The 130,501-nt window shown below is 40.5% G+C and overlaps 5 protein-coding genes across 11 annotated transcripts; 1 reads left to right on the top strand and 4 right to left on the bottom strand.

The window, feature by feature from the left end:
- Positions 1 to 9,148: 9,148 nt before the first annotated feature.
- zmym2 (zinc finger, MYM-type 2) lies at positions 9,149 to 36,065 on the bottom strand. Of its 4 annotated transcripts, none has more exons than XM_035174128.2 (26): positions 35,954 to 36,065; positions 28,075 to 28,812; positions 27,533 to 27,701; positions 25,767 to 25,921; positions 25,214 to 25,362; positions 24,877 to 25,039; positions 23,525 to 23,587; positions 22,818 to 23,030; positions 21,731 to 21,881; positions 21,358 to 21,473; positions 20,579 to 20,704; positions 19,987 to 20,137; positions 19,531 to 19,703; positions 19,278 to 19,443; positions 18,872 to 18,900; positions 18,500 to 18,641; positions 18,097 to 18,218; positions 17,810 to 17,960; positions 17,092 to 17,334; positions 15,879 to 16,003; positions 15,600 to 15,792; positions 15,355 to 15,497; positions 14,375 to 14,489; positions 12,960 to 13,202; positions 12,708 to 12,840; positions 9,149 to 12,201 (listed from the first exon to the last, which is right to left on the bottom strand). In XM_035174128.2, the coding sequence occupies exons 2-26, from the start codon at positions 28,795 to 28,797 to the stop codon at positions 11,964 to 11,966; spliced, it is 4,395 nt and encodes a 1,464-aa protein (XP_035030019.2). In that variant the 5' UTR covers positions 28,798 to 28,812; positions 35,954 to 36,065; the 3' UTR covers positions 9,149 to 11,963. The 4 variants fall into 4 exon arrangements, with proteins under 4 accessions (XP_035030019.2, XP_035030020.2, XP_035030022.2 ...); XM_035174129.2 differs by lacking the exon at positions 35,954 to 36,065 and adding an exon at positions 35,001 to 35,305; XM_035174131.2 differs by lacking the exon at positions 35,954 to 36,065 and adding an exon at positions 34,744 to 34,975.
- Positions 36,066 to 42,073: 6,008 nt separating this feature from the next.
- mphosph8 (M-phase phosphoprotein 8) lies at positions 42,074 to 64,764 on the bottom strand. Of its 4 annotated transcripts, XM_035174143.2 has the most exons (14): positions 64,501 to 64,751; positions 62,197 to 62,379; positions 60,693 to 61,715; positions 59,599 to 59,695; positions 58,722 to 58,964; positions 58,326 to 58,448; positions 56,678 to 56,766; positions 46,589 to 46,729; positions 46,002 to 46,088; positions 45,748 to 45,902; positions 45,356 to 45,507; positions 44,701 to 44,825; positions 44,013 to 44,096; positions 42,074 to 43,652 (listed from the first exon to the last, which is right to left on the bottom strand). In XM_035174143.2, exons 1-14 carry the CDS (start codon positions 64,597 to 64,599, stop codon positions 43,611 to 43,613), a joined length of 2,643 nt encoding a protein of 880 aa, XP_035030034.2. In that variant the 5' UTR covers positions 64,600 to 64,751; the 3' UTR covers positions 42,074 to 43,610. The 4 variants fall into 4 exon arrangements, with proteins under 4 accessions (XP_035030034.2, XP_035030031.2, XP_035030032.2 ...); XM_035174140.2 differs by lacking the exons at positions 42,074 to 43,652; positions 44,013 to 44,096; positions 44,701 to 44,825; ... (2 more) ...; positions 46,002 to 46,088; positions 46,589 to 46,729 and adding exons at positions 47,705 to 51,568; positions 51,895 to 54,241 and having other exon boundaries at positions 64,501 to 64,764; XM_035174141.2 differs by lacking the exons at positions 42,074 to 43,652; positions 44,013 to 44,096; positions 44,701 to 44,825; ... (2 more) ...; positions 46,002 to 46,088; positions 46,589 to 46,729 and adding exons at positions 47,705 to 51,568; positions 51,895 to 54,241 and having other exon boundaries at positions 62,218 to 62,379; positions 64,501 to 64,763.
- Positions 64,765 to 65,503: 739 nt separating this feature from the next.
- Positions 65,504 to 78,039, bottom strand: ttf2 (transcription termination factor, RNA polymerase II). The gene is made up of 23 exons (XM_035175300.2): positions 77,898 to 78,039; positions 77,603 to 77,708; positions 76,792 to 76,878; positions 76,153 to 76,222; positions 75,223 to 76,053; positions 74,570 to 74,690; positions 73,976 to 74,158; positions 73,611 to 73,768; positions 73,228 to 73,309; positions 72,621 to 72,746; positions 72,367 to 72,517; positions 71,907 to 72,012; positions 71,583 to 71,767; positions 71,038 to 71,191; positions 70,619 to 70,710; positions 70,347 to 70,432; positions 69,744 to 69,877; positions 69,070 to 69,249; positions 68,774 to 68,832; positions 68,465 to 68,618; positions 68,191 to 68,273; positions 67,870 to 67,944; positions 65,504 to 67,117 (listed from the first exon to the last, which is right to left on the bottom strand). The coding sequence occupies exons 1-23, from the start codon at positions 77,923 to 77,925 to the stop codon at positions 66,973 to 66,975; spliced, it is 3,396 nt and encodes a 1,131-aa protein (XP_035031191.1). The 5' UTR covers positions 77,926 to 78,039; the 3' UTR covers positions 65,504 to 66,972.
- A 411-nt stretch (positions 78,040 to 78,450) lies between these two features.
- cenpj (centromere protein J) lies at positions 78,451 to 88,259 on the top strand. The gene is made up of 19 exons (XM_035175412.2): positions 78,451 to 78,557; positions 79,055 to 79,458; positions 80,060 to 80,186; positions 80,337 to 80,558; positions 80,720 to 80,861; positions 81,204 to 81,309; positions 81,538 to 82,323; positions 82,493 to 83,303; positions 83,441 to 83,573; positions 83,878 to 84,043; positions 84,208 to 84,339; positions 84,449 to 84,586; positions 84,800 to 84,890; positions 85,196 to 85,344; positions 85,455 to 85,541; positions 85,849 to 85,989; positions 86,241 to 86,325; positions 86,870 to 86,990; positions 87,486 to 88,259. Exons 2-19 carry the CDS (start codon positions 79,084 to 79,086, stop codon positions 87,676 to 87,678), a joined length of 4,005 nt encoding a protein of 1,334 aa, XP_035031303.2. The 5' UTR covers positions 78,451 to 78,557; positions 79,055 to 79,083; the 3' UTR covers positions 87,679 to 88,259.
- Positions 88,260 to 88,655: 396 nt separating this feature from the next.
- On the bottom strand, positions 88,656 to 106,871 carry rnf17 (ring finger protein 17). Its single transcript, XM_047342500.1, has 39 exons — positions 106,721 to 106,871; positions 105,852 to 105,964; positions 105,407 to 105,504; positions 105,175 to 105,265; positions 103,845 to 103,934; positions 103,669 to 103,772; positions 103,412 to 103,580; positions 102,937 to 103,013; positions 102,652 to 102,726; positions 102,055 to 102,347; positions 101,869 to 101,958; positions 101,528 to 101,686; positions 100,813 to 100,984; positions 100,428 to 100,569; positions 99,094 to 99,281; positions 98,814 to 98,943; positions 98,443 to 98,605; positions 97,921 to 98,036; positions 97,576 to 97,693; positions 97,359 to 97,476; positions 96,814 to 97,065; positions 96,488 to 96,635; positions 96,099 to 96,211; positions 95,741 to 95,831; positions 95,384 to 95,505; positions 95,029 to 95,160; positions 94,541 to 94,616; positions 94,247 to 94,358; positions 93,967 to 94,130; positions 93,635 to 93,754; positions 93,181 to 93,261; positions 92,731 to 92,853; positions 92,580 to 92,636; positions 92,114 to 92,224; positions 91,846 to 91,969; positions 91,296 to 91,431; positions 90,385 to 90,568; positions 90,097 to 90,230; positions 88,656 to 88,891 (listed from the first exon to the last, which is right to left on the bottom strand). The coding sequence occupies exons 1-38, from the start codon at positions 106,785 to 106,787 to the stop codon at positions 90,135 to 90,137; spliced, it is 4,815 nt and encodes a 1,604-aa protein (XP_047198456.1). The 5' UTR covers positions 106,788 to 106,871; the 3' UTR covers positions 88,656 to 88,891; positions 90,097 to 90,134.
- Between the last annotated feature and the right edge of the window lie 23,630 nt (positions 106,872 to 130,501).

Genomic DNA, 130,501 nt, shown 5'->3' with positions numbered 1-130,501 from the left:
TATGTAAAATAATGTATTACCATTAAGCAGGCAGCAGTACAGGTAATAAATCCAGCCTCCTCCATGTTAGTGGATGGGACATGGACAGAACAAAAACAAAATCACAGTACACATCAAATACATTTTTCTGAAAGATGCTTTCGGTCATTTTAGGTCGTTCTCATCACACTGATGTTGGTTCAAATGTTCAGGTTTCTGATAAGTTTGGTTTTAATTAGATATTTGATGCTATAAAAATAAAGTGAAACGTCAAGATTGACAGCTGAGACTGATTCGTGATTGGTTATGTGAGTGTATCGGCGGAACCTTGATACCGTAACTCCAGTCCATGATCACGACTGCACAGACTCTGGCTACAAATGACATCATGGGCAAAAGATGGCAGCGTTTGCATCCGGGATAATTTGGCTTCATTTCTGGAGTCTACGGTTGAAATTAAACAAGTAATAACATATCAAAATTGTAATAATTGCAGTCCCTTCAATAGACTGTGAATAGGTTTGCCTATAGAGAGACCAATGACATTATAAGAAACAGTATCAGTGTAAAAGCTGCTAATGTTACAGTCTAGTGTACATCATTGCATTTTCAAATATTTGCAGGAACAGTGAGACTTTAAAACTGCAGACACGTTTTGCCAGGATGACTTTGCACAGGACATCTGGCACCGAGTCTTCAAACAGAGCTCCGTACATGAGTGCTGAGCTCTTGGGTCCAGTGGCTGAGGAGTGATGGGTGATAGTTAAACTGTTGGCACGACCGACTGGAGGCCTGGAGCCGTCACTCAGTCAGGAGCCATGTTTCCACTGCAGAGCCAAACACACCTCAATGCTTTTCAGGAAACATTTCTATCCATAAAAGCATTAAGCATCTCTTCAATTCACATTTTTCCTGTTTTTAGTCAAAATACTTTGTACAATAAGTTTAGATAATGTTCTGAGACAGATATGCTCATTGATTTACAGAGAAATATCCACAATAACTCTTTACCTAACCTATTTAACAAAGAAACAACTAAATATATCAAATGTTCTGAATTGTTCCATTAATAATAATGATATTAATAATGATACATAATGAATACAGGATCCAAGGAGTAATTAGAGCTACACGTCACTAATGACCATAGGACCTGTAGAATTTAATATTACTGAAAAAATCAACATATTAAAAGTAAAATTTGATTTTAAGTATGTTTATATTTATACACACACACACACGTATATATGTACATACTTACTTTATACTTACTTTAATAACATTTTCAATGCAGGACTTTTTACTTATTTGTACTACTGCTTTGACTTAAAAAAATATATATAAATATTTCTCCTGCAAGTGATTATTTTAAGTTTGTTTACTATCATAATTAAATTTCACAATCCTATGAAGTTAAACAACAAGCAGAGGCAGATTTTTACTGTTGGAATAATTTTCATTTACTTGATTCATTTTCTTTTGATGGTAAAACATTTTTTTCCATTTAATCCTGCTCATCTGAACTTGACTCTATGGACGAGCAACATGCTGGTGTCATAGAAAGCGTCGTGCTGGTGTGGTCATTGTGGTGAAGTGGTGAAGACCCATCACTACCAGACGGCATATATATATTTACATTGTGTGCATCTCTGTAAATGATTGAATCACTGCACATAAACTTAACAAACAAGTATAAATTTAACAGAGTGTAACACCAAGTCCCAAGGTCCTAATCGTGTCGTCAGTGGTGTTTTATATGCATTTTGGTTCCTGGGTCTCCTGTCAAACCCCACTTGTCCCTGTGGTGGAAGAGCGACCAGAGAAAGAGAAGGTCTGCCCCTGAGTCACCAGTCTGCAGCTCGGAGCAGACAGGAGTCTATATTTAGCTTTTAATCACCTAACAAATTCACACTCAGCCCACAGCACAAATACCTCTGGCCCTCTTTATGTATTTCAGGAGTGTGATGAATTTGTTTCTGGGAGGCCTGACCGCTGCCTCATGGAAAGGTTTTGTTTTTGATAGTGATACCAGACTGTTAAACTTATGATGCTTCTTTAAAAAGATTAATTCATGCAAACTCAAAAGTTATTTAATAAAAAGAATGCAGAAAGGAATATGAGTTATTGAACACTTGCTGATGAAGCAATACCTTGATTTTGTATTTTTAGAGATGTGGTTTTTACTTTCATCCGAGTCCAGTGCCGTGGCAATTTGTTTTGTCCAAATTTCTGGAAATGATTTATCCTGCATGATGGTGTCTACGCTGCTGGAAGTCTGAGATTCAACCGCAGATGTGGAAGAAGAACTAAAATAACAGCAGAAATACCAGAGTGTACAAATACAAGTGAAAATGCATTCTAGGTCCAAGTAGATAAATATTACCTTCAAAATAAACTTAAATGGAGGATACGGAGGATGGCCTATTTAAAAATGATTAATATTGAATAAATCGATCACAATTACTGTGTAATTAAAGTATCCCTGTAATGTTTAAGCTGATAATTAGGATCATTTTACTTTGAATATTGTAACATATTGATAATAATAAATTATAAAACTAATACATTGCTATTCATTTTCAGTTTTATAATAACTAATCATCTAAATCTGCAACGACCAAGTTACCTTAAGTCATATGTTGCAGTGTTTACCTTCTAATAGTACAGGCCTGACTGCTACAGGCAAACAAAAACTTCTGTCAGGCCTAAAACAATAATTTTATTAAATAACAAAATGAGAAGGTAAAAAAGAAACGGCAACGAAACAACAGCTGGCAAAGTTTACATATCATGATGAAATTGTTCTCCAAACAGAGGAAGATGAAGTGCAGCAATGACTCATGCATTTTTGGAAAGGTCAGAGGTCAAACAGCTTTATTTCTTTATTAGACTTTTAAGGAGAGTGAAGTTTTTTGGTTGCTGTTTTTGCATTTCTGAGCAGCTTGTGTTTTTCCGCTCTATGCACCTCACTCTATTGTAAATGTAGCAGTAGTAAAAAGTACAATATTTCCCTCTGTAGTGTATCAGAGTACTATAGTGGCCTAAAGTAGCATACCTCAAAATTGCATGCAAATAAAATTGAACTTGAGTAAATGTATTAAGTTACTTTTCACCACAAGTTTACAGATTTTGATTCAGATTTAACATTATGTATGTATGTATGTCACTTGCATAATACACGTTACAGCCCACATGGAACCTTTCTGTGTTCTGTTTTTATTTTTTTGTTTATATTCTAATTTAAAGTTGAATAAAAAGTATCAGGTTTTAGGTTTTAATATCCACTCACAGAGAAAGTGAAGTTCTTCTAACTTCAGGTATTAAATCACCTCAGTCAGTTACTCTGCTTGAGCTTCAATACATCAGCTTCAGCACTTTAGGTTTCATAACAGTAAACTATTGAGGAAACGACGTGCACTTCAGAAATTAGCAGCAGCTAATAAAATGTATCATTAAACATCTTGATTAGCTTTCATAATTTAGTGTCACCAGAAATAAAAAGCCCACTGAATGTTTTTTGTTCAACCATGACTTGATAAAATAATAACAAATCTTTGCTCACTTATATGAAGGAGTTCTCACATGCACCATGTGGGTGTTCATACTACACATGATGTAACGTTGCGGCACTTGTACAGTGTGCGGTCAAGGGGGGCGACTTGTTTTGAATACATGTGCATAGAGAGGGGGGTATGATGAGAGTATGTGAGGAGAGGTCAGCTCTGCGGGGACACCTACAGCTCAGCCTAGGGTATAGACGCAGTGCCCACAATGCACCTGGCTGGGTATCAGGGTCCGTTCATCACAAGGGTGAACCCTAACAAAATCCACTTGAAATAAATAAAGGTAGAAAATGTTTCCTCCATCATAACAATAATATAATACATTTTATTTATACATCTTTTCTTAACAATATTACAAAGTGCAGGGCCACATAAGAGATAAAGCAGTAAATGACCGATACAAAAATAAAAATAGTATAAATAAATGAAAATCAAACATTCCCGAAAACAAGAATAAAACTAATAAACAAAAATAAAACTAATAAACCAGTCGATCATTGTCCCTCCAGAGGTCACTCATATAAAATAAATATTAAAATAAAGGGTCCCCTTATGGGACTTTTTATTCATATTCATAAAGAAATTGTAATACTAGTAATTTTATGTGTATTTATTCTAAAATAAATTTCCTGTGTGCACTTTCACAAACTGACCTTTGACCTGGGGAGTGGGGGGTACTGTCCTTTCTACACGACTACAGAAAAAATAAAATAAATCCTTTTATTATCTTACTGACTTAGTAAGATCAAGCCACTTGTTGATTATTAACAATGGTAAATGTATGTAATGACACTTGTATATGTTACATGTGCACCCATCTGTCATGAAGCTCAACCAGACGTGTTCTGTTCTGGTGTGAGGTAAACGTCACGTGTCCTGCACGTCACTCACATCACGTCCCTCCTCGCCGCCATCACTCTCTCTGACGTCTTCCTGGTGCTCATCATCTCCTCGTCCTCATCGCAGTCTCCTCAGGAACAGATGCAGCTTTTAACCTTGAACCTTGAAACAAACATCAATCTGAGGATATGTCTAAACACTTATCCCACTCTTATATACGACTTTTTTAATTATACACAATGCAGTTTTGAAAGATTTTTCTCAGAGATTTTTCACATAAAATCAACATAAGTATTAGAAAACAGTAAATTATCTGTATGTAATTGTTTGAAATGATTTATATGTAAAATAAACTATTTAATATCAATATTGCTGATGAGATACAATTTGAAGAAGAAGAGGGTCGCTGGCGTCATAGTAAGGAGGAGGGTCAACCTGGCTTTTAAGGGTGTGTGTGTGTGTGTGTGTGTGTGTGTTCAACTACATAATGTGTCAGTCAGTGGGTGTTTTGGAAAAAGAAGAGGTTGGAACCACTCACTGCTTCACTATGGCTCTCACCAAATAGGGTCAGGCCATCCTAAATTTAACCTAATCCAAGCCCCCCACTCCCCTGCACCAGCCGTCAGAGCCAAGGTTACACTGTTCTGTGTGTCTTGTGTGTGTGTGTGTGTGTGTGTGTGTGTGTGTGTGTGTGTGTGGGATGTACAGTTGTTACACTATTCCTATCCTATGTCTACCTAAATTTGGACTGGGCTATCACTTCATCATTTTACCCTTTGCAGCAGCATGTGAGCAAAAACATCCAAGATAAATGAAAGCAAGGACATTTTTTGAGAAAAATCGGTGTGTGCGTGTGCGTGTGCGTGTGCATATGAATCCACACTGTCCCAGCCAAACTCTTCCCCGTCCTTCAGCCGGTCCTGCGCCGCGTGTTGACGCACACAACCTGAGAAATGCAGTTGTCATCCATTCCTGCCCTCTTGTCCTCGTGCAGCTGTACAGCGCATTCACACACACACAGAGAGAGAGAGAGAGAGAGAGAGAGAGAGAGAGAGAGAGAGAGAGAGAGAGAGAGAGAGAGAGAGAGAGCGGCTCTTCCCTCCCTGTCGCTGTTGTTTTATCATTAAATGGCGACATTAGTACATATCATGTGATTCGAAGAGGATTCATTGCACATTAGAGGCCCTAATCGCCACCTATAGTCTGCCCCGCGGGCCTTGCCCACATGACCCTGCTGACCACAGCGCTTTCTTTATGTACCCTGAAAGAGCTGGGGATTGAGCCCAAACAAAAAAAAAACCACGAGGGTGAAAAAATGTTTTTACACCCGCCCGCTCCCTCGCAGGGGCTGGTTGTGTTGGGTGCACGGGGCCGTTTTAGCTTTAGATCAATGGGACAAGTTACTGGAGTCTGGCCAACTCTGACAGATAGCACAGAAAGAAAAAAGCTTGCCTCTTCAAAAAATTGGGGTTTTGTCACCGCGTTTTGTACCTCACCCCCCCCCCCCTCCTCTCCCAAGAGAAACGGAGTGAGGTGAAAATGGGGGGAATGTTTTTCTCCTTTCTCCTTAAAGCCCTCAGAAAGGTTTGATTTTTTTCAAGCTTTGCTTCTTCTCCTGTGTTGTGGAGGGTGAGAGGGCGAGGCTGGGGGGGGGGGCTGTGCACAGGCTTATTGGAGGCCGCCTCGCGTCAGCCCCCCGGCTACAGGCGAGAGCCTCCAGTCCGACACGGGAGCTCCACAAAGCAGAGGCTCGTCCCGCGGCTCATGACGGGCGGCCCAGTTAAACAACATGTCTGGTGCTGGTGATGGTGGTGCCGATAAAGCAGGGGCTCAGGGAGACTCTGCCTCAGGGGTGCACAGCGAGCGTGTGGCACCCTCCATTGGAAGAGAGGGGACAGTGCTCTTTCTCACTCAGTAGACGAAGGCAGATTCAGCCTCGGGTCTGGTCCCACCTGTGTTTCGTCTTCAGTGAAATGTCTCGATTCATCACAGGATCAATCTGGGGATTATTCTGTATTTTTCTTAGTATCAACAAATCCCTTCAAATAGCCTTATTGACAAGTCTTTGTAATCAAATATGCTTCTGTCCGTTATTTCCCCAAATACGGTTAGAATCACACCAGCAACCACCACTGTTGCCCTGGTTGACATGTTCCTTCATTGCCATGAACACATGATGCTGTTTATTTTGAGTCAGTCCCACACACACTGTTCTACGGCCAGAAATACTCACTAAAGAACCCACATATCTATTGATCCTCCTCTAAAAAGAATCCAACAAATGTGCTTTTTACCCTCCATCTTTACAAAGCCGTCAAGTAAGAAGTGGAAAACCAAAGCCACCTAAAGTTAATGTAAAAATGGGGATAAAACTGAGGAAGACTGAGGGATCCCTCTTTCAGGTGGTTGTCTTTAAAAATAAAAAATACGTTTTCAAAGATTTACCCTCAGTAGGAAACAATGGGCTTGGCGCCGAACGAAGTAAACGACTGATTATGTTTATTTTCATTGGTTAATGAGATTTGTAGCAAGAAATAGGAAAACCAAGTCTAAATTTCAGAATGAATCACATTTACAGTCGAGCAACTGAACCATAAATGTGACCAGATCATTGTTTGTCTTGTAAATCTCTTTCACAGGATATCTTTGCAGGGTTAAGGTGATGTTTTTAGCCCCAGTGGCCCATTTTCAAACATTATTTTCTTGCTCTTCATTGTTTTTCCACTTGTGTGCCAGTTTCCTATGGAGTATAGAGTTAGATTTAGATTGACCCCAGAGGTTAGTTTGCTTTTAACTCCAGCGTGTCTGTTATGAGCTGCTGCAGCGCTGGATCCACCTGCGAGCAAGGACATTTTATAAGAAACTCACTTCTTGAATATAACTAAATACTTTACACAAATAAATCCCTGTAATGTGGCTGGGGCGTTGCCTGTAACATTTCTCCAAGAATATGTGTTAATATTAGAAACATCAAAATGTATTTTACATTCCACAGTAAGAACCCGGTATCCAGGCTGTGGTAAAGTGTGTGACTCTTCTCCAACTTCCTTTCCCTCCAAAACGTCAGCGGTGTTTCTACTACTGAACCCTGCAGGTTCGCAGTACTTCCCCAGAGGCTTCATTTATTCCACTATATATTTAAGTACCAGGACCAGTCACCATTTTATTAGTATATCATTCCTATAACTAAATTAGGTTAGAAATGTTTGGCAGTAGTATAAAGTGCAACCCATATTTCTCTCCCTTACATGACATAACATCATCTACAAAAAGTGTAGATATTAGTTATCCCAGTCCTGCTATTAACTGATATATCGAAACCACATTTGTCCTGGCAATAATGGGATCATTTCCAGTGAATGTGAAATATTTGTATCAATATTTTGTTGTTGAGACCTTTAGGAATATTCCAAACGCCCCCCCGTGACCCTGCAGATACTGAGAGAACCACTCGTGTCTCCAGCTCCTGCACTGACCCCACGGTGTCGACAGGCCACGCCTCCTCCTGCCCTGCTGCCTGTCATATTCCAGATAACGCTCACTGCCTGGGTGTCATGTCAGCCTGACACCTTGTAAAAATGGACATGACAGAGATAAACATATACATGACACAGTGAAGAGGCCCCAGTGCTGTGCCAACGTTAACACGGTTCCCTGCCTGCATTGACATTTTAGACGATTGTGTGCTTTGAGGTGAGTGTTTTTGTGTTTGTCCCTTTCCTGTTTCTCCTCCTGCACAACAGTGACACCCCCCTCCTCAGTGGTTTGATGTGGAAGACAGTGACCGGAGCTGCACAGAGCCCTGACCTCAACCATCCATCACCTTTGGAATGAACAGGAAGGAGTCTGGACAGTGTTGGACCTCACTTCAGAGCTCTCATGTCTGAACCATAGGTTCAAGGAGCTGGAGTGACTCCCTGCAGCCAGGTTACAAAATGTGGTGGAAGCCTGAAACCAGAAGAGACCAGCAGCAGATTAAAGCCAGTAGTTTCAGAATGAGACCCTCAGGAGTCCCGTTACAGATACAGATGTTTTGGGCGTGGTGTTAAAATGTGTAATATGAATTTTCTTTGCTACAGCTGTTTGGGGAATTTACACTTTCAAATGTTCTTCTTATTCCTTTCCTCACTGAGCCCAAGCACACAGGCCATTTTGATATATTATAAATATAACTATCAAATACTGTCTCCTTAACCTTCAGGAGTCCAGGTTGAGTTTAGGTAATTTGTGTCTTGTTCTTATCACACATGCATGGTGTCATTTTATTCAGCACAAACTCAGCTGAAATAAAGACAGCCACTCATGAATATGTACATATTTGTATTTAGTCTCTGCTGTTTTTAAAGGACAGTTCAAGGTCGTACAAATATTGTTTTATTTGTGGTCAAAAATAACAGCATTGTATTTACATGTCAAATATTTTGCATATTTTGTCATGAAGTCTGTAAACTACTAAAATATGAATAATTCTGTTTAGAAAATGTATGTTAACAGATATAAATCACTATATACACTCAGGGTTTTTCTATTATAATAAAGTTGAATGAAAATGAATCATGTTCATCATTTCACAGATGGACGGGCTAAAGATGACGTCGCTACTTTTTTAAACAGCTTTGGAAAAACTTTTTATACAGAGTTGAGCACGATTTTCATCTCAAAATTACATGAAATGAAACTTCTCAGCTGAAAATGTTATGCGGTGAACCAACCCTTATACGTACATGTTACTGGCTTCACTACAGGAAAATAAAAAAGGAGTCTGGTTAGAAAATGAAATCATTTATTTAACATGACCGTATCAGCAGATCAGCCCACACACATAGCATCAGACTCAAGTCACAATCACTCACTTTCAGTATTTACAGATAGGCACATTCACATTAGGCATTGAAGCCAGCCACAGCAGCTAATGTTTAGGTCCAAACCTGTGGCAGGTTTGGTCGCTGCCTCGGAGTCCAGCAGGGGAAAAAAATAACGGCTATTTTAAATCAAAGGGATCTTCGGATTCAGGGTCAGTTTCATTAACTTCCACAGTCAAGTGTAAAAGTTTGTTTAATCTTCTCCCATTAAATCCACTGTTTGCACATGTTCCTTTAATGACACGCTGCTGTTCCAGACCATTAAATGCACAAAATAACAGAACAGCTGCTCTTTGGGTAAAATAAAACTTTTAAACGATGTGACTGTGGAGGGTGTTCCTAATATTCTGAGCACTGGTTGTGGAAGCACACATTTGTAAAAGGTGTAAAACTGTTGCTGTTCTCCTGGTTTAATAGAAGTAGAAAACAAATTCCCTCAATTAATATTGACTTGATTTTAACTCAATGACACTTTCTCCAATTTATTGAAAGACAATTCAAATGAAAAACGAAAAGTAAAAAAGGGGACGTGTATAAAAAGGAAAAATAATGATACAGTTTAGTCCATGGAAAAAACTAAAATTTAATTTAAAACCAATCCTTTATTCTGATATAAGCCTTGCCTTGTAGTCCTGTAGCAATTAACAACTTCTGGGTATTTAAACTAAATCAATATTTAGTGCAAACAACTCATAAATACCAAGAAACTACAAACACGGGGACAGAAGCAGAAAGGAAAGTCCGAAAAACAGTCTGTTGAGCTCTGAATAATCAACATCCTTCATGTTTAGCAGGTTGCTGCACAGAAACCCTTTAATGGACGAGAGAGGCGAGGTTGCAGCGGATTTTCAATGAATGACTGTCGAAAGAAAATGACACCTATGAAAAAATCCTAAATCCCCAGATGATGCAGTCAAACTAATAAAAGGGAAATAAATATTCAGTCTTTATAAAAAAAGGGTTTAAGCTGAAGGTTTCAGTGGGTGTGTTTGTCAGTCTGTGTCGATCTGAAATAACCGTCTTGTTTCAGAAGATATTTACACTTCAAAACAACCCAATCTGGGCTTAGTACGCACGTAATGCTACATGGCATGAGTGAAGGTTCCCCTAGTGTCCTAATAAAGAAACGCAGCATGTTGGTAGGTTACCACGGCGAGTCAGACCCAGTAAGAGACGACTTGAGGTGTAGTCGTCTGTCTTTCTGGCCTGGGATCGTCCTCTGTGGTGAAACTGTTTCGCCTGAGAGCAGAACTGACAAGAGGAAGAGCAGCAAGGAGTGGGATGACGAGGAGGAATGAAAGCAGCCCAGAATAATGGAGATGTGTGACACGGAGGACCGGGAGGAAGATGGGTTTGAGACGCGTTTAAGAAAAGTCAAACTGCAGATTTTCATGATGCACTTATTACTTAAGCCTGATTAAGGTACAGACCACCACCCTAGACCCTAGAAACCCACACCAGTGATTTGGTTTATTTTACCTGGGCTTCCGTGTCATCTCCCATGGCTGCTCTCTAAAAGTGAAGCCAAAGCATCTCGTTTGCCATCTAGCGTCGATAAACCCTGCCTCCTCCATGTTATCAGATGGGACAGGTGCCAAAAGTAACAGTTGTGAGGGTGTGCACAGCTTTTATAAAACTCTATTAAACCACCAAAGCTACACCACTGCTTCCATGTAATGGTAGAAATGTTCAAATATCAAAAAAAGTGAGGAAGCAGTGGACAAAAGCTCATTGTTACATCACTTGTGTTGTCAAAGATGTTATTTAGAGTTTAATCATTCATTCAAATAAACATTTGCGATATAAAGTGACACTTTCTGTCAAACACAATCAGTGGTTAAGTTGGGAACACTGGTTGACGGTGGCCAGAGAAAATCATTTTACCCGTGGCGGTTCCATTTTTCACAACATGAACATGTATGTGACTGGAATTAAGATGGAAGTTCTACCTACCAACTGTGACATTGAAACTTTGACCTCCTCCGCTGGTTGTCGCGTCTGACCCTTTCCTCAGCCTTCTCCCTTCCTTTTTGATTCACTTTGTAAGTTATTCTAGACCTCATGTGCTCCGCTTGCTCCTTTTCATCCACGGAGCGATGGCGAGGAGGACAAAACAGCTGTAAAGGAAGAGGAAATAACTCCATGGCTTCCTGTCCCTTGTCGTCTCCTCCTCCTGATGAACTTTGTTAAAGCATGATTCTGCATTATTGAAAGCTCAAATATCTGTACGCTGTTTGTTTGAGTACTAAAACAAGCTACATGATCAGAATTGATGGCAATGCACAACAGGACCACCCCCAAATATCATGGTGATAACCGTTAACACTCAAGTTTTATACCTGATTTAACTCAGTTTGAGCAGAACAGATTACAGCTCCACCACCTTCATCACTTCCTCCTCCAAACTAGATCCTTACATCAGGGTATCTCTGCCTGTTCCTCCTCCTCTGTTTAATGACTGGAGAGATAATTGTGTTGTTTAGCTTCATTACTTTCTCATCCTGTTTGTAACTCAATCAGCAGAACGAAGAGTTGATCATCACCACCACTGTCATCATCCTCTACCTGTTCAGGCTTCCTTTTTGCAAACATCCCTCACCCGGAGGAAACAGCAATTCAGCAAGGAGGAGCGTACACAAGCTACTAGTTAATCTCCTTTTCCTCCTCCACCTCTGCTGCTGACTGTTCAGGCTCGACTAACAGATGTCCAAAGTGACTGCTACACCCCCCCAGCAGCTTGAGCCCTGTCGTCTTCCTCCTCCTCCTCCCCCTCGTCTTCTTCCTCTAGTCGTTGTTTGTCTGTGTAAATGTCCCTGACCAGGAGGACTCTGGTGAGGAGGCTCTCCAGGATACGTCGCTCCAGCGGCATGGAGGAGAAGCACAGCGGGTCGTCGGAGTTGCAGGCCGGATCCGGCTGAACGTAAAAGATGTCTAGACGCTCCCGCAACAACGTCGGGCTGAAGGGAGGAGAAGGGAAACACAGATGGAAAAGAAAGAGAAAAGTAGGATAAAAGGGAAAGAGAAAGAGACATTAACAAGAATAATCAAGAAAAATGACAAAATGGGGGAAATAAGGAAGAGGGGTTAAAATCAGATATGAACAACAAAAGGGATTGAATGAATAGAAGGGAGAAAGTAAACATGGTTAAAAGAGGAATGAGAGAAAGAAGAGGATGGAAAAAACAAAAGGATTGGACAGAACGGTCGGAAAGAGAGGGAAAGAGAGTGAATACATTTTTCTGAATTTCCTCTTAAATAAGTCAGTAAAACTTATGACACTGTTTTATGTTAAGTCCTCATCTTCAAAACATCAACACTGTGGTTCAGGATGTGAACAGCAATGAGTTATAATCACAGGACTTCTATAGAAAATGTTTTATTAGGATTTCATGGATGTGGTGATGTATTGTATTAAGTGTATTTTACTAAAGAAGTCAGTTGATCCAGAAGATCTTAAACCCACCACTTTGATCTGTAGAGGTCGTACAGGTGACACTCGTGCTTCTTAACCGGGCAGCGAACAGTTGAGCCTCCCGAGTCGTCGTCCTGATCGCCCTCCTCCAATTTCCGCTTCCTCTTCCTTGACTCCGTTTGTACTAAAGAACAAAAAAAACATTTATGATTTGTATAAAGAAATGATTCAACTACATTTAATGATACAATATAAGAAGATCAGAGCTGGATGACACTGCCATTTGTATGTTGCCGGCCTCACCGTGGTGATCCTGAGAGATGGAAGGCACGCGGATGCAGACGTTTGTCTCCTTTGTGACCGGATGGACAGTGTCAGGGCCGTAGACGTTGGCGAAGGAGAGGCGGAGGTGCTGCTCCACGGTGCGCAGGCCGAAGTATTTGGTGTTCAGGTAAACCAGCGAACGCAGCAGAGCGGCCGGACTCTGCTCCCCGAGCTGCCGACTGCTCCACAGGCTCTGCTCCTCCACTCTACCCCACAGAGAGCCTGAGGAAAATTAGCCAAGACATAAAAATCTATTCTAGGAAACAAACTGGAGCTCATTATTCAAGATGTCAGTGTCAGGACATGTTTCTGGAGACTCTATTACGTATAGAATTTACCTCATAATTATCTATAATAGATACAATTCTAACAGAAATTAAGAAAATGTTAGTTGCTGCAGTTATTAAGCATATGTTTGTTTATGTTCGAAAGAAAACATAAGGAAGTAGGTTAATTAAAAATAGTTACCCTCAAAATAATATATTTCTCTTGAAACACCAACACAAATTATGCAACTCAGATTCTTCATAACTGAATATTTTGGAGTGGCTTGGCATATATCAGTAAATATTAATTAAATAAACATGTACGCTTCCTACTCGCTGAATTTGATGCTTACCTGAAGTTCTCACATATTTATTTCAAACTGAGGAGATGATTAATAGATACAATTCACTGAATGCAAGAATATTTCACAGACCGTTCCAATTTCAGACAACTGGACATTTAAAGTGAAGCGACTCACTGAGGCAAATTTTATTTTCAATCAGAATATAAATTTTTGCTCGACTTTCTAGAAAACAGATGGATATTGATGTCTTTTGTAAACCATTTTTCACTTAGAAAATAATTTTACACATGATGACCAGGTACATACTTCAAGCACCAAACACTTTCTCCAAGTCCTTTATATTTATTACCAAGTTGTGTGGACCTTTCTTATAAATATCCAGTAATTCAGTGCCTTTCTTTGTAAACATCCAAGATGACCGCACCTTGTTTGTGTTGATGCAGTGTCCTCATAAGTCTTTTCAGTGCAATCACGGTAAATCAGGATGTGAACAGCAGAAGAGTTATAATCACTGGACACTGCTCAGAATAAGAAGCAACACTAGTTTTATTAACAGTGCTGTGCCACCAGCTGGCGCCAAAGACCACATATATTCAGATGGAGGATTTTCCTTCCAATTATCCTCCTCTCGAAATCACGAAAACTACTTGGAAATACAATTTCACTGGATATTTTATTCCTTTACTAGTTTCTTCTTATCGAGGAATTATTTATTGATTTTGTGGGAATTTTAAATTGTGGTCAAATTTGTAACGAATTCTTAAAACCTGGGAGAAGTCTTTAGCTATTGGACAATGAGTGAACAGAGGTATACTCCTCTCACCATCAGGAAGCACGCTGGGCTGCCAGTCCTTCAGCACTTTGTTCAGATCCTCTCCAAACTGCTGGTAGCACACATCACTGAACAGGTCATCCGTCCGGCCTTTGGCATGAAGGTGCTGCAAAAAGTAAAAAACAACACTCACATTTAAGTAAAGGTCAAATAATTGTGGTTGCCCTGAAACAAAAAACTTTAGCGTCCTCATATTTAAATGATCATCACTGTTTTCAGGATGTGAACAGCAAAGTGTTAAAATCACAGGACACGACTATTGAAAGGAACTTCCCAGCAGGCCTAGAAAAAACCTATTCAAGTGTTTTAAGTCACAAAATGTGATTAAAACTCAAATAAACCAATCAAATCTTTACATCTTGTTGTTTCTACACAAACATTTAAATCATTCTTACATTTTTCTGTCAGAAAAATCCCAATCCAGTGGATTTTAGAGAATCCTGAGCTCCACTGTGAAGCCATGCTGCTCCCATGTGAGAGAAAGGGGGATGTGAAGGAAGTGTGCACCACTAATGTCTTCCCTACGGGAACCACTCCCTCTAAACTTAGTTCCTACCTCCAAGTGGCTGCAGATGGAATTTCAATAAAACGGAGAGAAAGTCAAAAACCTATTCGCTTCAATTTATATTTGTTTAGCTATAATATAATTTAAGCTTCCATTGTTAATTTGTGATACTTTGAGAAGTGTAGATGTTTTTTAAATCTTATAAATGACTTCTTAAAAATTCCTTGATCCTATAACGTTTTATTACCTTCATGTGTTGCCTGATTTTATTTTTAATTAATATTGCAATGTTACATTAATTATTTTAGTAGCGTATTATTTTATTATATAGTTATTATATAATATAATTGTTTTATGATATTCAAACATGAAAAAGACAAGAACTATGTTGTATAAAGTTTATAATAATAATAATAATAATAATAATAATAATAATAATAATATTATCAGGGTCTATAATACCAACCTGCTGGATCCCCAGACAGAGGTAGAGGATACTGTCTGGAGAGTAGCGCTCCCCATTGGACCGGCAGACCTCCCTGACAAACCGGGACAGCGCCCCGTTCAGCTCCTCCGAACTCAGCGACAACAGGTTACTTTTTGACCGAGCTACAACAGAGAAGAAGGGGCACGAACGCTGTTAGCAAACTTGTCCTACGTGTTTTCAAATTCAAATGGAGTCACATACATTAATGATCGGGGGTAGCTCACCTGGTTTGGATCCATCTTTTACTTTGGTGTCATCTGATTGGTGAGAACGAGACAGTGCCCAGCGCTTCCAGGCGTTGATGCCATAACGAGCTTTGAGTGGCAGCGATCGTCCCCCTGAGCGTCTGCCCGCTGGATTGGAAGAAGAGGATGAGGCTGAATCTGAGCACTCCTCCACCGCACGCCTCTTGTTCCCCTGTAACACAAACACACCAGTTACTACACAGTAAACTTGAATTGGCCAAAAACAGACATGTCGCAAGTGTTTGTGTGTGTGCATACTAGTCTCATGGGCAGGGGTCGAGGGGCCAACTCTTCCGACTCCTCCTTCTCTTCTGCTAGGACTGGAGGTAGAGAGAATCCCATGTCGTCGTCCATTCCCTCGAAGACCGGAACAGGGTCTGAGGCTAAGACAGGAAACGGCATCTGTTGTATTATTTTATATAAAGTGAAAATATAAACTGTGATATTGTGACAGAGTCTGTCAGGGTTTGCCTTTGCTGACAAGAAAGGCCATAATATCATTGCTTCAACCCACAGTGGGTCTCCATATGATCCTGGTTCAGTAAGGTCAAGCGAGTGACAGGTCAGTGGAAAAAGTTACAAAGAATAAAAATAAAAACTGACATATTCCTGTTAATGACTTCACACTCTCTCCTTTACAGTACGCCACATCTAAAGGCCTCTGATTTGACAGAGGTGATGACAGTAGGTCCAGAAATAACCAGTGGGAAGAATTTTAATCTCAATTACTGAACTGATCCATTAAACCCATGCAGTCAGATGTTGTTACATAAGAATGAGAATGACAGATGGACAGATAGAGAGTGATGGAGACAAAAGCTGCTTTCAGACAGTCCGGACATTTTCCTGAAATTGTCCTAAGGGGCTGTACGTGAGAACACAAATGTCTGAGTTAATTGCTAAAAACATTTTCAAGAACTTTTCCAGCGGGCCTCCTAGTAAAAAGGTCCGCAAAATGTCAGAGTAAGCCCATGTGAGTATACAGCAGGAAAATGTCGGGAAAATTCACAGCGAGCAAGTTGACATATTGAAGACATGTTTCTAACACGTGACGGAAACTGGAAGAATATAAACATGTCTGTATGGCAAAAGCGAAGCCATGGAAGACAATGTGATTTCTGCAGAACAATTTTTACATCATGTCCTCCCTCCTGCATGATCTCCTTGTGCCACCCTTTGCCTGAATGTTCCGGATATTTCCCTGTTGTGAACGTGTCTATCCCCGACAATCTTCTGCCGTATTCTTCATATGTGTGAAAGTCAAACTCCGCAGAATATCCAAATCCAATTTTAACATTTACGGCTAAAGTGACTGATTTGAAGTCATGAGCATTTCTTTTACTTGGTATTCAAACTTTTGTTAACACCAAAAAACTGTGACACGATGTCTTGTTACTACATGCCTTTCACACGATGACACAGATTGTTCCTGACTGAGCACTGATGGGTATAGATATACAGAGGTGTTTACCTTGAGGGAAGTCTGCCTCCAGGTCCAGGTCTGGCTCATACTTCTCTTCCTCCTCCTCTTCTTCTTCTTCTTCTTCCTCCTCCTCTTCTTCTTCTTCCTCCTCTGCTGCTGCTGCTGCTGCTTCTTTGTCTTCCTCTTTCTCTGAGCTGCTACCGGAGGCGTCCTCCCCTTCAGACTCCCTCTTTAGTTTTACCGGCTTCACATCTGAAACCGAGCCAGGTGGCTGCTCACTCTCATCATTTGCTGCAGGACACCAGGACATTGTTATTAGCTGAAGTGTTTTCAGATGCTTTGAACTTCACAAACTAATTTCTTTTCACTCCTTTTTGCATCTGGTTGGATGCAGAAGTTTCAGTAACAATTATCTATTAACCTTTGCTGATAAAACCAATAGTATCTGGATGTCTACACAAGTAATTAATATATAAGTTATTAAGTACATAAGAAGCATTTGTATGTATCTGATGTTTTTACAGTTTCCAAATAATCTGCTATAATTGACTGACTGAATTGTTATATTTTGAATTACAATATGAACCTTCAGTCAGAAAATATATTCAGTAAAAGCACAAAACCATGACCTTTATCCACATGTTCTTCTTCTTTTAATGTCTGACTCTTTTCAGCATTTTACAAAAACATGCATGTCACTAGATAATGCCCCTGCATTTAATTCAGTACATTTTAACTCAGACATTCAACTCTCTCTCGAGCGTACCTGGCTTCTGCTCCTCTGCGATCATATTCGCCAGGGAAATCAATTCGGCCTCCAGAGAGTCAGAGGCCAACTTGCTTTTTAGATCACGGATGGTCTGGATGATCTGTTCTGCCCCCTGCAGGGTGGTGGGCAGGAACACAGGCACAGGAACCTGGATCGGGCAGGACATAGCTTAATAATCAGACGACTGAAATTTTCAAATAGCAAGCTACCAGAATTTTTACACCATAGTATTCGGCCCTTTGGCCTTTTAGTATGGACAATCCACACGAGATGTAAAGTCTTACCGGAATAGGCAGAGAGATTGGACAGGGAGTGATCTGGGAATACATATTCATGGGCATGGGGATGAAGACAGGCACAGGTATGGGTACAGGAACATACTCCCTCTTCACACCATCGTCTACATCTGTGGATATGCAGAATCATATATGCAACTCAGCACATGTATCAATGGGTCATGAAGTGATGATTTTCAAGGGCAAAAAGCAGGAATTTTCAGTATCACAGCCTTGTTGAGCTGTAACTATTCACTCAAATCACTGGAACTATTATTCTCTTTTACTTTAATGAGACTAACTTTAGGCCTCTCGAATGCTTGAATGATGTGTCAAAATCATGTTATTTCCCTCTAAGCATATTCTATGTTTCTCCCCAGATAAATCAAAATGTTTCAATTTGTAGCTTTACCTGTCTGTAGAAGTTTGCTCTGCATGTGTGGCTTGCAGTAGGTGGCCTTGGTCAAGGTGAGCGGTTTGCAGAGCACTGCCTTGTTCTTGACATCTCTCATCAAACCTCCACCAGCGTACGCTACAGTGCCCTGGTTCACATGCTGCAAGACGGAAAAGAAAAAACATACGGTTCTTACAAAAGGATCTGTAACTATAAATAAAATTAAAAACAAAAAACCTCAGTGTACAATCAAAATGAATGAAAAGATTGTATTTGGTTGACAAAATGGTTATATGGTAGGAAACAGTTTAGAGCGAATAGACACTTGCAAACAAAAATATTTCAAAACAATCTGTATGGTAGTGACACCTTTTCCACATTCTTACTTACCCCAGGTTTGGCCCCTTGCGCTTCAGTCCCTGGGAAGAGAACAATTTAATTCATCACTTCTCTGCCTAGTGAAGAAATTTGAGTGACACAAAAGCTTCATTCCAATCTGGTATTAACATCAGCGTGCATGTAAAAACACAATCTAAGGTTAGGTGTGAACTGACGTACGTATGTCCACGTGTGATATGAACACCCAAGATGCATGTTAACACCAGATATGAACATGGCGAACAAGTAACGTTAGCAGGCAAGCATCATTTTATACTCACTATGCTCCAGATAATAATAATTCCTTAATACTTAATCTTTGAAAAATATACAAGGACCATTAAGCAAATGCTCAGGAGGGTAATACGTAGAAAGACGCACACTAACACACACAGACCTGCTCACACACACTTAGTACCTAGGCGGGAGTTCTCAGGTCCTTTCTGTGTGACCATGATGGGATCGTTCTGTTGGCAGTAGAACTTCAACAGACACTCCTGGTCACAGAACTGCTTCATTTCTGATCTCCACATCACAGACTCTGTCAGGTTACCCTGCACCTTACAGCAATCACACCGTGCCGCCTAATGGACAAAAATTCACAAAATAGTAATTATTTATTTGACTTTGCATGATAAAAAATGATTATGATACAGCGAGCATGAGCAGACCTTGTGGTACCAGTCGTGGAACTTCTTGGCACACGCCTCGCTGCAGAAGTCCCGAGTCATGCCACCGAGCTGCCGGGTCAGAGCTCTCTTACACAGCTGGCTGCAGTGGTTACAGCTGACACACTTCAGACCCAAACGCTTGATAAAGTCCTGCTTGTATAAGAGTTTACAACCTGGAAAGTGAAACAGATAGAACAAAAGGAATAAATGTGTCCCCTGGAAACAACGTGACAACTACAAATCCTAGATATAAGAAGATATATAAAATCTAAAATATATGGCAACAAAATGGTTAAATAGATATAAAAGGCATTGAAGACCTGTTAAAAACATGGGAAACCCCACGGTATATGATCAGCCTGTTTGAAAACATAAAACTACATTTAAAAAAAAACTATCTGAGATTTATCAAGTGTCCTACAGGAGAATAGAGGACAGATTAGATCAGATAAGTACCTTCACTGCAGAAAGGTCTCTTGACCCCGGAAAAGTTGACCGTCTCGTGTAGCGTCTTCTCCTCTTGGCAGTACTCGCAAAACGTCACAATGCAGTGGAGCTTCTTGTAGTCCTCACAACACGTCTTACTACAAAACTGGAAGACTCTATCCTGAAGACAGACACATTAGAGGTATTCTCAGTTTGCAAGCATGGGAGTTTTGAAAAGTACAAGGTGCTACTGTGGATGAAATAAATCGATTTCTCTATAACTTTTCCTCAGTCCAACAAACCTCTACACAGTGCCTGAATGAGAGTCCTGTCTCATATCAAGGTAGACAACTAAATATTTTCATCTAAACTGATTACTCACTTGGTCTTATAATAAATCAGAAGATAGTAAAAACAAACAAAAAAATGTCCCATAGCCCAAGTGGACATTTTAAGTTTTGCTTAGAAAATGACTACAAATAAATGTCCCTTTGATCTAATTCTTTCGGCTCAAAGTAGATGTATCACAGTTTTATTGTCACTTTACACCATTTCTGGAAGAAAAAGACCTTGACTGGGTGCCTGTGTGTCTTCATTGAAATCAAACAAAAATGGGTCTCACCTCCCAGTCCAGAATTTCAGGTTTCAAACTGAACGCTCCTCGACAGTAGTTACATTTCAGCTGGACTGTGTTGTTTGTAGTGGAGAGTGGCGTCTGTCCGTTTGTGGCTGTTTGAAGAGTAGCATTCTGCAATTACCAAAGGAAAAACACATGGAGAAAATTCAAATTTTTTGACTTGTTGACTTGCAGCCAACATGTCTAATGATCCTGAAATATCTTTATAATTGATATATTGAGCTAATTAATGAAGCCAATAAACACTTATATCTTAATGCACACACACTAGCTTAACACATGATATTATTTGCTGTTATTATATGAAAAGAATCAGATTTCTCGTTAATATGTAGATTTATGCAACATGGTGCTAAGATGCTAATCAGGTCATGGACTCCACTGAGGGAACCTGTAGTGGTTTACGTTTGTGATGTGAGCTGCTGTTTTCATGAGGAAGCGTCAAATGGGTTTTATTTTAGCAACATTGACAATTATTCCTCTCTGCTATAATTACACTTTATGTCATTATTGATCTGAAGAAAAATTGGGACACACATTTTCAAAAGGAGCACCAGTTTGGAATCTATTTTGATCCATTTACCTGAACTAATTAATATATGACATTCTTATTATGCCTGTATGCTTATTTTAGCAGCAACGATGGTGTTTATTCATTCAACAATACTAACAGCACCAGTGGGATGTGATGCCCACCAGTGAGACCAATTAATCTCTATTTTAAAATTTCATCAATTGTGTCATCTAGACACTAGCGCCCCCACCTGGAACTTGGTGACACATTGTGAGCTGCAGAAGTTGAGGATGTTTCCCTCTGGCAGCGTGGCCTGGTACTGCGGTAATGAATTCCTCTTACAGAAGTGACATGAGGGTTCTGTATCTGCACATACAGACATTTGACATTAAAACTCACATAAAATAAAATATTTCTTTGTTTTTATTTTACTGATAAATAACTATTTCTCCTACTTGTGAATTTAACAGTTAGTAAGGCTCTTTGGTTTGCCGGGATGAATATTCTAATAATGAGACAAGAACAAACCGCTTAACTAAAAAAAAGAATCATGAACCCTGAACTTGGAAAGGTTGTGGTTCAGATATTTTCAGTTTCATAGTCTATTAACTCTTGTGACTCACTGATGAAGGAGGTCGACGTCAGTTTGCCCTTGTTCATGCAGTTGACGGAGCAGAAGGAGCACATGGTGCCAGTTGCTCCGAGGCTGTGGAGCACCTCGCCCGTCTTTATCAGCGTTTTGCAACTCGCACAGCTCGCAAGTTTACTGTGGGCCTGAGGGACAGAGGGGGAAAACATCACTGTCTGGGAACCATTTTCTCTGAACACCACTGAAATGAGACAGACCCCAGTGGTTTCCTCCATTCATTAGTGAAATGTCCAATAAGCTGCCGTTACCAAGCAACAAGAACTATTGCAACCTTTAATTTCTGGTTAATATTTCTCAGCAACAAAACATAGCTGCAACATATCCAGCAAAAACTGTATACAATAAGTAGTGGTTTGAAAGGAGATCTAGAGGTGAGCTGAGCACTGATTTAAATTGAAGCCTACATGCAAACACCTCGTCCATCTACCACTGTGACCCCATCAGCCATCATCTTTAATTAAAAAGAAAAACAGCCAACTCACAAAGTGGAACCAGACATGCAAATAAATATTGCAAGGAAGTACAAACATCCCCAAAATTTGACAATTGGAAGGATACAAATAAAATGCTGACCAAAAGTTGTGGGCAGTTGTGTGTCATAAATTGACATTCATGTTCACTAATTATTGAACTGAATGTTTCTTTCATCTGCATTTGCTTTTATATTTTATTAATTCATTCCATTATTTATTTCTGTGCATATTCTGTAGATAAACTGAGCCCTGGTTGAACCTTCTTTCAAGGACCATTTGTTGTCTCACTTTGATATTTATTTCCTATTATTAGCATGCCCACTTTTTTTTACATATTTTAAATGCTTCTCAGGGCTTAGTAACAAGGCCAGATTAATGATGTTATTTGAGCTGTTGTGGGGTCAGTTTCCTGGCTGTGACGAGGAGGCGGGGTCATCACAGCTACATACAAAAGAAACTTTGACATAAACATAAGAGCAGAGCTACAAATTTAAACGTATATGGATGAATGACATTAAGGTATTGATCATTCATGCTCCAATCAGGGTAATTTTACACACATGCATTGTGTGGTTGAGGCGACAGTACCTGCTTGAACTCCCTGATGCAGGTGTGACAGCAGAATCGTTTCTGTTGGCCATCGACCAGCAGAAAGTGGTTGGCTGATGCTCGGGTGGGCAGGTAGTCGCCACATTGCTCGCAGCAGTTCATGATCAACCCGTTGGCCCTGCGGTAAACGTTGAAACACGCGTCGCTGCAGATCTTGTGGGTCACAGTCTTAAAGCTAACCTCGTGCCGGATCTGTAGACAGAGAAAAACACAAAGGGGGCACCAGGGGCCCGATTAACTCATCTTCATTTAGCTTATTTTTCAATGGCACACTGCTTCTCTACCTGAGAGCCACATACTTAACTATCACACTTTGTTTCACTTAATTTAAGTGGAGTTCTAGCTTAGTAGGAAAAAAACATTTTAATGGAAATCTAGCAGTGACTGAAAATGCCTCTTGCATGTACTCAACAGACTAATTAAAAAAGTTAATAAATACATTTTATCTGAGCATGAATACACACAACACCACTGAGAAACTCACTCGCCATTTCCCTTCACCACACATCTATGACTGTGTTTACATGCTATACAATCCCATACTACTGGGTGTTTGAAGTATCATATCCCGAACTTCAGTATCCTTATTCCGGTTTTGTAAAACCCAATTTTACTTGCTGGTGTACTCCGTCAGGATATTGGTGCCTGTATACATCTTATCCTGGTTTCTGACCACTGCTGACTACCTGAGCAGGTGTGGCTTCATCCACTGCGCCCTGGTTCTTTGCGGTGGTGGTGACAGCACGACACTGGCCAAAAAGGAAGACATGTTTTAATATTTGCTGTCGCTCTTGTCTTCCATTGCTGGCAATAAGGTGGAACGGCCAAATCCGTAACACGATGTTGACATTTAACAGAGCTGAGCCCCCTAGTGGCCTCATTTTAACGTAAAAAGACGTCGGCGTGAACGACACACAGTTATAGCTAACAGGGATTCTTGTATTTATCATGACTACGGGGATATGAATAACCAGATTTCTCAATGTTCCATATAAACATTATGTCCCAAATATGATGAAAACTGGGATGCACCGCGTAACTGGACTAAACGCAGACACCTGGCAAAGATGACAGCTCAGCACAAAGAAGCAAAACAGGCCAAAAATTCAAGACAAAAAAGGCTTTAGGAATCAACAGGAAAGAAAAGTAATACTTGTGCATACATACAGTAAGTGTACTATGTTTATATGCTATATACCATATATGTAAAATATGTTCTTTGAAATGAAAACGAAATCAAGGCGAAGGAATAAATAATGCACCTGATTTACATGAAGCCACAAATGCAGATAGCTGTGGTTGCTAGGTGACAGTAGTGCTTGTTAGCGATGAAATAATGAGCCAGAAAATACCATAAATAAAAATCTCGTCCTGCCACAGTAACTGAATGGTTCCTGTATTTTTTTGATGGTTTAAACACTGGAGCATCTCCTGAGTTACGTAAGAAATGAATTCAACACAACCACAATCCTTCATTGTGAGGTGGCAGGGACTACTCTCCAGTTTCTGAGACAAATATTCTTGGTGGCCATGGACACTGGCTGACTGAAAATGGGTGCAGGGAACAGAAAGAGAGGAGTAAGATCAATGATTTCTTTGATTGTACTTATAATGAGGTGGAACTAAAAGTAGGTGTTAGCAACTCTTTGCGTTTAACAATGGATGACTGAACCAATCAGGAAGTGAATGCAGGTGTCTGTGTCGTCATTTCCAAAAGTCTCTGTTATTGCCTGCCCAGACTTAAATGAAGTCCTAGTGTTTTTTAACTAAAAAGGTTCCGCTGTAGGGGCTTCAAAACTACAGAGTTGTAAGGATGTAGTAAAAGATGCATGATGCGTATTTAAATCTAAAACATATTTATGTGGATGTAGCTTAATATACTGCATATTCAGAGGATATAGTACTATTAATACCCCTCAATCCTACGCGCTGTTCAATTCGTCATGTATAGAGAGGCAAATACATGGCTTTGGTTAAGAATGTCTGGTAAATGGTCGAGAGAGGGGTATGTGTTGTTATGTGTGTCAGACAGACTGACCTCTGTGAGTTGCCCGCAGACAGTACATTTGGTTTTCAGGCCCGATTTGGGCGGGTTTTGCTTGTTCTCGTATGCGCCTAGGCAGCCTGTGCTGCAGAACTCCTGGAAAGACTCGCTGGAGTCAACCTGGGCCACGATGGTACCCTTCATATTTGTGATGTCCCTGAAAAACAGAAAAAACATCAGAGTCCAGACAGATTAGCATCAAGAGAAAATGTACATCAGTAAGTAAACAAAAAATAAATTGCTGTGCTTGTGTTGAAATATTGTGTTTGGCACCAGCAAAGATATAAAAGTTTAATTAATAAATAGTACAGCTTATTAAGTAAAAACTCACTTTTTGCACATAGTGCAGCTCTTCTTGGGGGCAGGTTTGTGTGAGAAGGCAGAGAGACAGGTGGTGGAGCAGAACAGGTGAGTGGAGCCTTTTCGTTGGTAAGCCGTTTGGCCTTTCTTCAGAGGCTTTTTACAGTTAGCACAGGTCACCTGGCATAAACAAACACAACAGACACAAGAGTTTTAAAACGGCAATGAGATGACCTAACTCCATTAGCTGCCAGTAGAATCCTTCTGCAACAGCCCTGCAGGTACATGTTGGTCAAGTAAAACTGTGTGATTTGAGTTGTAGCTTAATTACGGAGCTACCACTGTTCAGCAGCATCACTTTTGAATCTGCTCCACTGATGTCTCATAGTTTGTTCTGGGGAATACTTCACTGCTCACACACTTTCAATGAAGCAGGTTTAACAAATATGATTGCCGCAACTTGCTATATATGTTTAAGTAATAGATACAAAAGCTGCATGGTCCAAACTTCTAGTTTGTTTGTCATATAAATGCACTACACTCAATGTATCTAACAAGGGACCTGGATGAACAGAGTGGCTCACCTTGACCGTCCTGGGCTGTGGCTGGGAGCCTGAGGATGAAGTTGATGAGGAAGACTGGCCTGGAGGTTTGGGTAGTGAGGTGGCTGGTGACGGAGAGTCCACCCCGGTCTGTTTTTGGTTGCGGGGGACTGAAGCAGATTGAGAGATCCATGAATCTGCAGGGAGGGGAAAGGAACTAAGTTAACAGCTGTCTGCATCCCACAGGTCATGGTTTTTCTGAGTAATTATTTAACAACCATGACTTCCTTTACTTCAGAAGTCTGGACATGTCTACCTTCCCTGCAAAGATTATATATTTGGCATTTCTGGCTTTCATTGGACATATGATGGTAGAGAAGAAGATGGAAAACTAAGGGAGAGACATGTGGAATCTAACCAGGTGTGTGTCTTAACCTCTGGGCTGTCGGGGTGACCCAGAACAAAGCATTTAAACCAATCAGATGATAAATTATAAATTTTTACAACTGTTTTACAATCCTGGGACAACTGAGAACCAGGAATTGGCATCATAGTTAATGTAAACACGCCCAATGCATCTTGTCACAAGTCACACAGCTTCACACTTGTGTTGCATCTCAAAACTAAATCCGTGTTTGCGTTTTTCAGAAGATGTAATGCAACTAAATACATGATTCTGAAGCAGTGACTTGACTGCAGACATGAAACTGTGACACATCCAGTTTGTGTGAAGAGCACCACCAGAGTCAACAGCACCATCTGGAGCCCGTGCAGAGCGAGACAGGGACATGAAACTGTCTCAGGCTCGGTCCCAATGACCCACTTTTTCAAATAACAGACTTTCAAAGCCTGTAAGTCTATGAGGGCTCATGACTGAAAGTGGCTGACGGTCCACTTGGAAAGTGTTTAAGCTCTAAGGTCTGCAATGCTACAGCATGTGCTTGAGGCAATTACCCACAACTCACAGTGTTATAGTTAAAAACAAGTATGACACGGGAGAAGTTGGCAGGAACAAGTTTTACAGAGACTCATTGTGTTCTGAAGACAGGATTTTACAAGATGTTGTTCTATTTTCCTCAAGCGTATTGAACTCTTGAACTCATTATTGCTTCAAACACAGGAGATATTTATTATCAAGCTGAATTAGCCATCAGTCCATAACTGAGAATGCAGCTTATTGATAGTCACACTACTTGTGGACTATATGTGGACACATGAATAGGGCAAAATGGGTTATCATTGTGTCAGTTACATTACATCAACAAGTAGGAATTTACAAAGCAAGAGTTCAACACATCTGAACGGGGCAGCACATTATGTAAAATGGCCCAGAGGGTCGGTCCTGCAAGATATCTGGATAAGTATTAAAATATTAAACTGTTTTTTAACAATATGTGAACTGGATTTAGACATAGTTGGGGTAATGGATTGGATGCAGAACCAAGCTTTCTGGGTGCAGGCAAGTGCCGGTTTGCAAAACTGGACCTGTGCAAGACTCTGTCCCACAATTAAGAAAGAGGAGGTAAATGAAGGACAGAGCTTAACAGCAATCTCACAAAACGAAGCTTTGCAACAGAACAACAAAGATTTTACATTAACACAATCAGGAGGGGAACAGTGAGAGATAGAGGGACACAGTATCAGTAGAAGCACCATGCAGGTTCCTACAAACAAAACGCAGCATAAACATTTTGTGAAGTTCTTCTAAGCTGCACACTGTATAACAGTGAAGTAGGCCAGAGGTGATACTTAATTTCCATCACGAATATAACATTTTACCTCTATTGAACCTGTAATAAATTCATCACCTGCTCTGTTGTGTGTCCCAGTGTCTCCATTCTGTACCAGCTGGCCCATGGGGCCCGAGCCCCGCCCAGGGTTGAAGGAGGCTGTTGGTCGGCCAGATGGGGTGTCGGGATTCAGGCTGAAGGCGTTGCTTATCTGCAGGCCATTTTCCTCCACCTGGCCTTCACCTGCCTGGACACACAAGTTGTTTAGGTTAGGTTTTCACCTTAGTGACAAAACATTAGAAAACAAAGTGATGACGAAGGAAAGACAAGTGTGCAAAACGTGCACTGAATCCAACCTCATCCAACTAAAGGAGCTGCCAGTGCATTCTAGATAAATAAATATTGTAGTGCAGCATCATTACTAAGATATTGTTGTTCACTGTCCCAAGAATAAATCTGCTGAGCCAAAGAAAAGACTTGGTTTCACCAGCAGAAGACATCTCACACGTTTCTGCCTGAAATGACCAACTTTTCATTCAACACAGTTTGACAGAGTAGAGGTGACTGTAAAACAGAAGACAGCAACATGATAAGATAAAATCTGTTCTGTTGATCCTCACCGCTGTGACAGCTGCCACTCCTCCCTGCAGTGATGTCACCGAGGTTATCATCAGGTTCATGTCTGCCTGGACGTCTGCTGGATGTGGTGGAGAATTTTCTGCAGACTCTCCTTTCTGGCTACTGGAGCCCAGCGTGGTGACACTGGCGATCCTGATCTCTGAATCTGGTTCGGTGCTGCTGAGTGCACCAGGCGAGTCGGATATGGAGGTGACTTCAGGAGGCGCTGGTGAGGAGGAGGAAGTTTCTTTCTGTTCAGAGTCCTCCTCATCATCAATGACAATGGGCTCTGCTGCTGTGGTTGGAGGTTTTGAAAGTGATTCCACTGTGGATGCGTTGGAAGACGCAGGAGGACTGGGGGTCTTGGAAGGCATCGCTGCAGTGGACATGTCTACAGATGCCACATCGTCAGTTGGCTCGAGGCCGTCTGAGCTGGGCGTGTCTTGGGAAAGGCTTGTGGCAGAAGGCTGGGGAGCGTCCTCATCCTCCTCCTCCTCCTCCTCCTCCTCCTCCTCCTCCTGCTCCACCAGAACCACATCATCATCATTGTCCTCTGTGCCGCCTTCCTTTGTGGTTTCATCTTCTGTTACCATGGAAACTGCCTCCCCAGCCTCCTCTGAAGGGGGTGTGGTTTGTTGCTCGTGGGAGGGAGTGGCATCCATGGGCTCCACCTGCTCCCCTGCCTCTTCTGCGATGGCAGGGTTTGGCTCTGACTCCCCGTCCATTGCTAAGGCAACCACCTGGCAACGCAAACAAAAGGCAGTTAGGAGACAATTAGGTGAAGCCTGCACCAGTGATTGGTTTTATGAGGTCTTACAGCTGTACAGGTAGCTCAGGTATCCCCAGAGACAACTTCCCCCACACAGCTTGGTGAAAACTCTGCCATTGTTATAGCTACCACCTCAGCATCACTGTATGACCATCACTGGATTATTTTCTCATGTTTGATGGTCATTTCACCCATAATCTAACCTCTGGGAATTTATTGGCCCATGGTTTCAGGTGACTGACCGTTTAAAACATTTGTCTAATTATTAACCAAGCACTTCCCAGATATGAGCCTTTAATTTCAAACTACAACTTGTTTCCTCTCAAATGAAGCTGAAACTCTGATTTGTCTTGATGCTCTGCTTACAATGAAAGCTTCAGTGATTCTGGGGTGGTGATGTAATCCATAGAGGTCCATTCAAACGTCATGTGTTTAAGGAAACGTACAATAGTCACACGTGCTACCAAGAGAGAAAAATGACAGGACAAGAAGCAGATTTTAGTCTTCCTACTTCTCCTCTCTATTTGATATCCATGGTGCTTAAAACAAGTTCATAATTGAGCTTCTATCAGAATCAATTTGCTGTGATGTAGGTGCTTTTTTTTTTTCTTCTTCCCAAAATCAAGAAGATTTATTCAAGGTTGCTTGTTTTATTATATTTGACCATCAGTCCAAAACCAAATAAATCCAGTTTATTGTCATTTTAATTGCTTATTTTTGCTTGGAAAAATGACATGACATTGATTAGTCTACTAGTTGTTCTCTCAAATAATAAATCAATTGTTTATTCAGGGTTAACTTATTAAATAATAAGACTTAATGATTGTTCTGACATTTTAGGGTTAGGGTTAACCAACGAATAGTCTAAAACCCAACTACCTAGCCTTTATTTTAATATTCCTTTTAATATCGTATGATGAAGAAAATAAATTGAATTACCTTTATCTTTAACCTTTGTAACGATTTGTTAGGTCCTCAAAAAGTTGAGAATAATTGTTGAGAGAATGACAGCCAAATCAGCTCTGAAACCTTAACATTTGATCTCATAGACATACCATAATAGACAATTGAGGTTTTGTTTCGTCATTGACTGATCTGATTATTCTCTCGATTAATCAACAAAATGCTTGCTCTGTAAAATGTGACAAAATCCCATTTTCCAGAGAGCAAGATAACATCTAGTTTTGTTTAACAGTCTAAAACCAAAGGATATTCAATTCATGAGTTATAAAATAGAGACATTTTGAAAATCCTTGTACTGGAGAAACAGGAACAAGCAAATCGATCAATCAGCTAATCCCTATAGATTTGATTTTGTTTAGTGATTCGTCTATAATTTATTTTCTCGATCCTATCATTTGTTCTATAGGATGTCAGATAATCTATAAAATGCCTGTTTAAGATTACCACAGCTCACTCAGATGCATTTCTTTGTGCTATTTCTGCTTGGAAATGACTTAAATAATTAATTACATATTTTTTTTTTCGATGGGCTAATCATTGCAGCTCCAGTGTGGAGGGATGGTGAAGGGCTTTGAGCTCCACAGTCAAGCCCTTCTTTCTGATTGCAATTACCCCAGGAAAACGCCATGAAAGGGGGCAGCTAAAGCTCAGCAGATGCAACAGTAGAGGCGACGTCGCTATGGCTGCCTCCCAAGAGCTGCTACGTGCCTGCCCAGCAACGGGGGCAACTGTGCTCCTCCTCCTCTTTACATCTCTCCGTCACATCCTCCTCTCTTTCTGTTCCCTGCACCTGCTTACCCAACTACCCTGCGCTCGACTCCTCCTCTTACCTGCTGTCTTTCACAAATGCCCCCTCACCCCACCCAACCAACCAGCTCCCTCCCGACACGTGTGACGCTCCACACAGCTTCTCTCTTGTTGTCCCCGGCAACCAGTGAAGCTACACCTTGGTTGCTGTGGAGACGGTGAGGCCCACTACTACCACAGGGACGTCAATGTGCTTAACATCTGGGTGCTGATGAGTTGGCCAACACAGTATTTTAACCATTCAGATATCACCCTATATGATAAAGAATATATACACTAATAATTATCTAGCCTTTTCAGCCTTTATTATTTAAATAAATATATATATATATATATAAGCTGCAGAAAATAGATGGATGGGGGCAGGATAAACGAGTAAAAAGTAATAAGTAAAATTATATATTTCAGGTCCACATATGAATATCAGATATGGGGTCTGGAACAATATTTTGCAAAAAGCATGTTAAGAGAAAAAACTATATTAATCCACATTAGATATAATTGAAATTACAGTCTTCATCAAGCTATATACATTATCTAAGACCTTTGTAAACTACATTTTAGACTTTTATACCTCTTTACGCCTTTAAATATAGTAGAGTTACCAAATGTGGTCTTCTGTATTGCATTTCTATCATCATCTATCAAAAAAACTGGAAATAAAATAAATTTGATAATGATTTGGTGCCAGATTAATGATCAAACATTTCTTAAAGCACTTCTGGGGATATCTGCACTTTCTATGTTGAGTCAAAATCTCCTTTTCATGCAAGTGATACTGTGAGCCACACATCACATTATGCTGACAGCTGCAGCACAGAAACACAAACACATACAGAGAAACAGGTACAAACCCACAGACACACTCCTGTGCAGAGAATGATCTTTGCAGCTCTATGCTCTTCACCCAGAACAGGAAAAGCCTGAAAGCACCTGAATTCAGCCTTTAGAGCTACAACACAGTCCCTACCACAGAGGAATCCAGGGTACTGCCATGACAACACTGTGGCGGCCATTTTGGCCCCAGCACTGTGGGGTGCACCGATTAAAAATCATGGCCCTGTGGTCATACCTGGGGGCAGATAGGCCTTCGCGAGAACAAGTGCAGGTTTTCATATTTTACAACTGCAGTTTTCACCACACGTTGGCTTCATGACATTCTGTGGTTTGGTATATTTTTACTTCATTTCACATAGGTGGCCTTTTGGTAAGCGAGTTTAGACTTTCCCGATTTAAAAAGGTGCATTGTGTAAGTTTTCTCTGCGGCCGAACATGGTTTCTTGTTGGGAGCAGGTGGTGGTGAAGGTTGCTTGCTAAGAGCATCAGCCATTGTTCCCTTGACAAGACGAGAGGTTGAAATACTGTATGTTCTCTGTGTGCAGTAGTACCTCTACAGGGCATGTTTGGAGACTGACCTGGCCCGGCCAGGAATAGCATGCTAGCTTCATAAATGGAAAAAGAGTGACGAATACAGAAGCAGAACAAGGGTTAACTTTGGCGTTGCTTTCCACAACCAGAGTAAAGATATGAAGTTTGATGCTGAACATGCATGTTTCTGTTAGACTGATAACTGTTAATGTTAGCTATGTTGCAATTAGATCAGATCACCAATTGGCCAATAAAAGCCTTTCACAGATATTAGTATCAGTGTTTATATTTTACAGAATAAACAATGCAGAAAATATTTCTATTTATGTTTATTTTAACATAAATTTTTGTTTTTTGGTTGCATTTGTTTTCTTTTTATATATAGTTATACTAAAGTTCATGGTTTAACTGTAAAATATCAAGCCTCAATTACATTACTTTGTCATAAGGGTTTGATAACAACTCAGTTTTACATACATTGGCTGATATATCGTTATTGTAAATTTTGCTCTAGTACCAATAGCAAAAACCTTCATAAAGCCCCTTTAAATCCAGTCAGTCTGAGCTGAAGTTCTGTCCACATCAGGTGAGTCTCACCTCCCCACAGGGCTCACTGAAACATCACGTGGTCACAAACTGGGACACGTCTTTCTATGTCCAGAGATCTTTTCTCACAATAAGTATTTTAAGAAATAAAGACTCACAGCTATCTTTAACTCCAACACTTTAAAACGATATTTATTTTCCATTAGTTTGCTTTATGCATTTAAAAAAGCAGACTACCTGGGATGACTTTGCTTGAGGCCTACTTAAAAAAAAAAATTAAAGCAAGTCTTTGAGTAACAAACTAAAAAATATTACCCAACACCTTCTTTTATAAAAAACTAACAAAAAGAGGCCAAAATCGATAAATATGAATTGTTTAAATAGTGATAAAAATAAATATTTAAAAGGAGATTTACAAATATGGCCACGCTTTCAATGTCAGCTTTTGGTTTGGTCAGTTCCAGAAAGTCTTTATGTTCAGAAGCACATCTGCTGACAACAACTATGTAACTGTATAAAATGCAGTGGTGACACGGACTGGAAAACCTTTAACATTTAATAGGATATTTGCTCATTAATAACACACTTAACCCTCAAATGCAAATATTAAGTTATAGGAACATGTCTGATGGACTCACCAGAAATCAAACTTAAAACATTAACACTTGTATTCACAGCAGGTTGGGTAAACAGCAATAAGACACTTGGAGCAGGCCCATACATTCAGAATAACATTATCTAATTTTTGTGTTAAACTCAACCTCTTTTGTAAAGTGCATACTAAACTACAATAACACCATTGTTGGGGACGACTAGAAAGGCTGCATCACTACTGAGAACCAAACGTGCCTCTAAAACCAAATTAGAGATATTCAGCTGAACACTGTAAGATAGGGTAAAGCAGGAAATCATGATATATGGAAGTATTGGGGGTTTTCACTATTTGCTAAAAATAGTAAAACGTGAAATGCAGATTAGTTTTCTGTGAATTGACTGAAGAATTGTATTTCTGCTCTCAAGTAGCTGAAGTAGATTAAGACCACGTGAGGCTAAAATAGATGTTTGTCATTATTTGACCTTTCTATTAAAGTTAAATTAAATGTGTTTTGTTAAGAAATGTAGCAGTTAAATCATAAGGAAATGTCACTTTGTTACTCCAGGTCTGTATTTTTAAATAAAAACACTGAATATAACACTACACCACAACTGCTGCATGCAGTCAGGCTGGGCAGTGAACCAGAGCTGTGAATAGTTTGCTTTCGGACTGTTAACATGGACTTGACTGTAAAACGCTGAAGCTGGAAGAGGAAGAAATTGCTCACAGTGGTCACATGACAGGAAGCAACAACCTAAACAGCAGGGCATTCAAGATCAATAAGATGTTCTCTGCTGTTTAAAAACATGATTGGATTTCAAATCCATCTGTGTGTGTGTGTGTGTGTGTAAAATCGGACTCCAAAGTTTTATTTGAGAAGATATATCTGGAAAGCACATGTGTTAGGGTTATAACACATCTGCCTGTGACTGTGTGGTCAACTGCTGTCAAAATACATGGAGGAAACCTAAAGGCACCCTTCTCCATGTGCAACACCTCCCCAAAGCCAAGCCATGCTGCTGCAAAATAAAGATGCATCAGTTTTTCGGGGCCTGACAGGAGGGAATCTCAGTGCAAAGCGAGGCTCTGGTCTAGACTCGGTTCAGACTGCATTGCAGAGCTGTGAGCCAAGCTGCACTCACGTGGATGAGAGGGGGAAATGAGAATCCAGCATTAATGAGCTCTGACATGCAACCTGGCTCCCAACGTCAAAACCAGGTGGAGGAGGAGATGGGTGAGCCTGCCCCCATGCAACAAACCCCCCAGCAGACCATCACCTCTACATGGGTGCTCCTCCTTCACCTAGCCAACACCATCAGCAGGCGCAGGAGGTCAACTGACATATTATCCCACAAGGTGGAGATATGCAGCCGTTTCATAATTTAATGTCTAGCAAATTCAAATGAAACGCATGAGGACATTATATAAGGCTTATGTCACTGTGGGGTGGTGCGTAATGCGCAGCCACGGGAGCATCTTCCCCCCAAACCAGCTGAGGGGCTAGCACACAGTCCGGTTACCTGGCAGCTGCATGTAAAGCCTGACTGTTCTGAGCTCCATGCAGCTGCTGATCTGCTGATCTGGAATAAGGTTAGAAAATCGGCACACAAGGGCGGACTGTACCAAGCTTCCAGGGCAGGCTGGTGTCCCCCCGGCCGTGCCCTTGATTGTCAACCCCGACTAGAAGCTGAGCTCCACGGCGAGGACCACCACCACAGCGCCAGATCCGGGCCAGGCACACGGTTACCGCTGGGGGGGCTTTGCCTCGACCCTGATCCGAGCTCCTCCCCTCTTCCCCGGCTGCAATATTCCCCAAAACTTGGCTCTGCGGCGCCGATCCAAAAACTTTAACAAGGAGCAGTAAACAGAACCAGCACTACCTGAGCTGCGCAGCTCTTCCATAAATAACCCGGGTAAATGAGGGGGTCGCTCGGTCGGTTGGCTCCCGAGTTACGGTCCAGGAGAAACGTGGTCCAGGGTGTTCCGTTCCGCTGCGCTCCGTTCCCACCCCTGCTCCTCCTGGCGCAAACGGCGATTGGATTAGCGGCGGATCGAGGGGAGGAGAGCAGACACAGACTGCGCCATTGTCAAAACACCAACTAAAAAAAAATCATCTCAACTTATTCGCTATATAAAAATAGCCTGGATTCACACAGTGACACCAACACAGCCCCTGGCTGCATGGGGCTTTAACAACCACCAACACCCCCACAGCTCCTCCGGGGTATTTCCTCTAACCACACAGGCGGCTGATCCACCACACTTGCCCCGCGGTCCGAGCTAAAAACCCCGGTTCGTATGATACCTGTGACGCCGGGGTTTTAATTGGAAAGTTGCACCGCACGCACGGAGTCCACCCTGGCGCAATCAGGGGCAGGTACACCCGGCCGCCGCTGGGGGCGCCCTGCGTATCACATGAACTGTGTACATTAGAGTCATGCGGGGGTAAACAACGGGGGGCAACCGGAGCCCAGCACCGGGGTGTGCATGCGAGTCTCCCGGTGGTGAACGTGATCCAAAGCCGGGTACAATCCCAGCATTCAACCGCCACCCAATTTAACTCCCCCCCTTCCTTCCTTCCCCAGCGGAGAACAGCACTGCCTGGTGTCCGCCATTAGGGCTCCGTAACAATACTGGAGACTAGAGGCGGCAGCAGCTCCGGAGCCCAGCGCACACATCTGTCTCCTGTCCCCGCTTCATGGAGCCTGGACGCGGCCCCTCGCCCCGGTGTGACCCCCCGGGGCGAGGCGCTGGGCTTCTGCCGGTCGCCTCGGCACAAGTTCCCTAAAGTTAGTGTCAGTGAGGTGCGAGTGTGGAGCAGAGTTTCTCTTACCGGAGCTGAGCGCCACAGCAGCAGCGCCACTTTTCTACCCGCACGTTAATCCCGCCGAGCGCGTGCGCACTACTTTCCACTCTCCGTCCACAGATCGTCCGCGCGGAGGAGGACTCACTCCGCTCAGAATATACCAACACACAGAAGTCTGCGACACCAGAAATACAGTCAAGGAGTAGTATTAGTATAGATGAGTACTAGAGTCAGGGAGGAGAACAAGAAACAAGGGAAGGAATATATTTTTTCATTATGCATTTTGAGACTTGCGTAAACATGTTATTTTTTATTTGCATGTTTGAGAATAAAGTAGAAATATTGAGAAATAAACGAAATTTGGAGAATAAACATTTTTTTTTAATTTACATATTGAGACTGAAGTCAAAATGTTGGGAATAAATAAAATGTTGAGAGTAAATATATTTTTTAGATTTTGCATATTGACAAAGTCGAAATGTTGAGAAAGTTGAGAGTAAGTATATCTTTAAATCTTGCATATTCAGATTGAAGTCGACATATTGAGGAATCTTGCCAAGCAGGTTTACACATACAAGGAATTCGCTGTGGTGTGTTTGTGCAAGTATTAATATATAAAGGCAACCGGGCAGGGATTGTGCAATACATTGTAAGTTAACACTGGAGACTGGTTTGTGCAAAGTATAGATTCAATATTAGTATAGTATAAATAGACATGTTGAGAATAAATATATATTTTTAGAATTTAGCATATTTGGAAGAGTCTAAATGTTGAGAAATCTAAGAAACGGATATATACTTTTTTTAAATTTGCATATTGCCAAAAAAATATATTATTTACGAAATATATATTATTAAATCTGCATATCGAGAATATAATCCAAAGGTACAAAAATAGATGAAATGTTTAAGAATACCTTTTTTTCATTTTGCATATTGAGAGTAAAGTCAAAATGTTAAGAAATGGACCCCGAAACCTATAGACAACTACAAAGACAATATAAATGGCTAAGAGGAAACATAATGTATAAACAAAACGACACAAAATCACTATAGATACATCGAGTGACCACAAAGAGGCAAAAAATGAACTATGCAAATTAAACAAACCAAAACCACACAGATTGACTTAAAAAGACACAGACGGATAACAAAAGATATGAAATAACTAGGGGCCATTGTTGTAGCAAAACTATTGACAAATGTGAGTCTCAATCCATCTGTGTGTAAAGAGGTTTGTGAATGTGCTCCAAAAAAATCTGCAAACAAGTATTCAGAATCTGTGTGTGTGTGTGTGCGGATTTGAAAATGTGCAAAGAAAATATCTTCAAATATGTTTTCAGATTTGAAAGTGTATTCATATCTGTAAATGTGTAGACAAATATGGAAACCCATACAGGAAGGTTAAGGGCTGAAAAGTCTATATTTTGCTTCAAGAGCTGAAAATACAGACAAGTCATCAGTTTCTGTTCAGGCGGCCTCTCAATTGGCTGTTTCTTCAATAATGGCCCCTTAAATAAGGACTTTAAAGGGATAGTTCACCGAAAAATGAAATCCACTCATTACACTTACCACTCTGTCGATGGAGGGACAGGTGAACTGTTAGTCAATAAAACACTTTGGAGTTTCAGGGGTAAACAGCGTTGGAGCCAAATCCAATACAATTGAAGTAACTGGGGACCGATTGTTCAAAACGTAATAAAACAACAGAAAAAGCTTGAAACCTGAAACTGCATCATTTACACCAAGTTTTTTGCCTTAATGTCTTGCTATCGGAAGTAGCGATGCTACTGCGCACCCCGTTGGCCGAGAGCTGGTGTGCAGTGTGTGAATGCAAACGTGAACGCGGCTCCAGAAGAGGATATCAGGGTCACCAGTTACTTCAATTGTATTGGATTTGGCCACAACGCTGTTTACCCCTGATACTCCTAAAGTGTTTTGTGGACTCAAACACTTCACCCACCCCTCCATCGGCATAGTGGTGAGGAGATGGCCCCTAATGGATGCTAATTGTAAGTCACTTTGGATAAAAGCGTCAGCTAAATGACATGTAATGTAATGTAATGAGATAATGAGTGAATTTTTATTTTTCAGTAAACTATCCCTTTATGACACAAAGTGGCCACAAACTAATGCAACACTATGAGAAACAGATGCAACACAACCACATAAATGAACACAACAATTAACCACAAAATGACATCACTGTGCAGACCGACTCCACCAAGGCCCTCGTGCAAACAGGCTCACAATTAATGGAACCAAAACCAGAGTAAGAGTGAGAGCTCTCTCATTTCTTATGCTCTCTGCAGGCCTCCATTCCTACTTGTTAATTTCTTTCCGTGTCTGTTTTAGTGGCGCATGCGCAGGAGCATCAATCAGCGGCTTCATGGCCTCGGCTGATTAAAACGCTCCATTAAAGCTGATCCTCATCCCGTCCCCCGAGTGGACCGACTCCGGTTCCGCGGGAAAACGACGCACGTGGATCGGGTTCGGTTCCGGCGTCGAGGCGCAAACTCGGGCCGCGCTGCTGTTGCACAGCTCGGGTCCAATCAGGAGCCGGGATCCGGGTTGAGAGGGTTCACGTGCTCGACTCTTGTTAATGTCATCCAGACGTCACGACGAGGAACCGAGCGACCGCAGGAAATAACCAATAATCACATGTCAGAGCAACACGCAACACACATGAACTGTGATACGTGTCAAGATCATACAAGTTTATATAAGATTAAAGTGTGAGTGGGTCCAGATGTGAGTCACGAGGAGGAAATCTGGAGGGGCGTGTGTGTGTGTGTGTGTGTGTGTCTCAATGAGCTGGGGCTGACGTCATCAACATGGCGGATCAGGTGCGTTCATATGTCACGTTGTATCAGCTGATGGAGAGAGAGACTCAAACCAACATCCATCTGTGGTTCCTCCATCAGCACATCCGGGTTCGTGCTGCAGTTTAACTGGTGCTGGTTCCAAATCAGACCATATGAAGCCTCTTAATTACTAACCTACTTTATCCTCCTTCATATGGGACATCTCCCATCCATATGTGATTTTATTTTACCAGCGCAACACTTTACAAAAGCCCAATTCACCATTTAAAGAGTAAAGATTATAGATCAATTATAAGAAAATACAATACAACATTTGGGTTGATTGTGGATAGATGGATGGATGGATGGATGGGTGGATAGGTAGGTAGAAAGATGGATACATACATACAGTACATAGAAAGATAGAAAGATAGATAAATAGATAGATAGATAGAAGGATGGAGGATGGATAAATAGATAGATAGAGATGGATGAATAGATAGATAGATAGATAGATAGAGATGGATGGATGGATGAATAGAAAGATAGATAGATAGAGATGGATGGATGGATGAATAGATAGACAGAAGGATAGATAGATGCTGCTTATTAACATTCTCACCAGCACAAAAGATAGATAGAAAGAAAGAAAGAATGATAGATAGACCGAAGGATCGATGGATGAATAGATAGATAGATAGACAGATAGATAGATAGATGATGGATGGATAAATAGATAAAAAGATAGATAGATATAAAGAAAGAATAATAGACAGACAGACCGACAGATAGATGGATAGATAGATATATAGATAGATGGATAGATAGATAGATAGACAGAAGGATAGATAGATAGATAGATGGATAGAGATGGATGGATGGATGGATGGATGAATAGATAGATAGATAGATAGATAGATAGATGCTGCTTATTAACATTCTCACCAGCAGACTTCATGGATTGTATAACGTTGAATTCATTTACATTTATGAGTGGAGGTGAAGATCTGACTTTAGTTAAAGGCTCATCAGGAATCCAGAGTCCTGAGACTCATACAAACACTCATAACACTGAACCTGATGACTTGTTAGAAAGTGTAAGACCCTGAGCACTTATTACTGGTCTACTATAAAAACTATATATATAATAAAAAACAGCTCATTTAATGAACAGTTCTGTTTTAATGCACACACATCAACAAACACTCAAAGTCTATAATAAAGCATCAGAGGGACACACACACACACACACAATATACACCACAATCTGACAACGCTAACACTTTTATAGTTTATATTGTGTTAATGTCATTTCATAATTATGTCATCATGTGGTATTAATGATTAGGTTAATCCATATCAGCTGTCTCTAATCTTATTGGTTGCAAATGTTAATGCATTGCAACACTTTTATAATGACATCACAATGACGTCATTCCAACCAAATGATTGATCTATAGAAGCTTGAGGTTGTGTCTATAGTCCAAAAGAATGCTAGGGATGATGTCATTTTCTGACTCCTTCATGACATCGGTGATCGTATGATGCACTTTAGACTGCTACAGTCGTCACGGGGAGACGTCTTAGGAACACACCATCTTTTAGTCGACCTCAGCCTTCAACACAGCGGCTCCAAAAGTAAATCATGTGGACTTACCCTCCAGAGGAATTCAGTGAAAATCTTGTGTTGTTGAGTTATTTTGCACACACACACACGCTGGAGGATGATCTTCCACAATCTGGACCCACAGGGTGTTTTTGTCTATTAGTTAAATGTTTAATTAATTATGAATAAAGTCATTCATTACAGCATAGAATGTGGTGTAAGTATTTCTCTCCCTCATTCATCTGACTGTTTAGGCAAATTTGACATCAACACAACTTTGTTTACTAAAAACCTGACTTGTGTTTTTAAGTGATAACTCGAGTTCTGTGTTTAAGTACAAGTCTGAGTGACTTGTTCACTTTACCTGAGTATATACGTAGTGTGTGACTTTATTTAATTCAGATGGAAACACTGCTTTTTACAGCCAAACATTTACATCAGCTGGATGTAGTTAGCATTTTACATAAAAACATGTGGTAAGATTATAAAATATAATACATTTTATAGATTTTCCAACTCTTCTGACCTGATCTGTTTTTTAGGTCTAAGCCTCTTGTCATGTTTCAGATATGTGAGTTGTTTTCACCCAAGACATATACTTCTCCTCCAAACCTCTCACATGGTTTCATTTAAAACCACATGAGAGGCCTGTTTGGGACTCAGGTCCAGAGAGGACAGCAAATGATTAATAATCCACAAAAATCCAACATTAGTGAAAAAAACACATTAATACACATTTGTGTATCAGAGCTTTAGTTTTTGATTTATTTCTCTCACATTAATCATCTCATGACCCCTCACATTCATCTTGTCACCCCTTGGAAATCAAGGTCCCGCCGAAGCACACGCTCGACCAATCGCGACTCAGTCTCAGCTGCCAGTCATGTTTTGCCACGTTTTATAGCATCAAATGAAAAATTTGCACTTAAACATACATCAGTGAGATTAGATCTGAGAAAATTCTATATGACGTGTACTCAGATTTCTTTGTTTGGCCCATGTCCCATCTGCTCACATGGATGAGGCAGGGTGATGATAAGTGGGCTAAGTCAAAATTGTAAGGCCAGGGATGATAGAAGTGAAAATAAAAGCATTGTTACAGTAAAACAGCATGAGGGAAGTTGTCACTGGGCATGATTTCTGTTGCGTCCGCTCGCCTATGACTGCTCCACAAGGTCGGAGAGCCATGACACCAGGAAAACAAGAGGCGAGCAGCTCTTTGGAGACGCGACTGAAAGGAGTATCCTGTGATCAGCAAGTGACAGATAAACTACATCTATTAAGTTAAGGACTGAGGATTTCTTAAAGCAACTGTTTGAAGAGCTGAATGTAAACATGCTCCTGTTTTAATAAGATATTCTGAACAGGTCTGTAGTCTGTAGCTGCTTCAGAAGAACAGATATCCATTATCGTATTTTAATGCAAACAGCCTCAGCATTGTGTGTTGTCACTGAATCAGTTGTTGAAATGTTCATTTTAAAATAACCAGTCAGATTTAAATTCATGCCATTGATTCTGTTGCTTATGTTGTTCACCGGCAAAAATAGTATGGCTCAGTTCTGTCGTCCGTCCTTTTTTAGCTTTTAAAAGAAAAGAAAACTATGTGAAAACTGGATATTAAGGCAACATGGAAAACCCCCATCAATCAGGAGAGAAGAGAAAAAGAACACAATCATTTCACCAGTGCTGTATAAAACATTTTGCCGGCTTAAGCCGAGCCAATGGGCAACTTCACAGTTAAAATCAGGGCCGTCTTTAATATCAACAAGACTTTTCAAATCCAGAAGAAAAAGATGGGGAAGTCCAGCACTGACAATCTTTGTAAAGTGTCCGTAAAAGAATAAGAGTCAGTGCGTGACTGAGAAGAATTTGAATTTGTAAATCCCCCAAATTCACAAGCAGGGCGGTCGCTCTATGCAGAGAAGTTTTAGTCCTTATCAAGTTAACATCAGAGCTTTTTACTGTACAGGCTAAATAACTTAACCCACAACTAAAGTGGCAAAAAGCAGAAAAACATCAGCAGTCATCACATGACGCTTTATAAAAGAATGTATATATTTATATATGCGAGTATGTACAGACCAGGAAATATAAACAGCTAAAGGGAAGACAAAAATAATTTTCTTCACTCATTAAAATTCAACATATTTCTTGAGGATTGCTTCATTCTGGTGCTGTAAACAAAAATATGGAAATTAGACTCAACGCAAGTATGCCCACATGTCGTGTCTGCGCCTCAGGTGAGTTGAGTCCGTGTCAGAACTCCATTCTCAGACCTCTCTTCTGAAGTGATGTACCTGACAGTTAAGGACAAATTTGTTATTTCTTTAAATTTACCTCCCCATTTGCTGTCAGATCTGACATCCACTTCACATCATAGCTTCAGGAGAGAGTTGAGAAGTTTTGAACGACTTTTTGACCATGACACGAAAAAAATCCTTGGGAGGTGGGCAACACTTTAAAGACAAGTCAATACCAAAGACTGTAAATAAAGATGGACGACACATTTCCACTTCCTCCCAATATCCAGAAATGAAGCCAAAACATCCTGGATTCGAATGCAGCCATCTTACAGGGATGTCATTTAGAACCAGAGTCTATACCGCAGCCAGTCACAAGGGGGCAATCAAGATGTTTTGGTTTCACCTTTTTGGAGCCGTCATTCATACATCCTTACATACAGTCTTTGATTAATGCACTGAAGACCATTATGAGTAGGAAAGCACCAGCTGGGTTCAAGAAAAATTTGAAAAAAAAAAAAAACGTGATGGGAAAGCCCCTCTTTGTTTGCTTCAATGCAAAAATCTTATTCTACACACAAGTAAGGTCTACAAACACACATGTATCGTATCCGAGCTGACAGAAGGTGGAACTCAGGGTAAAAAGGCACAACCCAGGAGGGATTCAATCGCCAAAGTGAGAGAGGATGAAGGTCCCGGCTGCCTCCTTCCACACCAAAACAGCGCAGCACCAACAAATGGACGGTCTCCTTGATGAATCCTTCACCTCGCCACATTCTTAGATTTGTGCTGTCTGGACAGGATTCAAATGTCATCAATGAGCTTCAGTCTTTGAGAAGTTGCACTGACGTCAAGACGAGAGGCGGCTTTAAATTTCACTGCATCGTGACGAAGGTCCCACAAACTCCTCCTTTCCTAAAAGACCGTGAGTCTGGCAGAGCATTTCAGCTGTAGCTCCTGCTGTGTGTGTGTGTGTGTGTGTGTGTGTGTGTGTGTGTGTGTGTGAAGGTGCATGTGTTTCACTGTGTTAGCCATCACTGCAGCTGGACTCTGTACGCACTAATGAGGAGTTTGACCTGAAGAAAAAAGAACATCAGGAAAATAAGACCGTTAGCACGTTGTTAAAAGAATCCACAACTGATTCATTACAATTATACAAATTCTGGGTTTTTTTCTGCAACAGAAAATTGTAAGTTTGATATTTTGGTGTGAGGTAAACCTAAAAACTGGGGAGCATAGACTGTAAATAAAGATGTGTCTCCACTTCTTCCCACTATCCAGAAACAAGGCCAAAATATCCACAATATGAACGTCTCCATCTTATCGGATCAATTGGAGCTAGAGTGTGCACAGTACCTATTGTGTGTGTGTGTGTGTGTGTGTGTGTGTGTGTGTGTGTGTGTGTGTGTGTGTGTGTGTGTGTGTGCGTGCGCTACCTTGGCTGCCGGTGCTTCTGCAAGTCGAATGAAGAGTCTGTTGATCCCTGGGACCGGACTGAAGGAATAGATGAAGTGACTATCCTGAATGTTTGAAGATGATAAAAAATAAAATAAAAAAAAATCAGCATAATGACAATTTATCCTGAAAATTAAATCTCTCACAGCAAATCCTGTGAATCGTTACACATTACACAAAAAACACTCAGCCTATTTCCATGAAATGTTATGGAGGGGTGAGACATGGAAGAAGTCATTCAACTTTGGAAGGGATCTGGATAAACAGGCTTTCCCCCCCCACATTGCTAGATATGGTGATCTCCTTGGTGGAGGTATATGCGTAATGGTCGTGCAGAAAGAAAACAACAGCACACATTTGCACAAACGAGTAAAACCTCTGATGATCAAATTTACTGGCTTAAGTAGTGTTGAAAGTAACATGGACCCTATGCAGGAATGGCAAACTCTTTTTCGGAGACAAGCTAATGTATGAGGCAATGCTTTTTGAATTTGAATACATTGGATATCTACCACTGAAGAAATAACCACTGTGAAAAGTTAAATGAGGTTTGAATTCTATCATAATTTTTCATTTTCTCAACCTTGTTTTTTTATTCTTTGGGATGAACCGCTTTGTGAATTTAGTTTTTCTTGTAATCGAACAGCACTTTGGGTTTTAAAAACCAACCATGAAGATGGGCAGCTGGAACTTGTCGTTTAGCACCACGGCGTGAACGCTGCAGGGTCCGCAGAGCCTGGCTGTGATCTCGTTCAGGAAGTTAGCGTGGAAGATGAAGAGGAGGATTCCCGAACCTGGATTGGGAGCAAGGGAACAAGGGTTTTGTGACAGAAGAAAAGGTGAAAGTATAAAAGTCTTTCTCTCTTTTTCAACACACACCGACTTTCTAAGACCACACAGATGTTTTTTTCAAACCCCTTATTCAGAATGACAGAACGAACTATATAAAAATAACAATAACTTGTAGTAATATAACCTCACCTTAACAAATGGCAGGTCAATGAAGAGTAGATAAAGCAATTAAAAATAACAAATTAATTTAAGTCAACTCTATAACATGTCATTGAGAAGATGAGATTCCTAGCTCACTTCCCAGTAGCCCATTTATAAAAAGACGCAGCAAAGATTACTGTCTACAGCAGGCAAGGGAAATTATTTTCAAATGAAATGTAAAACTATCGAAAAACGTCTGTAAGGCCGTGTTTCTGAGAGAAGTGAATTCAATGCTTTTTAAAACTTTTGCCAAGTCCTGTAGACACACGGCTATTGTGTATTTAAGAAACACATCCAGCTGTTCACAGAGCTGATGATGTTTGTGTTTTACCCTCTGGTTGTGGCTGCGACTTGAAGCCAAACTCCAAGGAAAAGTCTGGCCCCTCGCAAAGCCTGTGGCAGGCCAGAGGGAAGACTGGCTCCAGCAGCACCAGGCGAGACTCAAAGTACGCTCGGATGGTGTCCTCCGCCACACTGGACAATCTGACACACAGAGAAGGACAGAGGATAAAAAAAGAGTCATGCACAATAATCACAGGATGATAGATGAACAAAAACACAACAATATATGGTATATTTACGGGACTTATATTGGCAATTTAATTGAATTTGAGTACTGTTGGGCCTTGGTGGAAGTAGACAGTTTCTATAGCTGTCTGCTCTCCATCACATGCACAGACACCCGAACATACAAACACACACAAAGCTGTGGGAGGCACTCACATGCCGATGTGATCCTTGATGAGGTCGCACACCATCAGGTTGTTGCTGAGCTTGGCGAAGTACATGGCCGTGTTCTTGTGTTTGGACAGGATGTTGCAGTCAGCTCCGTACTCCAGCAGGAGGCGCACTACGTCAGCGTTCCCTCTTTTACATGCCTGAAGTGAAGTGACAGGAAATCTTTAGCAACTCAACCTGTGTCTCATGTCCAGATCCCACCGAGTGTTCAGTTTCAGATACATGGTCAGATACATTACCTTCATCAGCGCCGTCTCACCGCCGAGTGTCTGTGCGTTGACGTAGGAGCCGGCCTCCAGCAGGATAGCAACAGTGGTCAGGAAATTCTGACAGAGGACAGACACAAAATTAAAAGGTGTGAGAACCCCCCACAGAAAATAGGTGGTTAATACAAACTTGATCCAATACTTGATTCAGGAGATTCCCAACATCACTGTGTTTTAGATTAAATAGTTTTAATCCATTAAAATTTGTCCTTTTCCAAGTGCAGAGCAATACACAGCTTTACTTGCAGTGCGGTAAAACTGTCTTTGATTCTAAAGGAATATTTACACAACATTCTTATTAGTCTTCACATTTAAAAGAAATATAAATTCTTACACATATTAATATAAATTTAGCTTAATTAAGGAGAAGCATAATTTGTGCCTGTGATTCAATTTAGACTATTCTACTATACACTAGCCATAAATTAATGTTAAACATCTCACTTGTTTTATTTGTTGATAGATTTGGTTTTATTCATTACGTCAGTGGGAATTCTAGGTGAAATGTATTGTACAAAAACTACAGTACAGGTGAGGACCCCCCTCTCTTCTCAACTTACCTTTTCAGCAGCGTGCATTAGGGCTGTAGTGCCGTTCTTCTGTCGTCCGTTCACCCTCACCCCCTTCTTTATCAGCAACCTGAGGATGTCGTCCTGCCCCCCCGCTGCTGCCAGCATGCTCAGGGACATACCACTGACATCCTGTGGACAAACACACAAATGAAAAGCTCCAGTGTCACAGATGAAGGCGATAACATGGTCAGCTTCTCATTTTGCTGCTGTGGATTGTTGGAGAAGGAATCCCTGAAAATTAACATTAAAAATTAAATCAAAAGGGTTATTTAATTCTTTTTGGGCATCAGAAGACATAGTGAAGCTTTTCTGTGATCACACTGACATCTGGTTCTCAGACAGAGGCCTCAGTGTTAACTTTGTGATGAGACTTTCCTTCTACAATGGCCAACAAAATGTACATGTTATTTTGTATGTATCAACTAGAGCATCTTTAAAGCTACAACACCCTGCTGAGCAGTTTTCTTGCACAAGGCTGAAGAAACAAATTTATTCACAATAATGCAGGTTCTAGGGTTTTGCAAAGTCCATCAGTAACAAGGTAGAAGGCTGTAAATACTCTTCTACAAATGTATTCCGTCTTTAGTTAATCAGCTTCTGGACGAGTTAAGGATTCTGGACAAATGCTGAATTTAATGTATTTCAGTATTTTTCCATTAGTTCCTATGCTGGAACACGTGTGACACAATGTGCTGGAGATACTAAAGGTGCATAAAGGGTGTAAATGAACTGTGCACAAAATTCCAGGTCTGTGGAGGATTGCCCCCAACATAAGTGCTATTCCGATTGTTTTGTATTTTGCATCCAACCAATTATCTAAATAATCCTCTGCAGGGTTGAGGGGGACTGGTACCAAAAAATGCTGAAATCAGGCCAGAGGAAGGCACAGCTCGGACAGGTGGTCAGTTTATCACAGATCCAACATTAACATCCATCTTGGGTGATCTGATCACAAGTGGACAGCTGTAAGAAGTGATCTGGGATGCATGTGGCCACATCATTTGAGCAGTGTCACAGCATGTGTCCTTGGCCACATTGAGGGACTGATGTCTAATGTCCTCTGGCCTACTACAATTTTACAATGACCCAAAAATACATCGGAACTTTTCAGTATTTTGTTGATTTATTTGTGGGAGCTTTATTTGTGGCAGCTTGCTAAGTATCAACAGTGAGTGCCACATATTGATTTTAATAAATAGCAAAACTAAAATGCTGAACATACATGCTAAACATGCAATGCTGGCCTGCAGTCATTTGTATTTTTAACCACATTCTGAGAGCTGCTAGCAACACGGCAGACTCTTTAGTCAAATCAATACTATATTTGCAAATAAAATCTACTATGCTTTAACTTATGCTTTCATATTCCAAAAAGTCTGGGGAATGAGATCAAATTGTCTCTTTCATATGAAAAACTTGAAATTTTAAGCCAAGGAACATTTTATTGTCCAAGCAGAAGTTCCTTACAATACTTGATAAGAAGGATTAACTGAGGCAACATAGTTACAGCAGGATGAAGAGTAATACGCACTCTGTATACAACAGTAATAATAAAAAAAAAAGGATATCTGCTATAAAAGAAAAGCAAAACCTTGCTTTGCAACATCAAACAGCACTGGTGACCTTCAACAGAATCATTTTCCAAACACAAATGTATCTGGACTGCAACTTTAAGTGATGTATAATCTGCAATACTGATATATTCCTGTCATGACACAGGAAAAACCTGTTTGCCATTGGTGATCAGTTCACTGACCAGTGTCTGCATTAATGCATTTAGCATGAAAAGTGTGGACATTGTTTACTCTATAGCTGCTACTGAGGATAACACAAAAACCTTCGTCCTTGACAAATGGCAGCAGTGCTGTCTGCTCATTTTGATCACTAAGATGAATATTCCTTTTTTGTGTCCTAACAAAAGAAACTACAAAGTCAACTGGCCTAACTGAACAACAGCTCTGCTTGAAAATAACACTGCAGTGGCCAATTTTGGAAACTGAAAGGAGACTAAAACAAAGCACCCATCTACTTTTAGTAAATGCAGGTTGTACCTCTGCTATATTTTGTTTTTAACCTTCAACAAGGTTTGTAAGGTATAATATATAATCTAAGTTCCACATAAAATTAATTGTGCAGTTTGTTTTGAATTATTAAACTGCTTTTTTAGTTTAAGATAAAAAACTAGTAAAATATGAATTTAGTTACCTTCTGTTCTGTCGCATGTGTGATTTGACCAATTTATATCAAACATTTTTTTTATCTGAAAATGTGATTTAACTTTTGCAATAACAAAATAACATTTTCATTTTTATCTAGTTTTCATTCTTAAATTTTGGAATTGTAATGCTGCTTCACTTCTGTAAAAACAATCTTTAAATGCAAGTTTACCAAATATGGTGGTTCGCATTTTTTAACCCTTAAAACAATTATTGATATTGTGTGCTAGATGCAATCAACATTAATACAAAAAGTGTAATCCAGCAAATAATCAAAATAAGGCAATCTGATCATGGCAACTGGATATTAATGTCACAAACATACAAATAATAAAAGATTAAAAGAATGTAAAACAAAATAGACCAATGTAGTGTATTATCTTAAATTAGAGTACATCAAACATCAATAAGTACTAACATGTTCTATACAGTTACTGTATAGCAATACAAAAATAAAACCAAACTTATTTGTAGCTTATAATCTAATAAACATGAACAAAAAATAAAAATGGAAACATTTATCAACAGGATCCTCAGAAAACTGTAATATTTAAGTGCGAGGTATAAACACTGAGCTCCTAATTCACTAACATCCACAAGGAAAGTATGTCATTACTGCTGCAGGCTATCAGGGGCCATCTACAATATAGGCTACTGGCTAAAGCAAGAATATAGTACACTTGGATCAGGCATTCAGGAAAGCAAGTCAACACACATCTATGGTTTTGGAGGGATTGGCTGCAAAACTGTGCTGGTAGGTTTTGATCATCGTAATTCACCCAAATTCTACTTAGTGAGGGCAGAGAGATTGATGTGTATGTTAAGTTTTAAAGTAAACAAGGGTAGAAATTCCTCTGGGAGTGTACTCACTGAGACCAGCTTTGCTCAGTGCAGGGTGAGAAAGGCCCTGGTTGCTGTCACTGTTTTCATGATTATCATCGTTTGAAATGTGTGATCAGGTGCAACAGTGGCTACTTGTACAGGCGGCAGGTTGCAAATCCTGGCAAAATTAGATTACCATTCACTAAATGATCCAATCTCTAAATTAGAACACGTCCTAATGATAACCTGTGATGAACTGACAAATTGACACCGTTATATAATTGACTGTGTTACATATGTATAGGCAATCTGAACATATCAAACAATAATATTAGCTTTTTTTCTGAGCCAAAGGTACGATACAAATGTCCTTAATTCCACCCATTTAGTGTATATTCATGCAACAGTCCACCAAAATCTTGTTCTTTTTCCAAAGGTGTGGTTTAAAGAATGGCAGGACAGTCTGGAAAGGTTCGAGGTTCACTGACATGACATTTTTTTTACAACAATCCACATCTGCTCAAATGTTAAGCCCCATATGAGGTTAAAGCCACAGTGCTCGTATAACTCCAAAGTGTCACAGATCACCAATTGTTTTGTAGCATGTCCGTTACAAAAAGTTACAGGGACAGATAAACAGGACCATCCCAATCTGCGTTCAAATTATGAGTCTCTGGTTCTTGTCCTCCACTTTGCTTGGAGGCAACAGCATGCCCTCTTCTTTTCATCGACTGAATTGAGTTATGTACAAAATATTTAACTTCCCTCCATGTCCTGCTGTTCAAGGCAGGTTCAGCAGCTAAACATGCATCGCAATCCTTTTTGCCTGGCACTTTGACCAGTTTACAGAAGTCTCCAAACTGACGCCTCACTGCTGCCTGTTCCTCCTCGCTCCACAACCTCTTGTTTCTCTTTTGAGGTTTCTCACCAGTATTGGTTTGTCTTACTGTAGTAGACATGGGTGCACCTTCCTGTACCACTGGTGCTGTATCGAGAACAGTGTGTCCAAGAATTGTTGGTACAACCTGTGCAGTTGTAGGGGCCCTAGGTGGGTCTGTGGGGTAAGATGGTGTACCTGAATGGTTCAGAGGTGTGAAGGAAGAAACAATAGGACTACTGTCATCGAGTGGGGAATAAACAGGAATCATAGGTGGGCTTGAGGTATTTAATGATGTGAACGTAGGGACCATTGAGGTACTTGGAGCATTTAGCGGACTAAAAGTAGGAATCATTGCTGAACTTGTAGTGTCATGTATGGAGTACACAGAAGAGGGTTGCAAAATTGCTGCATTCTGTGTATATGAAGATAGTGGAAGAATGTGGTTGTTCTCTGAAGTGTATGCAGGAGAGATAAGTACATTTGTAGTGTTGAGTGGCGTAAATGTGGGAACTACTTGTGTATCAGTAGCATTCAATGGTGTGAAGGTTGACATCAACGATTGACTTGTATGGACCATGTTTGTAGTAGTGGAACTAAAGGATGCATAAGTTGAAATCATCTCTTGGGGGAATGGTGTGGATGATTCTCTCAAGTTTATTGGTGGAGCCATCGTCATACAATAGTCTGAACTTCCTGTCAAGTGATCTGGGTGCACTGTTGTCATTGTACAGACAACATTTGCATCTTCCAAATCGTTCTTTGTGGTTTGGCCTCCAGCTTTAGGACTCTTTGGATTCAAAATGTTAACGTTCCCTTCAGACTTCTGCTGGTTATTTCTCCTGCGGACTGTCTGTAGTGTGTTGTGTACATAGTTTTTGACGTCTGTCCAAGATCTTCCACGAAGATCTGGTTCAGCAGCTATGCAAGCATTGCATTGTTTTTTGCCTGGAACCTTCATTGTTGTGATAAAATCACTTAAGTATCGCTTCACTGCAGCTTGCTCCTCCTCGCTCCAAGGTCTTCTCTTTAAAGCTGGCTTTGATGAGGTTCCTAAATGCAAAGAGCCATGGTTGTATTAGAGATAGAAGATCCTGATTCAATTAATAATGCCATAGTTTCTTAACTTAAAATTACAGAACTATGTTAACTACATAGCTTGACAATTCTTTCTTGTGGAATGTGGAAAACGTAAAAACTATCAAGAATGAACTGGGATGAAACAAAAAATAGTTTGATCATCTATTATTGCATGATGAATGAGAAAATGTCATCTGAGGACTTTGACTCAGTTTTAAGTCTGAGAACAAGAACAAGACTATATACAAAACAACTTTTGGTATCAAAGGACACAAAGCAGAAAAGCAAACATCACTCACCATCTCTTGTAGTGGTAGGTGGACTTGTGGATGGCAGTGTGCGATCCATCTTGAGCAGTTGTTTGCTCACTTCCTCCAGCTGCAATGCATTTCTTGAGAGCATGTAACACTCCTCGCTGCTCTTTCCCACCAGCTTGGCAACTTGGTCCAATTCACGTTCATTCAGGCTCATTAGCTGCCAGCAGCTGGCAATTTGCTCTCTTAATGATGAGGACAGAAGTGCCTCTGGGTTTCTAACTCCACATTCCACCGCAGCCCTCCGAAAACAGTCCAATCCTCTGATGAAGGACGGACCTTCAGTCCTGGCAAACAGGTATGGATTTGTTTTTGACACACCTGCTTGGTGTCGATTTTCAATGAGCAAGTCAATTGACAAAACCATCCTTTCTGTTAACAGAACCAGCATGTTTCTTCCATACTGACCTTCTAGTTCCAACCTTGTAAAAAAGGCACCTAGGTCCAACTCCAATTTTGTGCTTTTCCTTATCTGATCAGCAGAGGGCAGAAATGTTCCAGTACTCTTTTTGCAAGTGTAAGTTTGCAAAAGCATTCTACCAATATTCCCTACCCTTCCTCTGTTGAACAGACAAACATCTGCCAGAGTGGCCTCACTGAGCTTTTTCCATGTTGACATAGAAGGACTTTCTTTCAGCTCCTCCCTGGCTTCATCTTCCTCCCCAGCGATAAACCTATGTAGTTTCATTAAATCTTCTGTCACAGTTGATTTGTCCACTTCAACTTTTTTCACGTCTTGTTTTAAAGACAATGCAAGAGCTTTGCGAGAAAAACACTCACTCCATTTTGTATCAAGAAGCTGTATGAACTTTTTCACTTCACTTTCAGTGTCACTGTCCTCTGTCATGCGACTTTCCCCAAAAGCTATTTCTGCAGCTCTTTTCAAAGAGTAGCCGATTTTTGATACAAGGGAGACCGTTTTGAACTTACTGGAACTGGGATCAAAACCACTAGCTCTTTTGGCCCCTTCAACTGCCAATGCGAATTTGGATGGTAGACATAATTCATGCAAATACCTCACACTGTTGTCAAGCTCATTTACAGCTAGCACAAATCTACCCAGTTCCCTCATCTTTTGTGCAATATATGCAAACTGAGACTTGTCATGTTCATACTTAACAGACAATGCATTGCCATATTTACAAATAAGTGGGTCATTTCTTATATGCCTTGAGATGTCATCTTGATGCATGATATGGATGATTTCCTCGCAGCCTCCAATTAAGAACTCTGACATTGGAAGCAGCTGAGGGGCAGTACTGGTGACTTTATTTGTCCTGTCAGAGGATTTCTGATCTCCTTTTCTGGCCTTACATGACCGCTCATGTCTCCATAAATCAGTTTTGCGGTAAAAAGCAAAGCAGTGCTGGCAGGGCAGGAAGTCACGAACAGATATGGTGGGATTTTTCACCTGTTTCTTGGACAAGATTTCCCCTTCGCCACTTTTGACAACATGGCAATTATGCTCATAATCTCCTTTATTGCGAATTTGGTCAAGCAAAGTCTGCCTCACTTTGGAACCTTTGGGAAAGTGTATTGCGTGGGCAACATCTGTTTCCTCAGCATGCTTCTTCTCCAAATGCTTTGCGAGTTGGGTGTAAGCCATTTTGCAATATAAACAGAAATGCTTCTTCGATGGCTCTTTTTTCTCCTCTACAGTGCAAGGTGTTGCTCCAAGCACTTTCTTACAGGTCCTTAGACTTGATCGTGTTGGTTCTTTCTTCTCCCAAGTTTTCCCACAGCGCCGTGATCGCCTTTTTACAATCTCCTTTGTGTCCATCTCAGATTGAGCTTGATCTGTACAATCGGACTGACCTGCCACCACATCCTCTGCCTCATCATTTGAGTCATTTGCTTCCTGAGGGGACCATTGTTTGTCAGCTATGTCCTTTATTACTGTTTTTTCATCATCCCTTGTCAGCATCCATACCGCATCCAAACTCATTTCATTTGATGAACCACCTTTCGTGTCATCAAACATCTCATCTTCTTCTGCTTGCCTCTGGTCTTTCTTTACGTCACTTTTCTGCTCAATGATTGAATCACAATCATTATTTTTGAACTCAGTTATATCGTTCCCACCTTTTAGGATGTTTTCATGTTCCCTCATTGTCACTTGCTCTGTGTTTGTAAAGGCCGGGCTGCATAACATTTCTTCGACATCTTTTGGACAATCCAAAACTTGTAGTATGTTCTCTTTAATGCTTGGAGAACCCTCTTCATTTCTTGCACTGTCAAGGTTAGCAGTCAACCTAAGAGCATCATTCGTACTTCTCTCTTCAATCAAGCTCCTCTCTCCTTCAAATGACCTCTTCTCACCAATTGTACATGCCTGTAAAAGAACAAGTATATGTAAGACTCATCACCAAATCAGACCCTATGAATAATTTGATAAAGTGAACTTAAAACACACATTCATTGGAAAATAAAAGTGGGGAGGGAAACAAAAACTAAAATTTAGTTTGGAAGTAATTTTTTAAGGTGGTGATAAGTCAAGAAAATATTTTTTGGCGTTGCCTTGTCAAAATCCCTTGCACACTTTTCAACAGCTGTTTCACGTATAAACACCTTGGAAATGCCCCACCAAGATCCAGGCTCATTCAAACAAAAGTCAACGTGATGGCCACACATCACTTTTTAGCCAAACGCAGACAAAAGGGAAAAAAAGCCCTGATACCTCACAAATCTCCAGTACAAAAACCACATGTGACCCATTCGAGAACAGTTAATGGCTTTATTGGATCAAGCAGTGTTTTGACATTGTAAATGTCTAACCAAGTAAATGTAGTCATGGGGTGTTGGATGAAATGCTACATGGAGGGAACAGAATATGCACTGACACTAGACCTACATTCATGGTTTGCAATAAAACAAGTAATGTTACTTTGGACGTTATATATATATATATACAAGAATATGCTTAGCATAGCAATAATTTTACAGTAAAATCTATTAAACTGGTGATTTAGCACAACATCTTCAATGTGGCTGAAAAGAAATCTAACAGAGTCCAGGATCAGGCCGGAGACTGATATAAAACATGGGAAACCCATTAATGGTGTTCAGCCATTAACATAATATCAACGTTTTTATAAAATCTATTCTTAGGTGGTAAGATAAAAGACAAAAACATACTAAATATAATAGCTGCTGGTGCATGCTGCAAGGCACAAATTAGGTACTATGATTATGATGAGGATATATGTTCTAAAGCATATTCAGTATGTACCTGCTTGAAGGGGTTCATCTTGTCCTGGTACTTCATATTTTCAATGTCCTCTTCCATTGGTTTGTTCACTGCAAGACAAGACAATGACAACGTCTCTAATGTGCACACATTTTAATACATTTGAAATATTGACAGTGTACAAGCTACCAATGTAAAATCAAACTACATTACAGAGCCATTTTAAACATCAGAACAATGGTGGCACAGTGGCTGGCATGCAAAGCATACTACTGAGACAACAGCCGAGGGTTTCATTTTGTAGTTTGACCCACATGTGACTGAATTTGTCAGACTATCAACATTGATATAAACAATGCCAGTTAACACAAAGATGGCTCACTCACTGTTTAAAGTCATCAAAACTACAATTATGGTATATAACTAAATGTATTCAATCAGCCCCATCAACATTGTATTGATAAGGTATATCCCATGGGAATATGTTTGACGGAATAAAAACTAAACATAACTTAATGCATAGGACAACAGAGAAATTCAGTAAGATCTCATATGAGCTTAATTGTCCTTTAACTCATACTAAGTATCTACTTTTTGCGGGAAAGTTGATTCTGCTTCATAACACAAAAAACAAACAATAGCTGTACTCTTGGATTCAATTACTTCCTTGTAAAACAATTACACAATAACAAAACTGCTGAACTGATATATATTTATATCTATAATACTAGTAAAAGGAATTTAAGGTTATACTCTTACCTGGGTTTGTTGCAAAAGCGATTGTTCTTTGGAGATGTGAAAAAAATCTTGAGGTGATGAATTATTGGCAGATATGACACAGGAAAGTCTCAGTGTAGATCTTGAGGAAACAGATTCCTTGGTGCACAGTTGTGGAAAAAACCCTTTTCATTTACAAATGATGTATGGATAAAGATCCTTTGAATGCACGTGCTTGAGTTATTACAGCTTTGTTATGTTGCCCATGAGTCCAAATGTTACCTTGCAATTTTGTTGGAAGGGTTCTGAAAAGACTTTCTGAAGTCCCAAAATTATAAAGTAAAAATAATTTAAAAAAAAGATTATGTATGTGTGTCAACAATTTTTTTTATCTTCAAGCAACTTTGCTTGAAATAGCTAAAATATGCTTTATGAGACAAAAACAGTAGAGTTTTGTTTTTTTAAGACTCTTTGTTGCTTCTCCATCTGGAAAATTAAGTGAATTTTTAACGCAGTGTCAGTTTTGTATTAGTGATGCAGAGGACCTGGTCAGACACTTGTTAAACCTTTGTAAACACAGCATCATGTTATACTGCTTAACCATGAAAGAAAGAAAAATAAATCCCTTTGTTCAAAGCCATTCACACAACTACTCCCACACATACACTTTGGGGCAACCAAGGTGCAAGCTGCAAAATTTATTTTTGTCTTGGAAATGGAGGGTTACAAGGCCTAGAGTTACAGGTCAATTAAAAATAAACATTAAACTAAATAAAATATAGGATAAAAATTAAGTTAAATAAAAAAAAAAAATTTACTAAAATTTACTAAAACAAAAAATGTTGACATTACAAGGGTACTTACCTCTTGGTCTAGATTGTAGTCCTCCTTGGAATTAAGTGCCAATTTCACAGCCATGTAATCTCCACATTTCACAGCATCCCGCAGCTCACCTGATAAGAACAAAGCAGAGCCAAACAAAGTTTAAGTACTTTAAATGAAAGTACACATTAGTGATCTTGCAATTAAAACATATTTAAGATACAATAAAAAACGCATTTAAAATGTTCCTTTTATAATACCAAAACAAACAATTAAAGAGTGTGGGCATATTTTGGACACAACATTAAAGAAAAGCTTGTAATGTGATTATATATTCCACAATCAGGCAATGCTAACATTTTATATTTTTATAATGCCCTCTGAACATGTGCACAGTATGCTATCATCACACAGATAGGGGTGAAAACAATACCCTGCTCCCATCTATGCAGGTCCGCAGGATAACAACTTTCAAAACAGGACATCAATTCTCACATGCAGACAATGTATGTACAGTATTGTTTAGTTTTAATGACAACATAGTGCTAATGCAGCTGTTAGCATTAGCTGTTTTTAAGACATGAACTCCAAAAATGTCCAGAATATTGGGTCTGGACCATAGCCTGTCGTCTGGACCTATAATTAACAGGCCACCAGCGCTCTGTGGCAGCATGACTGGGACTCATGTGCGCAAGTCACGTTTGTGTGTTCACAATGTTAGGTAAAGGAAGATGGATCACAACATAAGCTAAATTCAAGATTTAATTTCTTTAACAAACGTTTTGACTTTTAGACCGAATATCCCATATGTAATCAAGCAGTTGGAGGCCAAAACCTTGAGCAAAGTTAGAGGTTTTAGAAGAGACAAATTTACTCAGAATGTCCAGATTGGGCACTTTGGCACCATTTGAGATTTCTAACTAAGTTTGACCCCAATTAAATAAAACCAAACCAAAAAACATATTGGAAAAAGCTTTAAATAACTGTATACACTTTGCATTTTAATCTGTGTTGTGCCTCTGTAGGAAGCAGTTCTTTGTTGACGTAAGGCATAGAGGGACCTGGCACTTCCTGTAGTAAATGGGTGTCTTAACCCAAAAACTAAAAATGGGCTGAAATTGTCGGGCCTCATTTCTAAGTGACACAAAGACATTGAAGATTATAAGACATAATTTATGTATTTGGCAGAAGTCAACTTTATTTTTGCTCTTCTTCGGCTGTGGGAGTAGTTGGCTGCTGGATCAGTGAGGTTTAGTCGCTGTGTAATAAGACATATGCTGTATGTATTTATATATATAGCATGAAGTAGCATGACTGTCGGGGCTAGCTTTGTGGGCATGCATAGTGTGCATGTATTTTCTATGTTTTACCAAATGCTGTTTAAGTTGCTTGGTGTTGGAATTGTGTTTTGCCCAGGTAAAAATGCTGTCAAGGGCTTATAGCCAAAATTTTCCAGTTACATATATACACAAATGACATGACAATATTGCTTAATATTTAAAATGCCCTTCTATGGTAAGTGTTGTGAGATGCACAGCGCTGCCCCCTTCACTCATGCTCACTTTTCTTCTATACATTACTTTGTATAGTTTAGCACCAAGAGCCAAAACATAACATATTTATCCAAATATGAAGTTGAGCTACAAGATGGCAGACAACTTATTGTCACAGATGATATGGAAACACTTACTGGGTGTTAATGGTGGACCTGACAGGATCTCATCCTCTCCATTTAGATGTTTCTGGAAGTCATCCAGAGTCATCCAGTCCAGATTGAGGTCCATTCCAAGACTTAGTGTGGCTTGGCCCTTGTCTGTACATCACACACAATGCAGAGAGATGCTTTCTTAGTCTACAGTCTGGAACCCTGTGTAATGAATCTCCTTCACCTCTTACTCTCTCTGAACATTTTGCACACATAATTTTTTATGTGCAATGTAAAAGTTACATATTATGAAGGTCAAAAATTGACAGTGAGGAGGTAACCGTATAATTACTCATGAAACAAAGTTGGACCTATTGGGGTAGTGTTTACGTTCAGCATGTGCTCAGTGGGCACCAGACTATGCAACATATTTTTCAGCACCTTCTGGCGGCTCCTGGGAGTCCTTATGGTCATCAGTCACGAGGCGTCTCGGCTCACTGTCCTCTCTCCTCTTTCTCTTCTCATCTGTTGAAGATCTCCTTTCCCAACTAGGCCGTTGTGGCTCCTCTGGCCTATCCCTCCGCTCCCGAGAATCCTCCCCTATCCTCGGCTTTGCAGTACTTTCTTCTCCTTCCCTCTCATCGCTGTCCAGGTTGAAGCCATAACTCTGGCCTGGTTTGGACCCTAAAGGGGAGTAGACGAGTCATCATATATTGTTATGGATGTCACATAAAGAGCAAAGCTGACAATCAAACCTATAGACGACATTAGCCTCTTTTATTTTCCCAGATTGTCATTCCATATTCCAGGTAGTTATAACCGGTTACTTATCTGCCATGTTTATTAGGTAGTTAGACAACAAAAAAGATCCATACTACTAGCTTAATTTCACATGCCTCTAATCATTTTTAATGACTCCTCATCTTAACATTACACAATCATAATGGCTTAAATTGAAGATCCATTAAACATTTAAACAAACGTGACTGATTTTACACTTCTCTGTCAAAATACAGAAGTGTATAGACAGCTTGTTATGAAATAGTACTTAATATGGGAGACTGAATATAATCTTTTATAACTATGATAAAACATCACTAACATCAACTCTAAATGTTAGGGCTAACTGCAGTACAGGCTAAAAGTGTAAATACATCTTAACTTTTTCCTCCTGGTTTTACCTCTTGCATTTATGTATTTGCCTTTTTCTCACCTGGTGTTACATTAACAGCAGTCAGTTTGGATTGATGCGACTATGACCAACATCCATAACTTATGATTTTTAAAGGTTTTTTCCCCCTATGAGTGTTGTGCATACCATCTGATTGCTTAGTCCTCTCTGTCTTCTCAGCATCTGGTTTCTGAGCTGGAGACTCTTTGCTTGGCTTGGTGATCTTCTCCAGTTTTCCTAGTAGCTAATGTTGACAAAGAAGAAAAAAGAACAGCATTGTGACCAACTTGTTTTTTTCCCAGAGAGGTTCACAACTTGAATCATGTCATGGTTATTCTGGAACCAATCCATGCGCTGCACGCAGCTCGACAATGATTGATTATTAACTCATTTGAAACAGAAAAATAAAAGAGCAGTTAGTGATGGCCAATGTTGATATAAAAAAAAAAAATGTATGGCTAACACAGAAATGTAAAAATATTTTCAGTTCACATCATAACTGTAGCAGTTCAGAGGACGTCCACTGAGTAGGACATTGTTTTTTTCTGAGACTGTTATGATACAGTAAAAATGTCATTACAACCTTATTTTGATTATTTGCATATGTTCTTTATAAATTTAGACTAGTGATGCAGTTTACTGTGACCTTGGGGATCTGCCAGATGTCATCAACCCACATTTTGTAAATTTCCATGTGCCACTCTGTCCGTTTTCAGCAGTAAGGTAACGTGAGTTCAGTTACTACTGATACTTTGACGCTTCTTGCATGTGTTTTATTCTGAAGCTAGTTGTAGTCTTTAGTCTAACATAATCATAAAATCCTAGCTTAGGACAATTATTACAGCTTATTAACTATAAACTGGTAGTGACGGGTGTTGTAAACCTTACAGAGCTACACTATGTAGTCATTAGTTTTAGGTCTAGTAAAAAAAAGGTGGTTTTGTGAAAAGATGTAGAAGCTTGTTAGTACGCTGCTGATCACTGTTTATCAGAGCAGCTCAGCGCCGTTTGCAGGTTCTGTACACAACCCCATATCTTAGACAACAAAATGACGATTGATAGGTTGTAATAAGGTTTAAATGTTTTATGTATTTTATAAACAATATAAACTGAATGAACTAAAAAGCATGTTTGTGCATGTAAATCTCCAACTACAGCTAAAAAGTCAAATGAGGAGCATCCGGTTACTGTTAACAACTCAGAGATATTCATGAAAAACATCCATACTACTAATACTGTACCTTTGTTAGTTTGACACTGTTCTTCTCTACAGGAGGCTGATGAGATGGCTGCCGGCGAGGGGCACGATCCTTGGCCTCACAGTTTAACAGGAACTTCTCAAACAGGTTAGTGGAGCCTGTGGGGTCCTTCTGTCCCAATAACTCCTCTTTAGCCACATCGTCCTCCTTGACCTTGGTGCTGGCGGCTAATGAAACAGAAGATGAGGACGACGACGATGTGGAGGAAGACTGGGCTTTAAGTGTCGTAGACGTGCTCTCCTGCCCTTTGGTTTTCACTTTCTTATGCAGGGTGGAGCTATCACTTGAGTCGGAGTGTGGGGCATTGTCCTCCTTGCTTTTTGAGGTGAGGCCCTTCAGTTTTTGGAGGCTGCTCTCTTTCAGAACGCCGTCTGGCTTTTTGCTCTTTTTGTCATGGACAAGGTCCTTTATGCCCTGAAGCTTTACTTCCCACTTTCCCTTCTTCAGTTTCGACTTGTCGTCCAAACGTAACTTTTCAGCCGACTTCGTTACATTCTCTCTTGATGTATTGTCGTCCAGTTGGGACTCTGATGGGCCATCACTCAGGTCATCTTCCAGAGGAGCAGCTGCCTCCTCGTCAGAGGTTTCAATCTTTCGATCCTTCTTCGCTTTCTTTTTCTTCCCCTCCTCTACTTTTTCTTTCTTGTGCTTTACTCCGTCTTTTCCCTTTTCCTTCTTGTGTTTTTTGGAGGGGACAAGCTCATCGTCATCCTCTTCAGAGTCAAGCAGACGCTTTTTTGAATCAGCCCTTTTCTCCTTGGAAGGTGAAGTTGGAGTAGAGGCCCTCTCTGCCTCTTCTTCTTCTTCCTCTGTCTCTGGAGCAGGCAGAGGCCTCACCTCATCCTTTCGTTTGTCTTTCTTCTTCTTTTTGTCTTTCATAGGCAATTCATCTTCTTCCCGGATCTTTTTCTTTTTCTTCTTCTTGATGGGCATCTGAACCGGGCGGTCTTTGTCGCTGTCACTCTCTGAGTCTGCATCAAACACGTCGCTCTTTGAAGGAAGTTTCTAATTTCAAAAGGACAATATGAATGATCAATCTTATTGCTATGCAAAGAGACACTGACTAAATGACAAATAGTATTATTTGTTTAAAAACAGCAAAATATTTTGGGGGCTGGGGAATACTTAATTCAGCTAAGTAAATATTTTGGTCCAATGCAGATATATACAGAATGAATTATCATCTTGGAGCACAACTTTTTAGCTTCTGTATTGTGGAGTTAATCAATTTATACAACTGTGATCAAAATACCAGGTAATGAGTAAGATTTAAAAAGTGTATGCAGTAAATGTTCTACAATTACAATAGTATTGTTTCGAGTTTTTCCTGCCATAGTTAGGCTGAGGTGCTGCGCCCAAGTGTTTTTGCAGAGTTCCTTAAGGCAAATGAAGATTAAATAAATAAAAAGACATTTAGATGAAATCTCCCTCTTAAAACTGAGGGAGAACTGGAAAACAGTGTCCGTAGTATTCTTAATATACACACCTGAATGTCACTTAGACTTACCACGCTCTTCTTGGCTTCTGCTTCTTTCTTGGCCTTAGCTTCTACCGTGGCCTTCTTATAGGCTAAGAGGACTTCTCGACAGTCCTCTAAATGAGCCTCTGGCTCCCAAGTGTCATCGTCGGAGCAGTAATTCTTCCAGCGGACTCTGTAGAGCACTTCACCCTGAAAACAGACACAAAAGATACAGCATGGAGTTCAGGTATGATGGTACGATGGATACATTTCCAGATTGTGGTTACATATGCAGACATGGCTGACAGACTAGATCAAATTTGTAATTGTAGAATCGGGAACGGTGGACATTTTTCTGGGCATTACTGATTGCATGAATTATATTAGTCAGTTTTTTTATATTTGCTACAATGCACCAACATACAAACACTGTTTGATTGAGTGCATCTTGCTAGAGCGCTGGCAGTAGACAAAGCTCACTTCCATTGTCCTCAGAGTTTCTTCACAGATACTGTGAGGGCCAAAAAGTGGTAATGACTCACTGGGGTTGCTTTGTAATTCATTACTGGTGTAACTTGTCTAAACTTTTTTATTTTTTTTATTTGTTGAGTGATGCTACTTTGAATATGCAGTGACAGTTGCTCTGAAGCTGGAGATATTGTTTTTAGCAAAGGTAAATGTTTCAGTCTTGAAATAGCTTGCTGTGGGAGAAGATTAATTTAACAGTGAGATCAATAAAATTCTGTTGAATACCACATTAGACAACTCTGAGTGGTGTTTTTTGCGTTTCAAATGTTGCAGTGAAAATGCAACCCTTTTATCTTTGTCATACACATGTTTCTCCAGCGCAACTCCCCCTTCTTTACATCTATTCTTCTAAATTAACTTGATTGAAAAAGCTTTGGAAAAAGAAAACTTCTTTAATTTGCTCACTTGATGTAGACAGAGTGAGTAAAAATTTAACTTGGCTGTCGAAGAAAAACAACCCCCTCCATCAACCCACTCACACAAACATCCCTTCACGAGAGTCTAGTTAATGTTTAAGTGTGAAAGTGGGACACTGCTCTTGTGACTTTAAAAACAAAACAAGTGAAGAAATAATGGTTATTACTGGAAGTCAATCAGGAACAACCACACCACGTGTACAACACCAATATATATCTCAAGTCTACTGAATGAGCTGGTATATGTTGAAGTGTACTCGTAGATTTGTCTGTATAACTGTTTGTGTTGTATGTAAATAACCGCTTTAGTATTTGGTGTGTTTTAGATTTAGTGTGTACCTGCCCAAGGACTGCAGATGGAAATTAGCTGATGGTTAAATCATCTCTTCTCATCTTGAGATTAATGATTTTGTGCATTGTCCTTGTTTAGAATGCACCCATTATGGGCTTTAACTCTGTCTGTGCAATACAATGGTTCATGTGCAATCCATTCACTGTACATATTTTTCACTGTATATATTAGTTTTATATTCCTTACACCTAAGTATTATTATCCTTACACTTATCTTTACTTACTGATGCCTATTTTTGACTCGTGCTGCTGTAATATTGAAAATTTAATTTCATTGTGGGACTAATAGAGTAAAATTACATTTAAAAAAAAAAAATTCTGAAAGGCACGACAATAATTGAATATTTTACTATTAACTATACACTAAAACTGCAATATATGCCAACCCTGTTTGGGAGTCCTAATGAAAGCTGACATTACAAACTACTACAAATGGGAAAGGTCCACGTTGTAGCAAACACATGCTCTCGGTACTAATAACCAATAAAACATGCAAGCAACATAACTTTAAATTGCTTTATGAAATATGACAATTCTCTGCACATGCACAGAAAATCGAGGAAACCAAACAGCTCAGGTGTGGAATCCGTGCAGCTTCAAATACTGCGGCTACATTAGCATGCGTTAGTAAATTCACATTGTTTCCCCTTCAGCTGCTTTTAAAGCAGAAATGATGCTAACATCGCCCCCGGGATTTAGTCACTGCGCTAGCGGACATAACGAGAGCTGGGTGATATTTGCAAGCTTGCAGAGCGTCCGTCCTTGGCCTCAGCAGGAGAGACAGGAGCCGACATCAACACCAGGAAAACGGTGCTAAACATGGACGAGCTGCTAACACAACAAAAGGGGCTGATGAATGAACGACATCCTGGGGAATACATGCATCGAAATGCGTTTGGGTCGAGTTATCAACGTGTCTTCTGATGGAGGACAGTGTGTGGACACCGTCGGGCTGTGTCGTGCTGGAGCGTGAGAGCGGCCATGTCTGCCCAACTGACCGGGAGGCTACGTTAGCCGTTAGCCTGTAACTCCTACCTCCTCCAGCCGCATGTCAATGATCCGCTCCACCTCGTACACGTCCTCCTCTTCGTCCTGTTCGCTGTCCGCCGGTTCCACCTTCACCTCGGACGCCATGGCTGCGGGGCTGTGCTGTGTATTTTCCGCTAAAACCGTGTCAGTGGTGTGTGTCGGAGGGGGCAGCGAGGCGCCAGTGTACCCGGGCAGCGCCGCAGCGAGGTGGGTTGATCCCGAGCGACGAGCAGCTACCGCCCGCGCTGCGTTCAGGGACCGGCCCTAACCTCGTTATTCGTTTTTTTTCATCTCACGGTCATTGTCCGTTTCCAGAATGTTTCTGTAATAATACTGTTGTGAAACCAGGAAAAGAAACCACAAAAAGATTCTGCTAAGATGTTTTCAAACACTTCATCATGGGAGGATATGTTGTTAAAAATAAAAGAAGATACATAGTTTTATTTTAAAATGTTGAAACCTTTTGGCAATTAAAAAAAAAACACAAATGTAAATTTAGTTATACAAATCATAGTTTTGTTATTTTCTTTAATTATATTGAACAATATAAAACCTGATCTATAAATCTAATAACACAAAAGGCTGTTAAAACCCATAACATCAACAAATATCTCGGTTTTTTTGTTATTGCCTTTTGTTTGTTTGTTCTCTTACTAATACAGAAAGAAAATATCAAAAAATTATTAAAACGTGTGATGCAATTTTCAATAGAGAAAAACGTTTTCTCAAACATTATATTATAAAATATACATATCAAACAATGATATATTTTCATTAATATATAATTTATATTCGTTTTCTAACTTTTCTCTAAATACAGATAGGAATACATAGGTTTACAAACATTTTGACTCATCACTCTTTGTCGTTACTTTGGACGTTGGAAGTCAAAATTACGATGTTTAATAAAGGCAGCATGGAGGTATGGCTTCCCTCTGGATTGGACGCAGCAAACGTTTGAGAGCGAGCAAAGCAAAGATGGTGGAGCAGCAAGAAGTCAAGGAGGAAATCTGATGAAAACATTACATGTTTATAGATATTAAGTATAATGCAGGGGTTGCTCTCATGCATGTTTTTCTGTTTGCACACATAATGTCAGTTTCCCCCTCATAAAGATAGATGTCATTATTAATGTGTGGCTGCAATGTGGAAACAGCATGAACAAATATTTTGAATAAACACCACACTCATATTCAGATATCAGGAAATCAATATTTATGACTTCTCTAATATACAATCAAGATTTATCCCCAGATATCTTCCTAACATTTTTAATGAATAGACCATTTTAATTCACAATGCAAATAACTTTGTTAAGCGCATACACACACACACACACACACATTAATCTCTATGACCTGAATTTATTTACATCACAATGTCCAAGCAAAACACCATATGAAAATATACATAAAGTTAATAAACTCAATCAAGTGACATGAGAAAGGACTGCTTCCCTCTGATGAGTGAGCTGCCTGAAATCAAATGAGCTTTTAACAGGGGGGGGTCCTCATTTCAGTGTCATAATAAAATAAACAGCAGTATACACACACACACATCTAGAAATATTCCTCAAGTATTGGTCACACTAAATGTAGCATGGGACATAAATGCAGTGCTGCACAGAATCATTCTAGACCAAAAGACACGGAGAATAAGACTTGCTAACCAGTGTCTATGGCCTTTGCACACATTGACAATATGCACATCTGTGGTTGTGTATAGGAGTTGTATGAGGACTTTAGAATCCATATTTCAAGATGCATGTAAAAAGTATTTGCAGTTGTAGCAGTAGTGTTAAGAAACCAAAACAGCCACATCAGCATAGCAGTATCTGATAGAAGAAACTGTTTCGTAATCGAGAATGTTATTGAGATAAGCAAGATTTTCTCTTTTATAAACACCTTCATGAAAAGTAAAATATTCATCAAGTCACCGATTATGAATGGGAACAAAAGATCAGGGCAGGAAAAGCATCTGTGAGGTTACAGAGTATGAAGATGTTTCAGGACAAGTTAAAGCCAAATGAAACAGTTAAAATAAATATAGTTAAATCCCAGCTTTGAAATGATAGTGTAATACTTACAGAAAATGGTAAATGGTTTTGTATTTATATAGCGCTTTTCTAGTCTTGATGACCACTCAAAGCTCTTTACATTATTTCAAACATTGAAATAAAATGGTAAGGCAAATTAAACCCAATGAAGTTTTGTAAAGCAGGAATAAACACTGCTTTGGATCAAGCTGAGAGAGGTCAGTCAAAAACAACACAAAGAAATCTGACATTAAACTGTGTAAAATAAACTCACTTGTATTTTAGATTTAGGCAAATTATCACCTGAATTTTATTAGATTATATATTTAAAAAAAAATTCAAATCAGATTTCTATCCTGAATTTTTGATATATGTGAACAGGAGTCTGGTGCGGTAGCTGCAGGTCTGACAGTGTGGAACAGCGTCCTCAGTTCTCTCATACCTCACACACCGAAAATGATTTTGAGATCAGCCAGGGAGAGTTTGGTGAACGTGCTTCCTGTTCCCGACAGCACGTTCTGGGCCAGCTCCTTCTTCTTCACCTGCAGAGTGGAAATCTTCTCCTCCACTGTATCTTCACACACAAACCTATCAAAAAAACGAATTCACACAAAAGCATTTTTTAACCAACAAACACAAAATAATAATACACCAGATAAACCAAGTGTCAAACCACCGTGACGTAACCCATTGGTTTGTGAGCTGCCATTTTGAAATCTTGAGTTTGGTATTTTGTCCAGTGCCATCTGTGTTTATTTAAAACCACAAGTAACCATATTTGGAAGAGCGGGTGTAGAGACTGACTGAGAGCACGAGGAAAATGCACGTCCACCTTCACCTGCACTCATTGGACGGTACTAGCTCTAAATCACACAGTCTTCAATGATGCCCCAATGGTGCTATTTTATCTATTTGACTCTAAATGGGAACATAATTTTCAAAAAATTAACCTCATGCTGTATTGAAGAAGACTTGAAACTAGAGACTGAAACAAAAGACGATTGCTTATTTGAGAGAATACAGGTTTCAGGCACTTCCGCATTGGCTTCACTTAGGGACCCGGGGTCTGTGTGTCTGGTCATTTTTATTTACAGTCTAAGTAACAGGCCTAAGGAAACGTTGATCAATGAGCATGTGGATTTGTTGTTCCACTCCTGTCTACCAATTTTGAAGTGATCTTCGTTTTATGCAACTTTTACTGTACATTGTTGTTGTATTCAATTTTGTAATTTGCCTTAGTTTATGATTGTCTCAATACTGTCGTTTTGCAACAATAAAACATGATATAAAAATAAAAATAGGATCCACGCACACTGAAAGTACTGCTTCTTTGTATTTACCTGTGGATGGTGACATCTTTCCTTTGTCCAACTCTATAGATCCGGTCACAGGCCTGATCCTCCAAGGCTGGATTCCTGTCAGAGTATTCAGGGTTCAGAGGTTAAAGACTCCATTGTTATAGTGAACACATAAAAGATATTACATTTTTGTTTCAATGAAGATTCTCAGTCATCCAAGTCGTGCTATCAAACTGGTAAAACCCTCAACAACCTGCATGTTTATCATCATAACTCTCAGGATAGGTATTATTTATATCACACTTTTCAGGTGGAATGTAAGAAAAGCAACGAGTAGAGGTTTCAGAGCAGCAGATGTCTCACCAGTGCATGTCCATGAGGAAGAGGTGATTCCCTCCAATCAAGTTGAGACCAACTCCTCCAGCACAAAGAGAAATCAGCATCACCTGGGGCACAGAACCAGAAATATGAATCTATAGACAGATGGACGGACAGTGAAACTGAAACAGTTTAATCACAAATGAGAAAATCAACGTTGTATGTTTGTAAACTGATTCATTACTTTTCAAAGCATTAGAAAATATAAAAAAAACTAGATTGTTGTGTCGTGTTTATATCTGTATTAATTGATATTCACCTGTGGTCCCTTAGGGTCTGTGTTGAATTCTTCCACCAGGTCCATGCGACGTTTGGGGTTGACAGACCCGTCGATGATGCCGTATCTCAAGCCCATCTGCTGCAGATGAACCTTTACGATGCTCAGCATACTGGTCCACTGGGACACGATGACACTAAACATGACAAGAGGGGAGAAGATACCATGTGGATTACAACTAAAGAGGTAGGATTCAATATAGACAGAAATGAGCAGGATACAAGTCAATGAAAACAGAGATTAAAGATATGACTGATATGAGTCTGAGTTGATCTTGAGAGTTGTTCCTACCTTCTCTGATCAGCACCCTTCTGCCTGATTGCCTCGAGCTCAGAGACAATAGAAGCAATCTGGAAAATTGAGATTGAAGAACAAGTTAATTTGTAGTTACAGTAAAATTTTATAAAACAGCAGCGATACGGGAAAACAAGCTGAGGTCTAAATGGTACTAAATTCAAGTTCCAGGTACTCGTGTATTAGAAAGAATAACACAGGACATGCATTTAAATAATCATTATTTTAGCTCCCACACAGATCACATTCAGTATGATAGTGATGTGAGGTTGAGGAGCACAGCTGTCACCCACCTTGGTGCTCTCACTGGTGTCCTCAAACAGCTGCGAGGGGAAGTGGGTGCCATTAAGAGCCACGGTGTCTTTGGGGTCAGGGCCCGATGGCGAGGGGTTCGAGGAGAGTGACAGAGCGTTGAGCTGCTCCTCCAGAGACAAGACGATCCCGTCACCCTGCAGCTCCGCCGAGTCGAGAGTCTGAGCAGAGGGAGGAAGTGAAAAAAGGAAAGAATTTCTTACACTTCCCATTAATCAAAGATAAAGTGAACAAAACAAAAACAAACACATCTTAAAGTGCCACAGAAGCACTGTTAAATGAGCATTAACATGATTAAGACGACATTTGATGATGTCATGAAGCAGCATGGGATCATGGGAGTTGTTGTCTGGCTAGCAGTGTGTTTTTTCCTTCGTCATACGTTGTTTGCCCCAGAAGAGACGGGCAAAACCATGTTTACCCGGATAGAACGCAAATAAAAGGCAAAAACAAAATTAAATGTCACGTTACCTTGAATAAAAATGAGGATATATCTGGTTTTGTTGGAAACATTTTGGATAAGGTAACTAAACAGGCCAACAAAATATATAACGTAGGTCTAGTAATGTTTAGACATTGAAATGAAGAATTGATACAAATGATATCTTTAAGACCCTGTTGAAACCCTGGTGTGTTTGTGTGTATGAGCGCATACCTTCTTCAGGAGGGACAGATGACAGCAGCACTGTCGCAGGCGCAGCAGCAGGGACAGGATGTGGATGGTGCTGGACGCCTGCCGGGAGCTCGGCACAGTAGCTTCAGGCTGTGACATGCCAAACTCTTGGGCAACTGGAGAGAGGGGCCCCACATACACATGTAGTTTTGAATCGCCACAGTTTTATAGATTTGTTTTCAGCTCCAATGTAAAATTCTCATTTCTCTATGTTGATTTTTTAGTAATATACTTTTTTTTCCTATATGATTATGTGCTGTGATAAGTAAAAACTCCTGAATATGCTAAATGTAAGCACATTTTTAAACAGACAGCTTTGCCATGAGAAGAAGCACAGAATTGAGTTTTGTTCATTATCTTTTTTTACTAAAATAATCCTACTAGAAACAGGAGATAGAAGACCCACAGACAGCGGTGTGCGTTCAAATCTGAACTTTGCACTGTACAGTTGTGATCCGGTCACTCAGGACAGATGTCAATACCAGCTCTGAACAGCTCTTAATCACACATGTCACCAGGGGCAGTATTCATCACACACTCAGTCAGTTCAGTTGAGGACTATAAAACAACCAGCAGATCTCTCACCTTTGTCAAAAGGATTTGAAGTGGGCGTGTTCCCCTTGTTCACATCATTTCCTTCATGTCTCTTCAGGTAGTTCTGCAGAGTGGATCTAAAAAAAAAAAAAGGAAAGAAATTAACATTCTAACATTTTTTTAATGATCGATCCACAGCATCCAACAAGATTTAATCTCATTCCAGCTCTTTTTTTATGTATTTACACACATCCAGAGGAGGAGGAAATGTTTTCTTGTTACTTTTATAATGAATTAGAAATCAAGGCAAGTAGGTGTTCTACCTGGATTGGGCAAAGACCACATCATACACCGCCTGCTCATCCTTAGACAGTTTGAGTCGATGCACCTTGCAGGTCCGATCAGGAAGAGACACCTGAAACAATCATTATTCATGATTATTATTTATCATTGTCTTATTACTTACTATACCCTCGCTGCTGTAACTTCACTAACTTCCCCAGACTGATCAGAGGTCTGATAAAAGATTATCTTGTCTTATCTTATTGCAACTTTTACTGATTAATAGCGCCCCCTGCAGCCAGACATGGTGATTATTTCTGTTGGGCTCTGCAGGCAACGACAATCAGATACTGACATTAAAACCAAAAACATTGTTGTGGCCTTTACAATGAGCCAAGTCCAGTATATAAAGTATAAAGACAAGTCCAGTGTGTCTCTGTGTGTGCGTGTATGTGTCTACCAGAGGTTTTCCTTTGGAGTCCATCTGGTTTTTGGTTCTTCGGAGCAGCAGAGTCCTCGTCAGGATGTTCAGCCTCTCTCTGCCTCTGTTAGAGCCGTTGTCGACCTGAGCTTTCCAGAGTTTGTACTCGTCAAACGGAGAACAACGCAGAAACCTGAGGAAAGGACAGTGAATGAATACTGTCTCATTTTAATTCCCCATCTTGACCTCACTTGAGCACAGCGACAATACCATTATGTTAGCAGTTCCAAAGAACCTCCAGGGTCATGAATAATGTAAGCACAACCAATAATATGAGATGATTTTGCTCCTGTCTTTGTTGATTGTTAAATATCTAGGAGTCTCCCATAAAGATTGATTTTAAAGGATGTTGGGGCAAATATATAGCACTGCTTTGTGGCCCCCTTTCATTCATAAATATGAAAAAAATGTGAATCTAAACAAAGCAGTCTCGGCAGAGAACCGCACGTGTCCAACATGCAGACAAAGCATTTTGACTGAGAAGGCATTTTAAAACATCTGTGTTCTCTGTGTTTTCTTCTTACTTAAGCAGTGAGTACATGTCCAACAGGTTGTTCTGGATGGGTGTACCAGTGACTGCCCAGCGGGCGCTGGCCCTCAGCTGACACACCGCCATGGACGTCTGCACTTTGGGGTTTTTGATGTTGTGGGCTTCATCAAGTATCATACGGGCCCACGCCACTCGCAGAAGAGGAGACGAGTGCAGTGGCTGAGGAAAAATTTCAAAAGATGAAGTACACATGTGTCTGAGGATTTAGTTTTATCAGCATTATTATTATCGGTAACAAAATGGCTTTGAAGTTGGACAGCTGCAGTCAGAACTGTGGCTTTACATCATAATTACTCACCACGTCATCAGAATCCTTGGATGGTTTTTCTGCCTCCTCCTTCTGGACTGGAATCTCCTTAGAGACCAAACCGTATGTGGTCACCACCACATCGTAGTCTGCCAGCCTGAGGAGATGGACAGAGAACACGTAACTCAGTTTGACTTTAAATATCTTTTGAACTGGAAGGATGTATCCGGATTGGTGCATCGGCTGTGCACATCCACAAAAGTTATGTGTGGGGGTAATATGTGACCTTCAGGGACTTTCACAAAATGTAGTTTGCTCCCATAAAAATAATGTGTACCATGTTATTGTTCTCAGAATAGGATTTTGTTGTGTCCTTCAGCTGCCACATTTGAATTCATAATTGACAGGCATAATGCTAAAGATACTAAACTGTCAAAAAGGAAAATGTATGCAACTGCAAAGATGGTGTGTGTGTGTGTGTGTGTGTGTGTGTGTGTGTGAGATCCCTCACACTTTGGCACTTTTCTCTCTGTTGGGACCGTGGTACAGACACACACTCAGCCTGCCCGTCTTCACATGTCTCTCAATCTCCTTCTTCCAGTGGTGAATCAAAGAGGCAGGGCAGATGATCAGAGTTCCTTTAGAAACCACAAGACTGGAGTCTGGATGATGAACAAATGCAAAAAATATAAGAGGTATTACTTAATTTAAATAATACACATATACAATTCATGTTGCCTCAGCAAATGAAAGAGTTCTCGTTACCAGTTTTGGAGATCCATTTCTCCAGTTTCTTCTCTTCCTTCTTTTCTTCTTCCTCTTTTGCCTTGATCTTCTTGGCAAGTATGAGAGAAATCATGGTCAGGGTTTTTCCGAGACCCATGTCATCCGCTGATTCCAAAAAGGGGGAGCGAGAAAAACAAAGGGAGGAAATGATAAGGAATGAATAATTCAACTGCTTGATAAAGTGGACAAAGCACTTTGGTGATATGTTGTCTTTGTTGTGACCCTGACATCAAACACACCTCACTGACCTACTGCCACAGAAATATGTCATCTCTTACTCAGAAGGGAAAAGGAACAAGTAACACCAACTTATTATTCCATCTCTGTCCCACAGTTTTCATCATGATGTGGTAACAGTCTTCATTTTAACCTCTTCAATAAAAACTGGAATGGTACTTGGTAGAGTGAGGCCAAACATTATCAAGACCCATGAATTATTCTCTACAAAACTGGTTAAAATGTAAAACAATAAAATAAAATAAAAATTTAAAATGTAATTTTAAACCACTTTGTGCATATCAGTGCCAAAATGTAATGAGATCTTAACCTCCATGGTGAAGGTAATAATATTAAATGGTGAGCATACCCAGAATTCCTCCACAGGGATTCTGGCCTTCTCTCCAGAGCAGCCAGGCCAAAGCTCTCCTCTGGTGAGCCAGGAGCGACACCTGAACAGCCAATCACAAGCGGACAATGTTATTAGAGTAATAGAAAGGACCAATCATAAAACGATTTATATACTACCAATGATTATATTTTCATAATTACAAATACAGTATGGACAAAAGTATGTGGACAATGCTGCTGTCAAAGCCTTGACTCTTCTTTCCACCAGATTTTGGAAACAAAAAGTACACAGGTATGTAGACAGGGGTGATGCATCATTCCTTGATATCTAATTAGTGGTATTAGATCATCTATGTGAAGTACTGGTGAAAAACCAGACTGCAGCCCGGGGGATAGCAGTACCTTGATGCCCTTTGGGTCTGGGACTTCAGCCTCAGCGTCGGGGCAGGACTCCATGGATTTGTGAAGGTGGTCGATGGCCTCGCTGGTGGCGTTTCTCACCGCCAGCAGACGGTCATTGGTCATCCTGCCGCCGTAAAAGGCCTGAGCCTGCGGGTTAGCTGGAAACAAGAAGGAGTGAGGATTAGGGTATTAGTAGGAATGGTAAAGAACAAATTGAAATTACTTAACATAAATGTAGAGGAAAATAGTACAGATACAACACAAAGGTGAAAATGAGAGCTGCAACAATTCAGATTCAAATTCAGTTTCTTGGCTTCAAAAATTATTAACTGATATTTCTCAACAAAAACTCTTGATCAGCCTACCTGCGTACATCTGGGTGTAGCCCTGGCTCAGCTGGAGCCCCAGGGAACTGCTGGAGGCTTGGTGCAGAGAGGGGCCTGGAGCCGGAGGGGCAGGGAGCAGGATGGTGCCCCCCTGTCGACTGAATGGGTTGAACTGACTGCTACCTGGTCTCACATCATTGCTGCGATGTTCACCCTCGGTCTCTAGGAGAAAGGTGATTATGGCAGGTACCATGTTAGTGTGCACACTTTAAAGTTGACTGCTCTCCACACTGTGAAGTGGATTTAAGTTGTTTCTGCATAGCTTCTTTTACCTGTACTGCTGCATGTAAAAGACAGTGCATACACGTCATTTTTTAATTCATACTGATAATATATTGATCTGAAATTTTCAAATTTCATTCTTTAAAATTTGTTCGAATTGAATCATGATTTTCTTAAGCTGTAAATTTAAAAACAGGGTTTGATGCATTTTTAAGTCCTGATTACTGACTAACAACAACCTGAATAATTAGGAGCTGAGGTGAGAGGCTGAGTGGAAGAATTTGTGATTAAAATGTGCTGTAACAGGAATAGGGGGAAATCTTCTGCACTCCTGTGCAGTGGGTGAGTTACCTGGATGAGAAGCAGCAGTGAGGCGCAGAGACTCCAATGTGTCCTCCAGCTCCTTGACCTGAGTCTTCAACCTCTCCCCTTTATCTGGCAGAGCCGCCACATTCACCACAGACAGAGTGGCCTTGTCAGGAGGAAAAAGGGGTAAGGACAGACGGAAAAGACACATAAATATGAATACACATAGGACATTAAAAAGGTGAACCTCTGTTTAAGTCATTTAAAGGTAAAAAGTCAAACTGCAGTTGTGGTCTGCAAAACTAAATATCTTGTATTTTTTACTAGTTGACTTAAATAACTCACATTTTAAACATTAATATTCTGAGATTTCATTATGTCTCTATTATCATTAAATAATAATAATAATAATAACGATAATAATAATACAAATATTCTCCATGTAGCTGCTATAGTGCTCAGTTTCCATCAGATTACAGCAGAGAGGACTCAGGCCTGTGGCAGATATGTTCTAAAGCCCAACTGACACATCGGCATGGTTGATATTATCAGCGGATTTTAGAAAAAATGTAAGTAACAAGAATAGGTAAAAAAAAAAAAGAATCCATTGAAGAAGTTGCTCAGGCACAACATTTATAGCTTTCAAAGTCGGACCAAATACAGCTAATCATGTGTTCCTCAGTTGGTCCTTCACTCACCTTTTTCTGTTGAAGCTGAGCACTGAGCAGACTGTGCAGCTTTTGGGGATCTTCATGTTGACCTTTGACCTTAGACGCTGGCTGAAACCCCGAGAAGCTGGTCAGGGTTTTTTGTACAGCAGAGACAGGAGTGGGAGGTTTCACTGACACCAACACCACATCATCATCGTCATCATCTTGGTGATTTTTGGTTTGACTGGACTCGGACTGTGTCGGTTGGTTATTTGTGGGGGTACTGGTGTTAGAAGAGTCTCTGCTGCTGGGTGCAGATTTAGAAGTGCTCTCTTTCACCGTAGAGTCAGATTGTTTCACCACATCTGTAGTTGGTTGCAGTGGCAAGTTTTTGGCAGTATCCTGTGAGGTTTTATTCGTTTTCTCAGGAGGAAAAGCAGTGACCCTGGAGGTGGAAATAGTATTTTCCATTTTACTCTGGATAGTTTGGTTCTCTTCAGTCCTGTTTTCAATCTTATCCGTCATATGTTCCACATCGTTAGCTTTGGGACCGTTTCTCTCCTCATCTGAAACTCTTTTCTTTATCTTCATGCCTGGTGGAAGCGGTTTCCTTTGGTAAGTATCCGGGGAATCCATCTTCTTTCTCTCCTCTTCTTCCACTCGTGCCCCAACACTCTCCACACTTTCTTTCTGATAACCTTCTCTTCCTTCAACCTTGTGACTTGCCTCACTGTCTGTCTTATCTCTTTCCTTCTCCCTCCCTCTCCACTCTGAGTCCTTGTCCATCTTGGAAAGGGCCTTGAAGGGATTTCGGACAGGTGGCAGACAGGAGGGCTGGAGCTGCATGTCAGATAGAGGGCTTCTCTTTTCTTTGTCTGGCTGCAAAGATGGAACACAACAGAAAAGATAAAAGGTATTTAAGTCACAGTATATGAATAAGAATGCGCATAGTGAAATCTATGACAGGTGCTGTCTTACCACAGTCCAAGGTACGCTTCCACACCACCTCTGGCCTGCTTTTTTACCTATAACACACCGATAGAATAACCTGGAAAAAAACAGAATGAACGTAAAACTCAAAGATCCAATCTGACCAACAGATACCGCCATGTTCAAAATTTTCTTGGAATTTATTTCCTCCGCCAAGGGGCTTATTTTTTCACCCATGTCCATTTGGATGTTTGTAAGCAAGATTACACAACAACAACAGGTTGGATTAGGACGAAACTTGATGGAAGGATACAGTGTTAGTAAGCTAAGGACATATTCAATTTTGGTGCTGATCCGGATCAGAAGGCAGATCCAATATAGTTTTTTTTCCTTCCTAAGATTGTGAGATAGGGTGTTTTTCAACAGTTTAATTGATTTGTCAAAGATCAGGCAGGTTTAGATTACTGAAATGTATGACTGTGTGCAGTTTGCTGCAGATCCAAATAGAAAGTGCATTTAAATGTGGTTTCATAAAGGGTTGTAGGGCCTTGGCGGAGGACTGCACTCTACCGATTGCCATTCAGGTGGATGTTGCTTTATCGCTCAGCCCTAATTGCAAGAACTAGCATAATTAATAACCGACAAGGCTAATGTTATGACCATAACACTGTCCACCTGCGCACACACCTGTGGCTTTGCTGCTGCTGACTGTAGGTGAGCGCTTGGAGCTCCACCATTGAATCTTCATGCTGGAGGCAGTGGGATGCCGAGATGCTGGGGGAATAAGATAATGATAATGCAGATCAAAAACATCAACTTGAATCTGTGTGAAAATGTTGTTTTCCTAATCTTAAATGTAGAAGAATTTGCCAAATGGCTTATTTATCATACCATGAAGGTACTAGAGAGTTTTAACGTAAACAACTCTATGACCCAGTGTTTATAATTATCAGTGTGTCCCAAAAGAATAAGACATTTGAGTCAGAAAAAAAAAAAGAGAGAATGGTAACAATCTAATAAGGGGTCCGATATATACGTGGAGGACAGTGGTCCCATTTAACTCTATTTTGAACTACTACACTTTTGGACACACTTAAAAGGTTCAGTGCGTAGAATGTAGTGACAGTTTGTCCAGTCTGGGCTACAGTAAAAAAACAACCGCTCCCGATGTAAATATAAAGTATTTAAATATAAAGGGCTCATTCTGGGGTAAAGAAAACACAATTCTTACAACTTAGATGAAACACACTAGTGAAAACATCACAAGGATTATTTTATATTCAATTTCTGCCAATAGATCCCTTTCCCCTAAATCCTACACACTGGACCTTTAATTATCCCTGAGTCATCTTGACATAGGAAGTCGTAGTTGTCCGTTCTGTGGTGGGTTCAGCTCCATGTTTTTTTACAGACCGCCCCTTAACATCTTCTCTGAATCCTTCTCACAGTGTTAAGGGGTGACAGAGGAAACATGTCCCCTCGGGGGTGAAGTGAATACCTGGACACCTGACTGAAGTCACAGCCTTGCTTATCAACGCAGACATAGAAGCTTTTTCCTTTGCTCGGTCCATCTTTCACGCCGGTTTTTAACATACACAAACCACCTGGATGAGGATAAAGAGGAGAATCATATAAATTAGCAAGTTAGCAAGAGGTTCTATTGAGCTAAAGGTACATGAAAGTGTCTTATCGGGGGATAAAACATAGCTACGACTTCCGGAAACTCCACATAAATAGCTATCCTTCTTCTGTTTAGCGTAAATGAAAACTGACATTGACTTATTGAGACTTACCGTGAACATTACACGGGATCTTTTCCATTGTCCGGACACGTTCAATTTCAGTTTCAGCTTCTCAAAAGTGAGATTCAGTTTTCTCGTATCGACCAATCACAACCGTGAGAAAGCACATCCGCGCTGTACAAGGAAAAATAAAGGGTAACTTTCAAATCAAAAACTTGCTTACTTCAACTGTAAAGGTCAATATACAATATAACACATTAAGATATAACATAGATGTTTATAAATGAATCAAAGTTTAAAATAAAATAAAGCTTAACGCTACGATAGATGTTTTTCGCTCAATCACTTTTATTGTGAAATGTTTTAGAGAACCGTTGTTGAACCGGATATGATTCAAATATCTTTTTTTTCCAAGAAACGTTATTGGATAATAAAAAATAAAAAAAGAAGATAATAATAATAATAATAATAGATGAGATAAAGTGAGTATAATATCTGGTATAATTTTGTTGTTGTGTATAGAAAAAAAATTGGAATCGTACAATTTTAAATATATGTATTTAACTACATTACCCATGATGCACCAGCGTCTGTTTCTCTACTCTCGCGGGCTTCGTGTTGACATGGCGGCAGCCTTTGAAACTTCACTCCGGCATATTTCTAAAACGCAGGGTTTCTACGCAGTAAAACCGTTTTTCTCCGGAGCTGCAGGTAAACTTGACGTGTTTGGACACTTTTAGCAATGTTCTGGATTTATTTACCGCTTAACAAGTGTAAAACAACTTTTATTGTGTGGAATAAAACGTTCTTTCCCAATGACAACAACAACAACGAAGTAGCAACAAGGACGCCGAGGCTTTTAAAGACATCGAAGCTAGCACGCTAAAACTCACTTAGAGCATCGTTGAACTGTATTTTAAGATGTATGTTGATAATATTTTCACAGTTTACGACGAGATAGTTGTGTTTTTGTTACTAACCAAATAAGCATCCATTTAAAGTGGTCACTCTCCTGTCGTGTAGTGTAAACGTTCATGAAACCAGACCATAAGCTAACAGCTAATTAGCTAATAGCTAATGTTATTTCACACTAAAGCAGTTTCCAAATATAGATTTCTTGGATGTGTTCATGGTCTGGAGTCTGTTTATTCATGGTGTGATTAACCCCCAACCTGTCACCATAATCTGTCGTTCAAATCCCGGATTAGCGAGCCCTGCCTGACGCAGCGCAGTCACCATGTCATCTCCAGACGGGCTCCGGTACTCCCAGGCAGAGTTCCTTACCCGGTGGTTGCCGAGCAGCAACAGAGCCGGGGTGATCATCAACCCCAGCCCGGACCTGGCCGGGTCCCCGCGGCTCACCCCTGTCGTGGGATCCTCACCCATGAAGCCAGACGACTCCTTCGCCTCAGACTTCGCCCCCCTGGCAGAATCGGCAGACAGCAGCTGCCTGGGTGTGGATGGATTTGGACTGTCGCCAGGAGGAGAAGAAAGGACTGGGAGTGACGGGCGGGGGAACCGTCTCTCCTCTGTCCCCAGGAGAAATTCAAGTGGACAGGTGGAGGGTCTGGATGAATCACAGGATGTGCCCCTAATTATGAGGCTAGAAGAGGTAAAATCATGACTGCATTTCAGAATATGAGGCTTCCTATTGTTGACATCTACATATTGGCTGTGACAAAGATTGATTTCCTGTCACTGCAATCATATAGATTATATCTTATTGTCTAGTTTTGGTAATTCTGAATCAGATTACACCAAAACTATTATCTAAAATACCTGTACATGCCACCTCTTCCCACTACATGTACTCTGCCACTTATCTTTATCCCATATTTAAGTAGATACAATATTGTGATATATCCTAATGACACTGATAGTTGTTTAGTTCAGTTTACTCCAATAGTTCAGTTTTAATAGTGTTTTTTCTTGTAAGACTGTTTATGTCGGCAAGAGCTCAAGTAATGATGAAAGTGTGTCCATAAAAGTCCGTTAGAACTTGTATGTTGATTTATCAGTATGTGCATTGTACCACTGTGGTTGGCAGCCACAAATAGATGTAAAGAGATGTTGGAAAACAAGTATGGAAAAGAGTGTTTGTCTAAATTTGTCTTTTAAATCTACTCAAAACCACCAAGACACTCTTCATCATAAGCATAACAGTGTTATCTACATGACTAATTTGAAAATAATTTTGTTTTGTGTTTTCGCAGTTGAGGAAATGGCAACAACACATGCAGGAGCAGCTAAAGGCCCATCAGTTAGAGGAGTTGCTACGTCTCCAGGAAGAGCAGCAGAGGTTGCTGGGAATGATGAATGGATCTGAGCACTGTGAAGGAGGTAGGAAAGATAAATGATTAGAATAGCTGCAACTGTGAGAATTTGTTTGATTTCATTTATAAAATATACGAGTTGGGGAGGGGGGTATATATATATTTTTCCTTGTCTCCTCACTGAACCAGTGTGAAGTGACTGTAATGTACTTTACAGATTACTTCGAGAGTTCAGAGCTATCAGGAGCAGAAGAAGAGGAGAACTCCCTTCAGGCAGACTCTCATCCTAGAGAGAGCCTATACCGCCACAACAGTAACTGCTTTGGGATCCCACCGGGCTCTACATGTGGCCTTCGTAAGGAGCAACAGCCCTCACCCTCAGCGAGACAGGATTGCCTACCAAGAGTTCAAATTCATGAGGAGGTGGACAACAATGAGGGTGAGAGAGCTTCTTTTTTTAAATTTACTGTAAGCTGACAATGGAAGTTGCTCAGTTTTTTACTTTCATTTGCAGATAAACCAGTAAAAGTTTACCCATGATTTTAACATCTGTAATAATTCCCTTGCATATGAAATTTTAACAGTAAGTGTTTCCTGCAGACTCAGGGAACTCCACTGATGACCAGGAACAGAGAAACGCTACGAGCCATTTTCAGGAGTATGATGACACATTAATCCCAAGTAATGGTGTGGAATTGACTGACGACCATGATAGAAAAGAAGATAAAATCTCACAGGACAGGTACATACTATATTTAATTATAAAACTATGTCTAGTATTAAACTAAGAGATAAACTTAAGCATCATGTGCGACAGCTGCAGACACCACAGAGGCGTAGTTGTTCTTATTTATACTTCTAGTCCGCATGGAGTCTGCTTGGTGCAGACCATACAGTTGGAGGGTATATGCATAACTGTTCGGAGCCTCACGTTCACCCTCTGATGAAATTTACATAACTCAGGGTGCAGAAAGTAGCAGAAGCCAGTCATGAAGCTGAAACAACTTGGTGTGGCTTTTATGTTGACCGCTTTTTGACAGTACACACATGTGCCTTATATGTACAGTATGTTTTTTCTCACCAGACCAATTAAACCAGGCATCGGGGTTCAAAAGCAGACGTTTGAGGAGTTGTTGGAAGAGCAACTAAGACTAGAGGATCAGAAGCTGAAGTCTGCTCAGCAACAACAGGTCAGAGAACTCAACAAATGTTTTTTTTACAAAACTGCAAATCATCGGAATATTTCAAAACAACATGTTTGTTAGTGAAAATTAACAAATGTATAAAGTTATACATTAGGTTTATACTACACATGATCTCATAAGCTCTGCATTTTGGTGTTTAGACACCTAAGCGATTAGCGTTTCTTATAAAGAGTAATTATTTTATATTCATATTTTGTCTTCTCACATTAACAGAGTCAAAATGGAGCTGAAGCTGTACAAGCCAATCCTAAGAGGTCCTTTCTGAAGCGAGGCGAGGGGCTTTCTAGATTTACCAACAATCGCAAAGCCTCATTTCCAAAAAAGGAGACGAAGAAAGACTCTAAACCACAGCCCCAGGCCAGAGTAATCTTGCGCAGCAACTCTGAGCCTGCAGCTATTCAGAAGGGTGGCACAAATTGCATCCAGCGGCTTCCTGTCCAGCGTAAAACCGCCATACTAAACAAGGAAAATCGACTGAAAAGCTTCAGTTTGCCACCTCAGGACATCAAAGCTGAAAATAAGACTGTACGGACGGTTTTAGGTAGTTATCAAAGGCAGAATATTGAAGGATCAGAATCTATTCAGACTGGCCCAGACTTGACACAAACCAAACAGTGTCAACCAGGGCAAGTAAAGGAACAGAATAACAGGACAGCGGGTCTGTCTGCTCAGACTGGGAGGAGACCCGGGCCTCACAACACACAGCCAAACCCTGTAACCAAACAGGTGGGCATGTTGGCAGGGCCAGGGAGGGCTGAAAATTACACAGCTAAAGAGAAAAGCTGTGGATCAGAAGAGGAATCAGCAGAAGGAAGAACGGGGTCAGGAAGAGGAGCAGGAGGAGTTCCGGTCGACTCGTTTGATGTGTCATTCCAGGAGAAGCTCCACCACTGGGAGTCTGATCGGCAGCTGGAAAACATGGAGCTGGGAGAGTTTGAGCTACTGGAGCAGGCAGCTGATGAGCTGTCCTTCTCGTCCAACTCTTCCTTTGTCATGAAGGTGTTTTGTTCAATTATTTATGATTGCTGTGTTCTAAGTCAGGGACGTTCTCATACAAGTATATTGTTTTTGTTGGAATACAGGGATTTCAACAATGTTAGGATTAGGATATGGTAAAGAAAGATGCACAAATTAATGTATTTTAAAAGATTCTGTTCTGTATTTGTAGGTTCTTCAGATGGACCAGCAGCACCAGCATCTGCAGGTCGCTCAGGCTCAGGGGCTCTACCAGCGACGGCTCTCCTCCACTCCCATCAAGTCTCCTCCTAGAGGTGAACTTCAGAGGTGCGTTGGCGGCGGTGTTAAAAGCAGTTCTGTGACCCCAGAAGCAGTTGTGACAAGAGATGATACAATCAAGAACAAAATGAGCACAGAGGATTACGAGGAACAGGACATTGGGAGAAAAGACAAACAGGAGAACTCTAATGTTGGCTCTGAATTTGAAGACCAGGAAGTGGTGGTGAAACCACCTTTGTTTCCCAGCACCTGTTGTTTCCCCGCACAGTCCAACCCGCCATATGATAAGTGGTCCTATCAGGACGAGGACAGTTGTAGAGCTTCAGATGTGACACAAGGTGATGATGGGGAAAGTGACAGTGTCCTTAGCAATCCTGATGAGTCCACTCTGATAGAGGACAACGATTGGCAGCAGGAGAGAGTCGTGTTTGATGATGACGACACATGGAACAACACCATTGAAACTCCCAATGAGAGTAGAGGAGTCAGTCCAGTTCCTGAGGCAACTGCCAATAGCGTCTCCCCACCAGTTCGGACTTTGTTGAGGAAGGTGGCAGCGAGCAAAGTTGTGGAGCTGGATAAGGGCACAGTCATCGGTTCCGCCAATCAGCAGCCAGATCCTCCGACTCCCCCTGCCTCCCAGCTCATGACAAGGTTGTTTCCTTCGCTGAAGCCGAAGGTCCAGAATCTCCCCCCTCCCCCTCCTGCGGCTCCTGAGCCCAAAAAAACAGAGGAGGAGACGGGTGAGAAACTGTTTTACACATCATAGCCTGTATCAGTTACACTTTTCATATTATTTGGCTCAAGTTTACAGATCTTTACCTGAATGTTGGCACTTTGAATTGCTATATGATAATTTTAGCGTGTATGTGTGTCCCAGGTCAGCAGGTCCAGTCGAGACAGCTGAGGGAGAGACTGGTGGAGCTGGAGATGGAGATCGAGAGATTTAAAAGGGAGAATGCTGCCCTCACCAAACTCAGACAGGAGAACGAGAAAAACCAGGAAAACCTCAGGTGATGTATCCTGGCATCTGCATTTTTTACTATTTAAATGCAATGACTCTGAGTTGACTTCTTCAAACCCTCTGTTGTACAAAATCTTTTTTACAAAAATTGGTGGCACAAAAGTCTTTATTAATAAAGTCCACATTATTTTAGAAGATCCTGAATGATAAATATCTCATCATACTTTTGGAAGTAATCTTTTTACATTCAACCCGATTTTGTCTTATATCGTGTACTTTTTGGGGGTGGACATTTTGATGAAATATGGATTTGTGTGATTTATGTCTACTTCGTTGTCATTGTTTCTTTTTAGGAGGGAACGTTTGGAGTTCGAGCAGACCAAAGTGGAGGAAACGGCCAAGTTTGACGAGTACAAGAAAGAGGAAAACAAGAAACTGCAGAAAGAGCGCAAACTGTTTGAGCAGCATGTGTCTGCTGCCAGAGCCATTCCTGACAAGAAGGAACGAGAGGAAATCCAGGTTACACAGAAAATCACTAGTTCTCATGTTGATAAATTCCATATTTAGTTTAAATATTAAACCTTGAATACCTGTCCTATTCGAAATCCCATAAAGAAGTTGTATGTACATTCTTAAAATAGTTGGAACACCCCTTTAATCTGTCCTCTTGTCCTCCCTGCAAGGTGTTGAAGCAGCAGCTCAGCTCTGTGCAGGAGGAGCTAAGGAGGAAGGAGAGTCGCTGGGCCTCCACACACAGCCGGCTGCGGCAGCAGATCGACTCCCTCAGCCAGGAGAACAGTTCTCTCAGGGACGAGGTACCCACCTGACCTCTGACCCTTTTTACCCCAGTGCATTAAAATCCCAATTTTATAAAATTGCAGCCATGTGGTGTTGATTTTTTATCCTTTTGTGTTTTAATTTAAGATCCATATGCTGGAAAAGCTTCGTATCAGTGCCTGGAATAAAAACCCTGTCAGTGCAGAGAAGGACAACGAAACTAAAGACGGCCCGAGAATATCTGCAAACCCTGTTTCAACTGTTACCAAAGGAGTCAAATTTGCTGTAAGCACGTTTACACTGTTTGTTATTGGTTTAATCATTCTCTGTAGAATGCAGTGCCTATAAAAGTCTATGATGAGTATTAGATTCACAAATAGACACCTGCTCTCTCAGATAGTCCCCAAATCTTTGATTGACCAATTTTCCAAATTTGTGCAGGTGCTCTCAGATTTTTTTCTCACATTGAAATCATAAGTTCTCTCTCTTTACTTTCAGAGTCCTCTTGACTCTCGAGGAAGCAGCATCATTCCTCCACAGAGAAGCACCGCTGCAGCAGGTCGAAGGAGCTCCGCAGAGAGTAGTCAGGGTAAGTTTACATTTAACAGGAAGTTTCTACCACGAAAAAAAGGTTTTGGCAGATTTATAACTTCATCAGTTGATGCATTGGTCTGAAAAGCCAGTCAGAGAGATAATTGGTTTAATGAAGTTTGTGTAAACACTAAAAGTCATTTAGTACAGGTTTCCTTTATCTCAGTGTTTATTGCAGATTTCTGTTTGCTATTGCAGAAACTCTGACCCCTGCAGGCAACAAGATAAATAATTTAATTTAATGATTGAATAGTCAATATTCCTTTTTTAATTTCCCTGTTTTGTGTGGATTGTCACTGTCAGTAGGGATGAAGAGCAGCCTGAGGAGGCCGTCAGGACCATGTGCCTTCTCCTCCTCACTGCCTGGCAGGAAAACAGAGGAGAAGTCAACAGCTGCCAACAAGAGCCAGGACAAACCACCAAACCCAGAACAACCGAAAAGCGTTTTTCCGGTAAGAGACATCAGTCGCTCTCTTTCTGGTATAACAAATCTATACTGCTGCTGTCGATCACAATGTCCAGGTCCAGTAATTGCTTTTGTTCCTTTATCTTCTTTCTGTAGACAAGCGATTCTCAGCCAAAAGTACCAGAGTACAAGACTGAAGAGGCAGAAGCAGCTCAGGAGGTCATCACACACCCTGATGGGAAGGTAAGAAGATGGAAGAATGGAAGAGCCAGGAATGTGAAATCCTGAAAAGTCATTACTTGACGGGAACCTGAGTCCATTCAGGAAATTTTCTAATTTGAAATCAAAGGCTGCTGGTATGTCCGTGTCTATTGCAGACCATGTCCTGTAATTTCCAAATGGTCAAAATACCCTCATGAGCTAAATTACAAATGTATACCCCTGAAATGTTTCTCAATACATTGATGAGATGCTACTTTTTTTAAAAGGAAGTGTCTGTTTTTCTTTGAGGTTTTTCTTTTATGTTAAATTCTGGTTCTGATTCCTCCAGACAGAGCAGATGCTGGCAGGTGGTGATCGCCTCCTTGTTTACCCCAACGGCACCAAGAAGGAGGTTTCAGCAGATGGACTGGCGGTGAAGGTCACCTTCTTCAACGGAGACACCAAACAGGTCACAGCCGACCAGAGAGTGGTGAGACTTTTACTTTACATCACAGGAATTCAATGTGCCCAGTGCTGTGATGGTGTCCTGTAGGGTGTGGGGACTGGTATTCCATCATTAGTGCTCATTCTCCTCTCTCCCACCACCTCCACTGGGTCGAGGGTCGATCTCAGGACCTTTCTAATCAGTTGATGTTTCTTTGAAAGCTCACAGGTGAAAACCTTCTGAGCATTAAGCTTAATGCAATAAGCACTAATGACTCCACTGCTCCTTGTGATCAGATCTACTACTACTCTGACGCACAGACGACTCACATCACGTACCCAGACGGCCTGGAGGTCCTGCACTTCTCCAACAACCAGACTGGTGAGAGCAGAGACGCTGGCAGATGTGTTCATGTCATAAAGACTAAACTTTTTTCCTTCTGTTGTGGCTGTTGTGGCAATTTGACTCTCAGAATAATAAAGATAAAGAAAATGGTACAGTCTAAATTTAGTTGAACATAATTGCATATTAAATAGGACTTCAGGAGTGGTTACATGTTGGAAAACGTTCTCAGGTCTACAAACGCGTGCGTTAGTATATTGCGTCTGCGGTTCTTAGTCATTGAGTTATACCTGATAACTGACATCTAAATTTTCCTACATGCCACTGTTCTGTTTTATAATGTTAAGTCTTTTTATTATTTACTATCACTTTATTGTATTACTTGAAGCCACTTGTGTTTTGTATGTTGGGATGGGATTTATTGAGGGTGTTTTTTGCCGTGGTATCGAATTGGGTATCAAGAATCGTGAAAATTTCATACTAACTGTATCGATTACAAAATGTTTTGTTTTGTGACATCCCTAGTCCTGATCACACTGCATTGTACATTATGAATCATCTGTTGGTTTTTTTTGTGCTCCAGAAAAGCATTTCCCAGATGGTCGTAAGGAAATCACCTTCCCAGACCAAACGGTCAAGAACCTGTTCCCAGACGGAAGGGAGGAGAGCGCGTTGACGGACGGGACCATCATACAGGTCAACCCGTGAGTAAAACCACAGCTACGGCTCCTGGCTACTATAAAAAGGGCTATGAAGACCATCATTTACCCCGAACCCCGACATTCAACGGGTACAACAACAAGTGGAGAAAGCAGAATCGCGGGCTGACCTTATATATACAGTCTATGGGGCTGACCAGCGCGGAGAAATGCTCGTCCCGTGTGAACAGCCAGGCGGCTGCGCGCTTGAGAATGGCGCGGCGTAAACCCGGCTTAACGAGTGTGGGGGGGCGGGGGGATGAGGTGGGGTGTGGGCCAAGGCCATGTAGGGAGACTCCCAGTGTATTGTGATGACACAATACACAGGAAGCTCATTCCAGTCACTCAAGCATTTATACTGCAGCCAGCCACCAGGGGGCAGTTGAGATGACTTTTGGGAGCTGTCATGTCGTCCATCTTTGTGTTCTCATATCCAGGTTGAGGTTATAAGTTTGTTTTGAATCAACACTAACAGTGTGTACATATTATGGTTTTTCTCAGGGACGGCACCAAGGAGATACATTTCAACACAGGTCAGAAAGAGATCCACACGGCCGAGTACAAGAGGAGGGAGTATCCAGACGGCACCGTGAAGACGGTCTATGCTGACGGCAGACAGGAAACCTGCTACCCCACCGGACGACTCAGGATCAAAGACAAAGATGGGAACGTTGTCCTGGACAACGGGGCGTAGAGACGCTGTCAAAGCAAACGTTAACTTTTTCAAGAAGAGCAGGGAAGCTTTAGGTGAAACTCTACTGCAACTGAGTTTGAGGTAGTCAACGGAAATATTTTTAATTATTTTTAAATCCTATGTTTTATAAGTGAGAAAGTTCAGCCCTCTCACTGTTTTATGGAAACACACACATAAGGGTTGATGTCTGTTTACACCACTGTCCTATTTCAGCCCTCCATAGGAGTAGGGTTTTTTTTTTTTTTAATCGAACATCTCAGCTGTCCAACCTTCACTACGCCTGTTTGAGGCAGCCGATGTGTTTTTAAAACACGACCTGATGATCTATCAACAAACTTCACTCCGTCTTATTAATGTGAATATTTTAACAGAAACTGCGACTTGCATCAACTCATTGTTTACATCGATATTAGTGACAAGATGTAACAGAAACAGTCGACTGAAACAGAACTGCTTTAGTGAGATCTGTGTGTGTGTGGGGTGGGAAGTGTTTGTTTGCATTAAGTTAAATTTGTAAAAATGTTAAATAAATATTTATTTTTCTTAGCTGACCATAAAATAAATTTTATCTTTGTTTTGTTCATTGTTGTTGGGGTGATTCTTCTGGTCCGGACCACAGCATGTAAACAAAGATGGATGATGCGTCTACTTCAGAAGTGAAGCCAAACTATCCCAGATCAGACTGCCCTCTTGTGGCTAATGATATACTTGCTCGGCCAATCACGTCGTTTCACCAGCATCTAACTGATTAAAAGTAAATTTACAAGAAACATCAACACTTGAACTCAAACCAGTGTGAATCTGAGAAATATATTTATTAATAACGTGTGCTTTGAAATTTTAAGTTGATGCATGTCCTATCTTCTAACAAGGAGGCGGATATTATATGCAATATTGCAGCCAGACACCAGGTGGTGATCCAAACCCTTTGGGGAGCCGTCTTGTCCTTTATTTAGTAACAAAGCAAACTGAAGGCAGAAAGTTAAACGACTTTAATCTGTAACATACAGACCAGTCTCATGTGGCACGACTCAAAAACAAAGTGCCAAGTCAACACATTTCACTCAAACACAACAGTTAGAAACAAACTTAAAATGAATCACTGCTCTAAAAGAACACTGTGACAGACAAGTGCACATTCTCTGCATCATGTTAAAACTTAAAACAGCAGTATAATGAAATGATCAACAAAACAGGACCTCAGCATGTAAACCTGCGGAAAAAGACAAAAGGAGGAATTTAACAGCACCTCAAAACATGTTAAGGTCAAACCAATGAAATATAGGGTTTTGTTGTACAATTTAAGATTCAGCTCCAGGGCTGCAGCATGTTTATGAAGAAATGTATTATTTTGTATAGAAAATGCCAGCAAGATAATGTACTTATTTTAACAAACATTTCCCAACTCAAAATGTGGGTTTTAAAAACACGCAGTAAATCAATGGAGAAACTATAACCAGTGAGCTTCATAAAGTTTAGCCGATAAATATTCTGCCTTATCTAATACGATAAATAACAACTCTTACTTGTGACATTAATGTGGACAGTCAAGTTAAGTCACATTCTAATCAATGGACAGTAGTTTTCTTCCAGGCAACATTAACACAACAGTTGTCAGTAACATGAACGTTATCGGACACTAGGGCTGCAGGATATATCGAAAATCTATAATTCTCGCGATATCAGCGTGAGCATGTCAATACATTTGGCTGATCAGATGGAGCCCTGCTGCCCTAGATGATAAATTAAAGACATTCAGATCATTGACCAGTTTTTCCGTCAGTGAATCGTTGTCGGAAGAAGAGAACAAGAAGAGAATAGAGAGAAAACTGAATTTGACGGAGTGGCTCTCTCCCTCTGCTGACGTCTCTGACTCGCTACAATTTGAAAGTTTATTTGTTTGTCGCCACATTATCAACACTGATCATCATATAATGATCGATACTTTTATTAATGAGTTAAATCTTTATTCAGAGCAGCACATTCATCATCCGCTCTCTCTTTTTCTCTCACACACACGGATCGGACACACGTGTGTTAACTCAGTCTGAGTCGAAACAATAGACTTTGTAAACTGAGTAAATGTATGTGGAGCTGGAGGAGACGGCTTCGTGCTGCGTTTGTTTGGACGCAGCCTGGCAGTGCACAGCGCGAATGACAGAGACATGAGAGACGATGTAAATTACTGACAGAGCCGCTAAAAACAAAAAAAAAGTGCCCCGGACGTGGTGGTGCTGCAGCCGGTCTGTGCGCCTTCTCCTGGCTGTGGAGCTGTCCGTTGTCCGTAGCCAGGGACTGTTTATGCTTATTTATTGCAAATCATATCGTCATCACGATATTAAACAACGTTATCGCATCTTTTCCTAATATCGTGCAGCCCTATCACATGTTCAGATTTGAAATTAGCTGAAAACTCACATGAACCTGTGAGACGAGGATTTTGTCTCCACTCTGCTTCACTCGAGCTCGGCCAGGCCGCTGCTCACCAGAGGCAGATGAACCAACTCTCCGTCCTTGTTGTACAGCAGAACTGTGAGCTCTGGTTCATAAGCCTGAACAGAAAAACAAGACGGAAGGCGCATGGGTGTAAGATACAGACAAGAAGTCATTTCTCTCTATTTACTTTAGTCACTCGTTCTCTTTAATCCATGTGAAAATCAGTGCAGCATCATGTGGTCTTCTTATTTGTTGCTGTGTGTTTCGTACCACGACAGACGCTGTGATGTTCTGCAGCAGGTCGATCATCTCCAGTGCAGCCTTCACGCTCCAGTTGGGGCTGTAGGGCAGAACATTTTCCTCCATGTTGACACTCGGAGCCTTGAAGCCGGCGACTTTGACCTTGAGCGCCTTCGAGGGAAACTTCAGCAGCTCGGCTGGCATCTGACGCAGCCTGACCGGGAAGGACAGAAGAACACGACCACACAGAAGTCACATGATGGGGAAAATGTGAATATAAACAGAAAACAGAAAATGGAACTCTCCTGAGTAGAGTAACTTGTATAATGACCTGTGGATGCTACTAGTGGCCACAATAATCCTGTAAGTTTAAAGGGCCCATATTGTGTAAAATTCATTTTCTGGGCTTTTACTATCCGTAATGACTTGAAGGGGTCAGTAGAGAGTCACTCCGCAGACTTTTTCACTCAGTCCATTCTAAGAAATATGTTACAGAAACATCTCGTTTCGTACTTCCTCCCCCGTATGAGTCATACGGGATCGCACTCGTCTCTCAGCCCCACCCAGCCGGTATCAGTCCAGCCTCCGAACCCACCCGCCAGAGATCGTAAATATGGGCCCTTTAAATCTTGTTATGTACTCTTCACCACTGATTTGTCTTAATTCTATAAAATAAAGATGTCCTTACTTCGTAAATATGATGACGAGTTGTTATCATCATAGATTTTTATTACAAAAATGTGATATACAGTTTTAAGTTATAAACTACTAAATGAAAGTAAAACAAAGAATCGTGGATCTTTGAACCCCAAATTTAACGAGTTCTTTCTCGACCCATGTCCCGCCCTTCCACCACGAGTTAGCAGAATGGAGAGAACCCCTGACGTTATTTGTTCGTTCAGAAAGTGCAGTCACTAGTTCCTGCTGTGTGATGCTCATACTTGCTGACGGGCAGAGTGTCCTCAGAGCCATAGTCCACATGTTGGATCATGATCATGAGGGGCTCCACGGTGGTGAAATTCATCAGCTTTGCTCTGTAGAACTTCCCGTCACTGTACTCTGCCAGACACGGAGCACCTGGAAACCACAAGCAGAAATTCAGGTCTGTCAAACTTCACTGAAACATCTGCACAGAAACATCTGCAACACTGTCATCACCTGCTGTCGTCGAGCCGGTGTAACAGCAGCTAGAAAGGTGATCAGTTTTATTTACGTAGGTGTGAACAAAACCTTCTTCCTCAGGGTTTCTCTTATGACGAATGTTTCGACGTGCGACTACGAGGAGTTTGTGATGCAGAAAAATCCTCATTTACTGGATTGGACTAGTTTCCAGCTGGCATTAAAACATTTTATTTAAATTTGTACATACATTTTAAATATATTTAATTTGCACATAAAGATCAGCTGACATGATGCTAATTTTTGCTTTAAATGGTTTCGAAAAGCTCTAACCTGCCCGGAGACAGTACAGTGAAAACAGTGAGAACTTACCATGAGGGAAGTTGGTGAGTCGTTTCAGACTGGTGACGTTTTCATTGATTCTGGTCAGAGCCTCATCCAGTTTCTCTCCATCCACCTCCACCTCTGCTGTTCCCTCCAAAGACCACAGGAACACCTGCAGGACAAAGACACACAAAAAGATGAATCACTTGTTGACTTATTAGTTTAGTCTCATTATTAGAAGTAAATGGCCGACCAAGGGATTTTCAGATCTTTATAGATATAGATAGATTACTTTATTGGTATAAGTAGTAGTTACCTCGTTGGGGGTCCTCAGGTGCTTGACCCTGACTTGAAAGCGCTCTCCCTTCTGTGGCAGGTTTGGGTTGACAAAGGACCCCAACATTGGCTCCTCTGGATCCTTCAAACCCTGAAAACACGGCATCTGCATCAGTCTAAATTCATTTAGACATTTCCAATGAGGCGAGGGCGAATGGGTTTATTAGTAGTTTAGCTTCTGAAATTATGCAACAATCACATATATGGCATCAAGAAATCCAGTGGATACTTTCATGAGTGTTATTTGACTCAGTATTGGTAGATACTGCAAATGAAAACATTTTGTTTAACTCAAGTTTGATTTAATTATTTCATCTGGATCACCAACTGCTCTTACATATTCATTTAATCCATAATTATATGGTCTGTGTCACCACTTTAGGTTGATCATTAGTTTTAAATCATTGCTATAAATATGGTTTAAGTGAATTCATCTTCCTCAATACCTCAGTGTCGAGGTCCCAGTCATCCAGGAAGATGGCAGGAGACGTCACTGAGGGGCCCTGCAGAGAAACACAAGGTGTTCCCGTGTTGAGTATAGCGGCACTGCTTCATCGGGTGACACAAAACACCAGGAGCAAGCACACACACACACACCGTCTGTGCTGACACAGTCCCGTCCATGGAGGCATGTCCATGGTGACAAAGGATCCTGCTGAGGCTCAGCCCGTCCAGAAAGATCTCAACTGTGAGGGGTTCCCTAGGATCAGATGGCAGCTCCTAACACACACAAGCACACGGTCACCAACTACTTCACTGGTATTTGACAACTCAAACCACTAGAGGAGTGTTTTAATTAATAATTAATTTCTGCATTTTCTTCTCCAAAGTGTGAAAAAACTTCAAATCTTCAAGATGCTTCCTACACCAACAACCTACACTCAAAAGCCAAATATATTCTTTTTATTATTATTATTAGGCAAAGAAAAGCAACGATTGATCCCTCATCAAAAAAGATGCCAACAATTTTTGACAGACCAATCATTGCAACACGCCGGTGCTGTGGGCAGGAGCCACCATTCCCAGGTTTAGGTGTGTAAAGTTTACCGTGACGTGCATGTCCACACAGCGGTTCAGCAACAGCTCCCTCAGCAAGGCCACAGCATACGGCTGCCACTTGCCGCCAATCTGAGACGGAGCATAAGATTTAACACGATAGGACTTAAAGGGGTGATTCTAAACCCTGATGTAAGACAGATCAGCAAACTCATTCAACAATCTTCCTTTGCTGTGTGGTTTTATACCAGAAACTTGCATGGTTCACAAACCCTCATCGGAAACCTTTAAAAGAACCACACCAAAGGTTTTGTATTTTTAAGCCAAATAACTTCAAATCTGCTAATACCTGATGTTAGTGCCAGTCTTTTACTATTGATAAATATGTTTACATTTTTGAACTAGCTGAAGATGAAGGCTTTGAAAAGCTAGTAAATTTGGCTTTTGAGACCAGATTACTTTTGATTTTTAAAGAACTGGTGGTTATGCCGACACACAGTCTTACAGGGTTGACTCCGTGCAGCAGGCAGGGAATACAGAGCTGAGGAACATCTTCACACAGCAGCACGGGGTACACATGGACCACTGGGATGTTCTCCACGTGGCCATAGTCCACATATTGTACCTGGTGACACACAAACAATATAATATAGGGTTAAGGTGACACACTGTTGCTTGCGTAATCGTCACAGTTTGACAGAAGTTCATCCAGAATTGAACTACTGTTTTGCTCTGTAAAATGCATTTTCTGGGGCATTTATTGTAATTGATTGCTGATTGGTAATGGTTCACGTACATTATGAGTTAAGGTTTTTTTAATGTGTGCGTTTTCCAGACCTTAACATGTCCTCCGAGCACCTCCAACAGCTGACCTCGGCACCACGACATATCGGGTCCAAAGACGGCACAGCCCTGGACTGACTTCCAAGTGTAGGGCTTCTGTCTGGGCAGCGTTTTCATGCTCTGCTGAATCCTCTCCTTGAGCTGCTCCAACTGACACTCTGACACACACACGCATATTCTTTATTCTTTAATTACAAAAATCAAGCATCTAGTATGTACATTTTTGTAAAATATATTCAGCATCCACAAAATGAAGATTTACTCTGATGTGCACCTGCATTTTGTGTTCTTATATAAATGAGACCGTCCTCTCCGATGGCAGACACACTTGTCTGGATCTGACCCAGACATGGCAGCTCTGGGGGGTCGTACAACTGAGTCTTCACCTGTTCACACACATACACAAATGAACATCACAACCAGAATGCAACAAGAATCACAAAGTACTAGCTTAGTCTTTTTAATTTGTTACATATCTTATTTACTCACATGAACTGCTTCATATTTTACTAGTTTTGCATTAAAGTGGAATCCAGGTTGATAATAGTGTGTGAGTGTGTGTAATCACCTTCTCAGCAGACATGATGCTGCGGGGGGCTGGTTTAGGAGGGATGCAAGTAGAGACGAAAGAGGAGGATAAAGGATCGAGAGAGGAGGGTAAAGGATCGAGAGAGGAGGGTAAAGGAACGAGAGAGGAGGGTAAAGGAACGAGAGAGGAGGGTAAAGGGTCGAGAGAGGAGGGTAAAGGGTCGAGAGAGGAGGTAAGGGTTGAGAGAGGAGGGTAAAGGCACGAGAGAGGAGGGTAAAGGCACGAGAGAGGAGGGTAAAGGAACGAGAGAGGAGGGTAAAGGAACGAGAGAGGAGGGTAAAGGATCGAGAGAGGAGGGTAAAGGAACGAGAGAGGAGGATAAAGGAACGAGAGAGGAGGATAAAGGAACGAGAGAGGAGGGTAAAGGATCGAGAGAGGAGGGTAAAGGAACGAGAGAGGAGGGTAAAGGAACGAGAGAGGAGGGTAAAGGAACGAGAGAGGAGGGTAAAGGAACGAGAGAGGAGGGTAAAGGAATGAGAGAAGGCGCTGGAAGATCAGGACTAGTTGTACTTTTTTTCTCGCCATCGGAGCCATGAGTTTGTGTCTCGCTCACTGAAGACTGTGCATCAGTTTCTTTGGGTTTCTGAACAAGAGCATCTCTGCGAGAAAACACACTTTTCATTAGACAGGCATTTGATTAAAACTGAAAACTGAAGATAAGTCACTTACTACTGGCACAAAGTAATAATTATTAAAAGTATATTAATAAGGTTCTAAAACCTCATACAAATATACTATATATGGAAAAGAGAAAACAAAGATTGCTTATGTTATTTAAGACCTGTAATTACACACACTTCTATGCTTGTGGCACACACAGACCTTGGTGTTCTCTTTTTGAGGGCGAGGCCCTCGTTGGCCAGAAACTCTGCAATGCTGATTAACTGTCCCAACTTGTTGGAGGAGAACAGAACGACGGGTAACGGACGCTCATCTGTCAACCCCTGGATATCAAACAAGGACAGACAGACACAGTAAAACTAAGTCACTACAGTAACAAAGACAAGAAGTGTGTGTGTGAGTAAAAGGGGAAACTTATGATAAACACAGGGAGAGTTCCTATGGAGGAAGAAATTATTCATCTTTATAAACTACTGTTTGTAGATAAAGTAATTGTTTTTGGCACCTGATCAAAAGGCAAAAGGCGAAAGAGATGAAGAGAGAGAAGGAGGGAAATACCTTGACTGTCATAACGGCTGAGGCTCCTGTCAAGTAGTAGGTGAATAAGTCAGAGGCTGTAGCCGTCCAGGTGGATCGGCCTCCTGCTGGCCTGAAATAGAAAAAGGAGAGAGGACCAATCTCGATGAGAAAAAGTTAACTATCACCCAAAACAAAACCACAATTGTACAGCAGTTTTCTCACACTCCATATAGGAAAGTCTATAACCACTGTGAAGTATAGTAATTGATTTAAGACAAAAAGTACCTCTTATACCAGCACCTACTGCATTTAAATCACATAGTTTTGAGATGATATAATGTCATCAATACCGTCTGAGGATTTGTATGTATTAGTGCATGACTACAGTGTGTGTTACCTAATATCAGTAAGAGCACACTCCAGTGCCAGAGAGCCCATCAAAGCAGGTGGAAGAGGTCGCAGGTTGCTTATGTGGACTTTCTCTGTGTTGCCATGGTCACAGCGAATTACCTGGTACCAAACATCCAGAGTGAACCAGGACAACTTGTTCAAACAAGCTTTAAGTGATAACAACATACAGTAAATTAATTAGGTTAATATCATCTACAGTATGATGGAAACACAAATCTTTAAATACTCACTTTATTCATGCAAAATGGAGTCAAGATAAAACATGTTCTCATTTAACAAGGGCAGTAATATCAAAACACTGACTTACTGACAGTGGTAAAACAGCTGTGAAAAGATGCAATAGAAGGAATAGGACGGTGTTTTGGGATCTTTTACCTCTGCAATGTTGCTGGATGTGATGTCAGAGCAGATCTGTCCCCTCTCCCAAACCCCGTTAATGTGAGCAGCACAGAACATGTCTGCCTTCCACACCACATCTTGTGGCTCTGTACAGGCACACTCCTGCTTCAGCAGCTCGCAAACCCTGTAAAACGGATGGGGATGTTTGGGGCTTATGCTGATACCTTTATCAGAACGTTATCAACCCCTTATGAAAAAAAATGTAATGAGAGGCTTGGTATTTTTTAGTTTAACCAAAATCTTGATTATAAATAACTAAATAAAAATAAAACACAAATCATTGTTTTTTCTAAAGTGCTAACCTTTTGAGCTGAGAGTCGTTCTGAGTGAGCTGCACATAGAAGCTGCTCGGTGAGTTGACGTGGGTGACTTTCACTTTCAGGTCTTTGAGTTGAGCAGGGAGCTTCAGCTGAGGCTGAAACGCCAACGGCTCCTCATCCTGTGGGACTTTTTGGTCTGGGGAATCAATGCCCTCTGTGGCCGAACCATGCTCCAGTGGAGGGTCCCATATGGTGGAGTCATCACCAGGGGAACTGGCATGTTTGGACTTATATCTGAGGGGGAAGAGTTGGAGGAGATTGCACAGAGGAGAGGAGAGTACACAAGTGAAAAGATACAATTAAATAGGGATGGCTTGATACCATTCTTTTTAAATTTTGATTCCAATGATCCTACGCTAAATATCTGCACATTCCAATTCCAAGTTTTTTCCTCCTTCAATCATCTTGTCCAATGTTCTAAAAAAAAGCTGAGCTTAATCAGATGTGACATTAATGGTGTAGATATATCAATTTAAATCCTTTAAGAAATTGAAGACACCCCCATAGAAGACACGGTTAAGTCTCACCCGTCTTTGAAGCTGGCCAGCTCCTCATTGACCAGCAGCTCAGCAATGTTGGTTTGAGGCCCGTTCAGGCTGCATTCAAACATTTTTACTGACAGGGGCCCAGTTTTGTGTCTTCTACCTGAACATACAAATAAATAAAAGACACACATATACTAATTCATACTTCTGCTCCTTAGAAAGAAAAAAAAATTTACACCCCAAACTGTGCAAACAGCACCTGTAGCCACAATAGAGACCAGTTTCTCGTGAGCCAGGCTGATGAATCTGTTGGTACAGGTGTTGCTCCAGGTTTCTCCGTCAAGAGGAGTCACACCTGACAAACAGCAGTGGATTGCCTGGACAGCACAAGAAACACTTCCTGTTGACTTAAATTAGTGCATAAAATGTACATGTGTAATTCTATAATATATATATTTTATCGAATGTAATGTAAACTGGCCTTTAGTTAACAATTTATTTGATGTTTCATACAGAATCAAAGTGTAAGCTAAGACATTACAGTCAAAAACAGAGTGTAAATGTAAAGATATAGGAACTAATCTACTGAATACTGTGTTCTCACCATGGAGGGAAGGGCAAAGAACTCATCCTTCATCTTCCTCAAGTCGCTGACTGACAGGATTTGGATATTGCCAAAATCTACAAACCGCACTTCCACATTTCTTCCCCCTGGATGACCTACACACACATTCATAATCAAGAATGTAAGTTTGAAATAATCGTGATATTGATTTTGAAGTCATATCGCCCAGCTCTAGTAGTCAATGAAAATCTTAGAAACCTTTTTTCCCCCTCATTTGATGCTGTAAACACCTGCTCATGTCTCCCGCATCCAACACATTAACTACAAGAGCTGATTTCAGCTGGGAAATGCACCTTTGTATTGAATTAATAAATGTTACTTTATAATTCAAATGTCATGTCACCTTTTCCAAAAAGGTGACATGACAGAGCAATTGTGACAAAACCAGGCTTCAATCAATGGACCCTCTGAATTAAACTTTATGAACATAAAATACACTAATGAAAAATACCCACGAGTAAAACAGAACTCTAATCAAAGTGTACATACATGTACCCTCACCCATGACTTGAGCTCTGTACCACAATTTGTCATCATAGCGGGCTACGCAGGCCTGTCCTATCGAAGGGCAGTAGATGTTGAGGTCATCTTGTCCAGCCACTGATGTCGCATTGTAACAATTCTGGAGCTTGACGGACAGTAACAAGGACTCCATGTTGTCAACCTGGTCAGGGCGAGGGGCAGAAAAAAATGTAAAATTCTTTCTTGGATCTCCTTGAGAGACTAAACATATATTCTCTTCTAAACCCACAAGATTGTTTTCTACTGTTGATTTAAATTATATCTCAGGTGTCTATATATATATATATATATATATATATGGATAATATTCTAAGTGCATGCATGTTTATTTAGATGTGTATATTTAGTACCAGCTGGATGTAGAAGTCAGCAGGGTTGTTGATGTGGGACACCACTGCATTGAGCGCTCTGTTGTTGTTGGGATAGACAGGAGGGTAGAAGAGCAGGGGTTTCCTGCTCAACGTCACTGGAGAGTAAAACCTATCAGCAGGTTGGAAAGAGCACAGCAAAAGTAAGACCACTTCAATAGCCAGGCTTGATATTCAAAAAGTCTGAATTTGACTCTGAATCAACATTAGATAAATACCAATTTGTTTATCAGAATTTGTTCAGGTAAGTTGCATAGGTTACCTGGCCACTTCAATAAAAACAAGGTACTCTCTGACACAGATGGGCGTGTCACTGGGCTGATCCATGGGCACTTTCCTCAGGTCCACCAACAGAGCGTCTCTGTCCTGACCCAAAGGCCTCATCTCCACCGCAGCAAATCCAACCACACTGCGGAATTCCACCTCAGCCTCTTTACTCCAGCCTTTGGTCTATACAAACCAACACACACACACACACAGTGAACACAACTCCTACTACTGCTGCTATTTGTAAAGAAAAACATAATTTAACAAAACTAATTCAATTCAACAGGCACTCAGATTTCCTTATCCTCATCACCATGACATAAGAACACATCATCAGTTTTTCAACATTAACAGCCAATATTCTCCTTGTAATTAAGCTTATAAACTCAATTGCAAAGGTTTGAACTAGTAGTTATTGAGTTAAAGCAGTTTCTAGAAAATCTGCATTTTTTCCCCTACATTTATAAATTAATGGAGAAAGCTACTCCGGAAATCTAATCAGATCATGTACTCTATCAAGTATACGAAATATTAGAATGACATTTCTACTATGCATCATGCTAGAGTTACATTTCCCGCCAAATGGCAGACATAGTGTTGAAAACAGTGGCAAGGAACTATCAGTTTTGTTACAAAAGTGGAGGTGTGTCATGTCACTTTTGTTTAAAGGATAGTTCACAGAAAAATGAAAATTCACTCATTATTTACTCACCCCTCTGCAGATGGAGGGGTTGGTAAAGTGATTGAGTCCACAAAACACTTCTGGAGTCTCAGGGGTAAACAGCTTTGCAGCATAATCCAATACAATTGAACGAAACATAACATGCCTCCATACTGCTCCTGTGGTGTCATCCAAGTGTACGCAAGCGTTTAAAACGGCGTCATTTACACCAAGTTTTTAGCCTAAATGTCCACTGATATCTTCCTACGAGCTGCGTTCACGTATCCTCGGGCACACCATCATGTGGCTACGTCCGCCAGCTTCGCTACTTTGGGTAGAGGAGATTTAGGACTAAGACACAGTGTGAATGACCTCGTTTTGAGTCGAATTTGAATGTCGGGTCTTGCGGACACTTGGATGAAACTTAGGGGTAAACAAAAACAGTTTTTTGGACTCAAACACTTCACCCACCCCTCCATCGACATAGTGGTGAGTAGATAATGGGCGAATTTTTCTTTTTCTATGAATTATCCCTTTAAACTTGATCTTTGGAAAAAGTGGCAGTCCTACCATGTGATAGCTTTTCTCTGTCACTCATCTGTGAGGGAAAATGTAAATGATCTGATCAAACACATAGAATGAATCTTTATAAATCTCAGTTTTCTTACCAGGTCATATGGGACCAGGTCCTTGAGAGAACACCTGATGGCCTGAGGAGCAAAGTAACCCAGTTCCAAATTTACTGTCTCAACCACCTTCCTCAGGTGATTGTTCACAGCGTTAAGTGATGACTCAGAACTCCCCTCTTCTCTGAAAAGGCACAACAGAAGATAGGAGGATGTATTCAATATATAAGTTGAGCAGAAGATTCTTTACAATCAAGACAAATAACAATGGGTTATTTATACTAACATTTAGTTCTATATATTTATACAATAACATGATTTGAATTTTCTGTGAATTAGTAGAGAAACTGAAATAAATAAAAAGCTCTATAGGTCTTAAACAGTTAAAATGGATACTTTCAGAAAACGTTGGAAAAACTGCCTGTACCTCTCTATTGTGATATTTTCTGTGACGCCATTTTCAAAGAAGAAGACTCGGACATTGGCGAGCTGCGTGACTTTGCAGGTTTTCACAGTCTCCACACAGCCACTCCGCAGAATTTCAACCACACTGGCTCGGCACCAGAGTCCCTCCATCCACTTCACAAAGATCAGGGAGCCTGAAGAGGAGCAGAGAGGAACAATGAAACACTTGCAAAGTATGTTTTACTCTGAGAAGATGACTGTTGTGTGATGCATTCATGAAATTATTTGGTAGGAAAGATAAAGAGAGGACTAAAATTGTTAATTTGATTTGTTTTCCCGGAGAAGAAAATAAAAATGATTTTGTATATAGCAGTAATCAGAGAACCTCTGATTCTTAATCAGTTAACTGCAAACATGCAGACCAATTTATGCATAAACTTCTGTACCACACTGCGTTTATCTTTGGATTGTATATATTTATAAATGTTATGTTACTGTATAGTTTTTTTCACTTATTGCTCTTGTACTTAACTTACTCTTCATATTGTCATTATTCCCTCTATTTTTTACTTAGTATATTTGTTATGCACCAAACACCAAAGTTAATTCCTTGTATGATGAAAACCTAAACTACATTTTTTGTCTAATTTGCTCAACATTAATTGCATGAAAACTTTACCCATTGATAGTAACGTGCTTTAACCTATTTACATAATTTAGAGGACAGACATACACACCAGTCTCCACTGAATCACTGGAAGTAAAGTAGCAATCTTCTCTGCTGCAAAACTGGTTGATCCTCTTGGAAAGGATCTCGCTATCCCTCCTCTCTGCCATGTAGCGCACATAGAAGTGACTTGGATTCACAACGTGGGTCACCACCACCCACTGGGTAACTAGAAATGAAGGTAAGAGAACAATGAGGAAAGGGAACAACAAAGGAAATGTGGGATTATGTTCATTCTTATTGTTTCTTAAACAAAAATGGTTGTTTAATAATGAGGGTTGTTTTATATGCAAATATAAAACAACCCTCATTATTAAACAACCATTTTTGTAATAATCATGTTGTCCCTACCATCTCTCCTGTTGCCAAAAGCCTGATTTCTCCTTCTCCTGGAGATTCTCCCTCTGTCATTAGCCAGCTCAGGGCCAGTGGGAGGGAGAGCTGCAAGAAGACAGACAAATTAAAAAAATTGGTTAAGGCTTTTCTTCTGTGTCCATCCAGTGCAATTTAATGTTCTGATTAGAACTGGCAACACACCACGTTGTTGTCCCACGTCTACAAGCTCCTCTATAATTACATCTGGAGCTCCGAGGTCCAAGTTTGAGCCGTGGTGAGAAAGGTTGGACCTGCGAGGAGGTCGGGGGCTTGGAGAGGAGCTTTGAGGCGATTGACTGTCAGCTCCACGGCTCTCCTGTTCCTGTCTTTGTGGGGAGGGCAGCTTGCCTCGTTTGGGTGAGGTACAGTTTCTCTTTCGGCCCTCAGTCCAGTACAAAGGCGACTTTCTGTTGATGCTGCCCGACTGGTGGCCTTTAGGGGGAGATTCGTACAAGCTAAAAAGAAAACAACAAGAAGGAAGTAAATATATGTAATATTTTGTGTAGTATTCTTTAAAAAACTTTTAAAAAGAATTAAAAAGGAAATGAAAAATGTTGGCTAGTCTAAAGGAACACATTCAAAATTTTAATTATATGGGGAAACAGTAGAACACTGTTCTGGCACTGATAAGAGAAACTCCTCATGGCCATCATAAATGTCTGTTTGCCTGTTGAGGTGTGTAATTTGAGTGATAGACAAAAAACAGAAAGAAATAAAAAAATAAATCTAAATGACACTTGATGATATTCATGAACTCACTTCTTTGGGTTATTAACTTCCAACTTCAGAGACAATGCCAGACTCCGGTTGACACATTCTGACTGTAGAACACAGCTGTCACGAAAACATTCAAGATTAATAATCAGTCAGTAATGTTCATCAGGTCTACATATATACAGAAGTCTCTGGCAGGTGTTGTGATGTTTAATAATTGTCTAAGTTGTATAAAGCATTGGACTATTTTTGTTTATGCTGGTTGTGAAATAGCACTTGTCACAATGGAACATAATAATAAATAAAAATATCAAGCTTTAAGTGACTGACCTTACTCCAAAACCCATTGTAAGGCTTTTGATATCAAAGGTCTGCTTATCCACAGGAGCTTTCAATGTCTCCAGAACCTATACACGTTTTTGATGTTATGTGGAGCCAGAGTATCAAGGTCCGACCGAAACACGCACACGATCAATCAAGAGTCAGTCTCACCTCTAAATCATGACATCGACACAAATAACAAATTAAAACCAAACTTATCAGAAACATCAAACAGGATTTGAACAAACATCAGTGTGATAACAACAACCTACAATGACAATAGCCACCTTTAAGAAAACATCTACAGTGATTTTGTTTCTTTTTTGATCAATTAACATGGAGGAGGTGGAGTTTATGACTGATACTGCAGCCAGCTAGCAGGTGACAATCAAGAATATTTGGCTTCACTTTCGAAAAGCTGTTATGTCATCCATCGTTATAAACAATCTATGGTTTGGATGTAAATAGGAATAAGATTACATACATTATCCAGGGTACAGTACTGCCCCAGGTTGGGGACACGTCGTACTTCTCTGGCCACCTTCATGGCTATCTCCAGTGCCTTAATCCTCTCCTGGACAAGGTACACTTCCGCTTGGATGGTGGAGAGTTGTGCCTCCAGTTTTGACACCTGATTAAACTGCACATCCTTCCTGTTGACAGATAAGTTACAGGCCTCAAGATAAAGAAAAAATATCAAATTAGACAGCTTCAAGTATTTTTGACTGTTACTGTTCATACCACTTATGGATTGCATGTATAGCCTTGTCTGCAACTTGCTTGATCTCCATTTCCAGCCGAGCTTTCTCTCTCTTCACCTGTTCTGCCTGACCAGTAGTCAGAGTCTGCACAGTGAAACATGATACGTAAAAAGCCATCCAAGTTATGTTACGTTTTTGATCTGGTGCAGTTTTCACCTCATGGATGTGTTCCAGCTGGGCAAGATTATCTGCAGCTTGGACCAATGCCTCATCCACTCTCCTCTCAATCTTCTTGATATCATCTGGCTGAATAAAACAGAAGTTTGATCATTTTCACCAGAATAGTTTACATTCAGGCACCACACCCTCCTTTTATCTGAGGTTAAATTGCCCATAACCAATGTTTCCCCACCAAAAAATCTGATAACACTTATATATAGGGATGCACCGATATGGAAATTCTTGGCCGATACCGATACTTAAAACAACAATCTAGCCGATACCGATATTTGTTTATTATAGCCAGTGCATCTTGCCGCTTCTTATCAGCTTTCAGGAAATCATTGTATTCATCAATGTGTCTGCTTTTCAAATGAGCCTTCAGATTTGTGGTGTTGAAATCCTTGGTGGTATTACCCCCTCTTGAAATGTCGGCTGAACATGTCTTGCAAATTGCTAAACGGCGATCTTTCTCTGAGACAGTGAAGAAATCCCCACAGCGACGCTGCCGACATTGTCTCTGCTGTTTGTATGTAGTACCTGTTGCGCATGTGCACACCGGACCCGCATTTCTCCGCGCCGGTCAGCCCGCGATTCTCCGCTTGTTGTTGTATGTAACCCGTTCAATGTCGGGTGTCTGGGGTAAATGACGTATTCTCCAAGCAAGCCTTTAGCCCCCCCCACTCTCTCTCTTTTTATCTATATGACTGCTTATGTGGCTGTATTGGATGGGCAGAGGGGGACATTTAATTATGTGATTGGGAAAATTGGGAAAATTAAAACTCCAGGACAACAGAAGGGGAATACAAAGTATGGGATGCATATTTGATCATTTATATCATATAAAATATGTCATTTATATCGTTTTAAATAATTTTTCAGTCTGTTTCCTGGCGCGATACGCTCGCTCGCACGCCGAAACCATCGGTGAAGGGCGCTGGCGCGGCGCGGCGCATCGCAGCCCATGTGAACCGCACAAAGGTTTAACAGGGGGATGGGAGGCGCCTGGCTTTCCTTGGCGCTGCGCTGCGCTTCAGCGCCCGGTGTAAACCCGGCGTCAGTGTACCATAATCTGGATGCCAGATTGGCAGGCTGCAGAAAACATACCAATGAACATCAGCCAATGTTATCGGTGAAAGTCAAGTTTATTACCGATACGCCGATGGCAGTAAACGAGGCGAATATCGGCCGCTACCGATATACGGCCGATACATCGGTGCACCACTACTTATATATAATCAACAGCTTGAATTCTGATCAGACATTCTGCAAAACCTCTACACCTCAGTCAGGCATGGATTGTATCTCTTCATAGACCTCAACATACCTGGTCTGTATTCTCAGTATTCCCATTAAGATCAGTGGGTGACATTAACTTGTTCCTTCTGCGATTCTTTGATCGGTCACACTGGAGGCTACTGGAGATGACAACACCAAAGACATTATGAAAGTAAAAACCTGTTCTCTTTAATATAGCTATTACTCCACCTGATTACACAACGAGATATGTGTCAGTAATGTGGTTCAGCTTAATCAGAGCAGCCATTTTTTTGTTCAACCTTCTCATCTTGTTCATTTTAGCTGTGTAGATGAGGCCAATAATCCTGCTGTCCTCTGGCAGATAACACACACCACCTTCAGGAAGGGGGGACTCAACCTGCGGAGAGGGAAGTTAGTTTTTTCTTTGTCATCGTGCCATGTCGCATATTCAGTTTCAAGCTTTATGCAGATCACAAATTCTATTTACCATTCGAACTTGAGTAGCTAGTACATGTTTGGCATTTTATTCAAAGTCTGATAACACTAAACACAGACCCCATATTCACAGTTACAAGATAAGGCCACTAAAGCATTGAGAAATGTTTCATCGTGCATTTATGATAGTACCACAGCCCTTCACATGTAGCATGTCTTGCCCCACTGCGATTGGTTCATACTGAAATCACAAAGACCATGTTTGCCCTCTCCAGAGTGTGACCACTGAATAACCACTGTTGATGTTACCTCACACTCAGGACATTTAATGACGCCGTCACACTGGATGGACAGCAGACAAGAGGTACAGAAGATGTGGCCACACAACAGCACACGAGGGAGGTTGCCGTCAGTGTCATCCTCTGGGAAACAACACACACATAAAAAGCAGGATTCATACAATGTCAGTGTATATAATGATATCATGTACATTTTTATGATCGCTGCAAATGACCATTCTTCTTAGACACATGCCTGTATAAGGCCTGTGTGTAAATTTAGATAACTTTGCTCACATTTCATCAAGGGTGGCCGAATTGTTTGAATCCATTTAATAATAATTTAATATCTATAGATTTTATGCAGGTGGTCAGACAAAACAAGACATCACCATTGACTGTTGGACATTTTGATTTGGCAATTTTCTCTATTCGTGACATTTAGGAAACTGATCCGGAGAAAAATCTGCAACTAACTCAATCTGCAATGAAAACAATAGCTAGTTGCCTTATTAATTAACTGTATTGCAACAATATTCATAATTTTGTAAGGAATTCGAGTTTATCGCGAAATTAATTATTAACTGGACGGTTCAACATTAGCTTAGCTAGAAGCTAACCCTGTCCACAGCCTCTGAGGATATTGACTGAGTAATAAACTAATAGGTTATGTTCGTCGTGTTGTATCTTTATGTTTATTGTGTGAATTACAGATATTGAAAGACTAACATTTATAAGATAATTAGCGAACGGACTCTCTAGCTAACAGACTTATTTTAGCCGCCTGGCTAGCTAGCCGAGCTAGTTAGCATAATTATTTTAGCCGCCTCGCTAGCTCACAGCCTCGTTTTAGCAAGATAACTTTATTAGACTCCCAGAACAAGGTTGTAAATGTTCTACCAGGCAGAGCGAAGACCTCTCCACAAAAGTTGCAGGTAACAGCGGCTGGTTTTTCCATCGTGTCCATTTTTATCTGGTGAATCTGTTTTTTCTGACTTCGTCCTTCGGTTGTCACATGACCACGCAGGTGCGTTCAAGGTCCGTGGCGTGTTACGGAAGCCCCGAAGGCAAGACGCAAATATTTCTTTCCGGGAATTTTCCAAGGAGTTGCAGAATTCCCCAAAAGATGATATTATTTATGTCGTGCGCACATGTTAATTATTTTAAGAATGTTTTTGTGTTTTAAACACAACCTAAACATAGATGGAGTGAACTCAGCTGATCTGGTTTTATTTTCCCCTGGGAATAGCACACAATGAAATTCATTTTGCTTTTGCACAGGGACACAGGATTGTCGGGAATCATTTGCGAAGCATACTGAAGGAAAAAGTCTAGAAATAATGAAAATTTGTGTCTCTTACTTTTATTAACTAGAAATAAATAAATGAGTTGTGCACACAGAGTTAACATCTGCATACTAAAGACATGATGCTCTGAAGAAAACACTAAGTTGTGTTTATATCTTTTAAGTGTTTGTAAATTAATTTTTATGATTGAAACGTCGTCCTTCTGTCAGCTGAGCCTGTTTTCCTTCAGTATGCTCATCAAATGATTCCCGACAATCCTGTGTCTCTGTGCAAGAGCAACAAGAATTTCATTGTGTGACATTTCCAGGTGAAAATAAAACTAGATCAGCTGAGTTCTCTCCATCTATGGTACAAACCTGGTGGCTGTGTGCATGAGTGATTCAAACACAAACATCTTCTTGCAAATTTGCCCATGGTGGGACCGATAAAGGATTATCTTGACTTATCTTCTTTTAATAATTAACCTCAGCGCACAAATAAAGAAACATCATCCTTTGGGACTTCAGTTTTATAGAATTTTATTTTATATAATGTTTTATATGACAAAAAAATAAGGTTAGGTTACAAAATAAACTTAATATTTCATCACAATTTTCTATTTATTTGTATTATATATCTGGCAAAAAAAACCTGAAATTGAAATAGATAATTTATCATAATGTTTTACTAAATAGTTAACTGTAGTTTTTTTTCTTTATTTTTATTTCATAGCTTGCAGAAATCTGGATTACATTATCACATTTTCTTTTCTTTATTCTAATAATGTGCCACTAAGGGCTTTGGAGAGTGACATTTTTTTTCTTTCTTTCTTGTTTTCACCGATAAAAGATTTAAAAAATACAAACCTGTGACTATTACAGGTTCAGTTCGTGTAAAAATGTTTTAAGAGGGATGCAAATTCAACTTTTAACTGCAGATTTACATGTTAAGCCTATCTAGTCTTCCCTCACCGAAATACATTTATCAAAACACTTTTTGTCAAACACTAGAGGGCGCCAAAGACTGAGGCACTCACACATATGGACCAGTAGAGGATGGGTTCATAAAGGGCTGCTGAAAAAATGTATCCAGTTCCCTTTTATGTTTTCTTTTTTGGAATTATCCTACAAGAGACTAGAAGGTCTTGAAATTAATTTACATCCCTGGCATCACAATCCCCCCTTGTCTTTGGATCTTTGGAAATGCATTACAGGTGATAGGTGTATGGTTATGTTATCTTTATGTATGCATGGGGACCTTTTCTTTCTTATAATTTTACTATCTTCATCTCTTTATTGAAATGTGTTTTAAGATACTGAGATTGAAAAGGCGATAGATAATTATGAGACACTTAATTCACACAACATATTCACACCATATTACGTGATACTGTATTTTATTATCCATGCCATGTGAATGATCTAAAAGTTGCAGTAGAAGTCTTTGGACTGAACCTTTGGATTTCAGGGTTAAAATTGTATTATCTTTTGTGCATATATAAGGCAAGGCAGTTTATATTTAAAAGATTTAAAAGATTTAAAAGAACAGAATCAAAAAGGTAAAGAGAATGTAAAAGAATTAAAGAAGATGAATTTGTATAAAATATAAAAAATTGGACTCAATGAGATACTATATTAAAGGATATTCTGCAGTGGATATACATCAGTACACCATGCAGTGCTTTAGATTTTTGTTCTTTTTGTGTAACATCTTAAAAGACCAAAGTAAAGATCAATTGAACTCTTTGATCGATCACAACATACACTCCTTTTGCACTGTTGTGTGTGATATTCTTTTGTTTCCTTTCCAACCAATTACAAGGCTCCGCAGCAGACTTAACGGCAACATGTCGGCGCTCTCCTCTGAGCGCAGCTGCCAGGAGCACCCCCGCCTGAGGACAATGGGCAGCCACCCAGCGAAGCAGCAGTAACCAAGGGTGACAGCCGATGGAGCACAGGGAGGCAAAGACATCAGATGGGAAAGGTAAATCATCTGAACATGGTCAAAACTTGAACCTTCAGAGATGGTGCACCCAAATCCCTGGCGGGGGTAATGAAAGTGCAGCTCATCAGCGAGGGGTCTCTCCATGTAGAGGTGGCAGGATGCAGCCCCAAAGAACAAGTTGAAATTCATGTATTTTAACAGCACAACACCAACCTCTGCAGAAGAGCCCAAATAAATATTATACATGTAAAGCTCCAGGTGTTTATCTGAGGTGAAAGTAGATCCTCTTGGTGTGAGGTGACAAGACACCTGCAGGTAAACAGTAGCCTATAGATGACAAATATTTAAGATCATTTAACACATTGGCCCAATGTAGTTAAACACAACAGACCCCCAAGGAGTAGCATAAACAAGGTCTCATATAAACAGGAGATAAACGTTCAAAATAAAATAACAAGCCTTCTATTGTTATCCTTTGTTATTTGTTGATGTACAAACAGTCCAATGAGATATTTCCCCTTCACTGCATTTGCAGAATAAATAAACAGATATGTGCAAGTATGTTTTTCCATACAACCGCCACAATATTGCATTTTCCGTGTGAAGTTTACTGTTATTATTTATTTTACCCTTGGTTCTTCTCTTAATTTACTGACCAAAGAAAAATAAAGTCACATCTTCACATCTGATCTAATCAATAAGAAAATCTGTAAGCATGTTCTCCATTGATTAATCACTAAGCAGAATTGATTAACTTTACCTCAAACAAAAAAAGCATTTCTGCTCCAACCTGCACCCCTGGTGTTACCGACCAAAGCAAAATAAAGTCACATCTTCATATCTAGAAGAATCTAATAAATAAAAATACGTGTTCTCCATTGATGAATCACTACCTTGTGTGTGAATAGATTTTGTAAACTTTAAGTCAGAGAATATGAACGATCTCTTCATCCTGCAGTCTGCATTCCAGCAGACGGGGAGAGTGTGGAGCTATGTATGAATCTGAAGGAATCTGGACATTGGTCAGGATGATCATAGACAGACTGGAGGTGGGGGGTGGGGGGTGACGGCGGGGCAGGGTCGGGTATGTGTTTGTGTACTAGGGTGGGGGTTAGGAGACGTTTTTCACTGTGGGTAATGAACCAATCAGTGGGCCGCCCAGGGGGGGATGTGGGGGTGCCAGTTAGAGGGAATGGGGGTCGCCCCCCCCTATCTTTCCTCTTCCAAAATGTGGGTCACTTCCCGTCCTCGGGTGATTTCCCTCGTGTTTCCATAGGAACAATAACCCTCCTGCACCCCCCACCCAAAACAAACCCCCTATCAAATCACTTAGTCATTAATGATGTTCTTAATTAAACTGTGTTGCCTCGTTAGCTCTCTCCTGATGTCTCACAGGCTTTGTACAACCATCCATCCGTCTCATTGTTATTATCCAGCTATTTCCTGAATCATTTATTGTGGGTCATCTCATGTGACAGGAGATGATGTCTATAGGAAGCCGTCTATGTGTGTGTACCTCAAAGATCTTATTTAAACAAACCGACCCCCCTCCATTCCTTTGTTTCCCCCCAACAGGTCAAGAGTATTGCATTTATAGGATCGACAGCATTAATCCTCGGAGTCAGATGTCTCCTGAAAAACCACCAGGATGCAATCAGGTGAAAAAGGAGTGCATTAAAAAAGAGATCATTAACCTTGATGCTACCTCAGCAGACGTCTGACGTATAGATTTTTTTCCAAAGAAAGATCACGTTTTTGTCCATCGAGGAACCTTTTATCTTCCTTTGAGTCTTTGACCCATTAGCTGTGCGAGCGTGATGCGGCCGGAGCCTCTTCCATCATCCATCCAAAAACAAGGAAAGGTCAGCAGACATAAGGCCCAGGAGACTCATGGATTGGCTTTAAGTGGTTACCCCCTCCCCTCCTCCTCCTCTGCAGGCCACTTGGTCACACTGTGAAAAGAGCAGGGGCGATGGCAAATGACAGTCGCTTTATACCTCCCCTCATCTCTTTGTCTGAAAAACCTGCTATTACACAAAGATGAATCATATTTTGAATTTGAAATCTTAAAAGCTACAGTACCTGCGATTCATTTAGTCTAATCTCCAACATGTTGCTTCCCACATTTGTTCATAATCTTTTGCTTTATGTCTCTGAAGTCAGCTTTTATTTTCATCTATATTATATCTGCCTGTGAGTGGTAATAATTAGATCCAGGTCAGCTGACACACACAGAAATGCTCTTTTTTATGTGTTTTGACCGCATCAATACACATGATGCACAATGGTATTGGGGGGTGGGGCATATTTGTTCACTATATGCTGAAAATGCACCCATTATATCTGTAAATTACAGATTTCCTGCAAGCGATTTTTAAGGATTGTGGCCTTTTCAGTAGAAGCCCTGAAGGTCTTAGTCTGGTTTGACGTCCTGTACATACCAGTATAATTATCTATCGTTTTTACTGACTTTTTAGAATCAGAAACCACAGATACCACAGAGAGGTCAGTTTTCTGTAATGCAATGCAGTGCAATAATCCTAAAATAAACAGTCCTGCCTACTAGTTAAATTATTCAGTTTCTGTTGAGATTACTTCTATTGTTCGTGTTTTGGCTCAGTCCTATGGAACATTTTGGTGTTTTGTTCGTTTATTGGGTCTTTCCCCAGTTTCTCCCAGTTTGAATAACAACGTTTCCAATGTTCTGCAGTTGATGATGATCCATTCAATGTGTTACCAGGATATTTGGAAGATAGTTATTTCATAGTTCAGTCTTGTTTCACCCACTGGCAGTACCACCACAGCTTTAAACAATGTATTGTCTGTAAAGCTGTATTGTGCTTTAACTACATTTTCATAGTTTTGCATACCTCAGTCTTTCTTATGCTCACCTCAGGTTGTCAATTTACAAACTTTCAAAAAACACAACCACACCAGGATACAGTTGCCGTAGCCCTACAGTGTAGTTATATTCTGTTACTTGTGTTCATTGGAATTGTACAAACTAACCCCTGGAAACAAATGCAGGGATTATGTTCAGAGGCAATATCAGGTATTTTGTTTCTGTAAACATTTTACTGATATTTTCAGTATAACATACTGTATTTATGACTTTCCAGAAATGTAAATTAAAAACATATCCTCATTGTGCTGATAGAAAACGTAATCTGGTCACAACTACATTTCCTACAAAGCGTACTTTGCTGTTGCGGTTTAGTTGGGTGGCTGTTAAAAACAATCAAAAGTTAGGGATACTGCCTGTGAACCCATTGTGTCCTCAGTCACATACAGTCATATGTGCTTGATCACTCTTGGTCATGCTTCCTTGCTCCCTCAACCCTTCATTCTCTCAGGTTCAAAGGAATGGTTAAGAAGCGGTATAGTGGTGGTTGTGGTGGCGGTGGTGGCGGTGGTGGAGGTGATGGACGGGGTACCAGTCGTTGGGAGTGACATGAAAAGCCGGTATGTTTTTTAAGACCGGCCTTGCCGCCTCTGTGACCTAATACCCGTCGAACATCACACGGATCCACATCAAGGGAAAGAAGGTGGGAGAGAGTGAGAGATCAGACCAATCCGGCTGCTCGTTAGCCCGGCTCACTACTCACTCTGTCGCAGAGAATTTCATGGCCTGTCCATCCCCAGAATGATCAGCTCACGACCACTGCCGCCCGGCCCTTTGCACCGGAGGCCTGCCGCCTTCAGAAAAGCAGGTTGTTTTGAATGTTGGAGAAGGGCTGGATCTGGAGGAGGTGGAGACTGGGTGATTTTTGGGGGGTCGGGGGGGGGAAGTGTTTTAATAGTAAGCCAAGAGCAGTCTATGTTTCAATTATCTCACTTTGCTGCACTTACAGAATGCTTGACCTGCTTCTCAGCATCGATATGGCACATTTCTCAGGGTGAGGCGGGGGTCGGCACAGAGAGTTCAGATCTACATGGGAGTGTGTGTGAGAGAGATACTTCTGACTGTGTGTGTGTGTGTGAGAAAGAACATGCATTAAGTGTGATATTGTGCTTGTGTGTGTGTGTGTGCACATGTTTTTTTACCTGTCAGCTGCCCTGTGGTGGGACGGAGGCCGTGAGAGTCTCGACCTTCTGGGTGGGCGACGGGAGGGATGAAGAGGTTGGATAGAAGGCAAAGTCAGTGTTGGCAGATTTATTTTATCACAAGACTCTAATACAAAAATTCAAAAAAACAAAAACTGGCTCCTGCAAAGATTCTCTAGGTCAGCCTCCAAATCCATCAATACATAATTTGCCATTAGAAGAAAATGGAGCTGGAGAACACAGATCTTAGTTGCAGGGCAGCAAATACAACATCCCTCTAACGTTATTCTCTGCATGCTAAAACAAACAGGGGCACTAATACTGTCAGCGATCGGAACAAAAGTTGTTAGCTACAGAAATCACATGTTCAAAAGGGGAAAACAAGGAAATTATTCCAGCAGTGGCACTATTTGACTTTGAGACACAAAAGAAAAAATGTCTCCTCTCGTCTTGTCCTCATCTCTCTCCTCCCTGACTGATGATAAAACGTCCCGCTGCCAGATTCCTGTTCATCGGGAGGTGACATCTGTCAGAAGACATGAGTCAACTGGGACGCATTCCACCATCAGATGTTTGGCATACGTCGAGGTCTCCCGCCTTCATCATTCCTGCACGAATCACACAGCTGCTCGGGTGACTCAACTGGAATTTAACACAGAGAAACCTAAAAGACCCAGGTTGACCACGTGTGGAGGTATCACTGTGTTTTAGCTGTTTTTTGTACATGTCAGATTTTATGCTGAAAAGCCCCATTGCTCAGAAAATCATGTTTTTTTATATTAATGTCTGTCTTTCATGTAAATGTAGCCAAATAAAATTTATTATTATAATTATATTATTACTTTATAATTCTATTCTACAACAAAATTGCTCCAAATACTTCCTCTAATGATGTGAACATTTTATTTTATTTTGAGATGACAAGAATGACAGACATCAACCTTATTTGCATCAATCTGCACCTGCACCGATTCCTGGAAGTGCAGCACAAGGGAACAAGTCCAGTGTTTTTACCGTAGACATGGAAGATTTTGGCAAACAAGATCTATCAACACGTCCACACATCATCATCATCATCATCATCATCATCATCATCATCATCATCATCATCATCATCATTATCATCATCATCATCGTCGTCCTTCATTGACCAGGTTCAACTATCTATCTTGGGAAGTGGGGCAGGAGCCACACACCTGGACTTGTTGGCAGGACTCAGCGGTTTCTGTTTCTTTCTCAGAGTGAAGCTTCAAAGCTCGGAAAATTCAAAAGCTTGAAGATGCTGTGAAAACCACGATTTGTCTCGTTCGTCCTAGTTCGCTGTGAAGTAAAAGAAACCTGAGACCCTGTTCATCATCACAACTGTTGTTTTAAATAGCCTTAGATTCACAGTAACACACACACACACACACACACACACACACACACACACACACACACCACACACACCACACACCACATACCACACCTGGTCCAGAGGCAGGAGTGTGATAGTTTTAGACAAATGAAGGAAAAGCTGGCTCTGGAAATGAGCAGCAAGTCAAGTGGCTCATGAAATATGAAACATGAAATATGTTTGTGAAGGGAAATTGTGAAAGAGATTTCTTGGTACTGATCCTCCACGTTCATAGATTAATAACTTGTTTTTACCCCCATGACTTTACTATAATAAATGATTGGTGACACGGGCAAAGACTGTGTTGTGGAGGCTTTTATACAAAACATTTACCAGAACTGAGTCCATTTTAAAAAGCATTAATCTGACTGGATTTTATTTCTATTCTACCTACGATTGACAGACGACTAATTGGTCTTGATTTGGGGGAAGATCATGTTAATAATGGCTGAAAACTCAAACTACTTTGTGTGAATGCTCTGCTGCTGGTTTGGCCTCTTTAAGTTTTTTCCTGCTCCAGTTTATTGGTAAAATGATGTATGTTTGCCCTGTTTAAGATTGTTCCTCTTAAACTAATAGAATATTCCATTTGTATTCTTGTTTAAATGTTACAGAGCATATAGCTTATGACATCACGCTATTAGAAGCTGCCGTATGATGATTTTGCAAAATTCTGTGAAAACTCCAGTAGGCCGTCATAATCGGATTAGGTGCATTTCCACACCTATGAGTCAGGACCATGGTCAGAACCAAGCTTTATGTCTTTGTCACGTTGTTTACATTTAATCTGGTTAATTTTTTAATTGTCCAATTGTAATTTAAAGAGCACACTAAGAAATTCTAACATATACGTACCTTCTATCGCCATCTCACCTACGTGGGCTGCATACCTGACATTGATTGGTTTGTAGACAGGCGTGCGTCTGACTTCTGCGTGTTGTCAATTCAAGGTTGTAGTCTTTCAGTTTGTCAGATCATGGTATCTGGTATTCCTACCAACAAGAGGAACGTCCTCGTCATTAAAACCTTACATCGTCAGAGGTGAAGACTACAAGCAATCCTGCAAGCTGCTTCCTCTACTTTCTCTTCTTCTATCGTTCAACTTCCTGCAATTCATCCCAAAGTCTGAACTATCAAAAAATTCACGCTATGGTCCAGTTAGTCCTGGGCCGAGGTACGAGACCACCTCTTTGGGTCGTACTAAATTGTGGTATGTAGGTCTGGACCACGGTCCGAGGCGTCTTCACACCTGTTATCTTGGTTTGAGGCTCTGGACAAAACGAGGTAGGTGTGAAAACAGCCAAAGCATATACATGTCCACATAATGGAACTAAGGTTACCTCACGGGTTAATTTGATTATTATTTATTCACACGTGAACATACCTTAACCTGAATAAAGTTAAGGTACCTGAATAATAAACCTGAATTACCTTAACACCACACACACACACACACAAACACACATACACTTGTATATACATCTACAGTATATATGAATGGAATTCAGTTGTCTGCTGTCATCTCAAACATCCTTTTGTCTCTCTCTCTGTCTCTCTGTCTCTGTGTGTGTCACTGCAGACAGACGATGACAGCAATGCCATTGACTGCCAAGCCTACAACCATAATAACACCCCTGACTGAGAGCAGAACCGCCTCCCTGTCAGTCAGAGCCACAATAAACCGCGACAGTGGCCATACTGAAACACCTGGGTGGATGTTTCAGAGGTGACGAAAGCCTAATGTGGTGGGGAAGTGCGGCGCCATGCCACGAGCGCACTCGCAGCCCTGTAATCTGGAGAACGACAGAAGGACTTCCTAAAATGTCAGATTTGCAGTTACACAATCAGAAATAATTGTTGTTGTCTCTTCCTCTGAGGTCAATCTGCGTAAGGCCACCACAGGTCTACAGTAATAAAGCATTCAGAGAAGACGCTATTGTTGTTGGTGTCATTATTTTTAAAAGGCCACTGAGTAATATTGTGTAGCTATACTGTGATGTGAAATCAACACAATGACTATATAAAAGGTTTCAAGTTTAAAAACCTCATTTGAATAATGAATATAAAAGGAGAAAATCTTTTAGATTTTGCATTTTAGCTGTTTCCCTCAATATGTCCTCTCAGAATGACAGAAACAAATATTTTTCATCTGTTTCATCATCTTCTTTTAAGTCATTGAACATCAGAGGAGCTTCTCCCAGTAGTTACAAAGCAATGTGTGGCATGTGGCATTGCTGGGATTTTTGTAAGGTAGTAAAGGAGTCACAAGCTTAAATCAATCATCAGGTCAACTAGTTTATCTTAAATGGCAAACTGCAAAGCTCCAATAAAGATGTTTGTCTCTTCTCTCGTACTGTTTCATGAAAAAAATTGCAAAACAAGATGGGTTTTATTTTGTAGCCAATGATTCTGGTCATTATAACATATCCAAAGTCATTGTGGAGATGTTGGGATAATGCGATACTCACAAAAGGTGGTCCAACAGGGCAAAAAAGTTGATGATCCAAACTGTAATTCTGAGACCAAAAGAAAACACAACGTATGTGTTGATACAAATCTCTAGGAGATATTGAGTCTACACAACTCGTGCAGTGAGGTCAAGTTGAATCGTGGAGTTGATCTAGTCATTGTTAAATATTATGCAATATACGATTTTAATTCTATCATTTGTCTTTCTCTTTAAAAATAATTGCTTTAACTGGAGGTTCAAAACTGCCAGACTGGCATTTACTTTGGATAGTACAATGTAATCGCAACTTTTTGAACTGATGGTTACACAAAAAAATAAAATAAAAGTGGAATAAAACCAATGCTATATTAACCATAGTTTCCTTTAAACCTTATAAGACCTCGTTTGCGAAAGAAATCTGAGAACAAATGACACATAAATTCCAAGCAAGACAAATTTCTCTGCATCAACCTCCCTTTTTCTTTCCCTTTCCATCTTGTTTTCTTTCTTCGATTTCTCCAGGCTCTCTGAGTTGACCTTCCTGCCCCCTTCCTCAGCCTGTCTCTCAGAGCTGCTCTCTGCCAGTCACGTTTCATATGTTTACATAAACGATTCTTCATCACCCACTGGCACTGGCGTAATCACTAACGCAGCTAACATGACTCCAGTGGACGTCCTCTTGTGTTAATTCCAGTGCTCAGTTTCTGCGTTGCCAGCTTCCGGCCCTGCACTTGTTTCCTGCATTGGCATTAGCTGCATTAGTGCTGGAGCATGCAGGCGGGGATGCACATCGCTTTGCACACACACAATCACACACACAGTCATGCATGTGTGTACTTATGTATGTGACTGAGATGGATGGATGTCAGTATAATGAAAAGATCAGCACCCTGAGACTCCATGGAGTAAACAGATGCTGTGGTCTGTTTTATAAAAAGCCTGTAAGATCATTCCGAACGTGCTGATATTATACTGAGAGCTGCTTCATTCTCAGGATACTGGTGCATGGAAAGAGGTGAACGTCTGACCATTCAAATTAACTCTTCACACAAGGAATTACTCAACTTAAACTTTACCCAGATGAGCCAAAATCATTGTGACCGCTCCTGTTGGGTGTGGTCATACGTGCATTAATGCAGACGTTATTCATCAGAGATTCTTTTTAAATACAGATACAAATATATACATTGCAAATATATCCAGAAATCGGATGTATGTTTTTTTAAACTGAGTCAATTAATGTAATTTACCTTCAAGACCATTAGGCAATTGAATAATCCTTTCAAAAAATATAATTTACCGTTATATGGATTTGCGGATAACAACTTTTATTTTATGGTATTCATTATTGTATTTTTTTGGTTTTACATTTAATTTAGAAAAAAACTAAATCCCCTGTAAAATATTACAGTAATTATTTACAAAGCATACCTTGGTACTCAGACGACGTCAGAACAGCAAACAGCCCCACGTACTGTTTGTATGGAAGCTGCATATTTAGAAATTTGTTGGGAGAAAAACTCTCGACCACTGCTGCTGCATAAACGTCTGCTCTAAACGTTTCAAAGCTCCGTATGTTTTAAAGAAACTTTGGCTTAAATCACAGCTTCTGTTCACTTATCATTAAAAATCAATTTGGATGCGAGTGACAAACATCTGCAAGGATCGAATGCCAGATGTGCATCAATTAAAGAAGATTTTGCACACTAAGCTTTCAAAGTCTGGTAGACCTCAAATATGAATATTTGAAACACGCTGAAAATACAAATGGATATCAGAGAACTGAATCACGCTTCAGCAGTCGTCTGAAAAGTTTCAGATCTTAAAATACCATTTTCCGCAGTGAATCTGGGTCACAATTCAAATACATTGTTATTTCAGCTGAGAGCAGCTGCTGTGCTCCAGGAAACAGTTTGTTAGAAACATTCAACAGGCACCTTACAAACCTGCAGGGGGCGAGTAGTACATATTCACAACAGAGGTACGTTAATATAGAAAAGAAATGACACGGTTCTATTAGCTCACAATGATTTGAAGTGAGCAACATTTTGATGTGACAAAATCTAAAGGTTTAAATTTAGATCTTCAACTCAAACATTTTTGAGTTTTCTACACAAGTACGGTTGACAAACCCAGTTTTACTTTTACAGATATCTTAACTAATGTGACCATCTCTCCCAAAAATGTTAATCTTTTGATTCAACCTTCCTTCTTTGATTTTCTTGTCTCTTTTTTGTTGAGGGTATCTGTAATTTCTGGTAAATATTTAGGCTGCACTCTTCAAAAGAAATTACCTTTTTTTATTTTTCCATATTGTGTTTTTAAGATTTATTTTTGGGTAATGTATTTGATGTGTGCTCTATATTTGACTGTATAACATTGATCAGTACAGTTCAGATCTTTTGATTCCTGTTTTTTTTTTCCTGGATGTTCTTTATGACAGCTGTGAGGATGGAACAGACATAACCAAAGAAGAAGAAACACGCACATATTGTCTAAACTTGCTTAATAAAATTTAAAAATTTAAAAAAATACTAAATACTATAATACTATGTTTCGGTCACGTACCTCAGACAGGTATATATAGACTTTTATATACGTAAACTGTTTCATATCTAATATTCGATCCAGCACCAGTGAAAGTATTTTGAAACATCACGAGATGGGCTCTTTGCAAGTGCATACCTCTGCTAACGCCCCATCTCGCCATGTTAAAGAAAGGAAAAACAAATTCCTGGATCCGCCTGTTTATCCAAATCCAGTCTAAAATCGAATGGGCTCTCCCTTGGATGATGCTCCACCCCTGTACACAATGTAATAGAAATTAGTTCAGTGGTTTTGGCGTAATCCTGCTGACTAACAAACAGACAAACAAACGGCAATGAAAACATTATCTCCTTGGCGGAGGGAATTAACCAACGGCAGGAATGAGGATTGATAAATTATCTTGTTCATAATTGAAACTAAACCTACTACAAAACCTCCATTGCAGCTGAATGCAATCCAAGATGGCTTTTAAAGACAGGGTATTGTTCCTGAGAAAGTCGTCCGTGCATCACCGAGCACCACAGTTCCTCATAAAGTTCAACCAAACACTATTTACTTCATAACCACTTGATTCTTGATGAATATGATTTCTGAATTTGCACACAGCAGGGAGCCTCGATGGCAGCTCCATGTTATTTTTGGCTTAATGGAATCCAGCGTGGAGAATCAGCTGGAATTTTTGCATTAGTTAATCCATTCTGAATTCTCCTTCATTTCCTTCCAGAGCCTTCACTGTCTATTAGTCTGAGGCTAAGCACGAGTCAGTTGGGTCGGACCCACACCCTCCCTGTTTACACTGAAAGTCATCCACACATGGAACTAATTCTATCTGCGCACAGCACCGGGACCGCCTGCCGCATCGCTCCGCCAGCATCATCCTGTAAAACAATCTGTCACCAAGGCAACAGGCGGTGTTGGACACATCCACGGTTTAACAAGGAGCAGGAGTTGATTAGAAGTGGCCGTTCGCTGAGAAGAGAGTGATTAGGTCCCGCAGAGCTGTGCAGAAACACAATAAGGATGACATCAGTGTCCACACGTGCACATCGTCTAGAAATAGAGTCCCCGTGTTTGTCTTGGCGAGCCCATATGTAACTGCTATTATTGGGCTTTTGTTAAAAGCTTGTGTCAGAATGTGAGACGTAGCAGATATCATCTTGCACATGCCAGGAAAACTGTTTAGAGAAAGATTTAATGAGCCAAAGGTATTAATGCGTATTAAGGCTCTAAAGGCTCATTCTTGTCAAACTAACATTGCAACATCGCTGGACCGGCTTACTATATTTACTCAGCAAAGACTGAAGGAAAAAAGAAGAATAGCCCTGGACAAACACTGTGTGGTTGCTATCGTAAAATCTCCCCAACACTCTGTTAAGGCTGTCACTGTTTGAATCAGCCTGTAAATATTTGAGCAAAGTGTGGGTTTTTCCTGGTGTGCCTTTACTTTGTAGAACGAGAGGCCACATGAGAATCCTGACTGTATAATGTAACATCAGATTTTTGGTCTTTTTGGAAATCTAGGTCAGAAGGGCTGCCGAATGAACAGAACCGTGCAATATAAACACCCCCCCCCAGCTCCGTGCCTGCACAACTGCGTTCCTCGATGCCAGAGCTCCTACGTTCCTGTAATCCGCCACCTTGACTTCAAAATGACAATAAAGCCACGTACTCCCATCACCTGTGCATGCCCAGCATATTTTACGTGCCTTTTCGAAATAGAGACGAAGTGATAAGTGACTTCGTCTTTGTTTGAAGAGCCTTTGTCAGGAGACTGATGCAACCATGACTTGTGCATGTTGCACATTGAGGAATTTCATAAACAAAAGGAGTTGACATTGGCTTTAAACCCGGCTGATAACAAACGTCAAGAGCTGAGTGTTGATTGCTTCTGAGCCGACCCTTGTTTGTGTTTGATGCCAAACTCTACTGTAAATGTGAAGATATAAATCACTTTAAAGGGGATTCATGGCGGTGTCAGCGCTACGTTAGAGCCGTGTGATGCTAAGGCGAGTCGACGGTGTAGCAAACGCCACAGGATGTACAACTCAAGATGAGGTGGAAATAGATTTCTGACATGCAGACCACGCATCCTGGGGGGTTGGTTGGTACCGCTGCCCACACTTTTGTCGGGGGGGACTAAGGTGGAGCGTTGTGGGTGGATGGATCAGTGGACCGACACAGATTGCCCTCCAGGTCTTTCTCGGTGCCAGCGTCCAGACGGATAATGATTAACCAAGAATGACTGGTGCTGGCTGGAACTGACCTGAGATCAAATCAGGTCTAGTCCAAAAGAGTTTCTCCATTTTTCTCCTATCTACCTTTCTTTGTTGCACCCTCCATCCAAACCTTACCTCTTTCCTTTTTTCTTACTTCTTTACCTTCCATCCTCTACCTCCTTGCATTGCTTGATTGTTCTCCTTCCCTTCTCCCCTTTTTCCTCATCTTTTGTAGAACGAGTGAGACACCATTAAAACCACTAATCTACTGCTGCTGTGCATGACTCCCAAATCTAAATGAAACCTGACATTTCTGTGCTTATTCCCAATATTTCCTGACTCCGTAACCCTCATGTGGTCTCCTCTGACTGCTGGCATCATCCTGTTAAAAAAAGAGTGTGTGAGCCCAGCGTGCAACAAAGCAAGGCGAGGTACGTTTATTTCTGTTTCATGCAGGATAATTCAGAGTTTTAACTAAAGCACAGAGAAAGCAACAACTGATCCAGCAAACGATCTGAAACTGGGAAAAATCTATTAGAAAATAATAGAGAAAAAGTAAATAAAATATAATTGTTTAAACAAGTGAAAAAGACTCAGGATCATATTCCCCATCAACTTCCAGCTCTTTATTGAATCCACGTTTACACTGAACAAAGTGGTTGAATGAAGTGGTTTTTATGGCTGCAAGCTCTATCAGATCCATATATTCTACATGTCTTGTGCAGTATTTTATACCCACTTCCCCAAATTCATTCTGACATATTTGCCGTCATTGAACATTTTGAGGTAACCACAATGTAAAATAAACCTCTACAGGTTTTGGAAAACTTTGGATTTTGGGGCAGGTCTCAGATCTGCTGGATGTTTTCAGACATGTTAGTGGTGTGGCCCCAGGTGTGGCAATGTCAGTCAGTTTGTGTTTCACAGATTGAAGTCGGCTAGCTCAACAACTATCAGATTGAATTGTAATGAAATGTGACACTGAGTTTTTTTGTGCACAGAGGATAAATTCTGCTGACTTTGTTGATCACCATTACATTGATCACATCTTTCACCAATTATGTCACTTAGAGTCAAGCTGCACATATAATATCAGTCTCCTAAATGCCTGATTTTTTTCACCAAGATCCTTGAATTAGTTCTTGGGAAACTGATGAACATGTCAAAAACACCCTAGCTCATAACATTGGTAAAGTGATCCATGCCAACATTTTATGGGTTCTTTCTTGGCCCTGTTCTTTTGTGGAAATCTCTTCAGTAGTTTTTGCGTAATCCAACAAACCAACCAACAAACAGACAGGGGCGAAAAAATAACCTCCTTAGCGAGAGCTGCTGATGAGAGCACAAATTATGCAGCTAAATCCATGGCATGGTGGGTTGAATTTTGGGAAGATGGATTGTTGTGAATTGCTTTGCCATTATAGTAAATACAAAAAAAAAGGTTATTAAAATGAGAGTGACCTACTTCATCCTCCACTGGCTGCCTGACCTCAGCAGTTTGTCCTGTTACCTTAAAACAAAAAAGACTGTCAAATCCATATGGAGAAATGGAAAACTCTAAATTGCCTGTAGAATAAATGGGAGTAAAGTACAACACATGCTGTCATATTCCTTTCACCAGAGACACAGTGGTAATACATGAATGTTTTCCTCTAATTACACTACAGCCCATTGAAAGATACATGGCTCTGTTACTGGTGACACTTACCCATAGTCCTGTTTTCTTCCTACATCCACCGACATCCACCGACGAAGTCAAAGTAAAAATCAGTCAGTAATTTATTCATACCAGACTTATACAAAGTAATAGATTCTGCTAAAAAAAAATCTGGATCTGCATCAAATTACACACCCATCAATATCAGTCCTCTAAATATACCTACTTTTTATTCAAGATCCATGAATTTTAACCAAAGAAATCTATGAAAATGTGGGTTTCATGACTTCTTCCTTTGCCCAAAGGTTTTGCATGATCCTGCTGACAAACCAACCAACCAACCTCCTAGCCAGCCGACTGACCCTCCAGCCAGCCGACCGACCAACCAACCAACCGACCAACCAACAACCATCAACCACCTAGCCAGCCGACTGACCCTCCAGCCAGCCGACCGACCAACCAACCAACCGACCAACCAACCGACCAAAACCAACCAACCATCCAACAAACAACCAACCTCAGCCAGCCGACTGACCTCCAGCCAGCCGACCGACAACCAACCAACCGACCTCCAGCCAGCCGACTGACCCTCCAGCCAGCCGTCCAACCAACCAACCAACCAACCAACCAACCAACCAACCAACCAACCAACCAACCATCCAACCATCCAACCAACCAACCTCCTAGCCAGCCGACTGACCCTCCAGCCACGACCGACCAACCAACCAACCAACCAACCAACCAACCAACCAACCAACCAACCAACCAACCAACCAACCGACCAACCAACCAACCAACCAACCAACCACCCAACCAACCGACCAACCAACCAACCAACCAACCAACCGACCAACCAACCAACCAACCAACCATCCAACCAACCAACCTCCTAGCCAGCCAACCAACCAACCAGCCAGCCAGCCAGCCAGCCAACAAACGTGGTTGTCTTACATCCCGTGTCTATTTGGCAGAGTGAGCAGAGCAAGATAAGTATTTCCCTCCAGGCATTGGATCAGACATCACATTACAATGTAGTATAATGTGTCTCACTGTAATTTATCTACACGACTAATTAGCTGTGGTTGGCTGCTGCTCCTAATTCCTTCTCATACAACACCGAAATCTCTGCTCAGCACTGGAAGGCAACATGGCCAAGAAAAACACACAGGTGCTGAATATCAAGGAACTGATGCCATTTCCTAACCTCCCTCCTTAGCTTTCAGCAGATGCTCCAACCCAGTAATACAAAAACAACCTCTACTCTTCATCCTGCTCTCCCCCTCCGTCATCGCAGTCCTTCTGTGGTTACTGAAAGAGTTTTGTCTGTGTTTGGATGAGCTCATCAGAGAAGGATGTTTCACAGCTCCACACACTCTTTCATCTTCGGAGACTTGGACTGAGCACCCTGATGCTTTCGAGCAAAACGGGTTGGATGTGCACCTATGGAGCAGAATTCTGCCTTTAAAAGGTTTGTAGTTGCTCCTCATGGTGGACGGTAACAAAATTGGATAACCAAGGAGGCAAAGTGGGTAACAACTCAGGTCAACCCCAGTTGCCCTTCAGTTCACTATGGAAGGTTCAGGTGACTTGACCAGTCTGTGTTTACAAAACCTGACACCATCACCTGGTTCCTGCATTATAAGCAAATCTTTTGCCATTTCTTACCCATGGAAAAATGTCTAAAAAGCTAGTTTTTGGTCAATTTAGTTTAATTTAGTTGACTTCCTGTGGAAAATCATGTTTGATCTTACGATTACAAACTTATTGACATTTAGTAAACCTGTCTACTGTTATTCCAGCTGCAGCAGCACTGGTGTGGATTCTGGGTAAATAATGAAGCTTCATGTATACACATTTTTAGATACAAGCCATTTTTTCACAGTGCCTTCACTTCACAATTAAATCCTGCACTCTAATTAGCTGTTAGCGGGTTTATGTTGTGTTTTTACATCGTTTCAAATGTTTTTTTTTATGTTTTACCTTTTTTTATGTTTTCAATGCTTCTGATCTGTACTTTTATGCTTCTTTTATTTCTGTAAAGCACATTGAATGACCTTTGTGTGTGATAATGCACTGTACAAATACATTTGTAGTGGGTGCCAACAGTTAATAGGTTACTAACAAATTGTATTTCTGTAATTCCTCAAACAAGTTTTTCTAAGAATTGAATCTCCTGCCACTAACTGACATGAAGAGACATTAAACAAGCCTCCTCGCCTGTGGCTTGAATTTTCTGGTTGGGCCTGAGTGATTCCAGATTGCCAGCACATGACGGGGGTGTATTGAAGATGACTGAGCAATCAACACACTAAAGTCCTTCTGTGACAAGAGTGCTGTAACTGATGTGGAGCCTAAAGCAATGACTCCTGACTGTGTTTTTACCAAAATGTGAGACAGTTAGATTAAATTCTGAGAACTTTTGGGTAGGAATGGAGTCAGTCTCTCACTCTTTTACTTTCTCTTGTATTCATTTGTAGTTTGGCTCCTCTTGACGGCTCTCAGGGGCCTCTGGGTTGTCCTAATTTGGAAACAGTGGTCCGAGAGGTTACAGACGCAGCCTGTTGAGTTCTCTAATTCCCCAGGATGGCTGGGAAAATCTGTGCTAAGGAAGTAAAGTGGGAACTGTGCTGTGGTAGCTGCTTTCTTGCAAACTGTGCTGGACAGCTTGGTGAAAAAAGTATACACATTATCAAAGAAAGGCAAGAAACATAAAAAAAAACACTAAGAGGAATATCTTAGTGATCTCAAGATATTACATATACGGTTTTGCCACTTCAAATTTTTTTTTTATTAAAATCATAATAAGCTCTATGTATATAGAACAAAGTTACAAAGTGATTCTCAATAGATAAAACAATAAAATAAATACACTTTTTATTAAAGACGTGAAAATTAATAAATCTTTTTTTTCTTATTCAAGGTATTTAATCTTGACAGTCACATCAAGTTATCAAACTTGTTTGAAGGTAACTAGTCAACATATTTGTATCTTAGCCAGATGTTAAATCTGTTTGATGGATAACATGTCAGGAAACAAGTCTGGAGAGTGGATTATGTGGTTGTCACAGTCATTTCAATTTTCAGTAATCAGACCATAAATGCTGGACAGGAGGCAAATAACCAGGAAAACCTTTTTATTCTCACAGGAAATCTGATAATTATACATGTATATATTCAAAAAATCAATTTGACCAAAATGGAGACCACTGCACGATTATCAGGAGAAACCTGTGTGATTGAAGTAAGAAAGTCACTTCAGAGAAATTCCTACTTCTCAGAATCAGAATCTGAGGTGTTAGGGTCATAATATTACATTTTTCTCACCTGTCAAGACTTTAAAAATAATCTGCGGCCTCTCGCCTCCAGGGTTTTACAGTAAATCAGTTGTGGCATTTTCTCTCTATGGTAATAGTAACAAGAATGCCCAGGAGGCTGTTTGAGGACCACTGTGGGGATGATCTGTTTGTTAACACAAATTATGAAATGTATCCTTCTAATTAACTGCAGTATTTAGGTTTAATTGTGAAATGTACTGTATACCTGCAATTGCCTAGACAACTTCCCTTGAACCATGAAATGCAGCCTCACAGTTTACCAGAGAATTTGGGTCAAACTGTGACACACGTCCCTGTAATTAGCTTCAAATGTGTCACTGAAATCAAGAGGCAAAAAAGCTTTATTTCAGTTCACCCACGACCTCCGTGACTAATGGGACCATATCAACTATTTTGTAGGTGTGTGCTACAGTAGGAACAGGCATGCAATCATGTGTATAATCACTGGTCTGGTCTGTTATTATGTTGCCAACAAGAGTAAAACCTGCGTAAAGGTGCAAAAAGACATGCATCTGAAAGAGAAACGTGACAAAGGGTGGATGAGGGGAAGACGATGACAGAAAATGTGTGTGTGTGTGTGTGTGTGTGTGTGTGTGTGTGTGTGTGTGTGTGTGTGTGTGTGTGTGTGTGTGTGTGTGTGTGTGTGTGTGTGTGTGTGTGTGTGTGTGTGGGGCATAAAACAGTGATGACAGAGAAAAGAAGGATTGCATGAGAACAGAGGTGCAATAGATCAGGATGTATGCAGCCTGTGTGCACACAAGCCGAAATACATGTACAATACCACTACAGTGAAAATGGAATATATTTGGCACACAGTTAATTTTACTGAAGTGAGAACAATCTTGAAACTAAATCCAGTGACTGCAGGTATTTATTTCCATAGAATACATCAATATTGCTCTTATAAACCACATACAACGTCTGAACAGTCATAATAGCATATCTCCCCATCCCAATACATTATACCAATGCATATAAGAAAAAATGCATGGAAGATTGAAGACAGATCTGATGGACAGATGCAGTAAATAATCATAATAATGACGGTGGATGAAGTGATGCACACTGACAGCTTGTGAAATGTATTTAATAAATACATCATATACTGTATATAACCACATGTACCCTACAGCATCGTCTGTCTTTCTGTGTGTACATGTGTGTTATTTGCGAACATGTAAGGGCACACATTACAAGGTTACCGGGTTTATAGGTTGTCAACACTCATTTCATCATTCACACACAGATACATGCAGCCCCAGCTAGGACGATTACTTTGACTTGCTGGACACAAATTCCCTAGAGAACCATTCCCTCACATTAACCATTATCATAACATGGCCTAGCCTAACACCTACCAAGACTTAACTCTACGATTAAAGGTTTTAGCTTGTGAACACACAAGCAACCGGGAGATAAATTCCCTAATTGTGTTTTCATAATATAATTTTGTAATATAATTCTTGGTCTGTCACATGAAAGTCGAATCTTCAATCGATTGTCTGGGGACATTTCGGTCCCAGAAAGTAGCTGGAAAGTGGGTGTTCCTTACACTGCTCTCAGGAGTAGAATTAATTTGAAGTAGTCTTTTACCTTCTGTTTAGAAGTGGTGAACTTTCAACTTAATATGACAAAGACTCTATTTTTTGGTTATTCTCAAATGTAGGCAAAAAAAAATGTTGCACCTTTGTTACTGTAATTAGCTCAAAGGGATAACTTGTTTACTGTATTACATGAACATCACTGTGGTCTCGAATATCAAAATATTTTTGATTATTCATATTGATCAACCTTATCTGATTAATCTGGTTCTTAATCATATTCTTAGATGAACACGCACATTTGGCTACGACAGAACACTTGATGTACTGCACCACATTCTGTGCTTAGTTGTATTTAATGTATTGTGTTATTGCATACTCCTGCTCTCCTCCAGTTGTTCTGCACAATGTTTTCACTTAATGTATTTCTTCATACTATTCCTCTGTTGCGCCATTGAAGGGGCTCCTGCTAATTTCCTCCCGCTGTTTAAACATAATGTATATGGGTGTTTGGATTGAATTGATTCGAGTTGACGTACAGCAGCAGCTTCCAAATGAAGTCGAACGTGCCAGTGAAACTTGCAGAGCCTGTGAGGATAAAAACACCAAGCAGCAGAGATCCTGCCTCGATGGGAAGGTATGAGGTCATATTGATGTTGGTTAAAGTGGCAGATGTTTTATAAGAGCTCCACAGACAGAGAGAAGAGGGAGATGAAGTGTTCTGTGCAGATTGACACGGCTCCTCCTCCTCCAGATCTCCCTGGTTGATCTCAGCCTCCTGAGCCAAATGTGGGCCAGTTACGGAACTGGTGCTAATTAATGAAACAGAAGTTACACAAGAGTCATGGGAGTGAATCCGCAGCGTCTTATGACCGTTTGTGATGAGGGGTCAGAGGTGTCATGCGATCTTGTTTGTTTTGGGACAAGACTGTCTGGACCCTCATCACCTCTAATATTTGCAGAGGGGAAAGACGAAGCTGTTACATAAGGAAGAGAGGGGGGTCTTAAGGAGACCGTTTGTATAAGATGTCTTTACTCTATTAAGACTTTTCTTATACTGACCTGAAGTTTTGATCTCAACCTGAATTAAAAACAAAAAAGACAGACTTAAAACCAAAATGTAATACTTCAAAAAAAATTGTAAATAAAAGACTACTTTTGTTTAGGGTTAAATAGTAAAAAGTGCAGTTATCTGCTTTAACAAACACAACATTAGAGGCACTCAGTGCGGGACGAGTTCATTTTAATGTGAAAATATTTCTTGAATCTTGCCAAGTCTGTCTAAAGTATATTTATTTGAGGAGTTTTTGTATTTGTAAAATAGTTTAGAAAAAGGAGGGTGTTTGGAGATAAAGATAATCAGTTCATAAAACAAAAATAAAACACAATAAATGTCAAGCATACATAAACGATTCTAAAGATGTTGCCTGACAATAAACAGCAGAACAATCCGTCACTTCCTCAATTGATTGATTTTGTTTTATAACTGCATGACAAAAAGCAAATCATCTCATTTGATGAGCTGGAAAGAATGTTTGGCTATTGTTTTTTTTACTTGATTAATGAGTTAAAATGTATTCTATTATCCAAAGCTATATCTAAGCTAGTTTTTTATTTTCTTGTTTATTGATCAATTCAGCAATTAATCATTAAAGTTTAATTTAATTCAACTTTAAGCATGTTTAATGATGAAACAAGTTTTTACTGCAACAGTCCAGTGGTGGAATGCATGATTTTTAAGTGTGTGTGTGCGTGTGAGAGAGAGAGAGAGAGAGAGAGAGAGAGAGAGAGAGAGGCACATGTGTGTTTCTACTATCGGACAGAACTACCCCGTGTTTGTTTGTGCAAAACATGCCCCAAAATAATTGTTCAATAATTACTGTCTTCCTTCTCCTCATTGTTTCACAGTATGGGTACAGTATGTTTCATGCTTTAGATGAAGTCAGCACACACACTGACCAACAACAACTTGAACAAGTGTGTGTGTGTGTGTGTGTGTGTGTGTTTGTTACATCAAAGTTACATCTATAAATCAGACTTAACACAGCTGGTTAACACAGAACATTCCCACTGTTTGCGGGAACTGGGCCAATCAACCTGTATGTGTGTTCACTCTCACAGCAGCAGAACACTGGGTGTTGTCTTGTTACTCATGTTGTATGATAGAACATAAAGCATGTGGTGGACAAACGTTTGGGTCAAAGCTGGGGTGAGACGATCCCATTGAACTGCTGTTATGAAGTACTCAAGGTCAAAACTACTGGTC

The sequence above is a fragment of the Hippoglossus stenolepis genome, chromosome 13, assembly GCF_022539355.2.
Source record: "Hippoglossus stenolepis isolate QCI-W04-F060 chromosome 13, HSTE1.2, whole genome shotgun sequence".
NCBI classification, from domain to species: Eukaryota; Metazoa; Chordata; class Actinopteri; order Pleuronectiformes; family Pleuronectidae; genus Hippoglossus; species Hippoglossus stenolepis.
Note: the sequence above shows the minus strand (reverse complement) of the source record. Positions and strands in the feature narration are given on the sequence as shown.

Excerpts from the sequence above, each read along its gene's own strand:
- cenpj (XM_035175412.2), top strand. The coding sequence starts at position 79,084 with ATGTCATCTCCAGACGGGCTCCGGTACTCCCAGGCAGAGTTCCTTACC. Across the intron at positions 80,862-81,203 it reads GATAAAATCTCACAGGACAG|ACCAATTAAACCAGGCATCG; the intron begins GTACATACTATA and ends TTTTCTCACCAG. Across the intron at positions 82,324-82,492 it reads ACTCTTCCTTTGTCATGAAG|GTTCTTCAGATGGACCAGCA; the intron begins GTGTTTTGTTCA and ends CTGTATTTGTAG.
- zmym2 (XM_035174128.2), bottom strand. The coding sequence starts at position 28,797 with ATGGACGGGGAGTCAGAGCCAAACCCTGCCATCGCAGAAGAGGCAGGG. Across the intron at positions 21,882-22,817 it reads GCATCAGGGAGTTCAAGCAG|GCCCACAGTAAACTTGCGAG; the intron begins GTACTGTCGCCT and ends TCTGTCCCTCAG. Across the intron at positions 17,335-17,809 it reads CGCAGAGGAGCAGAAGCCAG|CAAATGATGAGAGTGAGCAG; the intron begins GTACGCTCGAGA and ends GGTGTCCTGCAG.
- ttf2 (XM_035175300.2), bottom strand. The coding sequence starts at position 77,925 with ATGGAAAAGATCCCGTGTAATGTTCACG. Across the intron at positions 72,747-73,227 it reads TCCCTGTGGAGGAATTCTGG|CGGATGACATGGGTCTCGGA; the intron begins GTATGCTCACCA and ends TTTTGGAATCAG. Across the intron at positions 69,250-69,743 it reads ATCTGTCCCTCCTGAAGAAG|ACTCTCGACTCGGCGGAGCT; the intron begins GTATGCGCTCAT and ends CCCTCTGCTCAG.
- rnf17 (XM_047342500.1), bottom strand. The coding sequence starts at position 106,787 with ATGGACACGATGGAAAAACCAGCCGCTGTTACCTGCAACTTTTGTGGA. Across the intron at positions 105,965-106,720 it reads AGAGGTCTTCGCTCTGCCTG|AGGATGACACTGACGGCAAC; the intron begins GTAGAACATTTA and ends GTTGTTTCCCAG. Across the intron at positions 103,014-103,411 it reads AGTACTGTACCCTGGATAAT|GTTCTGGAGACATTGAAAGC; the intron begins GTATGTAATCTT and ends AAACGTGTATAG.
- mphosph8 (XM_035174140.2), bottom strand. The coding sequence starts at position 64,599 with ATGGCGTCCGAGGTGAAGGTGGAACCGGCGGACAGCGAACAGGACGAA. Across the intron at positions 54,242-56,677 it reads ACTACAATCTAGACCAAGAG|GCATGTACAATTGGTGAGAA; the intron begins GTAAGTACCCTT and ends GTTCTTTTACAG. Across the intron at positions 51,569-51,894 it reads ACCTACCACTACAAGAGATG|GAACCTCATCAAAGCCAGCT; the intron begins GTGAGTGATGTT and ends CTTTGCATTTAG.